The following is a 114,840-nucleotide window of genomic DNA, read 5'->3' as shown; positions in this document are numbered from 1 at the left end:
TGTCACCGCCCCCCTGCCTCCCACCGCCCTCCTGGCTCCCACCGCCCCCCTGGCTCCCACCCCCCCCTGCCTCCCACCGCCCCCCTGCCTCCCACCGCCCCCCTGCCTCCCACCACCCCCCTGGCTCCCACCCCCCCCCTGGCTCCCACCGCCCCCCTGCCTCCCACCGCCCCCCTGCCTCCCACCGCCCCCCTGGCTCCCACCCCCTCCTGCCTCCCACCGCCCTCCTGGCTCTCGCCGGCTCACTGCCCCAGCCCGGCAAGCCTGGGGGGGTTTGTCCCTGTGCCCCAGGACAGAGATCCCCAGCTGTCCCCATCGGGGTCTCCACAGCTTCTCCCCAGCCAGAGCTCCACCGCTTGGAGCAGCACTGGAGGCTTCCTCGGGGGTGCTGAGGGTCTCGGGGTGTGCTTGGGGGTGCTGAGGGTCTCGGGGTGCCCTTGGGGGTGCTGAGGGTCTCGGGGTGTGCTTGGGGGTGCTGAGGGTCTCGGGGTGCGCTTGGGAGCGGTGGGGGCCACCCCAGGCTCTGCTCTTGCTGTTTGCTTCAGCCCCCACCTCCCTTTGCAGCAGGAGCAGACACCAGGAGCCACCAACCATGGAGCCATCCTACACCCCAAGGGTCTCCCCCTGGCCAGAGCTCTCCCCCCGCCCAGGGCAGCCCAGGGAATCCTGCACCAGGCAGCGCAGGGGAAGCCCCAGGTGAGGACGCAGCAGCTCTCGCTGGATCGTTCTGCCCCAGGCTAGCACTTGTGGCTTCCGGGAGCCCAGCTGCCTCCTGCCAGCCTGCCGCTCCCACGCTGGTCTGGCTCAGCCCTGCTCCACCTCCCTGGCCTCCTCCTGCCCTCACACTGCTGCCCAGACCTTCCCCCTGCACCCTGAGCCACGGGGACACTCCAGCCACTGTCACAGCCCTGCTCAGGGCTCACCCAGCACTGCTGCACCCATCCCCACCAGCAGCTGGGAGCATGGGGCAGTGCCCCCCACCCCCCAAAGCCCTACCCACCAGCAGCTGGGAGCACGGAGCAGTGCCCCCCACCCCCCAAAGCCCTACCCACCAGGAGCTGGGAGCATGGGGCAGTGCCCCCACCCCCCAAAGCCCTACCCACCAGCAGCTGGGAGCACGGAGCAGTGCCCCCACCCCCCAAAGCCCTACCCACCAGGAGCTGGGAGCATGGGGCAGTGCCCCCCACCCCCTAAAGCCCTACCCACCAGGAGCTGGGAGCATGGGGCAGTGCCCCCCACCCCCCAAAGCCCTACCCACCAGCAGCTGGGAGCATGGAGCAGTGCCCCCCACCCTCCAAAGCCCTACCCACCAGCAGCTGGGAGCACAAAGAAGTTCTCCCACCCTGGTCCCTGCAGCCTGTAAGGAACCTCCCCACAATCAACCCAACGCCCCAGGGCTGGGCAGGCAGCTCCAGGCTCCCAGCACAGCACCGGTGGCAGAGGACCACATCCTGCCAGCATCTTCTGGACAGCACAAGTGTCCTAGTTCCTGACTTTAATTAAACTTGCCTGCTGCAGAGGCAATATCAGGAGGGGGAAAGGGAAGGGAAAAGAGGAGGCAGCTTGCTGCTTCCCTCAGTGATTTCCCTCCTGTCCTCTTTTCTCACAAACAAACAGCCAGGGCTGAGGGATCCAAACCTTGCCCTAAATCGTGGTTTTTATTTTCTCACCCAGGGAAAGGTTCAGGTCCCCTGGCAGAACAAAGGGGAAACAAAATTAGTGCAATTCCTCCGGGGGAGCTGTGAATTGAGGTCCTGCAGGAGCAGCTGCATTTCAGTGCAGGACAAATTTAGAAGCCTTTATCTCAGGGCAACAGAGAGGGGAAAGGAGAAGATCATAAGGGGGGGAAATAAATAAAGAAGAGAAAAGCAGCCCTGGTGCTGCTGAAAGCAAAAGAAGAGCTCCCAGCAGGAGCTCAGAGGCAGCCCCCAAGGAATCAAAGCCCCAAACCAGCTGCTTTGATCGGAGGCACAAGTGGCAGCTCAGCTGAGGGGCACCAAGCCATGCCCAGCCAGGTGCCCACACCACCTCTCCCAGTCTGGCCCAAGCTGGGCTCCCCACAGCCACCCCCCCTGCACCCCAGGGGGGAGTTGTGTTTGCAGAGTGCTGAGCAATGGAAGTCATCTGGCCGGTCAGAGGAGCCCAGCACTACCCAGGCAGGCAGCTGCCTCCTTCCTCCCACCTGCAAGATGAAGGCTCTTGAAGTCCCCTCCCCACCCCTGGCAGGAGGCAGCCCCTTCCTCATCTTCAGCCCAGCTCAGTCCAGGATGGGCAACTCAGAAGGCTTCAGGGTGCAGCTCCACCTCCCCTGCACCCTGGCACATTACATTTCCAAATCCTCCCTGGATGGAGCTGGGATGGATGAGACCCTTCCCATGTCCCAGCCCTGGGAGAGCAATGGCTCCTTGGCCAAGCAGCTGGGACAGCTCTGTGCCTGTGCTGGACACAGGCAGGGATCCTGAGCGTGTCCCAGCCCAGGATCCTCAGCATGTCCCAGCCCAGGATCCTGAGCATGTCCCAGCCAAGGATCCTGAGCGTGTCCCAGCCAAGGATCCTGAGTGTGTCCCAGCCAAGGATCCTGAGTGTGTCCCAGCCCAGGATCCTCAGCGTGTCCCAGCCCAGGATCCTCAGCATGTCCCAGCCCTGGATCCTCAGCATGTCCCAGCCCAGGATCCTCAGCATGTCCCAGCCCAGGATCCTGAGCATGTCCCAGCCCAGGATCCTGAGCATGTCCCAGCCCAGGATCCTCAGCGTGTCCCAGCCCAGGATCCTCAGCGTGTCCCAGCCCAGGATCCTGAGCATGTCCCAGCCCAGGATCCTCAGCGTGTCCCAGCCCAGGATCCTGAGGGTGTCCCAGCCCAGGATCCTCAGCGTGTCCCAGCCCAGGATCCTGAGCATGTCCCAGCCCAGGATCCTCAGCGTGTCCCAGCCCAGGATCCTCAGCATGTCCCAGCCCAGGATCCTCAGCGTGTCCCAGCCCAGGATCCTGAGCATGTCCCAGCCCAGGATCCTCAGCGTGTCCCAGCCCAGGATCCTCAGCATGTCCCAGCCCAGGATCCTCAGCATGTCCCAGCCCAGGATCCTCAGCGTGTCCCAGCCAAGGATCCTAATCATGTCCCAGCCCAGGATCCTGAGGGTGTCCCAGCCCAGGATCCTGAGGGTGTCCCAGCCCAGGATCCTGAGGGTGTCCCAGCCCAGGATCCTCAGCATGTCCCAGCCCAGGATCCTCAGCATGTCCCAGCCCAGGATCCTGAGCATGTCCCAGCCCAGGATCCTGAGCATGTCCCAGCCCAGGATCCTCAGCATGTCCCAGCCCAGGATCCTCAGCGTGTCCCAGCCAAGGATCCTAATCATGTCCCAGCCCAGGATCCTGAGGGTGTCCCAGCCCAGGATCCTGAGGGTGTCCCAGCCCAGGATCCTGAGGGTGTCCCAGCCCAGGATCCTCAGCATGTCCCAGCCCAGGATCCTCAGCATGTCCCAGCCCAGGATCCTAATCATGTCCCAGCCCAGGATCCTGAGCATGTCCCAGCCCAGGATCCTAATCATGTCCCAGCCCAGGATCCTGAGCATGTCCCAGCCCTGGATCCTAATCATGTCCCAGCCCAGGATCCTGAGCATGTCCCAGCCCAGGATCCTAATCATGTCCCAGCCCAGGATCCTCAGCGTGTCCCAGCCCAGGATCCTCAGCGTGTCCCAGCCCAGGATCCTCAGCATGTCCCAGCCCAGGATCCTCAGCGTGTCCCAGCCCAGGATCCTCAGCATGTCCCAGCCCAGGATCCTCAGCATGTCCCAGCCCAGGATCCTCAGTGTGTCCCAGCCCAGGATCCTCAGCATGTCCCAGCCCAGGATCCTGAGGGTGTCCCAGCCCAGGTTTGCCACAGAGCAGCAGCATTGCCCAGGTGGCTTCTGGCAGCAGAGGCAACTCCATTTCTGCTGTGGCTCTGTCACTCTCAGCTGCCCTCAACGCAGCTTAGAGCCACCTGGCTGCCCACCCTGAGTGTCCCCACTCTGCACAGGCTCTGGGCTCTTCCTAAGCTTCCAGGACGTTTTGTGAGCAGGCTCAGACCCCAGAGCACTGTGAGGAGCCTGCAGCCCTCAGCTGCCTGAGGAACCCCGGCCCTGGGGATGCTCCAGGGCACACACACGGCAGGCTGGGCACCTCCCTGTGCCAGGGCTTGCTCCCCCAGGCCCCGGGGCGATGGAGGAGTTAAAAATAAGCAGCATTTCCTTCCTCACCCCCTGCCTGGAGCCACGTGGTGCCGAGAAGCTGGGAGCTGCTGGCTGGCTCCTGCGGAGGAAGCGGAGCGGCCGCCGGTGAGTCAGGCCAGCAGCAGCCATCCCCAGCCCTAAGGCACTGCCTCCATCGCTGGCAGGGCTGGAGCCACATTCCTTTCACATGCTGAAATTGCTCCTTTGCAGGCAGCTCAGCAAACTTTCAGGGCCACCTCCCTCTCCTTGCTCCCCCCAGCCCTGCCCACAGGATGCTCCTTCGGCCATAGCTCCTCTTCACCTGCACCCCGGGGATGCCCCCTGGCAGCCAGCACTCCCTTCCCTGGCTGCTGTTGGCTTCCCAGCCATGCCACCAATGCTCAGGCAGGAATGCAGCCCCCTAGGGCTGGACAGGAGCTCAGCTGGGGCTTGACTCTGTGCAGATGCTTTGGGAGCAAATACATCATTGATGGAGAGGGTGGGGAGCAGGGATGCTGGCTGGGGAGCCAGGTGGGTTAGTGGCACTCAAGTGGTGCCCCAGTGCCCTGCCAGGTCCCCATCTGCCTTTTGCATGGCTCTCTCTGGGCACCCCCAACCAAGGCTGGGAACTCAAGGGTGAAGCCATGTGGAAGAAGAATGTGAAAAATAGCTGCAGCCTCCTTTGTGGGAGGAGGAGGAAGGGAGACACTCAGTCCCTTGTGCAGAGTGGGGAGCAGGAAGGCTCTGCTGGCAGCCCTGCACAAGGGGGGGATTCTTCTGCCTGCAGGCGAGTTTGCCCCCTGGTCCTGCTGGCCCTGGGTGTGCCCTGACCCCGCTGCTGCCTGCAGATGCACTGCAGAGGCTCTCCAGGCTCTCTATGGTCCCTTTCACACTGCTGCACCATCCTCCCACCCCCCAGAGAGCAGCAGAGTCGGGCCAGGACTGGCTGCAGGCTCCAGCCGTCAAAGAGAAGGTTACAAAGGGTTGGTTCAGCCTCGTCTCTCCTCCTGGGTGAGGAGTCCAGAGCCCAGAGCGGCCACCACGGCCAAGCCCTCATCCTGTGCTGCAGAAGATGCTTTGTGAGGCTTAGGCCCCAAATCTGCTTGGCTTGAGCTCCAAACCTCCCCCCACCAGCAGCTGCTTGAAAGGCAGCCCAAGGTCTGCCAGGGCTGAGCCCCCTCAGGTGAGTTCATTAAGCAGCAGGGTGAGGAACTCTTCCCTCCTGCCTGTCCCATCTGTGCCGGCGCCCGGCGGCGGCTGCGCAGCATCCCCGGGGAGCAGCCACACTCCCCCAGAATAGCTCTCAGTCTGGATGACTTTGGCCCACATCCTCAAAGGTATGGAGGCTCCAGGTTACCTCGGAGAACATCAGCCCCCGTCCCTGCAGGGGGGGCAGGAGGTGGCCTGGGAAGCAGAAGATGCTGGCGCAGGCCTGGTGCTGCGGGGGCTGCCCCTCGCTGTGCACAGCTGGGTGCCCACTCGCTGCCCTCCCCCCCGCCCCGGGCAGGCAGAGGAGGAAGAAAAGGCAAAGCAGAGCAATTCCTCCAGCCCCACCGCCTACTCCTTGCCCACCCTCCTGCCCACACACCCAAGCCTGTGTCCTGCAGGGTGGGAAGAGGGGCAGGACCCCCCTGCTGCCGCCCAGCCTCCTTCCCCAGAAGGGTTAAGTGATGCTCAGCTGGAAGACACTTTGTACTTGGGTTTAAAAATACAGCCAATGCCCCTGTGGCTCAGCTCCCTGCAAGGCACAGGTAGATTTCCACACTTGAGCCAATAACCTTCCCCGAGGGAAATTTAGGCTTTTTATGATTAAAAGGGGAAAAAATAATAGTGGGGAATTAAATATAGTACAAGGCAGAGGACAATTAGCAGCTGCCACGAGCGACACCAGGCCAAGCTTGGGACAAACGCTGTGGTTGTCTGGAGAGCAGCAGCAGCAGCAGGGCTGGGGGCACAGGAAGCTGCCTGGGGCAGGGAGGGGCTCTGGGTCCTTGGCAGATGGCCCTCAGGAGCCAGGACCCAGCGCGACCCAGACCCAGGGCGGCAGCCTGCCTGCGCTGGCCGCGCCTCCGGGGCAGGACTCGGTCCCTACCTTCCCTTTATCAGGAGCAAACGGCAGTGTTTGCTCAGGCTTGTGGCTCCCCTCAGAAGCAAACAGAGGTTAATTGTGGGGTGGAGCAGGGGCTGCCAGCCACGGGCCGGCAGGGTCAGTGGGCAGGGCCGGGCCAGGAGGGGCGAGGGGGGAGCTCTGCTCCGCGTTTCCTGCGGCTGCTGCTGCTGCTGCCTCGCCCGCGAGGTTTTGCGTTGCACAACGCTGGCTGCCTCTGCCGGCCGCTGCCCTGCACCTTGCTCTGTGCCTGTGTGCGGCTACCAGCAGGCTGCTCCACGGTTGCACAACCCTTCTGCTCCAGAGCTGCTGACTTCTTGCCCACTGGAGTCATGCTCATGTGAGAGCATCACTCACGGCTTCGCTGGCTCGGCTCCAAGGGCACCCTGCTCACAGCCTGGGCAAAGCCCTCCCAAGCCCTCCTTGCTCCTGCACCTCAGGGCAGGGACCCAGGCTGGAGTGCCCTGGGTGATCCCCATCAGCTTCTCAGCCCTGAGCGCTGCTGGAATCACTTCACAGCAGCACAGCTCAGCCCCTGAGGAGCTCCAGGGGGACCTGCTGCAAGCCACACTCCGGCGCAGGGCAGCGAGCGGCACAGCCTCTGCTCTCCAGAGCGCTCTGGGAGAGGGACTGCCAGCCCAGCCTGCACTTCCTCTGCTTCCAAGTGGACCACACAAGCCTCTGGCCTGGCTTGTGGTCAGCAGGCAGCACTGAATGAACAACACAACTTATCAGGGAGCAGATGGGAAGTGCTCTCCAGCTGCAGCCCGGGACGGGCACAGTGCCCACCTCCACGTGCTGCTGGGGTGCAGGATGGGCTCCAGCTCCATCCCCCCCCCTGCCAGCTGGGGCTGGGGCTGCTCTGCTGGGCTGGTTTTGCACAGGCAGCAGCTCTGCACCCAGCCCAGCTCCTCGTGGGGTGGGCCTGGCAGGAAGGGTGCAGGGGTGTGTGGGGATGTGAAGGGGCAGAGCACAGAGCAGCTGGCTGCCTGCTGCAGGCCTGCCCCAGCCTCCATTTCTCCCTGGGAAGTTTCATCTGAAATGGCTGAGCTGAGGCTCATCCCTCCTCCTCTCCAGCTTTTTGAGACAAGTTAGTGCCAATCAGGCTAATTACAGCCCTGGCTGAGATAACCACAGCCTTCCTGCTGAGTGACAGCCTGGGTTACCATGTGGCTCAGGGCCAGCAGCAGCTGCCACCCTGTCTGGGCCAAGCCACTGCCTCCATCGCATCCCCAAGGCACTGGGGGGGACAGGCAGATGCTGTTCCCCTCCTGCAAGGGTGTGCTGAGAGTGGGGGAGCTGGGGGCAGCCCTGCCTGCAGAAGCTGAGCCCTGCAGCCCCTGCTTGCTGGGGGGTTTCTGGGCTCCCTCCATGTGCCCATGAGAGGAAACACTCTGCTGGGGTTCTCCAGCTCCTAGCTCAGGGGAGATGCTCAAGGTGATGCTGCAGCACAGGCTGAAGGGTGCTGAGCATGGGATCTCACTGTGCCCCCATGTCCCTGCTGCAACAGGGGGGCCATTACCCCAGCAGGGAGCCCACCAGCAGCACAGGGAGACCCCACCTCAGACCCAGCCCTTGCCGTGCTGCACTCCCAGAACCCTCCCTTCAGGCAGCCCCCAGCCTGAGGCACCAGCAGGGCTCTGCTGGGGACACCTCTCACTCCTGCTGGGATGGGGGCACGGCACAGTGTGGGATCCCCATCCCGTGGGATGTGTGCCCCCCTTCACCCCTCCCCTTAAAGGCTCCCACAGCTGCAGTTCACAGGCTGGGGTGGGCTCTGTTCCCTCGGGTGGTGCTGGGTCACAGAATGGTTCTCAGCTTCTTCCTGGCTGAGTTTGCTCAGCAGAGAGAAAGGGAAGGTGGAGTGGGGGCTGACAGTGCCTCCTGGGGCACACCTCCACCCTCCCGACGATGGGTGCCCCAGGTGAGGAGCATCCTCGCTCCCAACCCCATCTCATGGTGCTGGAGGGTGAAGGGTGGCTGGATGTGACCCTCAGCAGCCATCAGCTGTGTGGTAGACAACCCCCCCGGCGAGAGCTGGGGAGGAAACAGCGCTGATAATAGGCAGGCTCCGATCTGATTTCAAGGGACTGGTTCCATCCAGTGCTGAGGACGACCCTGGCTGGCTGTGCTCAGGGGAGCACCAGGCTCGGGGAGGGCAGGGCAGGGCTGGCTGCTCTGCCCTGCTCTGCCCCAACACCTCCTGCAGCAGGATGTGTGCTGAAGTGGTGCTGGAGCACCCGGACGTCCTCAGGTCCCGGGGAGCAGCCCGCACCTCCTCGGGATGAGTCACGCTGCTGTGCCAGGGCGGCTGTGAGGCAGCTTCCAGAGGAATGCACTGAACAAAGACCCAAACCCAGTCCCTTCTGCAGGCAGGAGTTAGTCACGGCCCTGCCGCTCGCCGCTGAGTCACCCGGAGCCACCGAGCCCCGGCGCGGCGCGGGGAGCTGCTGCGTGCTGGCTGGACGTGAGGACGAGCCAGGGGCTGGGGGGGATGCCACAAAGCAGCAGAGGGCCAGGGAGGGGCTCAGGGAGAAACCAAAGAGGAACCATCCAGGTCTTTCACGTGCAGGGCTGGAGCTGGCTGTGAAAGTTGCAGGGAACATCAGGCTGCATTGTATAGGCCACCAGCAGACCCCAAATCTTCTCTGGGTGCTGCAGCAGATGCAGCTTCCTCCTGCCTGAGGCACAGCAGCAGCTGGGCCATGGGTTCTGAAGGCATCTTCATGGGGGAGCAGGCTGCCCAGGGACGGTGGGGAGTCTCCCCTGGAGAGCTTCCAACCCCACCTGGATGTGTTCCTGGGTGCCCCTGCCCTGGGTGCCCCTGCCCTGGGTGCCCCTGCTCTGGGTGCCCTGCCCTGGGTGCCCCTGCTCTGGGTGCCCCTGCTCTGGGTGCCCCTGCCCTGGGTGCCCCTGCTCTGGCACGGGGGGTGTTCTGGATGATCTCTGGAGCTCCCTTCCAGCCCCTCTCCTTCTGTGATCCCGTGGCTGCAGGGCAGGATCCCAGCTGGCTGCTGCCCTGGTGCACAGGCAGGGGATGCTCAGCCCTGCCCACGGCTGCCTCTCTCCCCTCCGGACCTTGGACCACTTCCCTCCTTCGACACAGAAGGCAAAGGATTGCCCTGAAAATGAAGCCTTTGTCTGGCCAGTGTTTCTCCCTCCCGTGCCTGGGCTGTGAGAGCTCTTTGTTGGTTGAAGGCCAGCCTGGTCCTCAGCCAGGGTGCCAGCATCAGCACAAGGACAGCGCCCTGGAGGCTCCTGGGCGCTGCCGGCCCGGGGGCTGTGCCGTCAAACGCCCTGCACAGAGGAAGCTCTGTGCGAGAGGCAGCAGCTTTGGGGCTGAACAATACCAGGCTACATCCTCAGTGGTTTCAAATGTGGGGCACAGGTTGTGGAGCTTGCTGAGGGATTTCAGAGCACCTGCAATAAATGGGACCTCAAGCTGGAGGCGATTCCCAGACCCTCCCAAGCAGCAGCACCCTGCAAATGGGTCATGGTGAGAAACAAATTAGTGAGAGCCCCCAGAAGCCAGCAGAGCTCTCTGCCTTCCACAGGCTGAGGATCCAGATGAGTCTCTCTCTTGAAAATCTTCTCTTGTGTTGGCTCAGAAGCTTTCTCACATCCCAGTGCCTCACATTTGGAGTGCAGCTTCACAGCAGCTTGGTGAGAGCTGCAAAGCTCAGGCTGGGAATCAGCTCAGGCCCTGGGCATCTATTTCACTTCCTGGTGGTGCAGCCTCCCCCACAAAGGAGTCCAGGGCTGGGGGTTCTGAAGGTGCAGAGCCATGGAATGGTTTGGGCTGGAAGGAGAGACCTTAAAGATCATCCAGGACCAACCCCCTGGGCAGGGACACCTCCCACCAGCCCAGAGCCTCATCCAGCCTGGCCTTGGACACCTCCAAGGAGGAGGCAGCCACAGCTTCTCTGGGCAGCCTGTGCCAGTCTCACCACCCTCATGATCAAGAGCTTCTTCCTAATGTCCAGTCTAAACCTGCCCTGCTCTAGTTTCAATCCATTCCCTCTCACCCTGGCACTCCCAGCCCTTGTCCAAAGTCCCTCTCCAGCTCTCCTGTGCCCCCTAACCCTGATCCAGCAGCTGAGAAGCAGACCTGTAGGACAGGAGCCAGGCCACACATCTCAGGACAAGGCCACAGCCAAGCACAGGAGGATGCAGGCAGCTGGGCTGAGCATCCCAGTGCCAGGCTGGTGCCACTGGGCCACCCCCCTCCACCTCCAGGAGTGGAGAAGCTGCAGCCAGTAGAGCACTCCAGTGCTGCTGGGCATGGCAGCACAAAGAGGTCTGCAGAGGCTGCTGCAGCTGCCAGGGGCTGGGTGGCCTTGCCTGCTCCTGGCACCACCTTGGTGTTTGTAAACAGCCTTCTCAAAATACCTCCAGCAGGATGTGGGAGCATCACAGGAACCTGCAGCTCCTTCTCCAGGCGCTGGGCCCCACTCTGCCCTCAGCTCCTGCCCCCCAGCCTGCCCCCAGCACTGCCAGGGCCGGCTCAGGGTGCAGGGGGAGCAGCAGGGGGGGCAGCCCCACGCAGAGCAGGGATGCTGTGGCAGTGACCTGCTGCTGCCAGCCCTGGTTCAGGACAGCAGCTGCTTCCCACAGAGGTGCACACAGCCCTGGAACAAGCAGCTCTGAAATGACTCAGCCAAGGCAAACCCTTCCTCCTGACACCTCCTTGGGCTGGTGTGTGACACATGGCCTGGCAGAGGCAGCTGCCTAGTAGTACCTCCATGCTCTGGGCCAGCTCAGCTTCTCACACAGCTCTCTTTGGACCTCGAGGCTTCTAAGGATGTGCCAAGGACAGGGAGGTTTGGTACCCAGGAAGGCTGCCTGGGAAGGGGCCAGGACTGATCTGCTGTGAAAGAGCTGCTGGCTGTGGTTGCTTTGCCACTGACAGGGTGCAGAGTAGGCAGCCCAGAGCTGACCATGGAGCTCATCTCCTTCACAGCCCTGGCTTCAGAGCCCCCTTTGGTGCTGTGCCCCAGGGACTGCCTGGGGCAGGGGCTGGTTGTGACAGCATCCCAGGCTGGGAGCCCCTTCCTCTTATGGGAGGGCTGAGCTCTGTCCCTTGCAGCCAAAGCAGGTGCCTGACCCTCAGGCAGGTCCAGGGAGGGACCCAGCAAGGCCCCACGGGCTGGGGACTGCTGAGGAGCAGCCCTGAGCTGTGCAGAGGGAGCTGGGGAGGGCTGCTGCACACACTGCAGGCTTTGTGCCGGGCAGGTCTGCTGGGTGTGAGCTTCCTGCCATACAATTCCCAGATTAGCAGGAACCAAGCTGCCAGCAGCTCCTCCAGCCTGCTGTGAATGAGCTGCTCAGGGCTGGGAACTGCTGCTGAGGCCCCTGGCTCAAGCACCAGCACTGGGATGCAGGGACAGGACACCTCCTGCCCAGGGGGCTCAGGAGAACCTCATCAGGTTCAGCAAGGCCAGCAGCAAGGTCCTGCACTGGGGCTGGGGCAATGCTTGCTACCAGTCCAGGCTGGGGGGATGAGGTTGAGAGCAGCCCTGCAGAGAAGCACCTGGGGGTGCTGGTGGGGGAGAAGCTGGGCAGGAGCCAGCAAGGGGCACTGGCAGCACAGAAGGCCAAGGGCAGCCTGGGCTGCATCCAAAGCAGCAGCGGCCAGAGGTGAGGAGAGGTTGGCTTTAGCCCCAGGGGATGGAGACCAGCAGTGGTCACAGAGACCTCAGACCTTGAGAAGCCACAGAGCATAACTGATGTGGAGAGAAGGCTGCAGGGTGGAAGGGCTGGGGAGGGAGGAAAAGAGATTCAGCAGAGAAGTGTTTAATAAGGCAAAGTGAATAATCAGAGGGAGAAGTGAGAGCAATTTATTCACATTAAATGCTTCAGCTGAAAAAAAATGAAGTAATTCCAAGCCAAGCCAGGCCCTGACAGCCCAGGGGGGGAGACTCATGGGTCCTTCCCAGGCAGCAGGAAAGCAGGAAGCCAGAAGGGAAATGTGGAATGTTCATTACAGAGAAACAGAGAGGAAAGAAGAGGAGAAAGCTGGAGCTGAGCAGCTCGCTGGGACAAACCTGAGCAGAGCCAGTCCCAGGGTGGGGAGCAGAGGCAGCATCGATGTCTCCTCTGGGACATGAGGGATCCACCGGGGGCCCTCTCCTCAGACCCGGATCTAGGGAGGGAGAAGAAACCTCAGGGGTGGAAGCAGCTGGCAGAGCAGCACTGCCCCCCGCCAGCCTTGCTGCCCAGTGCTGCCCCACGCCCCAGACAGGCTACTGGGCAGCCCCTGGGGCACGGAGCTCAGGGCACCTTCAGCATCTCCCACTGCAGGAGCCGGAGCTGTGCCACCACACTGCAACCATCAGCGTGAAGCGAGGCTGACCTAGCACCCCCGTGGGGCCAACTGCTTGCACCCCCCCCACCCCCAGGCACCGCACAGCAGCAGCTCCCCCCCGGCCGCAGCCCTGGGAGCCGCAGCCCTGGGAGCCGCGCCAGGCACCCCCTGCCTCTCTGCCTGGGAACGCCAGGCTCACGAATTGGCATCTGCCTGCAGGGGCTGCAGGGGGCTGTGGGGGGCCGTGGGGAGCAGCTCTGCACCCTGGGGCTGGTGGCAGATGGGTTGGGATGGAGAGGCAGCTCTGCTAAACTCGGGGGGTGGGCTCCAAATTCCCCAGGCACTGCGCTGCGAGGTGGCTGCGGAGGGAGCCGAGCGCGGGGGGGAGGCATTAACCAGGCAAACAAGGCAGCAGAGCTCCTGTCCTGCGGGCAGCAGACAAAGAAACCACCTCCAGGCTCCGCTTTCCGCCGGCGCTGGGGAGTTTCCCACCCCCTTGCTGCCGCCTCTGGGGACAGGACGGCAGCCCCGGGCAGGTGCGGCGCTGCGAAGCGACCCCCAGGCCTCACAGTGCCCAGCGGGCAGCAAGGGTGGGCAGCCCCCCGGCACCTCCCGGACTTCTCCTCCTGTGCACGGACTGAGGGCGGTGACTTCTCCCCGCTCCGCGGCCGTCCCGCTCGGCTCGGCTCGGCTCGGCTCGGTTGGCAGTCAGAGGCTGCCACCTGCTGCTCCGAGGACATTTCATCCCCAGCAGCTTCTCGCAGCGCAGCTGAAGGGCTGGGGGGCAGCCGCGGGGGGATTCTGCTCCCATCCTCGGCAGAGGAACTCCCCTCGCACCCAGGAGCACATCCGAGGCGCGTCCGGGCAGCAGGAGCGGTGCCGCAGCCTCCTCTCTGCTTCCCAGCTCCATCAGCATTGCCAGGACCTGAGGCTGCGGTGGGGAAAACCCCAAGGAGGTGCTGGCAGAGCTCCCAAAGTGCCTCTGCTGCTGGTGATCCAGGAGCTGATCTGCACCAACCTCTTCCTCCTCTCCTTTCCCCCCACCCCGGCCCCTGCCATGCCAGCCTAGCCTCTGGAGATCTCCAGGCACCTCATGGCCACTGGCACGCAGGGGAAACTGAGGCAAGCAAGGCCCAAGAGCGGCTCAGGGTCACATCAGGAGCAGGAGGTTTGCCCCAGCAGGCCCTTGGCCCCCAGGCTGCTGTGTGGCAAGCGCTGCCCTGGCTGCTGTGCTCTGCCAGGCAGGGGCAGGATTTGTGCACAAAGGAATCTATTAAAGCCCCAACTCTTGAGCACAGCTTCAGGCAGCTCCCCAGGACGGCTCTTGACACACTGCCCTGGGCTTCACCACTCCTCCAGGAGCTGATTTCCAGCCCTGCAGCATCCAGCACAGGGGTCACATCCTGCTCTCTCCGTGCTGCACCGCTCAGGCCCCACACCCCTGCCCCAGCAGAGCTTCAGCACAGCACCACCAAGCCCACAGCCCCTGCACCACCACTTCCTGCAGCCCTGCCTGCTCCTCTGGCTCTCTCAGCCTCTCTCACAGCCCTCCCCCAGCAGCCAGAGCCTGTGCTCTGCTGCAGAGGAGCTCCTGTGCTGCAAACCTGCCCTGTTGGGGTTCTTTGGCTGGGTGTCAGGAAGGGAAAAGCTGAGAGCCCCCTGAGAGGAGCTGTTTAGCCTGGGGAAGGCTGAGAGGGGATCTGACCAAGCTCTGTAAATGCCTGAGGGGTGGGTGTCAGGGTGAAGGTGCCAGGCTCCGGCTGGGGGTGCTGGGTGGCAGGACAAGGAGCAGTGGGTGAAAGCTGGAGCCCAGTTCCACCTCAGCAGGAGGAGAAACTCCTTTGTTGTGAGGCTGCTGGAGGCCTGGAGCAGGCTGCCCAGAGAGGCTGTGGAGTCTCCTTCTGTGGAGACATTCAACCCCCACCTGGATGGGATCCTGTGCAGACCCCCCCGGCTGACCCTGCTCAAGTGTGGCCTTGACTCTCGCCAGGGTCCCCACCGCCTCCCTCGCAGGAGCTCTCGGGGGTCGCCGCTGCCTGCCGCCCCGCAGCCCCCGGCCGCTTTCCCACGGCCGTGCGGGGCAAGGAGCCTCTAGAGGGAGCTGAGCCCTGGCGCTGCCCGGCCCCGGCCGCGTCTATGGTCTGGGGCTGGGTTTCGACTTGGGTTGGTTGGTTGCTTTTTTTTCCTCCCTTCCTCTCTTCTTCTTTTCCCTCCTCCTCCCCGGCCCTGTTCGCTTCCTTCCCCCGCGCCGCGCTCCGGGGAGGAGGCAGGAAGGGGATGGAGCAGCAGCTCCCCGCCGGGATGCCTTAACCCCAGCGGGCGCCCCGACCTGCCTGGTCCTCGGTGAGTAACTGCGGTCCCCCCACCCCGCAGCCCCCCGCAGCCCCCCGCCGGGGTGGGTTATCTGTCGTCCCCGGGCCCGGCCGGGCGCTGCGGGGCTGCCGGGACCCGGAGCAGGCATGTCCCGGGAGCGGGGGTACCGGGAGCGGGGGGAGGGATGTCCCGGGACCCCCGGGGGGGGATGCAGCGGGAACCGGGAGAGGGATGTCCCGGGACCCCCAGAATGCCGGAGGGCTCTGGGGGGAGCCCAGCAGGGTCTCATCCTGCACCACCCGGTGGAGCAGGCTGCAGTACATGGGGGGGTACCTCCGCAAGCGGCTCTCCGGTGGGCGCAGCGGCTGCGCCAGGGCTGAAGGGTCCCGCTCCGAGCTCCCAGGAGGGGACGTTGCCCCCTTCGGCTGTGTCGCCTGCGAGCGGGTTGGGCTTTCCTCTCTGGCAAGGTCATGGTGGCAGCCGTCCCCCGGGCAGCGCTCGGCCTGGGGGGATGGGAGGCTCGGGGGCAGGCCACAGGTGAGCGGTGGGAAGAGTTGTGCCACGCTGAGGACCAGGCTGGCATCCGCCTTGCCCTGCTCTGGGCGGTGACCTCAGACGTGGGCACAGCAATGTGGCTTCGGGGGCTGCCCTGCAAGCTTCCCACCCAGCGCTGGGCACCTCGGGGGGGAGGGCACAGGGGCTTGTGGGGCACCCCGGCTGGGCTGACCCTGCCTGCCAGGGCTGCTGGGCCAGCCGGACCCTGGTCCTGTGCTGGGGCAGTAAAACCAAGCTGGGCAAACTTACCTTGCCTGGGAGGAGCAGGGCTGGCAGAGGGGCACAGGAGTCCTGCAGGACCCCTGGCCTGGGCAGGGTTGGCTGCCCAGCACCTCCCTGAGGAGCAGCCCCACGCAGGGGCCCAGGGCCCTGCCGGTCCCACAGGATGCTCCACGCATTTCCTGCAGCAGGATCCTCACAACGTGTCAGGGGTGACCTCAGAGCCCCAGGGCCAGGCCTGGGGATGGGGGACTCTGGCTGCTGCTGCAGCTCCTCTGCCCTGCTGCAGCTTGCAGGCTGCTGGTGCCTCCAGGCAGGCAGCATCCCCTGGGAGGAGTGGTGAGCATGACCTGGAGGCACTGAGGAAGCTGCCAGAGACCTTTGAGGCTGAGCTGAGGCAGAGGGGAGGCAAAGGTCTCTCTGCTTTCCTTTATTAGGGAAGGCTGGCAGGCTCCAGGGAGCTGATTAAAGCCCCAGGCCTGGCACAAGCTCTGGTGCTAAGATAAGGTTCCTGTGCCTCCTGGAGCTGCTGCTGAGCCCACAGCCTCGGTGCTGGCTGCTGCTGCTGCTTTTAACCCCTTGTGGCCTCCTGCAGGAGGGTGCAGCTGTGGCTTTGAGCATCTGCTGAGGCTCTCACACTGCTCCCAGTGCCCTGCAGCTTCCCTCAGCGCCTCAGCTGCCTCCTGTGCTGCAGAGCCTTTGCTGGCTGCAGCCTGGGGCTGCCTCTGTGCCTTGTGTGCTCTCCTGCCTCACCTCCCTCCCGGCTCTCTTCCAGCATGGCACTCCTGCAACAGAGGGGCAAGAGGGTGAATCAAGGGGGCCTTGGGCTGGGAAGCAGGAGGAGTGTGGGCAGCAGCAGTCTGGGCACTGGAGAGGATGCTCTGGGCTGCTTTGACCCCAGCAGAGGCTGGCACTGAGCTCTCCTGGGCACTCACTGTGCAGGAGCAGGGGCTGAGGGCAGCCTGTTGGGTGCCAGCTGTGCCTGTGTGCCCCAGGGCTGCAGAGCACTGCAGGCACTCACTGTGTAGGGGCAGGGGTCCAGGGGCAGCCTGTTGGTGCCAGCTGTGCCTGTGTGCCCCAGGGCTGCAGAGCACTGCAGGCACTCACTGTGCAGGAGCAGGGGTCCAGGGGCAGCCTGTTGGTGCCAGCTGTCCCTGTGTGCCCCAGGGCTGCAGAGCACTGCAGGCACTCACTGTGCAGGAGCAGGGGCTGAGGGCAGCCTGTTGGTGCCAGCTGTGCCTGTGTGCCCCAGGGCTGCAGAGCACTGCAGGCACTCACTGTGCAGGAGCAGGGGCTGAGGGCAGCCTGTTGGTGCCAGCTGTGCCTGTGTGCCCCAGGGCTGCAGAGCACTGCAGGCACTCACTGTGCAGGGGCAGGGGTCCAGGGGCAGCCTGTTGGTGCCAGCTGTGCCTGTGTGCCCCAGGGCTGCAGAGCACTGCAGGCACTCAGAGTGCAGGGGCAGGGGCTGAGGGCAGCCTGTTGGTGCCAGCTGTGCCTGTGTGCCCCAGGGCTGCAGAGCACTGCAGGAAACTGCATGGAGAGGGAAAATGAAAATGAAAGCTGCCCTGCAGCAGGGGCCAGCCCCAGCCTGCTGTGACTCAGCTGCTCCTGGCCACTGGGTTCCTCTGCTCCCCCCTCACACCCACCAGGACTCCTGCTCCTCCTTCGTGGTTCAGCCGCGGGCCTGAGGCTGCTGTCAAACACATCTGGCTGCACCTAGGGACCTGCATCCTCCCCAGGGCCCCCTCCCTCTGCACAGAGGGCTCCCAAGTGCCCAGGAGGGGCTGGGAATGGCAGTGAGGGTGCAAGGGAAGGTTTCCTCTGTGGAGGAGGGGATCTGGGCTGCTGGCAGCCTCCCCAGGCGTGTCCTGAGCTGTCTCCAGTCTGCCCCAGAGCAGGGAAGAGCAGGAGAGGAGCAGCTCTGGAGCTTGGGTCTCTGCTCCTCAGGGCAAGCAGGGTCCAGCTCTCCTCCCCCTCTTACCCTCTGTCCCCTCCCCATGTTTGCAGCTCTCCCTTGGATCAAGGAGGTTGAGCTGGGGAGAGAAGAGGGAAAAGTCCTCCCCCCACCTGGGTGCCCCTGTGGCTGCCTGAGTGCAGCATGCAAATCTGTGGTGGCTTTGGGAGCTGGGCTGATGTGCTTTGCATTGCCAGCCCCCCAGCCCCCCCTGACTGCAGGCTGCCCTTCACCATCCTGCTTCTGGCCTCTGAGTGCCTCTAGCTCTGGGTGCTCCCCAGGGGGAGGCTGTGAGCCTGGCCCACATGTGGCTCTCCTCTTGCAGCAGCTGCTGCTTGCAGCTGGAACCTCAGGCTCCTGCTGGGGTCTCCAGGGGTGCAGACCTGCTGCAGGTCAGCAGCTTAGCCCTGTGGGAGCCTGCCCAGGGAGCCTGTGCTGGCCTGCCACAGAGCAGCCTGGCAGCTCTCATCTCCTCTAACCCTGCTGGTAGCTGCCTGGCCTCCCTTCCTCCCCTGCAGAGCCCAGGGCAGAGCTCAGTGCCACAAGCAGAGGAGCAAAGGAGCTGGGTGAGCCCTCCAGGTGTGGGTTAGGATGCCTGTGAAGCTCAGGAGCTGGGCATTTGCATCTCCTGTTGGTTGCTTGTTCTGGGGGGAGCTCAGGGCACCAAACACAAAGAGCAAAGGGCTTGGAGCCTCTGGGTAGAGGAACACTGAGAGCTCAGCTCTGGCAGGAGCTGCAGCAAACAAGTGGCAGGAAGGTGAGAGATCAGCAGCACAGGAGCTGCAGCAGCCTGGGGAGGAGCTGCAGCAGCCTGGGGAGGTCCTGCAGCAGCTGGGGAGGTCCTGCAGCAGCCTGGGGTTAGGAGCTGCAGCAGCTGGGGAGGAACTGCAGCAGCCAGGGGAGGTCCTGCAGCAGCCTGGGGAGGAGCTGCAGCAGCCGGGGGAGGTCCTGCAGCAGCCTGGGGAGGTCCTGCAGCAGCCAGGGGAGGTCCTGCAGCAGCCTGGGGAGGAGCTGCAGCAGCCTGGGGAGGTCCTGCAGCAGCCAGGGGAGGTCCTGCAGCAGCCTGGGGAGGAGCTGCAGCAGCCTGGGGAGGTCCTGCAGCAGCCGGGGGAGGTCCTGCAGCAGCCTGGGGAGGTCCTGCAGCAGCCTGGGGAGGAGCTGCAGCAGCCTGGGGAGGTCCTGCAGCAGCCGGGGGAGGTCCTGCAGCAGCCTGGGGAGGTCCTGCAGCAGCCAGGGGAGGTCCTGCAGCAGCCTGGGGAGGTCCTGCAGCAGCCTGGGGAGGTCCTGCAGCAGCCTGGGGAGGTCCTGCAGCAACTGGGGAGGTCCTGCAGCAGCTGGGGAGGAGCTGCAGCAGCCTGGGGTTAGGAGCTGCAGCAGCCTGGGGTTAGGAGCTGCTGTGCTGTGCTGTGCTCCTGCAGAGCCTTGGAGTTGGTTTGGTTGGAAAAGGCCTCTCAGAGCTGTGGGTGCAGCTGCTGGCCACACTCTGCCCCGCAGTGGCTGCAGGCTGGGGCAGCAGCTCAGCTCCCAGACACATCCTGGGTGCAGCCCTTTGTGCTCCAGCCCAGCATGGAGCCAGGGCAGGGGGCTGGGCTGAGCTGGAGCAGGCCTCAGCACTGCCCCAGTGGGGCAGGGGTGGGCAGGTGGTGAGGAGGGGTAGGGAGTTGGGGAACTTCCCTCTTGTGACACAGCTCTCTGCCACCATGGCACTGAGAGGAGCCAGGGGAGGAATCCAAGCAAAGCTTCCTGGCTGGGCCAAGGCTCAGGGGAGCAGCAGCAGGAGGCAGGGAGGAGCCAGGCTGCAGAGAGGAGCAGGCAGCAGGGCTGCAGCCAAAGGCTGCAGAGGGGCAGGTGGGTGAGGAGGGGGGTGGGAGGGTCCCAGCCCAGGTCACTGACAGGCTCTCATCCTTCCAGGTGAAGCTGACATTGCCAAGCAGCTCTCTGCAATGGCCTCAGGGAGCCAGGGTGACCCCCCCAGGGCACAGGGACGCCAGGACAGCGCCAGGCACCGGCGGGCACAGGAGCTCAACTCAGGTAAAGGCTGCTGGGATGTCAGGGGAGGCCCTCCCCAGGCTGCTGTGTCTGGCAGGAGAGCTTTGCATGCCCCCAGGGCCCTGGGCAAGGCTGGGACAGCAAACCCTGGAGCTCTGCTGAGCCAGAGTGGAGCTGCTCGGCAGGGGATTAGTGCAGGGGGCAGCAGGGGGCATGGAGGGTGTGCAGGCAGCTGCTGGACTGGGCTGCACTGGCAGCTGGGGCTGGCAGCCTGAGGCAGAGAGCCCAGGGGAGGCTGCAGAGCTGCTGGGGGGCCTGGAGCAGCTCTGGGAGCAGCAGAGGCTGAGAGCCCTGGGGCTGAGAGCCTGGAGAGGAGCAGCCCCAGAGGGCAGCTGAGCAATGCTCAGCAAGAGCTAAAGGAGCTGTGGGGGGCAAGAGGCTGGGGCCAGACTCTGCTGAGTGGTGCCCAGGGACAGGGCAAGGGGCAGGGGGCACAGACTGGAACCCAGGAGAAGAGAAAGTTCTTTGGTGAGGCTGCTGGAGGCCTGGAGCAGGCTGCCAGAGAGGTTGTGCAGTCTCTGGAGAGCTTCCAACCCCCCCTGGGCACTGTGCCCCTGGGCAAGCTGCTGTGGCTGCCCTGCTGGAGCAGGGCTTGGGCTGGGGGAGCTCCAGAGGTCCCTGGGATGCAGAGCAGGGTGGCATGGGGCAGCCCAGCTGGCAGTCAGATGCACAGCTGGGGGCTGCTGACATTTACTTTCCCTTCCCTGAGCACAGAAGGTTCCTGATGCTGAGAGCAGAGGGAAACTCCTGGCTGGGCAGTGCCTGGGCTCTTGGTTTCACTCTTACCACAGCAGTGGCTGGAGGAGCTCAGGGCTGTGTGTGCCCAGCAGAGCAGCACTCAGCTGCAGGTCAGGGTCCATCCCTTGTGCCTCAGCCCCTCTGACACTGGGGGCTGCAGCTGGGTGTGGGGGCAGGAGGATCCCAGGGGAAACCTCAGCTCCTGCTTGGTGCCCAGGTGATAGAGAGCAGGGAAGCTGAGGCAGGGAACACTTCTGAACCTGCTGTGCAGGGGACTTGCAAGGCTGAGGCACTGCAGCTCTGTCAATGGTGGGGACCAGGAGCTAAGCCAAACTGTTTAGCTCTGAGCTCAGAGCCAGCTCCAGGCTGCTTTATTGGCCATACCTGGGCTGGGCTCCTGGGCTGGGCTCAGCCTCTGGAGCCATACCTGGGGCTGTGCTCCTGGGCTGGGCTCAGCCTCTGGAGCCATACCTGGGGCTGTGCTGACTCCTCTCAGCCTCCTCCTCCCCAGCTCCCTCAGCTGCTCCTCCCCAGCCCTCTTCTCCAGACCCTGCCCCAGCTTGGTTGCCTTTCTCTGACCCCCAGGGTCACCTCTCAGGGCCTGCAGCTGGCAAGTTGCTCAACTCCTCTCCTCTGTGTCCCTCCCAGCAGCCCACCCTGGCACTGCCAGGCTGCTGGGTGCAGGAGAGAGCAGCCATGTGTGAGGGAACCACCACGGAACGACTCCTGCTCCCCACCTCCCTGCTGTGCCCTGCCAGGCCATGAGGCTTGGTGGCACTGATAAGGAAGATTGTTGGCTGAGGCTTGATGGGCAGCACCAGGCTGAGCTTTGCCTCCCTCCAGCCTGGGTCTGGAGCTGAGATTCCTGCACTGGTTTGTGCTGAGCCCTTGTGGAGGAGGGGGAGGGAGAGCTGCCAGGCAGGAGCAGAGGAGCATCTGGTTTGTGCTGTGGCACTCCTGCAGCTGCCCCCCCCCAGAGATGGGCTCAGAAGGTGGTTCTGTGCCCCTCAGAAGGCAGAGTGGCCTCAGCACCTCCCCTCTGAGGAGCAGCTTGTGTTGGGCTCCCTCAGGTGCAGTGCAGCAGGGCCCTGCCCATGCTGGCACCACCGGGCTGGCTCCAGGCTGCGGAGCAGGGGATGCTCTCTCTCCTCCCTGGGGACGGGGGGGCTGTCCCTGCTGGCTGCAGGGCTTGGCCCAGATGGCCTCTGGGGGGGGCTCCCAACCCAGACCAGGATCCTGCCTGTACCTGTGCTTCCTCTGCCTCTCAGAGACCCAGGTGGTGGAGGAGACGGAGGAGGTGTTCCGGAGCTATGCCTTCCACCGCTACCGGCGGGAGAGGGAGGAGGGGGAGGAGGTGCCCCTGGACCCCGAGATCGAGGAGTTCCAGCAGGAGGAGGTCTACAGGTGAGGCTCTGCCCCCACCCCGCGGCAGGCTCCGTGCCAGCCCCCCAGGCTCACTGAGCTGTGCCCTGGGCAGCACGGGGAGCCAGGTGGGGAGGCGCTTGGCCATCATCGGGGACGACATCAACGAGCGCTACGACGAAGAGTTCCGCTGCATGCTCAAGTCCCTGCAGCCCACCAAGGACAATGCCTACGAGTACTTCACCAGGATAGCCTCCAGGTAAGCCCAGCAGCTGCCTTGCCCGGGGGAGGCAGGGGAGGGAAGGGCAGGTGGGGTGCGGTGCGCTCGGCCAGAGCCCGGCCCGGGGCAGCTGCCTGCCCGGCTGTGTCCGTCCGAGCTCTGCCCCTGGGCTGAGCCCCCAGCACGCTCAGTGGGATGGTTCCTGTGTTTCCTGCCTGTCTGCTCTTCCTCCTGCACAGTGCTTGGACAACCTTCACCTGACACTCATCTCACAGCCCCTGCACAAGCAGGCAGGGGTCAGACAGCCTGGGGATGTGCCTGGGCACCAGCTGCCAAGGGGATGCCCCAGCTCCCCTTCAGGGATGTGACCAGCCCTGGCCCGAGGCAGACCTGCTGCTGGTCCCAGTGCCACTCCCCTGGTGGCTGAGAAGTCCTGAGGGGTCAGGCTCCCAGAGGCACAAACAAGCACAGCTACAGGCTGTCCCTGGCTCGGTCCCCTCGGAGCGGGGCTGGAGCAGCTGAGGCTGGGGATGCTCCACAGGCTTCCAGCGCCTGCAGCTACCTCCTGCAGGTGACACTCTCCCACTCAAAGCACAGAAACAGGCTGAAGAGTGAAAGCAAAGACCTGGAGAAGCTGTGGCCCTGGTTGCCTGAGGTGCAGGCTTGGATGGAGGTGGCCATGAGGGGGTGCAGCATCCCCTCTGTGTCCGCAGGCAAGCCAAGGCACTGTGCACACGAAGTGGTTTGCCCAGGGTCAGGCAGAAGTCCTCTGGCAGAGCCAGGAGAGGAGCTGGGGGCTCTGGCTGCCAGGCTCCCGTGGCTCCCAGCACAGCCCCATGCCTCTGCTCGGTGTTTGTTGTCTAACTGCCTCTCTTCTGTCCCCTGCTGCTCCCCTGTCCTCGGGAAGCCACGCTGGGCTCTCCTCACCAGCCTGGGGCGGGTAGCGCGCCGCGAGCAGGTAAATCAACCTCTCTGCCTCTCCTCCTGCTGCCTGTCTCCTGCTCTCCCCTCCCAGGCTCTACCTCCCTCCTCCCTCTGCCACCTGCCTGGTGACAGCTCCATGCCCAGGCTCTGCAGAGGAGGCAGCCCCCTTTGTGCAGGGCCACCAGGGCCTGAGGCTGCTCTGCTCCTTTCCTTTCCTCGCTCCTCGCTTCGCTGCAGACCAGGAAGGAACAGCTCCAGACCTGGGCTAGGGGCACCAGTGCCAAACACACCCAGGGCAGCCAAACCCTGGAGCAGCAGGTGTTGGGTAGGGACCTTCTGGAGCTCCTGCAGCCCTTGGGAGCTTCAGCCAAAGGAAAGAGCAGGATTTGGTCTGGGAGGGGTTTGTCTGTGCAGGAGAAGGAAGAATCCTGTTCTGATGTCCTTAGAGATCAACCTCCTGGGCTCCAGGCAGGACTGCACAGCTCAGGGATGCTTTGGGTGGCAGCTCCTGCTCTGGGCTGCCTGTGTAGCAGCTGCTGACCTTGCTGCAGCCTAAGGAGAGCTTAAACCACCACCAGGTCCAGCTTCCCTCCTTCACTGCCCATGGGAAGCCAGGAGCTCCAGGAGGCTGATGTGGAGACCTGGGGGAAGGGCAGGATGGTGCAGAGCAGCAGCAGCCATCTACAGTGAGGGTGGTGAGGCACTGGCACAGGCTGCCCAGGGAGGCTCTGGGTGCTCCCTGCCTGCTGGTGCTCAGGAGAGCTGTGGCCATGGCACCTGGGGAGATGCTTTAGTGGCCATGGTGGTGCTGGGCTGCTGGCCGGACTGGATGATCCCAGAGGGCTTTCCCAACCCAAACCATTCTCTGATAACACATCCTGGTTGTGGGTGGCCCAAAGTGTCAGCCACAGAGTGACCATGGCTGTCCAGCCAGGTGGCTGTGGTGGCCGTGGTGGTCTGGGGCCGAGAGCTGGGCTCCATGACCCCAGAATCACCAAAACAGCCCTTTGGGAGAGGCCTCAAAGATCATCCAGACCCAACCCAGCCCTGAGGGGTGATCTCAGAGACCTTTCCCAAGCAAAGCAAAAGCTCTAGGATACAGCTCAGGGCCCAGCACAGCATTCAGGCTGGAGAGAAGGCTCCGAGGAGACTCATTGTGGCTTTCCAGGATCTGCAGGGGGCTGCAAGAAAGCTGGGGAGGGACTTCTGAGGGTGTCAGGGAGGGATAGGACTGGGGGGGATGGAGCCAAGCCAGAAGAGGGGAGATTGAGATTGGATGTTAGGAAGAAGTTGTTCCCCAGGAGGGTGGTGAGAGCCTGGCACAGGCTGCCCAGGGAGTGGTGGAAGCCTCCTGCCTGGAGGTGTTTGCAGCCAGGCTGGAGGTGGCTGTGAGCAACCTGCTGCGGTGTGAGGTGTCCCTGCCCATGGCAGGGGGCTGGAGCTGGCTGAGCCCTGCCAGCCATGGTGAGTCCGGGGCCGCGGGGCGCAGCTCTCAGCCCGGCGCTGGCTTCCTTGCAGCCTGTTCGAGAGTGGCATCAACTGGGGCCGCGTGGTGGCGCTGCTGGGCTTCGGGTACCGCATGGCGCTGCACGTGTACCAGCAGGGCATCCCCGGCTTCCTGCGCCGCATCGCCAGATTCGTGGCCGAGTTCATGCTGCACAACCACATCGCCCGCTGGATCGCCCAGCAGGGAGGATGGGTGAGCCGCGGGGGCCGCCCGGGCCCGGGGGTTGGGGGGCCGGGCGGGGTGGAGCTCTGAGCGACCCGAGCCGGTGTGAGGTGTCCCTGCCCGTGGCAGGGGGGCTGGAACCGGAGGGTCCTGGAGGTCCCTTCCAGCCCTGACAGTTGTGTGGTTCAGTGCCGGGGGAGGCTGCAGCCTGGGCTCTGCGCCTGAGGCGGGGGGGGGTCGGCCGGGGCAGCCTGGCCCCCGCGGGGCTAACTGCTGTGGTTGCTCTGTCCCCTGCCAGGTGGCTGCCCTCAAGCTGGACAATGTTTATGTGAACTACATGCTGGTGGTGGTGGCCCTGGTGCTGCTGGGGCACCTGGTGGTACGACGCTTCCTCCGGCCCTGACCGAGGGGTGGGCAGAGGCTGGGGGGGGCTGGCTGAGCTCTCAGAGCTCTGCTCTGCATTGACACCTCCCAAGGGAGAGGAGACTCCAGGAACCTCTGAGAGACAGAGCACAGCTTGGAGCTGTGAGCCTCCCACCACAAGGCCCAGAGACTCTGCCACCTCCACAGACACCACCGGGAGCTACGGAGAGCAGCGGGGGGGAGGTTCCCCTTGGCCTGTTTGATGCCTTAGCTGCTGGGGCAGCAGGGCTCTGGCACTCCCAGCCCCCAGCCACAGCAGCTCCCCTGCAGCCAAGCGTCTGAAGGAGCAAACTTCTTGTGATAATGTGGGGGGGGGTCCTGTCCACTCCCTGGGGAGGGGCAGAGCCCCCCTCTTGCTGGTGGCTCTAGCCCAGACCCTGACCACTTCTGAAGGGGGATTGCAGCCCTGGCTCCTGCAGCTGTGGGGCTGGCATTCACCTCCCTCTGGTCCTGAGCTTAAATACTTGAGCCTCCTCCTTCCCTTGAAGAAGAATCCTGACCCTGTTGTAAAGCAACACTCTGACAGCCCTGCCCCCTGACAGCCCCCTGACAGCCTCCTGACAGCCCCCTGACAGCCTCCTGACAGCCCCTGCCCCTGACAGCCCTGCCCCCCCTGGGCAGCACTGCCAGGCTGCCCTGCCACAGCCTGAACCTGGAGACCTGCAGCTCTCCGAGGCTGATGCAGGGGCTGGGCTGCAGCCCCACTGCTCTCCATGAGCTCCTGTGGCAGAGCAGGGAAGCAGCAGCAGCTCTCCAAACACTACAAAGCAGTGGGGGCTGCAGGCACCTTCCTGCCCTCCCCCTGCTGCTGGGGGCAGAGCTGGCTGCTGGCAGACCAGCAGCACCCTTGGGGCCTCCCTTGCTCGAGGGGGGAGGCACTGGAGCTGCAGCCCAGCCCCCTGTCAGCTCCTTGCCTTCCAGGCTCAGCAGGGCAGGATGGTGCTGGCACACCCCAGCTCAGGGCTGCAGTTTGGGAGCTGCCCAGCCAGCAGAGCTCAGCCCCTCCTGGACACAGTGCCTTGGGGAAGTGCCTTGACCTGGTTCCCTTCATGACTAATGCTCCAGCAGCGTTCTGGGGGAAGGGAGGGAGGGAAGCTCCTCACTCCCCTCCCCAGTCCCTCTGCAGAGCAGGGAGAGCCTCCCAGCTCAGGGATTTAGCTCTGTGCTTCTCACCCCAGGTGACTCTGTGGCTCTTGAAACTGTGACTGGCTCTGTCTGAGCCCAGCTCCCCCTGCCCCAGCATCACATCTCCCAGAGCAGACAGCTCAGGGGGGACCTGGAGGGACCTCAGAGGCAGGGAATGAGCTCTGGGCTGCAGCCTGGGACAGCTCTGACCCAGCTGAGCCTCCTGCCCTCTGGGGCCTCTCCACGGTGGCTGCAGCAGGGGGTTTGGTGCTGCCACAGAAGTGCCCAGGAGTGAGACTCAGCTCTGCAGCATGGGGATTGCCAAGCTGGGAGAGAGCCCAGCAGCCCTGCAGCCCTGCCTGGAGCCAGCAGCTGTGCTGGCACTGAGGGAGGCCCTGGGAGCAGCCCTGCAGCCCTGCCTGGTGCCAGCAGCTGTGCTGGCACTGAGGGAGGCCCTGGGAGCAGCTCTGCAGCCCTGCCTGGTGCCAGCAGCTGTGCTGGCACTGAGGGGGGCCCTGGGAGCAGCCCTGCAGCCCTGCCTGGTGCCAGCAGCTGTGCTGGCACTGAGGGAGGCCCTGGGAGCAGCCCTGCAGCCCTGCCTGGTGCCAGCAGCTGTGCTGGCACTGAGGGAGGCCCTGGGAGCAGCTCTGCAGCCCTGCCTGGTGCCAGCAGCTGTGCTGGCACTGAGGGAGGCCCTGGGAGCAGCCCTGCAGCCCTGCTGTGGCAGAGGTGCTCCTGGCAGCTCCCTGAGCTGCTTGCAAACCCCTCCAGTGTTGCCTCCCCATATCTCCAGTTCCCACCTTGAGCTTCACCTTCAGGTGGGCTCTTGCCCCCTCAGCTCCTCTCCCTTGCTGCAGCTGAAGCTGCTTGCTGCACGTCCTGGCCCAGCAGCTGGGCAGGACACCCCCACAGCCTTGCTCCTCACAGCTGCAGAGGCTTAGCAGCTCCTTCTCCCCCCACAGCCCTCTGCACACACAGCAAACCCTGCAGCTCTTGCCCGGGTCGGGGTCCCCCCCTCGGCCCCTTTGCCCTGGGCCCTGCTCCACAGACAAGCATTAAAGTATTTGCTGGACTCTTCCTCTGCTGCAGGTCTCTGCTTTCCTTGCTTTGCCTGTGCTGGGCAGCACAGACCCCCAGGGGTGGTCCACACTGGGGGGCTGGGGCTGTGCTGCCTGGCTCCAAGCAGCTGAGGTGTCCCTTTAGCTCAGCTCTGCCTCCATCCACACAACTTCATTTACCCTCCTGTCGCCTCCTGAGCGCAGCTGCAGAGTCCCTCACGGGCTCCAGGCCCTCTGGTGCCAGCCTGGCATTCCCTGAGGGCTCCCCTGGGGCAGGGCACCACCACATGGAGCCTTCTGGCCCCGGGGGAGGTTTGGTTTCCTTTCCACCAGCTGCCCTCTCGGTGTCTCACCATCCCCTAGGCCACTTCCCTGCCTTGGTTGGGTCCCAGCAGGACTCTTCCAGAGGACCTTGGGAGCTTCTGTCCTCTCCTTCCCCTCCAAGGCTCAGACTGCAGAGAGCTTTGCTTGTGCTGCTTGGGATGGATTCCCACCTCCCACACCCAGCACTTCCCCTTGCAAGCCAGCCCCAGCTGCCAGGCCAGCAGCCCTCAAGTGCAGAGCATTGCTCAGCTTCATGGCCCAGCCCCAGCAGAGCCTCTGGCAGCAGGGCAGAGAGAGGGCAGCCTCCCCAAGAGCAGCTGGGGCAAAGCAGGGCCCCAGGGGTAGCCACAGCTGGGGGGAGGATTCCCCTGTGCAGCCCAGGAGAGCTGGGGGGGGCAGCACAGGGAGGTGTCCAGGCACAAACCTCCTGGTCCAAGCCTGGGGCTGGGGGTGGGCAGGGGAGTCCCATTCAGGAGGCTGTGATGGGTGCACAGCACAGGGCTCTGAAGGGTCTCATCTGCTGAGTCCACCTGAGAGCCTTTTCCACTCCCAGCCTCTCCCAGCTCTTTCCTTCTGGATGGAGGACTCTGCCTGCTCTGCTTGCCAGGAGCACCTCTGCCCCCTGCCCCCTGCCCATGCTGTGAGCCAAACCCTGGCCCAAGGCCCTGGCTGGGGCTGGGGGCAGCCTCCTGTGGAGCTCCTGAGGCTGGGGCTTGCAGCTGCACTCAGCCCACACTCCCCTGGCCCCTCCTTGCCTTTCTCACTGCCTCAGCTGCTTCCCCTCCTCTGGGAAGCCCCAGGTCCACCCCAGCACGGCAGGAGGGGGCAGGCACATGCTGGAGCAGGGAAGCTTTGCTCTGACTCTGGAGGGGAAGCCTTTGGCTCGCAGCTTCTCTTGCCAGGGGGAGGAGCAGAGGGAGATGGTTCATGCCTGGGCTCCATGACCTGCAAGGTCTTCTCCAGCCTGAATGATTCCCTGGGTCTGGAAGACCACAGCAGCCCCAGCAGGGAGGTGGGGAAGGAGCTGTGCCTGTGGGGCCTGGGGAGGTTGTTTCTACCTAAACCCCTTTGCTTTGAGCTGGGGTAATCAGTACCTGGGAGAGTGAAAGTGGGGCTTGCAGTGCCAGCTCCCCCCTGGCTGTGCTGAGAGGCTCCTGCCAGCAGCTGGGCTCCTCCTCACCCTGCAGAGCTCCCTGGAGCCAGGTGGGGTTGGATTCATCTCCCAGAGGAGTTGTGGTGCTGAGGCCATGGCTCAGGGGTGCCCTGGCAGCGCTGGGCTGATGAGCTGAAAGGTCTCTCCCACCCGAAGCCCCCCAGGGTTGTGCTCCTGGGCTTCCTCTGCAAGGTGCTTTGGGCAGCTCCCAGGTGCAGCCCAGGGTGCTGTGGGAGCAGAGGGAGCTGCAGGGTCTGAGCCCAGCCTGTGCCCATCAGCTGCAGAATGAAGCCTGGGGAATGTGTCTGGGAGCTGTGGCAGGGGAGAGGAGCTGCTGGCTCTGGCTATAAATTGCTGCAGGGGCAGGGGGGGCTCAGCCTTTCCACACAAGCAGCCAGGAATCCAAATAAATATTTACCCTGTGGCTCCTGGGCTCCACAAATAGCTGATGACAGAGCTGCCAGCTGGTCCTGTGGGATCAGTGCAGTGGGATCCAGGCAGGACAGAGCATCCCCAGCACTCCCCAGAGCATCCCTGGGGCCCTGGCTGAGCTGCACTGCACCCAGAGAGGCTGCTGAGGCTCTGGGCCCTGCTGAGGCTCTGGGCCCTGCTGCCACTGCCTCTCTCTGCAAGGGAAGGTTAAACATCACCCAGAGATGAATGACTCTAATTAAAGAGCCTCCTGCTCCTGCAATCCACTCTGTGTCCTGCCCCCAGCCAGAGCAGCCTCCTATGAAGGGCACTGCTGCTGAGTGCTTGCCTCTGGCCCCTGGGTCAGAGCTCTCCTTACACCAGAAGCTCAGAGCTGGAGTTGGAGACCAGAGCCTTGCTCCCTCCAAGGGGGTCAGGGCAGGAGCAGCCAGGGGGCTGTGGCTGTGGAGGGTCTGCAGTTAAGCTGCAGGCTGTGGGAGGAGGCTGGGCAGGGGCTGGGCAGCCACACTGGGGCCAGCATCTTCAGTTTTGAGGTAAAAGCCCTTAGCTGCCAGGCAGGTTTCCTCCCTGTGGCATGGGAGTGAAGCCTGCAGCCCCTGGCTCAGGCTCAGCAGGCTGGCAGGGCCCTGGCAGGGGCAGGCTCCCTCCCAGGGCTCCTGCAGCTCCATTCACCATCACAGCTGCTGGTTCCTGGGGTGCCAGAGGGGAGCTGGCTGCACCCAAGGGAACCAAAGGCAGCAGGCTTGGATCTCCCTGCTGGGAGGGGAGCACCTGCAGCAGCAAAAGCCCAGGGCTGGCAACAGCCCCCCAGCAGCAGGGGAGCCTTGCTGGCAGAGCTGGCAGCAGACAGCTCACTGAGCTTCCTCCAGGCTGTGAGCTGGCACCCAGGGCTCTGCAGCCTCCTCCAGCTGGTTCCTTATTCCCAGCCCACAGAATGCTTTGGGTTGGAAGGGACCTCGAAGCTCATCCAGCTCCAACCCTCCCAGCAGCACAGGCTGCTCAGGGCCTCATCCAGCCTGGCCCTGAGCACCTCCAGGCAGGAGGCAGCCACAGCCTCCCTGGGCAGCCTGGGCCAGAGCCTCCCCAGCCTCATCCTGCCCCATCTGAGCTGGGCTCTGCTCTCCTGGCAGTCAGGTCAGAGCTGGAGGCTGTCCAGACCCCAAGAGCTGTGGCAGAGCAGTTCCATGTCTGCACTCAAGGTCCCATTTCGACATCCCCTTATCAGCAGAGGGCTGTGGGGAGCAGGGCAGTAGCTCAGTGCCCTTGGCTGGGTCTCTGGGAGGGGAGGACCTCTCTCATGAGAGTGAGAGGAGCTGATTCAGCACAGAGCAAGCAGTAAATCCAATTTGCTACTTACACCAACCCCTGAGGGAGCCCAGGCCATGGCACTGCCTTTATGCAAGTGCCAGCTGCAGCTCAGGGCTCCCCAGGCAGCCTCTCATCTGCCTGCCCCACGCCTCTGCCCATCAGCCTGCTCCCCAGAATAGTCCAGGGGAGTGCCCTGGCATTTGCCATGTGCTGGGTCTGCTCCTCTGGGGGGATTTACACCTGGGGCTTAGGTGGGGTTGTCCTACACTCACTCTGCAGAGCCTGCACCAAAGGTCAGAAGGCTGAAACTGGATGAGGTCTCCAGGTCTCAGCTGACACTGAGCCCCAGGGCAGCAGCAGCAGGAGATGCTTCACAGCCCTCCTTACCTTGTGACCAGGCACAGAGCTGTAGCTAAACCACAACAGTGCACTGAGCATGGCTCAGCTGCAAAGCAAAGCAGCCCCAGCAGCCAGCAGCCAGCAGCCAGCAGCCAGCAGCCAGCAGCCAGCAGCCAGCAGCAGGGCTCTGCCAGGGCAGCTCTCTGGGGAGGTCTGAGTCGTTTTTAGCAGCTGGCTGAGGTGGCTGAGGAGAAGGCAGCCCCAGAAAGACAGCAAAGCTCTGCCCCCTGCATCCTGGGCACACTTGGAGCAGCTCTGAGGTGCTCCTGGGGCTGGCTGCAGGCTCCTGCTCCCCCCCAGCCCTGCTCCCCCCTGCTGCAGGGGTGCTGGCAGGGGAGGTGCAGCTGAGCACCCCTGCAGCACTGCATCCCCTGATCCTGTGAGAGGCTGAGGGCTTGCAGCCCTCTGCCTGCCCCACAGCAGTCTGCCCCCAGCACCCCCAGGCTGGGAGGTGTCTGTTGGGGCTGCTGCTGGCTGAGCTCTGGGGGCAGATAAGAGCAAGGCTTTGCCCTCTGCTTATCACTCCCAGGCAGCCCTGGCCACCAGCCCTCCCCAGCTCTGCTCCTGACCAGCAGCAGTGCCGGGGGAAGCCCCAGCAGCCAAGCTGTCAGCAGCACAGAGGCACCAGGGAGCGGCTGGGGTGGGAAGGGCCCTTCCAAGCTCATCCTGTCCCCCCCTCTGAGGTCAGCAGGGACATCCCCAGCGAGGGCAGGCAGCTCAGAGCCACAGCCAACCGGAACCTGCCCTGCAGTGCTGCCAGGCACGGGGAGAGCTTCCCCTGCAGGCTCAGCCAGACCCTCGCAGCTCCTGTGGAACACCTCCCCCCACCTGCAGACCCCAGCCCAGGGAGGGGCACCACGGCTGCGGGCACAGGCAGGGTCCTGCCCACACAATGCAGCCAGCCAGGCTGGGATCCACTCTGGGCAGATCTGTTCCATCTCCTCCCCTTTCCCCAGGCCCCTCCAGGTCTGCACCTCTCCCTTTTTGCTGCAGAGCTCAAGATGTTGGCCCAGGGTGGGAACCATTCAGCCACACACAGGAGAGAAGCTGCCAGCCACGGCCAGCCCCGGGCTGGGAGGCACCATGCAGGTGGCAGTGGTCTGCTGGAGCTGTGCTGCACCTCTGGGCCAAGGTGCAAGGGCAGGGTGCTGTGGGTGCTGTGGGTGCTGTGGGTGCTGCCTGCAGCCCTGCAAGGGCAGGGTGCTGTGGGTGCTGTGGGTGCTGTGGGTGCTGCCTGCAGCCCTGCAAGGGCAGGGTGCTGTGGGTGCTGTGGGTGCTGTGGGTGCTGTGGGTGCTGCCTGCAGCTCTGCAAGGGCAGGGTGCTGTGGGTGCTGTGGGTGCTGCCTGCAGCCCTGCCTCTGCACAGCACTGGGGATGGTTTGTTCCTTTCTCTCCCCTCCCACAACCCTTCTCATTTCCTTCTCATCCCAGAGGAGCTCTCACATTCTGCCCCTGGGCAGGCAGTGCAGGCAGTGACCTGTGTCTGGGGTGAGTCAGTGTGTCACTCCCCACCCCCTGCAGACAGCCTGCTGATGGAGATTGATCTCTGCCCTTTCCCCCTCCTGCATCTCTCAGCCTTGTGCAATGTCTTTAGTTGGGATTCAGGTGGCTGCCAGGGAGCTTTAGCCACAGCTCGGTGTGCAGGGCACCACCAAACCCAGCTGCTGGTGTTCAGCAGCACAGGGCACTGGCACAGCAGGGACAGCCTCCTGCGGGCTCCTGCTGCCCTCAGCTCACACCCAGGGGAGGGAGCCTCAGGTGCAGTGAAGCAGCAGAGCTCACATCCCTGTGCCATGCACAGGGCTCCTGCAGGCACACTCAGAAGCTGGGGAAGGTCTGGAGCACAGATTGTGTGAGGAGCAGCTGAGGGAGCTGGGGGGTTCAGCATGGAGAAGAGGAGGCTGAGGGAGACCTCCTTGCCCTCTGCAGCTCCCTGGAGGGAGGCTGGAGCCAGGTGGGGCTTGGTCTCCTCTTCCAGAGAACAAGTGACAGGAGGAAACAGCCTCAAGCTGCCCCAGGGGAGCTGTGGCTGGGTCATGAGGAACACTTTCACCCCCAGAAGGGTTGTCAAGTGCTGCCCAGGACAGTGGTGGAGTCTCCATCCCTGGAGGGGTTTCAGAGCTGTGGAGATGTGGTGCTGAGGGCCATGGGCTGGTGGTGCCCTGGCAGTGCCAGGTTCGTGGCTGGCCTTGATGATCTCAAAGGTCTTCTCCAGCAAGCCAGGTCTCTAATCCCCACCTTCAGTGTGGCTCTCCCAGCAGCAGTGCCCTCCCAGCCTGCCAGGAGCTGCCCTGCCCTGTGCAGCCCCCTCTCAGCCCCAGGCCGGGAGCCTGTCCCCAGGAGCCTCAGGTGCCACATCCCAGCGGGGTCCGGGCGCAGAAGCCAGGCCCTGCCTCGCCAGGGCTGCCCAAGCAGCGCTGCAGCTCTTAACGCTGCCAGGCTGCGCTGCTGCTGTAATCTGCTGCGGCCACCGGCACACACCCAGCCCTCTCCCCTGCTATTTAGGTGAAGCCTGCGGCCAGCGCCCGCGGCGCAGAGCACAGCCGCAGCCAGCCTCGGGGGCCCAGCCCTGCCGCCGGGCAAGGCAGAGCCAGGCAGCAAGGGAAGGTAAGGCAAGGCTCCCCCGGCTCCCCCCCGCCAAAGCGAGGCAAGGGAAGGCTCTGGGGCGGCGTTGGCTTGCAGCCCTCCCTTCCTCTCAGCTCTCTCTGGCAGCTACGAAGGAGCTGGGAGGAGGCAGCCCCCAGCCCCTGGAGCCTTTGTGCAGCGCTGGGGGGAGCAGAGCTCGGCTGGTGCTGCCCACACCTCGGCAGCAGGACCTGCAGCTATTCTTTTCCTCGGCCTTGGGCTGATTTTTCTGCTTCCACAGACGCTTTAAGGGCTCCATAAACTCTGCTGGCGCTGGGGGCTGGGGGGTTTGGTGCTCGCCGCTGTGTCAATTGCCTCCTGCTCCCCGAGCCGAACGCTCCGCAGCGCGCTGATCATGGCAACAATTAGCACGGGAGACAGCAAAGCCTTGATTGCGAGTCAGCAGCGCTGGCGGTGCGGGGCAGAGCCTTGCTCGGGCTCCCGGCCGCTCCGGGCGGCGCTGGGAGCGCAGGGGAACTGCCTGCGCGCTGCCTGCGCGCTACCTGCGCGCTGCCTGCGCCTGCTGCTCCCTGCCCGCCCCGCTGCGCCTCCTCCCTGCCCGCGGTGCTCTGCTCCGGTGCCGATGCTGGCAGCGCCAAGCTGCTGCGCTCCTGCCCAGCCCCTCCTGCCCCCCCCCGGGCGGTGCTGCTCGGGGGGGAGCTCCTCAGCGGATGCGAAGGACAGGCAGCAAAGGCAGGAGGGCAGGAGGCTGGCAGGAGGCTGGCAGGTTCAGAGCCCTGGGGAGGATAATGGCAGGGGAGGTAGGGGGCAGAGAATGCAGTGCTGGATGTTGTCCTTATCACAGCTGCCTCGTGTGGGAGCAGGATGTAATTATGAAAGTCAATCTTCCTTCCCTTTGTGCCAGGGGAAGTCTGTGAGCGAGCTGCAAAGCTGCTGCTGTGCCTCAGCTCTCCTCTGACGGAGGGCAGCATCCACCTCTGCCTGCCCAGGCTGCGGGGAGGCTTCACAGCAAGCCTGCAAACGAGCCCTGAGGCTGGGGAGGGGCTGCAGGAGAGCCCGGGAGGGGCTTTTGGTGAGGGCCTGCGGCGAAGGAGGAGAGGCAGTGGTTTGAAACCAGAGCAGGGGAGCTTTAGGTTGCACATTAGGAAGAAGTTCTTCCCTCCCGGGGTGGGGAGGGGCTGCCCGGGAGGGGCTGCCAGGGGAGGGGCTGCCCGGGAGGCTGTGGATGTCTGGGAGGGTTTAAGCCCAGGCTGAGTGAGGCTTTGGGCAGCCTGTGCTGGTGGGAGGTGTCCCTGCCCACGGCAGGGGGCTTTGAGCTGGGTAAGGTCCCCTCCAACCCAACCCATCCTGGGATGTTTTGGTATAGACCTCCCCTGGAATCAAACCACACAGGAAGGGGAGAGGAGGGCAGCAGGGAGAGAGCTTTCTGGCTGGGATCTCTCTGGGCTCTCCTGCTCAGAACAGAATCACAGGATCCCAGAGGAGCCTGCAGAGCAGAGGGAGCTGAGGCAGAGCCTGGGAGGAGGAATGAGAGCAGGAGCTGCAGGCAGGGCTCAGAGCACAACCCCCTGGCTGGACCCTGCCCCAGGGCACTGTCAGAGGCCACCAGAGAGCAGGGGGGAGTCACTTAGCTGGGGGAAAGGTAACCACGGCAGGGACCCTTCCCCTGGTTGCTGAGCTGGGGGGTGGGCAGCTGGCAGGCAGCAGCAGAGCTGCACACAGCACTCAGTACCTGCCTGCTGCTCCAGAGCCTGAGGTGAGCTCAGGCAATCAGAGAAGAAGCTTTGAAAGATCAAAGTAGAGAAGGGGAGGGGAAAAAACCCAACCAGCCTCAAGTCCTTTCCAAGTGCTAACCAAACCTTGCTCTCACCTTGCAGCAGGCAAGAGGCTACCCCAGGGCAGCAGGGGAGGATGTGGGCTTACACTGTGGCCTTCACTGTCCTGCCTCACCTCGGAGGCTTCCTGGCTTGGTTCATTAGCCGCAGAGAAATCCCTGCCTGGTGCCAGAGGCTGAAGAAACCTTCCTGGTGTCCACCCCCCAGGCTGTTCCCTCTAGCCTGGGCTGTCCTCTACACTGGCATGGGGTAAGTTCTGGGCCCTGCTGCCTCTTTCACCCTCCTGCACCTGATGCACAGAGGAGAAGGCACCCAGTGGGTTGGAAGGGATCTCAAAGCTCATCCAGCTCCAAGCCCCTGCCGTGGGGACAGCTCCCAGCAGCCCAGGCTGCCCAAGGTCTCATCCAGCCTGGCCTGGAACACCTCCAGGGAGGAGGCAGCCACAGCCTCCCTGGGCAGCCTGTGCCAGTGTCTGCCCTGCCTTGTACTGAAGAACTTCTTCCTGATGTCCAACCTAAGCCTGCCCTGCTCCAGCTCCTGCTCTGCCCCTCCTGTGCCCTTCTCACCTCTGAGCCCTGGAGCAGGCTGCCCAGAGGGGCTGTGGAGTCTCCTTCCCTGGAGGCTTTCCAGCCCCACCTGGCTGTGCTCCTGTGTGCCCTGCCCTGGCAGGGGGCTTGGCCTGGATGCTCTGCAGAGGTCTCTTCCACTCCATGATCCCTTGGCTGTCAGGAGCATGCAGTGCACAGGAGTGAGGCAGGAGCTGGGGCTGAGAGCTGTGCTGCAAGCCCCTGGTGCGAGGCAGCCCTGCAGGGCAAGGCTCTGTCTGTGGTCATTGTACAGCACCCATGTGCCTCCCTCTCCACAGCTACGCCTCCTACCTCATCTGGAACGACCTGGGAGGCTGTGGCAGCAAAGCCATTGTCCCTCTTGGCCTCTATGGGGCTCAGCTGGCCTTGAACTGGGCCTGGCCTCCCTTGTTCTTCGGAGCACACAGCCTGAAGCTGGTAAGGGCCCTGGGCACCTGCAGGCTGCTTGCTGCTGGCCCTGCCGGGGGGGTGCTGGGGTGTGGGGAGCTTTGCTAACTGGCATCATGCAATGGGAAAGAGAGCTGCAAGAAGAGCTCTTGCTCGGGGGGGGTTCAGCCTGCACCTGCTGCAGACCATGGTATCAGTCCCCCCACGCCTCAGCCTGCTCTTGCCCTGCAGATAGCTGCCCTGGGCAGGGCAGGGTGGGAGAGCAGGCACCCAGCAGGGCTGCTGCTGCACCTCCCAGTTAAGGCTCCAGGGTGGGAGATAAGCCCCTGTGGGGGGCACACCCTGGGCAGGTGGGGGGCACCCCCGGGGGGCCGCGGGCTGGCAGCAGCTTATCGAGCGGGCAGCAGGCTCTGGGCACGGCGCAGGCTGGCAGAGGGGGCAGCAGGGTCACTGTCTGCGCTCTGCCCCAGGCCCTGCTGGACATCCTGTGCCTGGACTGCCTGGCCATCGGCACAGCCTGCTCCTGGTACCGCATCAACAAGGTGGCAGCGCTGCTGCTGCTGCCCCAGCTCTGCTGGCTGGGCCTGGCCTCCTGCCTGACCGTTCGCCTCTGGAGGGACAACCCCCAGCAGCCACCCCCCAAGAGTGAGTGAGCAGCAGGCACCTGGTGAAACTCAGCCGTGCTGTTGTCAGCCCAGCTCTAACAGTCTGGGGTTCCCCCTGGGACAGAGCCTGCCTCCTCCTCCTCCTCCTCCTCCCACCCTCGTGGTGGCTGTGCCGCAGCAAGGGCAGCACCGCGCTCCCTGTCTGCTCCTCTCCACTGCCCTCAGCCTGCCCCTGGGAGCTGTTCCCTGCAGCACTGCTGGGGGCTGCCGCTGCCTGGTGACCTCGGTGCTGCCAGCTCAGATTCCAGCAGCCCCCCCCAGGCTGCTGCCCTTCCCCCAGCCAGCAGAGCTTGCTCCCACAGGGGCTGAGCCCCAGCCCCTCTGCTGGCACCCAGCACAAGTGGCCTCTGCTCAGGCACAGCCACTGAGGTTTGCTTTGCTCTGTGCTGTTGCCTCCTTTCCCTCTGTCTCCTGCCCTGTGCTTCTACTTTTGGTCTGCCAGCTCCTGAGCAAGCAGCACTCTGCTGCTGGGGGGAGCAGCCTGGGTGCTCTGCCTTCTGTTTGTGGCACCTCACTGCTTGGGCTTCATGCTCCGAGACAAAGCAGCAATGATCAGAATGCAAATGCTGCTCCCCAGAGGAAACTTCTCTCCTGCACCTCTGCTGTGTGCTCTTCCTCATCAGAGAGCTGCCAGCAGAGCCTTTGAGCATCACCCCTCAGGGGGAGGGGGCTGAGAGCCTTTGCCAGGTGGAAGAAGTTGCTCTCCCTGCCTCGAAAGCTGCAATTATCATTGGCAAACCCCAAGGCTGTGCCAAGCCTGTGCCAGGCAGAGGGCTCCCACCCCAGAGCCTTTCCAGTCCTGAATTTCCTTACTCAGGGAAGTTTCCAGCAGCTCCAGGGAGAGGGGACCCCAAGCCACGGCAGAATCAGCCTCCAGGGGTCCATGGACAAGCCCTTGGCCACCCTTGGCGCTGGCCTTTGCCTCTGGCAGACCTCAGCCTCGGCTCCTGCTGCCTCCAGAGAGCCTCCACTGCAAGCTTTAATTGACAGAAGCAATTGATGTGATGGGAAGTGGTCAGAGGAGCTCCCTGGAGCTGGCTGGAGAGGAGGGGGGGGTTGGGCAGACTGGGGTGGGGGTGGGGAGGGCTTAGCTGGGGCTGTAAAATAAATTGTATTTGCTTTTAATAAAGCCAAGCCTCTTGTGCTGGGAGGGCAAAGCAGTCCCAGAGGGCCTGGGTGTGCAGGAGCTTAGAGGATCCATCCAGGACCCTGACAGGCTGGGCCAGGGGATCCCTGGGCTCTGCTCCAGCCTGGTGCTCTGGGGGTCTGATGGGATTCTGTCTGGGCTCCATGGTCTGTGCTCTGGCTCCAGAGAGAAGTGGAGCAGCAGGGAGGCTCTGCAGGGCTCCAGCAGCCAGGGGAGGGCTGGGTGGAATTCAGTCCCAAGGGTTCCATCAGCCCCTGCACAGCAGAGACTCCCTGGGGATGCATCCCCGCCAGAGGCTCCTCCTGCCCCCCAGCAGCAAGGTAAGGAAGCAAATTCTCTGGGGCCCTTCCTGGGCCACACCAAGCCTGGCCTGGGGAGATGCTGAGTGCTCCCAGGTGCAGCTTGTGTCAGCAGCAGAGCTGGGTGCTGAGCCTGGCTGGAACTGGGTGCTGAGCCTGGCTGGAGCTGGGGCCAGGAGCAGCAACCCCCAGCAGCTGAGATTTGTGATTCCTTTCCAAGCCCCTGGCCACAGACCATGTGCTGGAGCCTGATCCCATCCACTGCTGCAGGACACAGAGCTGCTGCTGCAGGCCACAGAGCTGCTGCTGCTGGCAGGGGGCTGCTGCTGGCAGGGGGCTGCTGCAGGCTCTCTGCATGAGCAGAGGCCCCTGGGGGGCTGTGGGCAGGAGCAGCACCAGGCTGAGCTGACCCACACTCCAATCTTTCAGGGCTCCACAAAGCACTAAGTTTCCACTGAGCTCCTTTCCAGGGATGCCCTGGCTGTGCCTGCCAGGGAGCCACCTGCCCCAGGACAGGAGGCTGCAAATGATCTCTGCCTGGAAAAGAGAAGGAAGCTAAGACCAGGGCTGGAGATTCGCTCCGTGGAGCTAAGGATGACTTCGGGAGCCTGGAGCCGGCTGTGCCCTGCCCTCCGCAGGCAGCCCGGAGCAGAGCCCAGCAGAGCCCAGCAGAGCCACCTGCCGAAGGCAGCAGGGATGGAGCCAAGCCTGCCGGGGACCTCTGCTCTGGGGCAGGGGGAGCTTGCCCCTGACACCACCTCCCACTGGCAAGGGGCAGGAGAGCTGCTGCAAACCTGCAGCCTCCCAACAGCATCTCCAAACCCAACAGCTGGCTGCAGGCAGAAGGCCACAGTGGTCTCCTGGGGGGCACAAAGAGGTACAGGGAGGTTCTCCTCCACCTCTGCCCTGGTGAGGCCACATCTGGAGCCCAGTTCTGGGCTTCCCCAGTTCCAGAGACAGAGAACTGCTGGAGAGAGCCCAGGGGAGGCTGCAGAGCTGCTGAGGGCCTGGAGCAGCTCTGGGAGGAGCAGAGGCTGAGAGCCCTGGGGCTGAGAGCCTGGAGAGGAGCAGCCCCAGAGGGGAGCTGAGCAATGCTCAGCAAGAGCTAAAGGAGCTGTGGGGGGCAAGAGGCTGGGGCCAGACTCTGCTCAGTGGTGCCCAGGGACAGCACAAGGGGCACTGAGCACAAACTGGACCCCAGGAGGCTCCACCTGAACAGGAGGAGAAACTTCTCTGGTGTGAGGCTGCTGGAGCCTGGGGCAGGCTGCCCAGAGAGGTTGTGGAGTGTCCTGGTGCAGAGCTTCCAACCCCCCTGGGCACTGTGCCCCTGGGCAAGCTGTGTGGCTGCCCTGCTGGAGCAGGGGCTTGGACCTGGGTGAGCTCCAGAGGTCCCTCCCAAGCTCTCCATGCTGGGGGTCTGGGCTATTTGATCAGCTGCATGAATTACCTCTCCTGCTCCTGCTCCTCCTCCCCATTTCCCCCTGCAGGTGGAGGAATCTCTGCACAGCTTTTCTCCTGCCCCTTCTCTCCCAGCCTGGCACCGTGGTCCTGCAGCAGGAGCAGAGGGGCAGGGGAGGAGCTGGGGGCAGGGGAGCTGCTCCTGCACATCCCTGCCAGGGTTTATTTATTTGTCTCTCAGGGTAGCTACAGCTGGGAAAAGCAGGCTGGGGACTGCTGCCAGCCAGGGTATCCAGGGAGCTGGTTTGTGCCACCAGCTGTCCCCTGGCATAGAGAGCAGGGCTGAGCTGTGACTCACACAGCCAGGCTCTTGTTTCACTTCTTGCATCCATCCAAGAATGTTCCTCCAGCCTGGGAGTGCTCCTGGCAAGGCCTTCCCAGCCAGGTCTCCTCTGCTGCAGCCTTGTGATCAGGGAAGGAAGGAACCATTCTGGCCTCAGGTAAGGAACTCCTGCTGCAACCAGAGGAGCAGCAGGTGGGAGCCAGCTGGAGGGAGTGCACTGCTCTCTCTGGGGGGCATCCACCCCAGCTGGGGAAGAACAGCTCAGGGGGGTGTCCAGAGGTGCCTCTGAGGCCAGCAGGGAAACTGTTGTGGCCTTGGAGGGTGCAGGATCAGGCCTCAATATCCAGCAGCCCAGAACAGGCAGAGAGCTTCTCCCAGGGGCTGGCATCTCCCAGGGGCTGGCATCTCCCAGGGCTGGCATCTCAGCCTGGTCCTGCCAGCAGCCTCCTTTGCCCTTCAGTCCTTGCTGCTCATTGCTGTCCCCAAGCTCTGCTCCTCCCCTGAGCTTCACCCAGCTCTGCTCAGGCATCCTGGCCCTGGGGACCCAGCACAGAGGGGGAGGCACTGCCAGATGTTGCAGGACACATCTGCCAGGGGGTGGAGAGCAGGCTTGGGGGGGAAACCACAGCTTGGGTTTGTGCCACTGAGCTGGAGCTGCCCAGGGGCCAAGCTGTGCAGGGCAGGGCTGTGCTCCCCCTGGCAGAGGATTCCCATCTGGGGGGGAAGAGCCTGCAGCCAGGGGGCTGGGAATGGGCAGAGGCCACAGGGCCCTGCTGGACTTGGGCATGGCTCAGCCCTTGCCCTGGGTGGCACTGGGCTGAGGCTCCTTCCACTGTGAGGCTTGGGGGGGTGGGGGTGGGGTGGGTGCTCTCTTGTGCCTCCTCCCTGCTGCCCAGGGCTTGGAGCAGAGCAGGCTTCAGGCAGCTGAAGACTCCATGAAAGCAGTGAGGAGAGGCCAGGGTGCAGTGGAACCTCAGCAAAAGGCTGGATGGCTGATTGCCGTTGAGGCAGCTGCCCTGGGGGGCTCTTCTGTGGGGGGAGCCACATCCCTGGCACCCTTCAGCACCCCTCAGCACCCACATCCCTGGCACCCACATCCCTGGCACCCCTCAGCTCCCACATCCCTGGCACCCACATTCCTGGCACCCCTCAGCACCCACATCCCTGGCACCCCTCAGCTCCCACATCCCTGGCACCCACATCCCTGGCACCTCTCAGCACCCACATCCCTGGCACCCACATCCCTGGCACCCACATCCCTGGCACCCCTCAGCACCCACATCCCTGGCACCCACATCCCTGGCACCCACATCCCTGGCACCCCTCAGCACCCACATCCCTGGCACCCCTCAGCACCCACATCCCTGGCACCCACATCCCTGGCACCCACATCCCTGGCACCTCTCAGCACCCACATCCCTGGCACCCACATCCCTGACACCCACATCCCTGGCACCCCTCAGCACCCACATCCCTGGCACCTCTCAGCACCCACATCCCTGGCACCCCTCAGCTCCCTGCTCCCTGGCACCCCTCAGCTGCCACCCTCCAGCTCCTGCTCCGAACCGGCTGATGGCAAAAGCGTTTCCCCGGCTGGCTGCAGCCCCAGGGCCCCGCACTGGGAGCGGCTGGGGGGAGCCAGGGTCGCTTCCAGCCGCCCCGGCAGCGCCCGGCAGGTTTCCGGGGCTCAGCTCTCAGGCTGGCAGCAGCTCCCTGCTCTCCTTTCATGCTGCTGGCGCAGGTGGGCGCCGCGGGGGGAGGCTGGGCACCGCTTGGTGCTTTGCCCTAGATGGAGCTGGGAGAGCAGCTGGGGCAGCGCTGGGGAGAGCGAGAGTCTCCGAGCCGCATTCCTCAGATTAGATTAGCGCTCAGCCCCGAGTCCTGCGGAGGGGCCGCCGGGAGCCGACGGCTGCAGGGATGCAGTGCAGCCACCCGGAGCTGCCACAGAGGCAGGGGAGTGGGTCGGGGGGGCTGAAAGGCTGCTCCAGAGGGGAAGGGTAAGGCGGGACCAAGCTGGCAGTGGTTCAGAGAGGATTCCCACCCCCCAAAGCCCCCTGCCTGAAATGTCAGAGGTGAGGGGAGCTGGAATTTGAGCATCGTTGCCACGCAGGGGGGACAGCACCAGCCCTGCCCCCCCGGGGGTAATTCAAGCTTAAAATGAATCAAAGTCTGCACCATGAGAATGGAAGGAGTGTGTCCCAGGGATAGGATGTCCTGCAGAGGCACTTTCCATGGCTTGCCACTCAGCAAAGCCCTGAGGAGCTGTTGGCACAACAGTCCTGGTGCCAGCTGTGTCAGATGGCAGATAAACAACTTCCCATCACCAGCAAACAGAGGGCAGGGGGAAGGGGGGAGGGGAGTGGGGAGAGGCTCTGTGTGTCCCCCCAGCGACTGTGGGTCAGTGATGTGGGTGAGGAAGAGCCACAGAGGACCTTGGAGCACAGCAAGGCTCAGGCTGGGGCCAGTCAGGGAGCAGCCAGAGGGAGGATCTGCACAGTGGCCTCCATGGAGCTGACTCTGGGGCAGTGCAGATCCCTCTGAGGCCTCTGCAGAGCTGAGTGCAGCAGAACTGAGGGGCAGGAACGGAGCTGGGAGAGGTCAGACTGAGACTGGAGATCAGGAGGAAACTCTTTAGATGAGGCTGGGGAGCCTCTGGCACAGGCTGCCCAGGGAGGCTGTGGCTGCCTCCTCCCTGGAGCTGCTCAGGGCAGGCTGGATGAGGCCCTGGGCAGCCTGGGCTGCTGGAGCTGTCCCTGCCCGTGGCAGGGGCTGGCACTGGATGATCTTGAAGGTCCCTTCCAACCCACTCTGTGGGCCCTGCAGACTGAGTGTGGCTGGAAGCAGAGCTCCACAGCTCCTGGGAGTCTCCTGAGCATGTATCCTCCTCACAGCAGGGTCAAGAGCAGACCAAGCACTCAACCAGACAGAGCTGAACCTTTCCTCTGCAGCCACATCCTGCTGGCAGCTCCTCCTGCTGCCTGGCTGAGCAGGGGGCAAGGCAAAGCAGGACCCCTGCGCCCCTGGGGGCTGCAGCAGCAGCCCAAGGGAGGGCTGCCCCTTTCCCCTCCTGCCTGAAGCAGAGCCCTGGTCCCTCAAGGTCAGCAGTGTCATCAGCTGGCAGCAGGAGGTCGGCAGCGAGGCTGCCAGCCCCGCAGCTTGCCAGCTATGTGTCAGGCTGCTGGATGAGCAGCTCCTGCTGCAGGGGTCCCCGGCCCGGCCCCGGCCCGGCCCCAGCCCGCCCACAGCAGTCGTCACTTCGTTTGAAATTAAAAGGGGAGCCAGAGGGATTGGTGAAAAAGCCCCGGAGGAAGCGAGGGGCAGAGGAGACATCCGAGAGCCCTGAGCCACCCTGAGCCACCCTGCCCCCAGCCCCGTTCCATATTTAGCTCCTGACAACTGTGCCTCCCGCAGGAACTCCCAGCTCCGGTCCTTCCCTCCTCCCTCTGCTCCCTCCTCTCCCTCGGGGCTCTCAGAAATCGCTCTTTCTTTTCCCCAGAGGCCATAACCTAACACCCCTGGAGCCAAGAAGATGGCAGAGAAGCAGGAGGAGCCCAGCAACAGCCAGAACGGGGAAGCAGAGAACGCCGAGGAGGGGGAGGAGAAGAAGAAGAAGAAGGTGAAGAGGGAGGATCTGCCCCCGTTCGAGATTGTGGCAGGGTAAGAGCTCCAGCTGCGAGGTGAGGGCTGGGGGTGAGCTGGGCATGGCCACAAGTCCAGAGCAGGGCACTGCTGAGGGCTCTGAAAGGCTGCAGGCACAGCAGCAGCAGCAGGAACTTTCCCCCTGGGAGGGAGGAGCCTGGAGCAGGCTGCCCAGGGAGGCTGTGGAGCCTCCTGCCCTGGAGAGCCTCAACCCCCACCTGGATGTGTCCCTGGGTGCCCTGCCCTGGCTGCTCCTGCTCTGGCAGGGGGCTTGGACTGGATGCTCTCTGGAGGTCCCTTCCAGCCACTGCCAGGCTGGGATCCTGTGCTGTGGCTTTGCTTGCTGTGAAAACCTTCCCTGAGCCTTCCAGAGGAAGGATTCCCACAGGCAGGCAGGGAGGGAGGGAGGCAGGGATCCAGGCAGAGCTCTTTCTGCAGTGCTGATTGATTCCCTCCCAGGGCAAGCAGTCCCACTGCCTGCTCATGTGGGGCTGGAAGGTGCTGCCCCTGATGAGCACTGAGTATTGATTCCTGGCCCTGATCAATGGCTCTTGGCTGAAGGTTTCTCTGTCTGTGGGTTAGGAAAGGTCTCTCTGCTGTGGCTGATTTGCTTTATGGGCCTGAGGGGCAGCCTCTTAAAGCCCCAGTTCCAAGAGCTCCACACCCCCAGCTGGAGCCTTCCAGACAGCCAAGCCTGCAGCAAGGCACCAAAGCAACAGGCAGCAAGGCAGAGAGGAGCTCCTGGGGCTCCACTGGGCCTGGCCCCTGGCAAGGGAAAGCTGTAAAGGATCTGCTAGAAGCTGAACCCTGCCAGACACAACTGACAGCTGCAGCTAGAAAGACATCACTGAGCCCCTCAAAGCAAGAGGCTCTCTGTCCTTCCTCTCTCTGCTCTCCCTCTGAACCCAGCCCAGCAGAACTCCCAGCCCCTAAACCCAGCCCAGCAGAGCTCCCAGCCTCTGAACCCAGCCCAGCAGCGCTCCCAGCCCCTAAACCCAGCCCAGCAGAGCTCCCAGCCTCTGAACCCAGCCCAGCAGAGCTCCCAGCCTCTAAACCCAGCCTCTGAACCCAGCCCAGCAGCTCTCCCAGCCTCTGAACCCAGCCCAGCAGAGCTCCCAGCCCCTAAACCCAGCCCAGCAGAGCTCCCAGCCCCTGAACCCAGCCCAGCAGAGCTCCCAGCCTCTGAACCCAGCCCAGCAGAGCTCCCAGCCCCTAAACCCAGCCCAGCAGTGCTCCTAGCCCCTGAACCCAGCCCAGCAGAGCTCCCAGCCCCTAAACCCAGCCCAGCAGAGCTCCCAGCCCCTAAACCCAGCCCAGCAGAGCTCCCAGCCCCTAAACCCAGCCCAGCAGAGCTCCCAGCCTCTGAACCCAGCCCAGCAGAGCTCCCAGCCTCTGAACCCAGCCCAGCAGAGCTCCCAGCCTCTGAACCCAGCCCAGCTACTCCCTCCAGCTGCTTGGGTGCAAAGCTCAGGCCAGGGTCCTGAGCTGCTGCCAGTACCTGAAGGGATCCTGCAGGAAGGCTGCAGAGGAACTTTTCAGCAGGGTGCCTGAGCCAGGCCCAGGCCCAGGGGGAAGGGTTTGGAGCTGGGGCAGAGCAGGGTCAGAGTGGAGCTGAGGAAGAAGTTCTTCAGCAGGAGGCTGCTGAGCCTCTGGCCCAGGCTGCCCGGGGAGGCTGAGGCTGCCTCCTGCCTGGGGCTGCCTCCTGCCTGGGGCTGTTCAGGGCCAGGCTGGAGGAGGGATCTGCATCCTCCCCCCAACGGCAGCCGCTCTGAACCCCTGGGGCAGCAACCCCCAGCGGCGCAGCCCCTTGCCCAAGCCCAGGGACCAGCCCAGCGCCCGGAGCCTTCCTGCCCGCCCCTGAGCTGCCTCTCCGCCCCCCAGGGAGCGCCTCCCAGCCATATTCTTCAAGTTCCAGTTCCGGAACGTGGAGTACAGCTCGGGCCGGAACAAAACCTTCCTGTGCTACGTGCTGGAGACCCAGGGCAAGGAGTCGGCCACCTCCCGGGGCTACCTGGAGGACGAGCACGCCGCGGCGCACGCCGAGATGGCCTTCTTCAGCAGCATCCTGCCCCGCTGCGAGCCCAGCCTGCGCTACCAGGTGACCTGGTACGTGTCCTCCAGCCCCTGCGTGGCCTGCGCCGACCGCATCGCGGAGACCCTGCGGCGCAGCAGCAACCTGCGGCTCAGCATCCTGGTCGGGAGGCTCTTCATGTGGGAGGAGCCCGAGGTGCGGGCGGCCCTCCAGAGGATGAAGGCTGCCGGCTGCAAGCTGCGCATCATGAAGCCTCAAGACTTCGAGTACGTCTGGCAGCACTTCGTGGAGCAGGAGGAAGGGGAGGAAGCCAAAGCCTTCGTGCCCTGGGAGGACATCCAGGAGAACTTCAACTACTACGAGGAGAAGCTGGCGGAGATCCTGCAGTGAGGCTCCCGTGAGTGAGGGCTGCCCTGGCCCCTGCCGCCGCCGGGCAGGCTCCTGCCTTCCCCTCGGGCACTTCGGGGCTGCTGCTGCCTTCCCCCCGCCCCGGCTGGGCTTGCCTGGACCTCAGCGCTGCAAGTAACCTCAGGCAGGACCCTCCACGGGGGGAGAGGCAGCAAGGCTCTGAGGGTCCTCCACAGGAGGGATCCTGAGCTCTTTTATCCTCTCCTTAAACCTCCCAGCAATAAAGGAGGGCAGCAGGAGCAGCTCCTTGCTCCCCACACACCCAGAGAAGGCTCCAGGGGCGCCTCAGAGCTGCTGCCAGGACCTCAGGGGAGCCTCCAGGGAGGCTGCAGAGAGACTTCTGCTGAGGAGCTCTGAGCCAGGCCCAGGGGAAGGGTTTGGAGCTGAGGCAGAGCAGGGTCAGAGTGGAGCTGAGGAAGAAGTTCTTCAGCAGGAGGCTGCTGAGCCTCTGGCCCAGGCTGCCCAGGGAGGCTGTGGCTGCCTCCTGCCTGGGGGTGCTCAGGGCCAGGCTGGATGAGGCCCAGCTGAGAGCTGTCCCTGGTGGGGAGGTTGGAGGGGATGAGCTCTGAGCTCCCTTCCAGCCTGAGCCCCTCTGTGGCTCTCTGATGTTGAGGATGGAAGGAAACAGCAAGAGGGAGGTGGGGAGAGGGGATCCCTCCCACCCCCCAAAGCCTGCCCTGGGGAAACAGGAAGGGAAGGCCCAGAGCTGCTGCCAGGGGCACTGAGGTCACTCATCCAGGGCAGGAACAGGAAGGCTTTTACAGCTCCTAACTCCTCTCTCTCTCTCCCTCCTCAGGGCCAGTTCAGAGCTGATCTCTGGGGAGGTTAACAGCCTCCCACTCCTGGGGCACTGCTGCTGCCCAGAGCTCTGCTCCCAGCAGGAGGCAATAACCAGCTGGTGGAAGACTCAGCCCTGCTGGCCTGCAAATACATGGACAGCACAGACTGTGTCCTCTGGGAGTGGTTTGGTTTCTTTTGTTCCTCCCCTGCCCCAGGCCAGCCCCTGCTGCCTCTGCTGGTGGGAAGGAAGGTCCCAGGGGGTGGAAGTGGTCCCTGCCCAGCTCTGATCACAGCACCACAGCATGGCTCAGGCTGGAGGGGAGCTCAGGGAACTCTCCTCCCACCAGCCCAGGCTGCTGCTCAGGGTCTCACCCAGCCTGGCCCTGCACAGCCCCAGGCAGGGGGCAGCCACAGCCCCCTGGGCAGCCTGGGCCAGAGCCTCCCCAGCCTGGTACTGAAGAGCTTCTCCCCCAGCTCCAGCCTGCCCCTGCTCTGCTCCAGCTCCCAACCCTTCCCCCCTGGCCTGCTGGCACCATGCTGTGTGGCTGAAGCTGAAGGAGCTGCAGGCAGGGCTGCAGGCCTCACCTGCTGGCACCACTGGGTGGGAAGGCTTCAGAAGGGAGCTGCCAGCTAGCTGAGAGTGCTTAGGAAGCAGAGGAGGGGGAAAGAAAGAGACTGAGAGGATGAAAGCAAACCCCCAAAGGTTTCCCTCCTCCACCCTCCTCAGAGCTGATCCAGACTGGGGCTGAGCTCTGGCCCAAACCATGAGGGGAGCCTTAGGAGCTTGGTTTCAGAGCCCTCAGACACCCTCTGCCCCTGAGCAGGGCCTGGGAGGGGCACTGGGAAGAGCAAAGGGAAATAAAAGTGGAAGTGAAGGGGGAAAGGCTCCAGCAGTGCTCATTGCTGCCTCTCTGCCAGGGCTCCTCAGCCCAGCTGCCACGGCCTGGGCCAGGCAGGGATGAGCCCTTGGTGGCTCCAGGGCAGGGGGAGCAGAAGGGAGCCAGGACATGCCTCAAGCACCCCAGAGGGGGAGGCAGGGAGAGGGCAGGGGCAGACCTCAGAAGCCCTGAAGTGAAGTGCTTGGGTTGGCAGAGCCTTGGAGCTCCCCCAGCCCAACCCTCCTCTGGCTCTGCCCAGGCTGGGGCTGAGCCAAGGCCCTCAGCACCACAGCTCTGTGCCTTTGAAACCCCTCCAGGGAGGACTCTGCCACCCCCTGGGCAGCCTGGGCCAGGCTGGGAGAACCCTCTCAGGGAAGAAGTTTCTACTGCTGCCCAACCTCAGCCTCCCCTGCTGCAGCCTGAGGCCACTGCCTCTTGCTCTGTCCCTTGGAGAAGAGCCCAACCCCCCCTGCCCCAGCCTCCTCTCAGCTCACATCCTTCAGCCTCTACCCCTTGCCCCCTGGCCTGGCTGCAGCCACCCTCAGCAGGGCCCTCTGCAGCCTTCCTGCAGGATCCCTTCAGCAAGGTCCCCCTGGAGTCCTCTCCAGGCTGCACAGCCCCAGCCCCCTCCCAGCAGAGCTGCTCCAGCCCTTGGAGCATCTGTGGCCTCCTCTGGCCTCTCTCCACAGCTCTGAGTCCTTCTCCTGCTGGGGACAGCAGAGCTGGAGGCAGGGCTGGAGGGGAGGTCTCAGCAGAGAGAGCCAAGGGGCAGAGTCCCCTCTGCTGCCCACAGGGCACTGCTGGCCCCTGGGGAGCTGCTCAGCACCCAACACCCCCAAGGCCCTTTCCCAGAGGGCCTCCCAACCCCCCCTGCACCCAGCCAGGCCACTCCTGAGAGCTCCTTTTGGCCTCACCAAGTTTATTTCTCTGCCAGTGGTGCACTTGGCCACCCCCAAAGCCCAGGGGACAGGAGGCAGCCAGGGGACAGGAGAGCAGCAGTGCTGAAGCTCTTGAAGGCACAAAGAGGATTTGCAGATCAGAGAGACCTCAAGAGAGAGGAACCCACAGCAGAAACCACTCCAGCCCTGAGCAGCAACCAGCAGTGGGCCACAGGCTTCCCTCTGCCCCCTCCTCCAGCTCCCCCAAGACAGCAGCACTGCTCTGGGCACTCAGTGAGAGGGCAAAAGCATCTGGGGTGAAGGGAGGGTGGAAAAGAGCAGCAAGGGAATGAGGGGGAGGGGAGAGGGTGGCAGCTGTGGAGCCAGCCCTGCACACCTCAAGTGTCTGCCAGGACCCCAGGAGCTGCCACTGATTGCCTCTGCTGCTGGTGCCCCCAGCTGAGCTGCAGGCCCAGCACAGCAGAGCCATGGCAGCCCCAAACCCTGCCCCTGAGCTCACCCAGCCCCTTGGCCAGGCCCTCTGTGCAGCCCCAGACCAAGCCCCTGCTGCAGAGTGCAGCCCAAGGTGTTGTGAGGCCCCTGCAGCATCCCCAGCCCAGCTCTGGCCCTGCACAGCTGTGCCAAGCTCAGCACCCCCGGGGGGCAGGGAGGGCAATGTCCCAGCAGAACACTGCACTGCTGCCCAGAGCAGGGAGCCTGAACCCCGGGAGGAGCAGAGGCAGCAGAGTGCAGGCCAGAGGTGAGCAGTGCAGGACTGAGGCAGGCCAGGCTGCAGGGCAGCAGAGCAGCAGCAGCCCCAGGCAGAGGGCAGCAGAGCCAAGCAGCAGGCAGCTCCAGCTCCAGCTCCAGCCAGCAGGGAGCAATGGAGCAGGAGCTCTGGAGCAGGCAGCAATGGAGCAGGAGCTCTGGAGCAGGGAGCCCTGGAGCAGGCAGCTGTGGAGCAGGAGCTCTGGAGCAGGCAGCTCTGGAGCAGGCAGCTCTGGAGCAGGCAGCTCTGGAGCAGGGAGCAGGCAGCCCTGGAGCAGGCAGCCCTGGAGCAGGAGCTGTGGAGCAGGAAGCAGTGGAGCAGGCAGCTCTGGAGCAGGGAGCTGTGGAGCAGGCAGCTCTGGAGCAGGGAGCAGGCAGCCCTGGAGCAGGCAGCTCTGGAGCAGGCAGCCCTGGAGCAGGCAGCCCTGGAGCAGGCACTGCTGGTGGGGCAGCAGTGACATCTGCTGGCTTGCTGGGGGCCCTGAGGGCTGCCACAGCTCTCCTGCCTCCCCTCTCCTGCCTCCCTCCCAGGCTTCCTGAGCTGCTCAGCCTGCAGCTCTCCCATGCTTCCCAGGGCTGCACTGCTGGCAGCAGGGCAGTGCCAGCCCCCTGCTCACAGGGTGTACACTGTGATGTTGATGTCTGTGCCCCCAAACACCTCCCCAAGGATGGCTGAGACTTTGCTCCACTCCAGGCCATCGAGTCCACATCCAATCCTGGGAAGGGAGACACCAGAGCAGCTGTCAGAGCCTCTCCTGCAGCCTGCCTCCAGCAGCCCAGGCCTCAGGCAGCTGCAGCTCTGTGTGGCACTAAGCAGCTCACCAGGACCAGCACCTTCCACACTGAGGGCAGGACTGGGCCCCTCACTAGCAGGGTATTGAGGTGCTGGAGAGGATCCAGGGAAGGGCAACCACCTCCCTGGAGGTGCTCAGGGCCAGGCTGGATGAGGCCTGGAGCAGCCTGTGCTGGAGGGAGCTGCCCCTGCCCAGGGCTGGAGCTGGATGAGCTCTGAGCTCCCTCCCAGCCCAACCCTCCCCAACCCTCCTGTGGCTCTGAGCCCTCCCCTGCAGGCCCTCACCTGGGCATGCAGATGTCAGAGACTCCGTTGCTCAGGCTGTGAGCCCTCATGGCCTCCAAGCTCTGCCTCATGCTCTCATAAGTTGGCTTGTGGGAAACCTTCTTCTTTGTGATCTGAACACAAGGGTCAAGAGCTCAGCTGGGCCCTGGCCTGAGCTCCACAGGCTGCTCCCTGCCCTGCACCCCCAGAGCTGCTGCTGTGGGGAGAACAGAGGCCTGGGGAAGGAGCTGTGTGTCACAGCCTCCAGCAGGAGGGGTCAGCAGCTGGGGCTGACCACCCACAGCTTAGATCTCACCACAGGAGACAGCTTGGCTGCCCAGGGAGCAGCACTGCAGCCACACTTCCACATCCCTTGATTCACAGCAACCTCCCCAGGACTGCTGCAGCCCTCCCCAAGCACTGAATGGTTTGGGGTGGAAGGGACTTGTGCTGTGGGCACAGGCTGAGGGAGCTGGGGCTGTGCAGCCTGCAGAGGAGAAGGCTCCAGGGGCTCCTCAGAGCTGCTGCCAGCACCTGAAGAGATCCTGCAGGAAGGCTGCAGAGAGACTTTTGCTGAGGGGGTCTGAGGCAGGCCCAGGGGGAAGGGTTTGGAGCTGAGGCAGAGCAGGGTCAGAGTGGAGCTGAGGAAGTTCTTCAGTGTGAGGGAGCTGAGCCTCTGGCCCAGGCTGCCCAGGGAGGCTGTGGCTGCCTCCTGCCTGGGGGAGCTCAGGGCCAGGCTGGATGAGGCCCTGAGCAGCTGAGCCCAGCTGAGAGCTGTCCCTGGGCACGGTGTGGGGGTGGAGCAGCTGAGCTCTGAGGCACTCTGGGGCCCAGCAGCTCCTTACCAGGTAGTAGATGAATCGCTGCTCCCTCTGCAGCACAGCCACCTCCCCTGTCCTCTTCTCTGGAGGGGACACAGAGGGGATCCTCACAGCGGCTGCCCTGCTGCTCCCTGCGCCCCGAGGAGCTCGGGACACCCCCTGCAGGCAGGGCTGCCCCTCCAGCCCGGGCTGCCCCTCCAGCCCCCGACTCACTCTGCTGCAGCAGCTCCTGCACGCCGCCGAACCTCTCCTTGAAGAGCAGGGCGATGCCGGCGCCCATGCGGCAGTCCTCGCTGATGCAGTGCGCCAGGGCCGCGCCCCCGGGGCAGGAGAAGAGATCTCCCTTCACTGACCTGATCTGCAAGACAGCCCCGGGGGGAGCACAGCCCGGCTCGGAGAGCTGCTGAGCACAGGCAGGGCCCAGGGGCAGGGAGCTGCTGAGCACAGGGCAGGGGCAGGGAGCTGCTGAGCAGGGGCAGGGAGCTGCTGAGCAGGGGCAGGGAGCTGCTGAGCAGGGGCAGGGAGCTGCTGAGCAGGGGCAGGGAGCTGCTGAGCAGGGGCAGGGAGCTGCTGAGCAGGGGCAGGGAGCTGCTGAGCACGGGCAGGGAGCTGCTGAGCACGGGCAGGGAGCTGCTGAGCACGGGCAGGGAGCTGCTGAGCACGGGCAGGGAGCTGCTGAGCAGGGGCAGGGAGCTGCTGAGCACAGGGCAGGGCAGGGGCAGGGAGCTGCTGAGCACGGGCAGGGAGCCGCCCGGGCCGGGCAGGGCAGGGTGAGCACCAGGCCGCGAGGGGCAGCTCGGAGCCGCAGCCACCTGCCCTGGCTGCAGGCTGAGGCCAGGCCAGCAGGGAGCTCGACAGAGCCAATGCTCAGTGACTGAGTGGGAGCACAGCTGGGGCAGTGCACGGCTGGGGGAGTTAGTGCCCGGCTGGGTTAGAGCACAGCTGGGGCAGTGCACGGCTGGGGGAGTTAGTGCACAGCTGGGGGAGTTAGTGCACGGCTGGGTTAGAGCACAGCTGGGGCAGTGCACGGCTGGGGCACAGCGGCAGCAGCGGTGTCCCCAGACACTGATCCGTGCTGCGGCACCGCCTCTGCCTGGCCGACACCGCCGCAGCCGCAGGCACAGCCGCAGGCACAGGCAGGGCAGCCGCAGGCACAGGGAGGGCAGCCGCAGGCACAGGCAGGGCAGCCGCAGGCACAGGGAGGGCAGCCGCAGGCACAGGGAGGGCAGCCGCAGGCACAGGGAGGGCAGCCGCAGCCCCTGCCCGTCAGAGCCGCAGGCAGCTCGCGGGGGGCAGCAGAGGCTCCCTGCAGGCACCCAGGCAGCAGCAGCCCGGGGAAGCCATCTCCTACGCACTCTCTCCTGCTGGTCCCGGGGGAAGTGGGTGGCCATGGTCCCGCGGGCCGTGGCGAAGGCTCCCGGGGCTGCAAGGGCGACAGAGAAGAGAGCTGTTAGGAAGCCCAAAGGAGGCACAGGGGAGGGCAGAGGGAAGAGGCTGAGGCTGCTCCACCCGGGGACGGGGGGGGGGGTGAACGCCCCCGGGGACGGGCGCGCGGGGCGGGCGCGCGGGGAGGGCGCGCGGGGCAGGCGCGGCGCCAGCACAGCTCCGGCCCGCGAGGCGCCGGCAGGCCTCGCCCCAGCACCACAGCACCGTGGGCGCCCGCCGGCCCCCCGGTGACCCCCGTCCCCCCGGGAAACCCTTCAGCAGGCCAGACCCGCGGGCACGCTGCGAAGGAGGAGCCGGCGGGCCGGCGCTGGAGCCGCGAAGACCCTCCCGAGAGCTGCCAACATCAGCACCGGCACGGCCCCCACGCCAAGATGGCGCCCGCGGCCTGCCGCGCGCCCCTCTAGCCGGGTGGAGGCTGCCTCTCTATGGTAGCCGCCCAGAACATTCCGGAGCCCGCCCCTCGCCCGCGGCGCGCGAAGCGGAGCCGGGGCCGGACCAGGAAGTGGAGGGCGCGGCTCGGGCGGCGCTTGCGCACCGCTGGCCGCGGCGGGCCTCGCACCGCCCACGGCGCAGGCGCAGGCGCAGTAGCGGTGGGCGGCGCCTGGCGCTCAGGGGCGCGCGGAGGGAGGCGGAGCAGGCCGGGGCCAGCTCGGCCGTGCGCCTGCGCCGCCCCTGCCCGCCCCCTCCCCTCGCCTTTGTTCGGGGTTGGGCGCCATTTTGCGCGGCGGCTGAGTGCAGGCGCTGATTGGGTTTCGGGGGCCGGTAGCGGAGCCAATCAGCGCGGGACCCGAACCGGGGGAGCGAGGCACGGTGAGTGCGAGCAGCCAATATGGAGCCCCCGAGCGCCGGCCCCAGCGCCGGGATTGGCGGGGCCGAGTGACCAGTCAGGAGGCCGCTCCAGGGCCGGCGCCGGCCAGGCGCTGGGGAAGGCCAAGGGGCCGCGGCCCGGGGCCGGCTCCGCCGCGGCGAGGGGGGGGGGACAGCGGGGGGAGGGGGCGCGGGGCCGCCGGGAGGCGCGGGGCCTGCGGGGGGGGGGGCGCGGCGCGGGGCGGGGCGGGCGCGCGCACCGGGAGGCGCGGGGCAGTCGGCGGCAGGAAGCGAGGCTGCGAGGCTGCGGCGGGCCCGGCCTCCCGCGGCGCCGCCAGGCCTTGCCCGCGCGGGCCGGCGGGGCCCCGCCCTCCCCCGGCCGGGGGGGCAGCGGAGCGGCAGAGCCTCCCCGCCGGCGCCGCTGACAGATGGGCCGCGGGGGCTGCCCCTCCTCCTCCCCCCCCCTTTCCCCGCCTCGCCCGGGGGAGGTGCGGGAGACAGCCCCGAGTGTGCGCCTGGGCGGCTCCCTGCGCCGGGGCAGCGGAGCTGTGCCCCCCAGAGCCTGCCCCCAGAGCCTGCCCCGGGGGGAGCGGAGCTGTGCCCCCCCCAGAGCCTGCCCCCAGAGCCTGCCCCGGGGCAGCAGAGCTGTGCCCCCCCAGGACCTCCCCTGAGCGCTCAGCAGAGCTCCAGCTCGGAGGCTTCCAGCGGTAGAGGCCTCCCGGGGCGGACTCTGCCTCGGCAGCCGGAGGAGGAGGTCGGGAGGCAGATGTGGGAGCCGCAGGAGAGGAGGCCAAGGCTCTGCCCGGCTCCGTGGGGCTGCCCTGGGGCAGGGCTGGGGGCAGGGAGGGGCCAGGGGCTGCCCCGGGCCCGGCTGGGTGTGCAGCAGGGTGCAGGCTGAGCCGGCTCAGGCTCCCGGCTCAGGCTCCCAGCTCAGGCTCCCCAGGCTGCTCTGTGCAGGATACTGCTGGGAGCTGCTGGTGCTGCAGTGCTGCAGGCTCTCTCCGTGGTGCACTGAGCTCTGCTGGTGGACCCTGGAGGCTCTGGGTGCAGCCCAGAGAGGAGCTGCTGAGGCCAGCAGTGGGGGAGCACAGCCCCCAGCCCTGCACCCCCACCTGGAGGGGTCAGCAGTGGCCACCCCCAGGCAGGGCAGGCAGCTGGCTGTGCCCCACAGCAGGCAGGTTGGAGGGGGGAAAGGGGAGCAGGGTCCTGCTGCAGTCCCTCTGAGTGCAGCCACAGAGTGGTGCAGCTTGGCAGGGACCTGCAGAGCCCCTGCAGGGCAGCCCCCTGCCAGGGCAGGGCACACAGACACAGCCAGGTGAGCTGGGAGTGCCTGCAGGGAAGGAGGCTCCACAGCCTCTCTGGGCAGCCTGCCCCAGGGCTGTGCCCTCCCAGGGGGCAGCTGGATGCCAGGCCTGGGCCACTCTGTGCTGCTCAGGCAGGCTCTGGCTCAGCTGAGCCTTGCCTGGGCTCAGGCTGGGGCAGTGTGGCAGAGGGAGGCTGGAGAGTGAGCTGCAGCTCCCCTGAGTGCTGCTGGCCTTTGTTTTGCAGCTGCTGGAGGCTGACCCTGATCTTCAGAGCCTGGCACAGCAGGCAGCTGCTGCCTTGCCCCCTGCCCCTGCAGGCAGCACAGCCATGGAGCAGTACACAGCCAGCAGCAGCAGCTCCACCGAGCAGATCGTGGTGCAGGCTGGGCAGCTGCAGCAGCAGGTATGCAGAGGGCTCCTGGGGGCTGCTGGCTCAGCTGTGCCAGCTGGGGGCTGCCTGCCTGCCTGTGGCCACAGCAGCCTGGCCTCAGGGCTCAGCAGATGTCTGCTCCTGCTGGGGGGCTGAAGGCAAAGCCTGGCAGAGGGCTCTGGGTGGTCAGGAGGCTGCAGCCTGGGAGGAAGGCAGTGAATGATCTGGGGGCTGTGTGAGGGAAGTGAGAAAGCAGCAGGGCACCCTCAGGGCACCCTCAGGGCACCCTCAGCACACCCTCAGCACACCCTCAGGGCACCCTCAGGGCACCCTCAGCACACCCTCAGCACACCCTCAGCACACCCTCAGCACACCCAGCTGCCCCCAGGGAGCAGTGCAGAACTCCCCCAGACTGCAGCAGGCTTTGGTCAAGCCCCCAGAGGCTGCCTCAAGAGAAGTGCTCCTTGGGACCCTTTGGTTTACAGCTGCAGCTGGACCCAGGCAGAGGAGCTGCAGAGCAGGGAGCTGCAGAGCAGGGAGCTGCAGAGCAGGGAGCTGCAGCTGGATCCATGCAGAGCAGAGCAGGGAGCTGCAGCAGGGAGCTGCAGGCAGCTGTGCAGCTCTGGGTGGCTCTTCCATGCCAGCAGTCTCTGCTTCATGCTCTGCAGCTCTGGCTGAGGGGGGCTGGGGGTTCCTGAGAGCTCTGGGCTGTGGCTGAGCCTCCCCCCAGCCCCAGCAGCACCCTCCCAGGAGAGCTCTGCTGCAGCTCTGTGCTGCTGCTCTGTGCTGCAGCTCTGCCCCAGCTCTGCCCCAGCTCTGCCCCAGCTCTGCCCCAGCTCTGCCCCAGCTCTGCCCCAGCTGAGGGCAGGAGGCTTGCAGATGGCTGAGGGTTGGGCAGCCAGGGGGAGAGGCTTAGCTTTGGCCCAGCTCATCTGGCAGCAGAGCTCAGCCTCTCCCCTGCACAGCCAGGACCCTGCTGGAGCTCAGGTGTGGGAGCTGGCAGGGCCCAGCCCTGGGCTGGTTTGTGGCCATTGGGCAGGCAGGGAGGAGGCTGAAGCCCAGCTGGGGGTGCAGGGGGCTCAGGGGCTGCTCTCCAGGCCTCCCTGGGGGGCTGGGCACGGGGTCCAGCTGTGGGGGGAGATGTCCTGCAGCTCCCAGGCTGCTCACTCTTAGCTCTCATTGCTTTGGGGCTGCTGCAGAGGCTGGGGGCAGCAAAGGCCTTTTCCTGCAGCCCCCCAGGGGCAGGGGGGGCACTGGGGAGGCTCAGGCTGCAGGCTGCTGTGTGCAGGAGGCACTGATGGCCTGGGCTGGAGTGAGCAGAGCTGTGGGAGCCCTGCAGGGGAGGCCTGGGCCCTGGGGGCAGGCAGCAGGGCTGAGCTCTGCAGTGGGGCACAGGCTGCTCTGCTGCTCTGCAGGGGGCTGCTGGGAGCCCCTGGGGCCGGCTCAGCCCCCTCAGGAGCAGCCTGGCTGGCTGTGGCAGGGCTGTGCTGGGCTCTCTCTCAGGCTGTTGCTGTTCCTGTCCCAGCAGCAGGCTGCTGTCACTGCTGTCCAGCTGCAGACTGAGGCCCAGGTGGCATCGGCCTCGGGCCAGCAAGTCCAGACCCTGCAGGTAGTGGTGAGCTCTCTGGTCCTGTGCCAGCCCTGCATGACCCTGCCCGAGGCCACCTGGCCAATGCTGTGTTCCACAGCCTGGGGAGGGGGCAGGGAGCTGAGCTGAGCAGCTGCCCTCTGCCAGCTGCAGTGGGCCCAGGGGGTGCCAGCAGCCCTGCAGCGCTCCCCAGGCATGAGCCCAGGCTGGAGCAGCCCAGGCTGGGGGGCTGGGGGTGTGCAGCATGCAGAGGAGGAGGCTCCAGGGGCACCTCAGAGCTGCTGCCAGGGGGCAGGGGGGGCAGGGGGGCTCTGGGCCTTGCAGCCCTTGGCCCCTCCTGTGTGCAGCACTCTCTGTCCTGCAGCTCCCTGTGCCCCAGCTGAGGCAGGAGGCTGGGAGGGGCTGCTGGGCCCTGGCAGCTGGGCAGGAGGCCTCTCCCTCCTTGGGGTGGTTGCTGCTCAGCCCCCAGAGGGCTGTGGGCAGGTGGGAGGCTGAACACAGCATTAGTTATGTGCCCAGGGCCTGCCCTGCCCTGCTTGGCTCTTGAGGCCTCCTGCCAGCCCCCCCTCTCCCCTCTGTCCTTCCCCTAACCCTTTCCCCTGAGCCCTGGGGCTGTGCTTCCCCTGCTGCCTGCTGCCTGTGCCTGACCCCTGCATGCTCTGGGTGGTGACTGAGAGCTGCTGCTGAGCCCTGCAGGATGCTCCTGGAGCTCCCTCCCAGCCCCTCTGGGGCCCTTGGTCCCAAACCCCTCTGTGCCTGCCCTGGGGCTCAGCAGTGCTGCCCAGCAGTGCTGCTGCTCTGCTCCCTGCTCAGCCCCAGCTGGGGCTGGCCCCTGCTGATCCCCCCCAGCCCTGCAGCAGGGGGAGGGGGGAGCACCCCTGGGGAGCTGAGGCTGCTGCAGAGCCTCTGCCCTGGAGCCCCAGGCCAAGAGCAGAGTGGCCCTGGGGGCTCTGAGGCTTCTCTGCCTCCCCTCTGCCCCTGGGCTGTGCAGGAGGCCAGCTCCTGGCTGGGCAAAGCAGCTGAGCTGCCCCTGGGGAGGGGCCTGGGGAGGGCCCTGGGGAGGGGAAGGGAGGCTGCAGCGGGGGAGGGGAAGGGAGGCTGCAGCAGGGGAGGGGAAGGGAGGCTGCAGCGGGGGAGGGGAAGGGAGGCTGCAGCGGGGGAGGGGAAGGGAGGCTGCAGCAGGGGAGGGGAAGCTGCAGCAGGGGAAGGGGAAGGGAGGCTGCAGCAGGGGAGGGGAAGGGAGGCTGTAGCAGGGGAGGGAAGCTGCAGCCAGCAGGGCAGGGCCTTGGGGAGCTCAGGGTTGTGCTGCTGCTGGGCTCAGCTCTGGCTGCTGCTGAGGGGGCCTGGGGTCAGCCCCCCGCCCCTGGGGCTGTGTGCAGGGCGGTCTCAGCTCTTCATTGTGCTCTCTGCTCTCTCCCCAGGTGCAGGGGCAGCCCCTGATGGTGCAGGTCAGCGGGGGGCAGCTGCTCACCTCCACGGGGCAGCCCATCATGGTGCAGGCCGTGCCTGGGGGGCAGGGCCAGACCATCATGCAGGTGCCGGTGTCTGGGACCCAGGGCCTGCAGCAGGTGAGCTGGGGAGCAGGGGAGGGGCTCACGGCGGCCCCGCCCCCGGGCCCGCCCCACTCACACAGCGGCCCCGCCCCCAGCCCCGCCCCCAGCCCCGCCCCCTGAGCTGCTCAGGGTAGCTCAATCCCCCAGCCCCGCCCCCCGCTCTGGGTGCTGGGTGGGTGCTGGGTGGCCCCAGGGTGCTGGGTGGGTGCTGGGTGGGTGCTGGGTGGCCCCAGGGTGCTGGGTGGGTGCTGGGTGGCCCCAGGGTGCTGGGTGGGTGCTGTGTGCCAGGGAGCCCTGAAGCAGCAGCAGCAGAGCTGTTGTGGTGCTGGGCTCTGCAGCAGGGGATCCTGAGGGGGCTGTGGTGGGGCTGAGGGCAGCAGCTGAGGGGGGCAGCAGCCAGGGCCATGCTTCATGCCTGCCTCTTCCCTCCCCAGATCCAGCTGGTGCAGCCAGGCCAGATTCAGATCCAAGGGGGGCAGGCTGTGCAGGTGCAGGGGCAGCAGGGCCAGGCCCAGCAGATCATCATCCAGCAGCCCCAGCCTGCAGTCACTGCTGGCCAGACACAGGTACCTGCCCCAGCAGGGAAGGCTTCCCCTGGGGGCACAGCCTGGCCCAGGGCTGCAGCTCAGCTCCACTGGGCCTGGCACAGCCCCAGCAGAGCCAAGGGGGGCCTGGGGCTGAGGGCCTGGGCTGGGTGGGATGGGCCTGGGGCCCTGCTGCCCTCCCTGGGGCAGTGACTGCTGCCATGGCCTGGGCCCTGGGCTGGCTCAGGGGGGGCTCTGCCTCTCCTGGGGCCATGTGGGCAGCAGGGGCTGTTGCTCATTCTCTGCTGACTGGGAGGCCTCAGCAGCCCACTGCAGTGCCTGAGCAGAGCAACCCTTTGGCCAAGCAGTGGCAGAGAGGTGAGGCAGCAGCAGCCTGGGCCTTGAGCCTTCCACTGCTGAGGGCTGCACTGCCTGGGGGCCCCCAGCCCTGCTGAGCTGCTCTGTGCTCCTCCTGCTTGCTGCTGGCACCAGAGCAAAGCAAACCACAGCCTGAGCAGCCCCAGCAGTGCTGCTGGCTCAGGGCCTGGAGCAGTGGGGTCAGCAGCAGGAGCTGAGCTGCTCTGCCTCTCCCTGGGGTCAGCAGCAGGAGCTGAGCTGCTCTGCTCCTCCCTGGGGTCAGCAGCAGGAGCTGAGCTGCTCTGCTCCCTGGGGTCAGCAGCAGGAGCTGAGCTGCTCTGCCTCTCCCTGGGGTCAGCAGCAGGAGCTGAGCTGCTCTGCCCCTCCCTGGGGTCAGCAGCAGAGGCTGAGCTGCTCTGCCCCTCCCTGGGGTCAGCAGCAGAGGCTGAGCTGCTCTGCTCCTCCCTGGGGTCAGCAGCAGGAGCTGAGCTGCTCTGCCCCTCCCTGGGGTCAGCAGCAGGAGCTGAGCTGCTCTGCTCCCTGGGGTCAGCAGCAGGAGCTGAGCTGCTCTGCTCCCTGGGGTCAGCAGCAGAGGCTGAGCTGCTCTGCTCCCTGGGGTCAGCAGCAGAGGCTGAGCTGCTCTGCTCCTCCCTGGGGTCAGCAGCAGGAGCTGAGCTGCTCTGCCCCTCCCTGGGGTCAGCAGCAGAGGCTGAGCTGCTCTGCTCCCTGGGGTCAGCAGCAGAGGCTGAGCTGCTCTGCCCTGCTCCCTGGGGTCAGCAGCAGAGGCTGAGCTGCTCTGCCCCTCCCTGGGGTCAGCAGCAGAGGCTGAGCTGCTCTGCCCCTCCCTGGGGTCAGCAGCAGAGGCTGAGCTGCTCTGCCCCTCCCTGGGGTCAGCAGCAGGAGCTGAGCTGCTCTGCCCCTCCCTGGGGTCAGCAGCAGGAGCTGAGCTGCTCTGCTCCCTGGGGTCAGCAGCAGAGGCTGAGCTGCTCTGCTGCCTGGGGTCAGCAGCAGAGGCTGAGCTGCTCTGCCCCTCCCTGGGGTCAGCAGCAGGAGCTGAGCTGCTCTGCCCCTCCCTGGGGTCAGCAGCAGGAGCTGAGCTGCTCTGCTCCCTGGGGTCAGCAGCAGAGGCTGAGCTGCTCTGCTGCCTGGGGTCAGCAGCAGAGGCTGAGCTGCTCTGCTCCCTGGGGTCAGCAGCAGGAGCTGAGCTGCTCTGCCCCTCCCTGGGGTCAGCAGCAGGAGCTGAGCTGCTCTGCCTCTCCCTGGGGTCAGCAGCAGGAGCTGAGCTGCTCTGCTCTGCTCCCTGGGGTCAGCAGCAGGAGCTGAGCTGCTCTGCTCCTCCCTGGGGTCAGCAGCAGAGGCTGAGCTGCTCTGCCCCTCCCTGGGGTCAGCAGCAGGAGCTGAGCTGCTCTGCTCCTCCCTGGGGTCAGCAGCAGGAGCTGAGCTGCTCTGCTCTGCTCCCTGGGGTCAGCAGCAGAGGCTGAGCTGCTCTGCTGCCTGGGGTCAGCAGCAGGAGCTGAGCTGCTCTGCCCCTCCCTGGGGTCAGCAGCAGGAGCTGAGCTGCTCTGCTCCCTGGGGTCAGCAGCAGGAGCTGAGCTGCTCTGCTCTGCTCCCTGGGGTCAGCAGCAGGAGCTGAGCTGCTCTCCTCCCTGGGGTCAGCAGCAGAGGCTGAGCTGCTCTGCCCCTCCCTGGGGTCAGCAGCAGAGGCTGAGCTGCTCTGCCCCTCCCTGGGGTCAGCAGCAGAGGCTGAGCTGCTCTGCCCCTCCCTGGGGTCAGCAGCAGAGGCTGAGCTGCTCTGCCCCTCCCTGGGGTCAGCAGCAGGAGCTGAGCTGCTCTGCTCCCTGGGGTCAGCAGCAGAGGCTGAGCTGCTCTGCTCCTCCCTGGGGTCAGCAGCAGGAGCTGAGCTGCTCTGCTCCCTGGGGTCAGCAGCAGAGGCTGAGCTGCTCTGCTCCCTGGGGTCAGCAGCAGGAGCTGAGCTGCTCTCCTCCCTGGGGTCAGCAGCAGAGGCTGAGCTGCTCTGCCCCTCCCTGGGGTCAGCAGCAGAGGCTGAGCTGCTCTGCCCCTCCCTGGGGTCAGCAGCAGAGGCTGAGCTGCTCTGCCCCTCCCTGGGGTCAGCAGCAGAGGCTGAGCTGCTCTGCCCCTCCCTGGGGTCAGCAGCAGGAGCTGAGCTGCTCTGCCTCCCCCTGGGGTCAGCAGCAGAGGCTGAGCTGCTCTGCCCCTCCCTGGGGTCAGCAGCAGAGGCTGAGCTGCTCTGCTCCTCCCTGGGGTCAGCAGCAGAGGCTGAGCTGCTCTGCCCCTCCCTGGGGTCAGCAGCAGGAGCTGAGCTGCTCTGCTCTGTTCCCTGGGGTCAGCAGCAGAGGCTGAGCTGCTCTGCTCTGCTCCCTGGGGTCAGCAGCAGAGGCTGAGCTGCTCTGCTCTGCTCCCTGGGGTCAGCAGCAGAGGCTGAGCTGCTCTGCTCTGCTCTGCTCCCCCCAGAGCCAGCAGCAGATAGCAGTGCAGGGCCAGCAGGTGGCACAGGCAGCCGAGGGGCAGACCATTGTCTACCAGCCTGTGAATGCTGATGGAACCATCCTGCAGCAAGGTAGGAGCTGAGCTGGGCACAGCAGCTGCTGGGGGGCCTGAGGGAGGGGGCTGGGGGGGCTGAGTGCTGCAGCAGAGGGGCTGGGGGGTCCCTGGGGCTGGGGGGTCCCTGGGGCTGGGGGGTCCCTGGGGCTCTGGGGCTGGGGGGTCCCTGGGGCTGGGGGGTCCCTGGGGCTCAGGCTCTGGGGGGGTCCCTGGGGCTCCATCCTGGAGGGCTGGAGGATAGGAGTGCTGAGGTCTGGGCTCCCCCCTCAGCACCTGAGCTGCTGCCTGGCACTGGGCTGCCTGGCACTGGGCTGCCTGGCACTGGGCTCCCTGCCAGGGGGGTGCAGGGCACAGGAGCTCTGAGCAGCAGCTGGGGGGGCCCTGGCCAGGCCTCTCCTCCAGGGCTGGGCTGGGTTTGGGCCCTTCCCCCCCAGGGGCAGGAGGCAGGGCAGAGGAGGCAGCCCCTGGGTGGCCATCCCTGGGGGGCAGGGGGTTGGAGCTGAGGCCTGGGGGGGTTGGGTTGGGTTTGTCCCCCAGGCCCAGCCCTGCCCTGCAGGCTCCCTGCAGGCTCCCTGCAGGCTCCCTGCAGGCCGGGGGGGCTGGGAGGCCCCGGGCAGCATGGGGCTAACACTGCTCCCTCTCTCTCTGCTTCTCTCTGCTGTGCTGTGCTCTGCTGCTGCCTCAGTCACAGTCCCTGTCACAGGCATGATCACCATCCCCGCTGCCAGCCTGGCAGGGGCCCAGCTGGTGCAGCCAGGAGCCAGCACCAACACCAGCAGCAGCGGGCAGGGCACCGTCACAGTCACCCTGCCCGTGGCCGGCAACGTCGTCAACTCGGGGGGCATGGTGATGGTGGGTGCTCAGCTGCCCCCTGCAGCCCCCCTGCAGCCCCCTGCAGCCCCCTGAGCTGCCCCACAGCCCCCTGCAGCGCCCCCAGCCCCCCTGCAGCCCCCTGCATCCCCCCCAGCCCCACTGCAGCCCCCTGAGCTGCCCCACAGCCCCCTGCAGCGCCCCCAGCCCCCCTGCAGCCCCCTGCAGCCCCCCCAGCCCCTGCAGCCCCCTGAGCTGCCCCACAGCCCCCTGCAGCCCCCCTGCAGCCCCCTGCAGCCCCCTGAGCTGCCCCCCTGCAGCCCCCTGAGCTGCCCCCAGCCCCTGCAGCCCTGCTGGGGGCACAGTCAGTCCTGCTCAGGGGTTTGCTTCTCAGCCTGGGGGGGAGGAGGCTGCAGGGAGAGCTCAGAGCAGCCTTGCAGTGCCTGAAGGGGTGCAGGGGGCTGCAGGGGCTCAGGCCCAGGGCTGGGAGGGATGTGCCAGGAGGTGGTGGCTGGGAGCTGGGAGAGGGCAGACTGGCAGTGAGCTTCCTCATCTCCAGTCTCAGTGGGGCTGGGGAGAGCCTGGCACAGGCTGCCCAGGGGGGGCTGTGGGTGCCCGGGGGGGCTGTGGGTGCCCGGGGGGGCTGTGGGTGCCCAGGGGGGGCTGTGGCTGCTCGGGGGGGCTGTGGCTGCCCCCTGCCTGGGCCAGGCTGGCTGAGGCCCTGAGCAGCCTGGGCTGGGGGCAGGGGTCCCTGCCCGTGGCAGGGGGTGGAATGCAGGGGAAGCTGCTGGGTGCCCAGCAGGGGTCTGTGGAGCCTGCAGCAGCTCCTGCTGCCCTGGGGGTGTCTGTTGCTGCTGTGCAGGGGGAGGCTCTGCCTTGGGGGTCCCTGCTCAGCCCCCACTGGTGGCAGCAGCTCTCCAGGAGGCCTTTGCTGGGCTCTGAGGCAGAGAGGTGGAAGGAAGGGGAGGGCAGCAGCAGGGCCCTGGGGCTGCCCTGGAGCCTTTCCCCTCCTCAGGGGGGGTGGAAGCTGTCCTGCAGCTGGGGGTTGGGTTGGGCCCCCCCGGGGGCAGGGCTGTGGCTGGGCTGCAGGCACTGGGCTGCAGGCACTGGGCTGCAGGCACTGAGCTGCTGCCCCTGCAGATGGTGCCCGGGGCAGGCTCGGTGCCAGCCATCCAGAGGATCCCCCTGCCCGGGGCAGAGATGCTGGAGGAGGAGCCTCTCTATGTCAATGCCAAGCAGTACCACAGGATCCTCAAGAGGAGGCAGGCCAGGGCCAAGCTGGAGGCTGAGGGCAAGATCCCCAAGGAGAGAAGGGTGAGCACCCAGCCTGGCTCTGCTGGGGGGCAGGGGGGGGGCTGGGAGCCAGGCTGGGCTCAGCTCTGCTGGGGGGCAGGGGGGGCTGGGAGCCAGGCTGGGCTCAGGCTCTGCTGGGGGGCAGGGGGGGCTGGGAGCCAGGCTGGGCTCAGCTCTGCTCCAGCCCCGAGGGGCAGCCTGGGGCCTGGGCTTGGTTCTGGGCCTCCCACCCCAGGAAGGACATCGAGGAGCAGGCCCAGGGCTGAGGAAGAGAGCTGCTGAGGAGCAGCTGGGGGAGCTGGGGGGCAGTGGGGAAGGGGAGGCTGAGGGAGACCTCCTTGCTCTCTGCTGCTCCCTGAGAGGATGCTGCGGCGGGGCTGGGCTCGGCTGGGGCTGGGCTCGGCTGGGGCCGGGGCTGGGCTGGGGCTGGGGCTGGGCTCTGCTGGGGCTGGGGCTGGGCTGGGGCCGGGGCTGGGGCTGGGCTCTGCTGGGGCTGGGGCTGGGCTGGGGCCGGGGCTGGGGCTGGGCTCTGCTGGGGCTGGGGCTGGGGCTGGGCTGGGGCTGGGCTCGGCTGGGGCTGGGCTCGGCTGGGGCTGGGGCTGGGGCTGGGGCTGGGCTGGGGCTGGGGCTGGGGCTGGGCTGGGGCCGGGGCTGGGCTCGGCTGGGGCCGGGGCTGGGCTGGGGCTGGGGCTGGGGCTGGGCTGGGGCCGGGCTCTGCTGGGGCTGGGGCTGGGCTGGGCTGGGGCTGGGGCTGGGCTGGGGCCGGGGCTGGGGCTGGGCTCTGCTGGGGCTGGGGCTGGGCTGGGGCTGGGCTCGGCTGGGGCTGGGCTCGGCTGGGCCGGGCCCTGAGCGCCCCCTGGCGGCCCGCAGAAGTACCTGCACGAGTCGCGGCACCGGCACGCCATGGCGCGCAAGCGCGGCGAGGGAGGTCGCTTCTTCTCCCCCAAGGAGAAGGAGAGTCCCCACCTGCAGGTGAGCAGCGCTGGGCCTGGCCCCCTGCGCCCCCCTGCCCCTCCCTGCGCCCCCCTGCCCCTCCCTGCCCCCCCCCCCGCCCGCCCAGGCCTGCAGCAGCTCTCCCTGCCAGGGGCTGGGCACTGGGTGGGCTCCAAGGTCCCTTCCACCCCAAACCATTCTGTGACTGCTCCCCTGCCCTGTCCCCCCTCTTGCCCCTTGGGTCCCCCCTTGCTCCTTGGGCCCCCCCTGCCCTTGGCCCCACCCCCATCCTGTCCCCCCCCTGCTCTTGGGCTCTTCCCTCTGTGATTGTCTCCTCCTGATGGGGAGGGGGGGGCTGTCTGGGGGGGGGCTGTCTGGGGGGCTGTCTCTGGGGGGCTGTGTGGGGCTGTCTGTTGGGGGGGGCTGTCTGTTGGGGGGGGCTGTCTGGTGGGGGGGCTGTCTGTGGGGGTGCTGTATGGGGCTGTCTCTGGGGGGGCTGTCTCTGGGGGGGCTGTCTCTGGGGGGGCTGTCTCTGGGGGGCTGTGTGGGGCTGTCTCACCCACTGGCACTGGAGGATGTGTTCTGTACCCCAGGATCCCACTCAGGCCAGCGAGGAAGCCATGACACAGATGATCAGAGTCTCCTAACCTGCAGGAAGCAGCTGCTGGAGCTCCATGCCCCTGCCCTGCCCCCCCCCAGTGCACCCAGTGAGTCTCAGTGGGACAATCAGCACCCCCAGCCGGCCCCCACCCTGAGTGGGTGCTGCAGAGCCCAGCTGCAGCTGACTCAAGCAATCTTCATCACTCCCCTGGTTTGCTGCTCTGGCCCAGCACAAGGACTGCAGCCTCTGCCAGCCTCTGCCTGCCCCTGCCCCCTGCCCCCCTCTGCTCCTGCCCCCTGCCCCCCTCTGCTCCTGCCCCCCTCTGCTCCTGCCCCCCTCTGCTCCTGCCCCCCCTGCCCCTCCCTCCTGCTCCCCTCTGCTCCTGCCCCCTGCTCCCCCCCCTGCTCCCCTGGGACTGCCCAGGAGTGAGTCTGCCCCTGCCCCCCAGGCCAGCAGTGAGAGCCCTGCAGGCCCACAGAGCCCTCCTGGAGGTGCAGCCCTGCTGCACAGAGACAGCCTGCAGCTGGCAGCAGCCAGGCCTGAGGTGGCTGCACCGCAGCCTTGGCCTTTGCCCAGCACTGCCTTGGCCTCTGCATCTGCTCCTGGCACCTCTGGGTGCCACAGCTGTGCCCTGCTGTGCCCTGCACCTCTGGGTGCCACAGCTGTGCCCTGCTGGGCTCTGTACCTCAGGGGCTGGCAGGGTCCCACCTTGTGCCACCCTGAGCAGCAGGCTCCTGCCTGGGCAGAGCTCAGCCAGCCCCAGGGCTGGGAACCTTCTGTGTCTGCAGCAGGCAGGGGGAGGGAGAGGGGGAGGTAATGAGTTAGGTTAATTAGGGTTGGGTGAGGAAAGGCTCTCCCTGGGGGGGTGGCTGCTGCTCTGGGGGAGCAAAGGCTGCCAGCAGGGAGAGGACCAAAGCCTCTCAGTGAGTCCCTCCCAGGGGATGTCCTGCAGTGGAGGTTGGTCTGAACCCTGCTGCTGAGCTGCCAGGGCAGGGCCTGGCCCCTCCCTCCCCAGGGCCCCTCCCTCCCCAGGGCCCCTCCCTCCCCAGGGCCCCTCCCCAGGGCAGTGTCTGGTCCCACCCGAGGGCTCCTCCCTCCCCAGGGCAGCACCCAGCCCCTCCCCAGGGCAGGGCCCAGCTGGCTCCTCCCAAGGGCTCCTCCTGAGGGCTGTGTCTGGCCCCTCCCTCCCAAGGGCCCCCCCAGGGCAGAGAGCAGACAGCACTTGGGACCAACTTTGTGACTGCAGAGTGCTGAGAGAGCTCCGGGAGGGAGGTGGCAGACAGCAGGGCTGGCAGGTGAGGCACTGCTGCAGGGCAGGGCAGGGCAGGGAAGCTCAGCCCAGGGCAGGGCAGCTCAGGGCAGGGCAGCTCAGGCTGTGGCACCCTGAGGGCTGGGGGCAGCTTGGCCCAGCCCAGCCTCCTGCAGCCAGGAAGGCCAAAGTGCCTCTGCAGGAGGAGGATTTCAGCTCCCCAGGAGGAGGATTTCAGCTCTCCAGGAATGGCTTCCTGTGGCCTGCAGCTGCCCTCTGCTGCAGCCCCTGCACAGCTCTGCCCTTCAGCCCTGCCCCTGCAGCTCCCTGCTGGCCTCTGCCTTGCTGCATTCCTGGCAGCTGCAGCCCAGCAGCAGCTGAGCCTGCAGCCTGCCTGCCCTGCAGGGAGCTCTGCAGCCCCTTTGTGCCTGCCCCAGGGGCTGCTGGCCCAGGGCTTGTGCTCCCCTGAGGGATCCTTTTCTCACTTGCCAGCAGTTCCCCTCAGCCCTGGGCCCTCTGCCCCCTGCTGCAGGAGGTTTGGAGCTCAGGGTTTGGGCTGGGGAGGAAGTCCTCTGCTTGCTGTGCAGCCTGAGGGCTGTCCTGGCTCCCCTGGGCTGCTCTCACTGCTCAGCTTGCTCTGGGGGGCAGTGGCACCACCTGACCCAGGGCTTCTGCTGCCTCTTCCTGAGCCCCTTCAGGACACTGGGGATGGCCTCAGGGGCAAACCTCTGCAGTCACTGACTGCAGTCCTTGGGGCTGAGCAAGAGCTCTGCTGCTGGGAGTCCCTCAGGAGGGGAGAGGAGGCTGGGGCAGAAGTGAGGCAGAGAGCAGCAGGCCCCAGCTGGGGAGTGGCCTTCAAGTGCTGCTGAATGGCCTCAGGGCTCCTTGCATGCTGGGGAGGGGGAGCCTGGGGGGCCTGGGGGGCCTGGGGAGGGGTGTGGGGGCAGTGGTGCTGGCAGGCAGAGCTGCTGCAGAGCTGCTGCAGGGCTGGAGGCTTCTCAGTGGTTTTTTATCTGATGCATTTTTTCAGGTGGATTTTGGTCTTTAACAGATGAATTGTAAGTACTGTGTACAGCTAATAAACCTTTCTCAGCCAGCCCTGGCCTCTGCCCCCCCAGCACTGCTGGGGCACCAGCTCTACCCCCAGGGCAGCCTCTGCCAGGGCCTGGGGGGGAAGGGAGCCCCAGAGCTCCTGCAGGCAGCAGCAGCAGGCTGCCCAGGGCCACAGCCAGGCTCAGCCTGAAGGGCTCCAGGGCTGGGACCACAGCCTCCTGTGCCAGGCTCTCCCCAGCCTCCCTCTGCAGAGCCTCCTCCTGCTGTCCATCCAGCTCCTGACCCCTGCCCCAGCTCCTGACCCCTGCCCCAGCTCCTGCCCCAGCTCCTGGCCCCAGCTCCTGACTCCTGCCCCAGCTCCTGACTCCTGCCCCAGCTCCTGCCCCAGCTCCTGCCCCCTGCCCCAGCTCCTGACCCCTGCCCCAGCTCCTGCCCCAGCTCCTGACCCCTGCCCCAGCTCCTGACCCCTGCCCCAGCTCCTGCCCCCTGCCCCAGCTCCTGCCCCAGCTCCTGACCCCTGCCCCAGCTCCTGACCCCTGCCCCAGCTCCTGACCCCTGCCCCACAGCCCCTTCTGAGCAGTCCCTGCCTGCAGCTGCCCTGCAGCTCCTCAGCTGCAGCCCCAAGCTCTCCCCAGAGCCTCCCCCAGGCTGAGCAGCCTCAGCTCTCCCAGCCTCTGCCCACAGCCCTCTGGAGGGGCAGCTCAGTGCCCTGCTCCCTGCACAGCCCTTAGGGCATCTCCAGAGCAGAGGGCTGGCCTGAGCTCTCCCCAGAGCTGTGGTGGTCACAGGGAGGAGGCTGAGGGAAGGAAGGAAGAGCAGAGAGGGGGCAGGAAGGGAAGGCTGCTGCTGTGCAGCCCCCTGGGGCAGCCAGGGGTGGATCTCTCTGCTGCCCTCAGCAGCTTCCTGCAGCTCTCAGAGGATGTGCAGGGCAGGCCCAGAGGGATCTCAGCTGTGAGGGCAAGAGGCTGCTCTCAGCCCCAGCAGAGTTTCTCTCCCCCTCCCCTCTGAGTGGGGCTGGAGGGGAAGCAGCAGTCCCCAGCCCCCTGCTCCTGTGGCACTATCAGCTCCTAGCAGAGCTCAGCACCTTCCTGCCTGTGGCTTTCTGGGGGGTTAGGCTCTGCCTGTGGGGTAAGAGCAGAGCCAAGGCAGCCCTCTGGAGCCCTCAGCACAGGAAGGAAGGGGACCTGGTGCAGCAGCTCCAGAGGAGGCTCAGGGGCTGGAGCTCTGGGGGCCAGGCTGAGGGGGCTGGGGCTGTGCAGCCTGCAGAGGAGAAGGCTCCAGGGGACCTCAGAGCTGCCTCAGAGCTGCAGGGGGCTGCAGGCAGGCTGGGGAGGGACTGGCAGAGGGCTGTGGGGGTAGGAGAAGGGTTTGGGGTCAGAGCAGAGGGAGAGTGGATGTGAGGAGCAAGCTCTGCAGGAGGCTGCTGGAGGGAGGCAGGGAGCTGGGCCCCAGGCCTGGGGAGGGTCAAGGGCAGGGAGGAGAAGGCCCTGAGCAACCTGCTCTGCTCCCTGGGTTGGCCATCCAGCCCAGCCCAGCCCTCAGCCCAACCCCCAGGGGCACCAAACCTCCCCCCCAGGAGCACCAAACCACCTCCCCAGGGGCACCAAACCACCCCCCCAGGAGCACCAAACCTCCCCCCAGGGGCACCAAACCACCTGCCCCCCAGGGACACCAAACCTCCCCCCAGGGACACCAAACCTCCCCCCCAGGGGCACCAAACCACCCCCCCAGGAGCACCAAACCTCCCCCCAGGGGCACCAAACCACCCCCCAGGAGCACCAAACCTCCCCCCCAGGAGCACCAAACCTCCCCCCAGGGGCACCAAACCACCTGCCCCCCAGGGGCACCAAACCTCCCCCCAGGGACACCAGCCCACCCCCCCAGGAGCACCAAACCTCCCCCTGCCCAGGAGCACCAAACCACCTCCCCCCCAGGGGCACCAAACCACCTCCCCCCCAGGGTCACCAAACCATCCCCCCCAGGGGCACCAAACCTCCCCCCCAGGGTCACCAAACCTCCCCCCTAGGGACACCAAACCTCCCCCCCCAGGGGCACCAAACCATCCCCCCCAGGGACACCAGCCCACCCCCCCAGGAGCACCAAACCTCCCCCTGCCCAGGAGCACCAAACCTCCCCCCAGGGGCACCAAACCACCTCCACCCCAGGGACACCAACCCAACCCCCCCAGGGGCACCAAACCTCCCCCCCAGGGCCCAGCGGCAGCTGGGGGCCAGCCAGGAGCTCTGCAGGGAGCGGGGTGCAGGCTGAGTGCTTTATTTGGGCCCTGGGAAGCTGTCAGAGAGGAAAGGCCTCGGGGCTCAGAGGCAGCCTGGGCTCCCAGGCACACTCCAGGCCCAGCAGGAGAGCTTCCCCCAAGCAGCTGCAGCTTCCCTGCCCCCCGTGCTGGGAGGAGGCTGCAGCAGGGCAGGGCTGGGGCTGGGGAAGGCTGAGGCAGGGCTGGGGAAGGCTGAGGCAGGGCTGGGACTGGGGCTGGGGCAGGCTGCAGCAGGGCTGGGACTGGGGCTGGGGCAGGCTGGGGCAGGGCTGGGGCTGGGGCAGGCTGCAGCAGGGCAGAGCTGGGGCTGGGCTGGGGCAGGCTGCAGCAGGGCAGAGCTGGGGCTGGGGAAGGCTGAGGCAGGGCTGGGACTGGGGCTGGGGCAGGGCTGGGGCAGGCTGCAGCAGGGCTGGGGCTGGGCTGGGGCAGGCTGCAGGCTGGGAGCAGAGTCCTTGGGCACTGCCCTGCACTCCTTGTCAGGGGGAAGGAGCTGCTGCCTTTGAGATCATTAACTCCTTGATTAACTCAGCCCAACCTCTCAGGGTGCTGCTGAGCTGCCTGGGGCCCCCCTGGGGATGATCTCCTCCTGAGTCCTTAAGGCAGAGCTTTCCCAGCCCCCTCTCATCACTCCCCCCAGCACTCCTTCATCTCAGGCTCTCCTCCTTCCCCAGCACTCTGCTCAGAGCTGCTCCTGCTGAGGGGCTGCCACCCCCCTGGGACCCCATTCTGCCCCAGCCTCGGTGCTGGGGGCTGCCCCAGGGCAGGGGGTGGGGGGCAGAAGTTCTGGAGCCCTGGTGAGACCAAGCTGCAATCCTGTGCCCAGGGTTGGGCTGCCCAGCCCAGGAGAGCTGCTGCAGAGTCCAACGGAGGCCAGCAGGGAGCTGTGCAGAGAGCCTGAGGGAGCTGAGGCTGCAGGAGAGGGCTGAGAGGTGGCAGAGGGTGAGCTTCCCTCCCTGGGGGGCTGCTTCCTGGCCAGCTGTGGTCAGGAGATGCTTTGCTCAGGCAGGGGCAGAGCTCTCCCTTGCCCTGGGCCCAGCCCTAGGCAGTGCTCTCCCAGGAGGGGCTGAAGGCAGCAGCTGCAGGCTCAGCAGCCAGGGGCAGGCCCTGCTGCTCCTGCAGGCTTGGCTCCTGCAGGCTTGGCTCCTGCCCTCTCTGCTGCCTGCTCCTGGCAGTGGCACAGAGCAGCACAGCCCCCAGGAGCTTGGCCACCAGGAGCCCGGCAAGGACGTAGCAGGCAGTGAGATCAGCTCCTGGAGGGAGGCTGTGGGGAAGCACAGGGGCAGGGAGGTGAGGCTGGGGCTGTGCCCAGCAGGGCAGGGAGGAGCTGCAGCAGCTGCTGTGCTTGGCCCTGCTGAGAGCAGCCCCGGGGGGAGCTGGAGGATGTGCCCCTGGTGGTGTCCACACAGCTTCAGACCCAGCTCAGCCCTGGGAGGGGCAGAGAGCCCAGCAGCAGGACCCTGGGGGCTCACCTGGAGATGCTCTGCACAGCTGCAGGCTCCTCTGGCAGCCCAGGCTCTGGGGACAGAACAGAACAGCCCTGGCTGGCAGCAGTGCCCCAGCCAGGCACAGCCAGCAGAGGGGAGCTGGGGCTGGGGGTGCTGAGGCCTGCAGCAGGGGGGGGGCCTGCAGTGGCTCAGGGGCAGCCAGCTCCCGGGAGCAGGGCTGCAGCAGGAGGTGACTGAAGTGCAGCCTTGGCCTCTGCAGCCCCAGGGGAAGCCTCAGCAGGGGCTGAGCAGCCTCCCCCCAGCGCCCCCAGCCCAGCACCTACCTGGCAGCACTTCCACCCGCACCTTGCCCAGGCTCTCTGCCTCCCCCAGGGAGTGAGCCCTGCACTGGTAGAGGCCAGAGTCCTGCCTGCTCAGCCTCCTCATGGTGACTGTCAGGAGCCCCTGCTGGATGTTGTCCCTGATGGAGGTGCTGCCGTTCCAGCTGCTGAGGAAGGGCAGCCAGAGGCGCCTGGCCCTCACCACCGGCTGGCAGTGCCTCTCCAGCTGCCTGCACCAACTCTTCTCCCTCCAGCGCTGCTGCCAGGCCTTGTAGCTGCAGTTGACAGAGATGCTGCCCCCCTCCACCCCATACACCACAGGGATGTCCTCTGCAGCACAGCCTGCCAGGAGAGGAGGAGGAGGAGGAGGTGAGCCGAGGCTCCCCAGGTCTGCCCCTTGCCCCCCTGCTTGTGCCAAGTGTCCCTGCAGCCTTTTAGCCCTCTGGAGAGGGCTGCTGCCAGCTGCAGGGCTGCCCCCAGGGAGGAGACAGAGGGCTCAGAGTCTTGCTGCAGCCCCCCCTGGGATGTGCCTGTGGTGAGGCCTCTGCCTGCTGCCCCTGGGCCCTTGCCAGGCAGCCAGCCCTGCCTGGGGGGGAGCAGGAGCAGGAGCTCAGGCAGTGTTGGTGCTTGCCTTCCCCTCTGGCCCTGAGCTGCCTGCTCTGGGCTCAGCCTGGAGCTCAGCCTGGAGCTCAGCCCCATCACAGCTCCTGCAGTTGGGCAGTGCCTGGAGGGGTAAACACAAACCTGCAGCACCCTCTGCCCCTGCAGCACCCTCTGCCCCTGCAGCACCCTCTGCCCCTGCAGCATCCTCTGCCCCTGCAGCATCCTCTGCCCCTGCAGCTGGGCACTGGGTGGCTGCAGCTGGGCACTGGGTGGCTGCAGCTGGGCACTGGGTGGCTGCAGCTGGGCACTGGGTGGCTGCAGCTGGGCACTGGGTGGCTGCAGCTGGCAGCAGGCAGCTTTCTCCAGCCCCAGGGGCTGGTTTTCTTCTCTTTTTTCCCCAGCCCTCTCTCTTCCTCTCCTGCTAATTTTAGCCAAGCTGAGAGCTCCTCTGGGCTGCTGCCCTTTGCTCTGCCCTGCTTCCTCCTTTCTGATTTCCATTCCCCTTGGTGGGAGGCAGGGGCAGGGGCAGGGGAGCTCAGCTGGGCTCTGAGTGCAGAGTGGGCTCTGTGGCCACCTCTGTGCTGCGAGGGAGAGCTCAGGAGTCGAACTCCAGGCTCCTGGGAGGGCTTGGAGCTGCCTGAGCCTTGCAAGAGCTTTTCCTGCCCTGACTTCAACCCTTCCCAGCAAAGTGGCAGCTACAAACTCTGAGGATCTTCCAGGCCTGGCTGGAAGGTGGCACAAATGGATCTGCCCAAGCCCCCAGCACCCTCCAGCCTCTGCCCTGGTGCTCTGCAGCCAAGGCTTCCTCCCTGCCTGCCCAGCCCAGCCCTGTGCAGGCAGCTCCCCCTCCTCTTCCTCTCCTGGGCCTCTCCTCACCTCCTGCTCTGCCTTTGGCCACAAGGCTTTGGGCTTCATGGAGCCACAGAATCCTTTGGGCTGGCAAAGCCCTTTGAGCTCCTCCAGCCCAACCCTCCCCTGGCTCCACCAAGGCTGGGGCTAAGCCATGGCCCTCAGCACCCTGCTCAGCACCCTCAGGACTTCCATCCCTCTGCTGCCTTTCCCCAGAGCGTTACCAGGAGCAAGTCCTGCACCACTCCTTCAGCCTGCTGACCACAGCCCAAGGCTGGGGAAGCTTCCTTACCTGAGGAGAAGGCCAGGAAGAGGAGGTGCACAAAGCTCTGCATCCCTGTGGAGCAGCAGAGGGGCTGAGAGGAGTCTGGAGGGCAGGGAGCAGGGCTCTGGCCCAGGAGCAGCTTCTGCCTTGCCCTGCTGGCCGGCCGGAAGCAGCCAGCACAGGAACTTGGCATCGGTTGGGTCCTGCACGTTGAGCAATCCCCCAGGGCCTGGCATCTACCCCCTGGGCTGCAGCCTCAGGCAGCAGCAGTGCCAGCCCACAGCCCACAGCCCACAGCCCACAGCTCACAGCCCAGATTTAGTCCAGACAGCCTGAAGGAGGGCATCATGTGATGGCTGAAGCCAGGGCCCCAGGAGCTGCTCTGGGCTCAGCAGAGCCTGGGCTGGAGAGCCAGGCTGGGAGGGTGGCTCCCACCAGGGCTCTGCAGGCAGCACCTCGAGGGGGAAAGGAGGATTCAGCCTGGGGAAGGGAAGGCTCCAGGGAGACCTTGGAGCAGCTTCCAGTATTGCTCCTGGGAAAAGCTGGAGAGGGACTTTCTACAGGGGCTGCTGGGGGGCCAGGCCCCAGGGCTGCTGGCTGGGGGGGGGGCCAGGCCCCAGGGGCTGCTGGCTGGGGGGGGCCAGGCCCCAGGGGCTGCTGGCTGGGGGGGGCCAGGCCCCAGGGCTGCTGGCTGGGGGGGGCCAGGCCCCAGGGCTGCTGGGGGGCCAGGCCCCAGGGGCTGCTGGCTGGGGGGAGCCAGGCCCCAGGGCTGCTGGGGGGCCAGGCCCCAGGGGCTGCTGGCTGGGGGGAGCCAGACCCCAGGGCTGCTGGCTGGGGGGGCCAGGCCCCAGCCCAGAGCAGCTGCTTGGATGGGACTGGCTTGTGAACAGGGAATGGTTCAGGCCCCTTTCATTTGCCCCCTGGCTGCAGCCAAACCCTCCCAAGCCCAGGTGGAGCACAGGATCAGGCCACAGGAGTCTGCATTTTAATGGCACTGAAGAAAGCAGAGGTGCAAGGGGTCCTGAGGGGCACCCAGCACCTCCCTCTGCCCCAGGAGGCTCTGGACTCTGCTGGCACCATGCACAGAGCAGCAGGTTGATCTCTCCCCACACCTCTGCTCCCCCTCCCCTCCCTGCTCTCCAGTCCTTTCCTCCTGCTCCTGGGTGGTTTGGGGCTTCTGTGCCTCATCCTTTGCCGCTGGCTGGCAGCTGCTGCAGCCCAATGCTTGCATACTGCACATCTTCAGCCCTGGGCCCCCTGTGGGCCTGGCTTGGTTCCAGGTTGCAGTAGAGAGCATCCTGGGGGCTGGGCTGGGCTCCAAATCTCAGGGTAGCATATTTCAGGTCCTTGCTGCCACCCCTGGCCCTTTCCACTCTTTCAGTGCTGCCAACCTGGGGACAGAAAGCAAAACCTGATGGAGCCACAGGACTCTGTGGCTTGGCTTGGAAAAGACCTCTCAGGTGATCCAGACCAAGCCAGCACCACCCTGGCCCAGGTGCCATGGGCACAGGGTTCTGGAGCAGGGGTGGTGAACCCTGGGCATGACTCAGTGCCAGGCCACAGCTGCTGTCCAAAGAACATTTGGGAGAAGCCCTGTGAGAACCTAACCTTCAGTCCTGGCAGAGGTGAGAGGACAGAAAGCTCTTCCCCTCAGCACCCCTCCCTGGTACAGGTCACAACCTCCCTGCTCAGCCTTGCCTCTGACTCTTGGAGTCCTTTGCTCCACTCTGCTCTGCTCCCCTGTGCAGCTTCCCTTGCACTGCTGCCAGCCCTCCCCCTCCAGCCAGGACCCTTCCCCTCCTGCTCACAGCCACAGCTGAGCACCAAGGTCCTCCTCAGATGGGGCAGGCAGCTCCTCACAGACCATGGCTGAGGACTCTGCACCAGGGGGGAGTCTCTGGTTTGCCTCACCTGGGCCAGGTCCTCTGGTTTGCCACAGCTGCTCTCTCCTCCTCTGTTCCCTTTGGGAGGAGCCAAAAGCAGAGGGTTTAGAAGCAGAGAAGCCCCTGGAAGGCTGGGGGCAGTGCCTGTGCTGCAGGAGTGCAGGGCAAGGCTGGGGGCAGTGCCTGTGCTGCAGGAGTGCAGGGCAAGGCTGGGGGCAGTGCCTGTGCTGCAGGAGTGCAGGGCAAGGCTGGGGGGCAGTGCCTGTGCTGCAGGAGTGCAGGGCAAGGCTGGGGGGCAGTGCCTGTGCTGCAGGAGTGCAGGGCAAGGCTGGGGGCAGTGCCTGTGCTGCAGGAGTGCAGGGCAAGGCTCGGGGGCAGTGCCTGTGCTGCAGGAGTGCAGGGCAAGGCTGGGGGCAGTGCCTGTGCTGCAGGAGTGCAGGGCAAGGCTCTGGGGCAGTGCCTGTGCTGCAGGAGTGCAGGGCAAGGCTGGGGGGCAGTGCCTGTGCTGCAGGAGTGCAGGGCAAGGCTCGGGGGCAGTGCCTGTGCTGCAGGAGTGCAGGGCAAGGCTGGGGGCAGTGCCTGTGCTGCAGGAGTGCAGGGCAAGGCTGGGGGCAGTGCCTGTGCTGCAGGAGTGCAGGGCAAGGCTCTGGGGCAGTGCCTGTGCTGCAGGAGTGCAGGGCAAGGCTGGGGGGCAGTGCCTGTGCTGCAGGAGTGCAGGGCAAGGCTCGGGGGCAGTGCCTGTGCTGCAGGAGTGCAGGGCAAGGCTGGGGGCAGTGCCTGTGCTGCAGGAGTGCAGGGCAAGGCTGGGGGCAGTGCCTGTGCTGCAGGAGTGCAGGGCAAGGCTGGGGGCAGTGCCTGTGCTGCAGGAGTGCAGGGCAAGGCTGGGGGGCAGTGCCTGTGCTGCAGGAGTGCAGGGCAAGGCTCTAGGGCTGGCCAGTGAGAGGAGCTGGGGGTGGGCCAGGGGCTCTGATCCCCCCTGGTCCTGCTGCACACATTGCTCAGGCTCTGCTTCTCCTCTGGCAGGCAGGAGGTGTCCTGAGCAGAGCCTGAGGAGCTGGAGCCTGACAGTGTGAGAGGAGAGCAGAGCCTGCAGCCTGCCTGCTGCACCTGCCCCGGGGAGAAGGGGAAGTGGTGGCCAGGGAGGGTCCTGCTCAGCACGGGGCAGGAGGCAGCTGCAGCCTACCTCTCCTCCACAGCTGCTTGCACCAGCAGACACACAGCACCGCTGAGCAGAGCAGTGCCAGCACGAGCAGGGTGCTGAGGACCACGGAGAGCAGCAGGAAGTTGTTCAGACCTGAGCTGGAGCCAGGAGAGCAAAGGAGTTTGCAGCATGAGAGGGGAGCAGAGCAGGATGCTGGCACAGCCTCCCCCAACAGGGCCAGGGAAGGGAGGGCAGCACTCCTGCAGCACTCCTGCAGCACTCCTGCAGCACTCCTGCAGCACTCCTGGCTCCACTCTTCTGCCTCCTGAGCCTCTCCTAAACTACTCTCTGGGCTTTGAACCCAAGCCCCTGCTGCAGGGGCACAGCCCCAGGCTCCCTCAAGCAGGAGCTGCCTTCTCCTCCTGCCCTTTGCTGCCCTCTCCTCCTGCCCTTTGCTGCCCTGGAGCTGACTCCTGGTTGTCCTCCTTGGTGCTGCTGCAGAGCTGAGGGCAGCAGAGGTCCCAGGGGGAAGAAAATCCTCTGGAGCTGACAGCCTGGAAGGACCAAAGAGCAGCCTGGGACTGAGAGAGGCTCAGGGGCAGGGGCTGGGAGTTCCTCTTGCTGCAGAGGGCACAGCCCAGAGAGGAAAGGATTCAAAAGTGGACAAAGCATCCAGGAGCCTCTGCCCAGACTCTACCAACCTGCTGCTTCCTCTGCAGTCACATCCTGGGCAGGAGCTGGGAGGGCAGAGGCCACCCTTGGGAGGATGCCTGCCAGACCCAGCTCCTGCCAGCAGCCTCAGGATGCCCAGAGCCAGCCTGCCCCAGGGAGCTGGAGCAGCCTGGGGGGAGATGTCCCTGCCTGTGCCCAAGCTCAGGGACTCTCTTTAGGCCTTACCTTGGGGCTGGGGGGCTGGCAGCAGAAGCTCCCTGGCTGGAGTTTGCAGCTGCCAAAGTGCTTCCATTCGGTGCTGCACTCACAGAGATGAAGAGAAGCAGAATCACTGCTGGGCTGCCTTGCACAGCGCCACAGGAAGGGCTGGGCTGGAAGGGGCCTCAGAGCTCACCCAGCTCCAGCCCCCTGCCACGGGCAGGGACCCCTCCCACCTGCCCAGGCTGCTCAGAGCCTCATCCAGCCTGGCCCTGAACCCCCCCAGGCAGGAGGCAGCCACAGCCTCCCTGGGCAGCCTGTGCCAGGCTCTGCCCCTGCCAGGGGGGAGAGCTTGTTCCTGTGTGCAGTCCAGATGTGCCCCAGCTCCAAACCACTGCCCCTGCTCCTACCACCACAGGCCCTTGGAAGTCCCTCTGCAGCTTTCCTGCAGCCCCTCCAGGTGCTGCAAGAGGCTGCCCAGGGAGCCCCATGCCTGGAGGTGTCCAAGCAAGGTGGCCATGGCAGCTGGGGCCATGTTGGGGGCCTTGGGGGGCTTGGGGTGATGCTGGGCTGGGTGCTCTGAGAGCTTCTGCAGCCCAAAGCACTCCGTGGTTGCTGTGGGGAGGTTCAGCAGGGCTCGGGCAGGGCAATGCAGCCAGGAGGTGGTGTGAGCTGTGCAGTGCAGAGACAGGGGGGAGGCAGAAGGGAAGTGAGCCTGGACCCAAGCCCTGTCCCCCCCCAGGGTGGGCAGCACTCACCCCCAGGAACGCTGAGCACCACCTCTGCCATCCGGAGGAGCACATCCTGCTCACGCAGGGCACACCAGTACACCCCAGAGTCCTGGGCCTGCAGGCTGCTCATGCTGACAGTGACAATGCCCTGCAGGCTGTCGTCCTGGATGGCCACTCTGCCTCGCTGAGACCTCCTGAGCAGCCCTGGGGCCTCCACCTCCGTGCTGAGCAGCAGGCTGCAGGGCTCCCCAGCTGCTGCCCTGCACCAGGCTTTGCTCACGGGGCTGTACTCAGAGGGGTTGTAGAGGCACTGGACAGAGAGCTGCTCTGACTCCTTGGCTCTGCAGTGCTTTGTCCCTGCAAAACAGCCACAGCCTGGCTGGCATCCCACAGCTGGCACAGTGGCACTGCCCTCCCCATCGCGGGGGGATGAAGGCCCCCGGGGCTCCTGCTGCCCCCAGAGGTGAGAGCAGAGGAGGGCTGGAGCCAGAGCACTGCTGCAGGCGCTGGGGAGCTCCTGCCCCCTCCCCCTGCCTCCCCCAGGGGCTCCTGCTCAGAGGTGCTCAGCCTGCAAGGACCAGGGAGGGATGGCAGCAGCGGGGCCACAGCAGCAGCAGTGCCTGGCAGTGGGGAGAGGCCTCCAGCAGCACCCAGCAGGGGGCGCCACAGCTGGCAGGATGCAGGGGGCGCCGCAGCTGGATGCAGGGGCGGGGGGGGGCGCCCCCAGGGGTACTCACTCTTGGAGACATAGAGCCTGAGCTCCATGAGGCGGGCAGGCTGCCAGGCTCCGTGCAGGGCACACCAGTAGGTGCCAGCATCCTGGGCCTGCAGCCTCCTCATGGTGACAGTGACAACCCCTGCCTGGGGGTCGTCTTGGATCAGGGCTCTGCCTCCCAGGGCGCTGCCTCCCAGGGCGCTGCCTCCCAGGGCGCTGCTCTCTGCCCAGCTGGGCTCTGTCTTCAGCCAGGGCTGGCACCCACTTGGACCTCTTCGACACCAGACCTTGGGAGTGGCTTTGTCCTCCTCAGCTCTGTATTTGCACTGCACAGAGACTGTGTCCAGCTCCCACCTGTGCACCTCTGCAAAGCACAGAGGGGCTTGGAAGGGACCTTAAAGATCATCCAGCTCCAAGCCCCTGCCATGGGCAGGCTGCTCAGAGCCTCATCCAGCCTGGCCTTGCAGACTTCCAGGAATGAGGCACCCATGGCTTCCCTGGGCAACCTCTCCCAGGGCCTCACCACCCTCACAGTGAGGAATTCCTCCTCATGCCCACTCTAAACCTACTCTGCTCCAGTTTCAAACCATTGCCCCAGTCCCAAACAGCAGAGGAGGTCACTGCCCCACGAGTGGTGGGCACAAAGGCATCCCCCTGGCCTGAGCTGGGCATCTGGCCCAAGCCCTGTCCCCCAGGGACAGCCCAGCAGCCAGGGCAGGGGGCAGCCAGGGCAGGGCAGAGCCTGCAGGGCCAGCTGGGGCTGGGGCTCCACCACCCTGCCTGGGAGAGGAGGGCGCAGGGAGCAGGGCTGGGGAGGGTGAGGAGCTGTGGGAAGCTGCTCAGCAGTATGGGGGTGGGGGACAGAGTGGGGGCAGGAATGCAGCTGCTTCCCAACAGGACTTGGGGGGAGGGACTCACCCTTGAACACATTGAGGGAGATGATCTTCAGGGGCAGGGGTCTGCTGCCGGGCAGGGGGGAGCGCAGGCTGCAGCAGTAGCTGCCTGAGTCCTCTGCCTGGAGGTTGGTCACCAGGATGGTCAGCAGCCTGGAGGTGCTGTTGTCCCTGACAGAAACTCTCCCCATCGTGATCTGGTTTGTGCTGGAGTTCTGGGGGGGGTTGGTCTCCAGCAGGACCTTCCACTGCCCCCCCGTGAGGCGCCCCCAGCCCTTCAGCTGCTGCCTCTGCTGCGCTGCGTAGGGACACCTGAGCAGCAGGCTGCTGCCCTCCCTGCGGCTCTCCTCCGCAGCAGGGGCCTGGCCCTGCAGTCCTGCGAGCATCAGCCCTGGGGAGGCAGAGGGCAGCTGGGGCAGGGCTGCTCACAGCCCCCCGGCTGCCTGTGGCCGGAGGAGCTCAGCCAGGAGCCATTCCTGCTGCTCACAGCTGCCCGGGGAGGGGAAGGCTGCCTCGGGTGGGCAGAGCTGAGACCCCAGCCGGGGCTGCAGCTCTGCTTTGGCCTCCAGGGTCTCTGAGCCACAGCCCTGCGGTGCTAGGGCTGCCCCTTCCCTCCCCACTCCTGCAGCAAGCTGCCCAGCTCAGAGCCCTGCCAGGGTCAGGTCCCCCTGCACTGTGGAGCTCCCCAGGCAGCAGGAGGGAGGGAAGGGCATCCCCCTCCCACCCCCAGGCATGCTCAGCCCTTCTCTTACCTGGGAAGCAGAGTGGCAGCAGCAGGAGGATGCTCAGCCCCATGGCTCTCCTCAGTGCCAGGGAAGGGGCATTGCTGGGGGGTGCCCAGCTCAGGAGTGTCTGCCTGGAGAGCCCTCCCCAGGCACAGTGCTGCTGCTGGAGGAAGAGCCTGAGGTCTGTGGCCAGCGGAAGCCCCTCCCCAGTTTTGCAACCAGCCTGATAAGAAATTCATTTCTGTGTGTGGGGAAGTGGCTGAGGGCAGAGGGCAGCCTGGGGCAGGCCTTGTCTGCCCCTCACTCATGGCCCTGCTGCTGGGAGGATGCAGCTGGAGCTCTGTCCCTGCTGTGCTGCCCTTAGGCACTGAGGTTTGGCAGATTCCCCTCTGGCTCCCCCTGAAATCCCTGTGCAAGGCAGGGACAGCAAGGCAGGGACAGCAAGGCAGGGACAGCAAGGCAGGGACAGCACGGCAGCCCCACAGCAGCCCCCTCTGCTGCCCCCCTGCCAGCAGCTGTGCTCCTGGGGGTCTCCCCTGGGCTGGTAGCTGCCTGGCTGGCTCCAGCAGAGCAGGGCAGGAGGCTGCACTGACACCCCAGCTGCAAGCCAGTTGCAATCATAGGGCTGAGCAGCTTATTAACAACAGCCCCTGCCTAATCACCTGGTGCCAGAGAGCTTCCCTTTGCCTCCTCCCCAGAGCCCTCTCTGCTCAGGCACTTGCTGCAGGGTAACCAGCAGGGGATCTCACTGCTCCTCCTCCCCCGGGCAAGCCCCAGGGGGCTGCAATCAGCTCAGCTCCTGCCCCTGGTTGCCTGCAAAGGGAGCCGAGGGCCAGGCTGCACTGCAGGCCTCATCCTGCCCTGGCCACAGCAGTCAGCTCAGCACTGGAAGCCCTGCCATGGGAGGGAAGGCTGAGAGAGCTGGGGGTGCTCAGCCTGGAAGGCTCAGGGGAGACCTTATCACCACAGACCAGGCCATCAAGGGTGGCCTCCAGGAGGATGGAGACTACAAGGAGGAGTCCCCTGGGGCAGCCAAGGGGGGATGGGGCCAGGAGATTCCCACTGGGCTCCAGCAGGAAATGTTTGCTCATGAGCACAGCTGGCCACTGGAATCAGCTCCCCGGGGCAGAGGTGGAGAGCCCTACCCTGGGCAGCCTGCCAGGCTGCTGTGCCAGCTCACCTCTGCTCCACCATCACCCAGAGAGGTTGGAGCAGATGGTCCTGGGGCTCCCTTCCCCCCTGGCTTGCTGTGATTCCAGGAGCTGCGCTTGCCGGGTCCGGGGGAGGTCCTGCCTTGGAGAAGCCTTCTGGGGTAGGGGATGGAGAGAGCCCTGCCCGGGAGGCAGCCCGGCGCCGGCCGAGGAGCAGCAGCAGTTGGTGCCTCGGCTGCGCCTCCGGCAGAGGATCGAGAATGCTCTTGGAGCACCGCAGGGGCTGCAGGCTGCGCGCAGCCGGCGCCGGTCCCGGGGTGCGAGGCCGCTAGAGGGCAGAGGAAGATCAGGAATGGGGGCGCAGGGCTGCGGGCAGGCTCCGCGGGGGACGCGGCAGGCAGCGGGGTCCCGGCTGAGCTCAGAAGCAGCCTGGGACCCCCAGGGGCGGTGCTGCTCTGCGCTGGGCTTTGCCTTCCCCTTCCGGAGGAGAGGAGGCCGAGGGAGACCTCCTTGCTCTCTGCAGCTGGAGGCTGGAGCCCGGTGGGGGTTGGTCTCTTCTCCCCAGTCTCAGGTGATAGAGGAAATGGCCTGGAGTGTGCCAGGGGAGGAGGAAAAACTTCTTTGCTGCAGGAGCAGTCAGGGACTGGCAGAGGCTGCCCAGGGAGTCCCCATGCCTGGAGGGGGTCAAGAACCTGTGGCCATGGCAGCTGGGGCCATGGTGGGGTTGGGCTGGTGCTGGACTGGGTGACCTTAGAGGCCTTTCCCAACCCAAGCAGTTCTGTGGCTCACTCCCTGTGTTTGGCATGGAAGTGAAACACTGCTCAGCTGGCAGCAAAGCCAGGGTGCCAGCTGCTGGCTGCCCAGGAGAGGCACTTGTGTGTCCCCTGGCTCTGGGAGGCAGGTGCCCCCCGAGCCCCTCCTGTGCATGCTGCAAAGGAGTCTGAGGAGCTGCAGACCCTTGCTTCAGCCTGCAGGGTGCCTCGAGAAGGTTGGGCTTGATGGTCACAGGCTGCCGGGGGCTGAAAGGGACCTCTGGAGATCCTAGAGTCCAGCCCCAGCCTTCATGATTCTGTGACTGAGAGAGAGCTCAGCCAGAGGCTCTTCCCCCCCGAGCAGCCTGCACTGATCAGACCTTAGCCACCAGCTGATGGAGCCTTCCAGGCCCTTCCTGCAGGCACCACCACCAGCTGCTTCCTCAGCAGAGCAGCACAAACCTGTCCCTCACCCTCCCCAGGCCTGGGGCTCTGCAGGGGTGAGGAACTGCTGCTCAGGGCTGAGAGAGGGAGGTGCTGGTGCAGGGCAGAGGTGGGGGCAGAGTGAAGTGGCAGCAGCTGGCAGAGGGAGGCAGCAGCTCCAGCCAGCAGCTCCAGCCAGCAGCCAGCCTGGCTGGGGGGCTCTGGCTGTGCGGCGCAGGGGCTGCTGGCCACGCAGGACAGGGGCCATGGGCTGGGCTCAGCTCTAAAGCAGGAGAGGCCCCAGAGCAGCAGCTTAGCGAGGGGCCTGGTGTTTGGTCTGTTCCACATCAATGGGGCGTCCAGCTGTGGCTGGGGATGAAAGCAAGAGAGAGAGAGAGGATTAAAGGCTCCCAGGGTCTCCTCTCAGCCGCCCCAGCCTCGCCGAGAGGGCAGCAGGGCTGCAGGAAGGCTTCTTCATATGGAAAATATTATGTGGGGGGGAGAGAGAAGGGGGAAGGGAGGAGGGAGGAGGGAGGCTGCTGCCCAGAGAGCGCTGGGGGGGGGGAGGCTGATCACAAAAAGCCTTCTGGAGGCTCGGAGCGAGCTGAGCTCTGCCGTAGCCAGAGCGAGGAGGGGCACAGGTGTGATGAGTTTGGGAGGCCCAGGTGTGCTGAGAGAGCACTAAAGGGATAGAAGAAGAGGGGAAGGGGAGAGGGGAGTGAGGAGGCTGGCAAAAGGCAGGGGGAAGGAGAGCAATGGAGGGAGAGGTGGTGAAAGGTGGAATGAGGGACACAGAGGAGGGGGAGAGGTGGTGAAAGGCCTCCTGTCTGCTCCATTGTGTTATTAGCCAGGTCGCCAGGTGGGACACCCCCTCCCCCCCAGCCCTGCTTCCTACCCCCTCAGCCTTCTGCCAGGAATGTTTGTGAGGGGGAACAAATTGCTACCAGCAGTGAGAGGTTTTGCAGCCAGCTCCAGCAGGTTTCCAGCGCAGGCTTCCTGTCAGCGGCCGGGAGCGGAGGCTGCGCAGCCTCCTGCCTGCCCCAGCAGGGGAGTCCTGCCCCTGAGCACACAGCACAGGAGCAAGGACCCCAGCCTGGGCTTTCCTGCCTCCTCTTCTGGCTGCCACTGCTTGGCTGCCTTCCCTCCCTGGTATGTTCTGCTTCGCCCACGGGTGGCATTCTCGGCCTCCTCAGCCCTTCCTCTGCTCCCCCCCAGCCGCCCCCCCAGGGCTGAGAGCTCCTGAGCCTTCCCAGCCTTCCACTCTGCTTGATTTATGCTCTTGAACCGAGTGACCTTCCCTGACCTCCTCTTCACGACGGTGTGAGCACAGCCATCAGCGCTCTGCTAATGGCCGAGGCAGTCCCTCCCCTGCAGCGCTGCCCCCCGAGCTGCCAGCCCCTGGCACTCTCTCTGCACACCGGAGCCCAGAGGTGTGGAAGGCTGCCGGTGGGAAAGTGCTGCTCTGTCTTTGCAGGCCTGGGCAGCGCTCCCCTGGTGTGCAGCACACAAGCAGTGTGCAGCAAAATGCTCCTCTGGGGTTGCACTCTGTGTACCTGTGCAGAACCTTCCCCTGCTCCATCAGCTGTGCTCCAGGAGGGCCCAAGGACAGATGTGGTGTGAGGCAGCCCCCAGATGCATCTGCTCTGGCCCTGGGGGGGATGCATACCCATGCTTCCCCTCCTTCCTAGCCAGGCTGCCAGAGTCCTGGTCGCTGAGGCAGCTGCAAATCTGCTCGGTGAGCCAAGCAAGAGGCAGAGCTGGGAGCTGTGCACTGCCAGGGTGCCCACAGCAGGGGGGCAGGGGGGGATTTCTATTGCCACCAATAGCCAGGTGCCCTGAGACTCCTGATGGGATGAGATCTGCTTCCCCTCCTCCCCAGGAAACACAGAGCTGAGTCTCTGCTTCTGAGGGGAGTGTGAAACCCTTCGGTGTGAGAGGAGCAGCCAGCCCCAAGGCGCTGCTGGGTTTGGGAGCAGGCAGTTGGCTGTGATCCTGTTTGCCACCCTGCAGCCTCCTCCCGGCCAGACTCCACTCTGACAGCCTGGAGAGTGTGGAAGACACTCAGCTTAAGGAGCTGGCAAAGCTGCTTTGCCCCTTCTCCTAGCTCAGCTGGACATAAATCCCTTTGTCCCCTAGTCTGGAAATCTGCCTTCCTGTCCCTCCCTTCCCTGCCTTCCTGGGAAGCCAGCGTGGATGTGGTGCTGCCTGCTTGCCTGTCTGAGCTGCTTAGTTAAGAATAATAAACAAACTCCTCAGTGGAAGGAGATCTTTAAACCTGCCTTGTGCTGCCTGCCAGGGAATGCAGGCCCTGGAGCCTACCTCCTGTCCCCCTCCAGCCCCAGCTCCAGGCTCTCCTGAAACCTGATCTGCTTGGCTGTGGAGCTGCTCCATGGCCTCTCTGTGCACCTTCCCCCCTGACCCTGTCTGGATTCTCCTGTCCTTTTCCTGACACCCCCCCCCCCAAGCACAGGCTCCCTGCTCAGACACCACCCCCCCCAGGGGCACACATCTGCGCTCCCGGGGGCAGAGCTGCTTGTGCCCACTGCACAGATGGGCACAGGGGAGATGCAGGCATCCCCATGCCCACCCCCTCCTGGGGCTGCACACAAGGCTGGGAAGTGATGCAAATTCCCAACACCTGGAGGCAGAGCTGGGCACAGAGCAGGGGCAGGAGTGGTCCAGAAGGTTCACAGACACAGCCCCAGGCATGCACAGCAGAGGGGCACCAGCTCTGCCCTGAGGGGCAGCCTCACATCACAGCATGGCAGCAGAGCAAGCCCCACAGTGCCACCCCAGCCACCATGGCCTGACCTCTCACTCAGCTCTTGCAGAGGTCTCTGTCCATCCCTCCCTCCCTCCCTCCCTCCCTCCCTCCATCTCTCACTGCTTTCCCACTCACACATGTGGTCCTCTCCCTTCACCCCCCCCTCACCCCAGCTCTGTCCTCTCCCTTCACCCCCCCCCATCCCACCTTTCCCCTCTTCCCTGCTGGTCCACCCTCCCCTTTCCTGAGGCATTCACTTGTGCTGCAGCTCAGCCCCTCCTGCACACATCAGGTTTGCTCTTAGACACCCTCTGCAGCTTCTCTGACTCCTCTGTGTCCTTCCCTACCTCTCCATGCTGCTCAAACACCTTTCCTTTAGGCACAGAGGCATCTTCTCCCACCTTGTCCTGCTTGTTCCTCCCCTCCCAGCTCACTCAGCTTCCCACTTTTCCTTCTCTGTGGCCTATTTTCCTCATGCCAGCAGCGAGAGGCTGTCAGTGAGAGGCTAAGCAGTCCCCAGGACCCCCTGGCCCTGCCACACTTTTCAGCCCACTTCTCATTTTTCTTCTCTTTTTTGTAACCCATTGTTTTCAGCCCTCCTCCTCCTCCTCCTCCTCGGTGCCTGCAGAAGGGAACTCATCTCCTTGCCCTCTCCTCTCTGTTTTCATCCAAAGGAAGAGGGAAAAACCCATTTTGCTCTTTCCCCAGCTCCAATTCCCCTTCCACCTCCACAGCCTCCCACCTCCCCCTTCCCCAGCCCCGAAACCTTCTCCTGCTGGTGTTGCTGTAGCTGTTCAATTAAAGCAGCAATTACAAAATCAATCAAAGCCAAACGTGTGCTGTGCACCGGGGGGGGACCCCCAGCCGAGCAGGGACACTGCCTGAGCCCGTCCCAGCCCGGGGGCAGCTCTGCTCACAGCTCAGCTCACAGCTCAGCTCACATTGGCTGTGGGTTGATGGTGAGATGCTTGCTCTGAGGACAGCTCCTCGGGGGTCGCTCTGCTGCGGAAGGGCAGCAGCGGCAGCTTCACACCGCCTGAGAACTGCCCCCTCTGAGCAAACCCCGGCAGAGCTGTGGGCACTACCCACGGCCCCTGGGCTGAGCTGGCCCCAGGAGTCTGCCAGGCAGAGCAGGGCACGGGGGAGGCTCAGGTGAGAGAGGTTTCTGCAGCCCTAGGAAGGAAGGGAAGGGATGAGGTGAAAATGGTGCAGCCACTTCCAGGGGGTTCCAGCTGCTGACCTTCTCTCCCCTTTTGTTTCTGCTCCTCTGGCACTTAACACATCCAGGCAGTGCCAGGGCTCTGTGCCACGCTGCTCCTTCCTCACCAGGCGACCCTCAGGCTGCCTGCTCACTGCCCCTGGCTCCCCAGAGCTGCACCCATGGTTCCCACTGCAGGAATTCCCTTCTGACACCTGCAGCCCTCCTGCTGCAGTCACAAGCAAGGAGCCAGCCTGTGCCTGACGCCAGGGCAGGAACCCTTCTGAGGCAGTGCCAAAGGAGAGCAGCAGAGCTGCAGGGCAGGCTGAATGCAGAGGGGATGTGCAAAGCAGCTGAGTTTGGCCTCTTCTGTGGGCAGCTGAGGAAGGCAGCTCCAGCACTTGCTGCCTACCAGGGAGATCCAGAACCTGCTTTGGGTTGCTCCAGGGAACCTCATCAGCATCTGGTCCCTTGAAAGGCAAACTGGTGAGGACTGGAGACCAAGGAGCTCGGTGGAAAGGGTGGGGAAGGCTTTCTTGCTGCCTCTTGAGGAGCAAAGCTCTTTGCTCTTGCGTTTGGGCTGCCAGGAGGATGCCTTTGTCTTGCTGCTGGGTTCTGGCCCTGCTCTGAGAAGAAAACTTCCCTCCAGGTTTGAGGGAAGCAGGACTGGAGCCACTGAATGAGGAGCTCCCAGCCCAGCCTTGCCCTGCTCCAGGCCAGTCAGAGAAGCAGCATCCCAGAGGCTTGAGAGCAGGAACCTGGTGAGTCAAGGAGGCCAGGAGGACTCATTTATGAGAGAGCTCTGAAAGGCCAGAGAGGGCTGGGGAGGGACATTATTTTGCAGCCCTTTTGTCCCAGAGCTACAAATCTCTCAGCCATGGCTCTGTGTGGCCCTTGGCTGTCCCTTGGTGCTGGCTGTGTGCAGCTCTGTGTGACACAGCCTCTGCCCCACAGACCTTTGGCAGGACCTTTAGTCAAGCCACAGATGGGAAGGAGCAAGGCACAATTTGCTGATTAGGAGGGAGGGAAAGCCAGCAAGCTCCTTGTACCCCCAGCCCCCTGCAGCAAATAAAGGCAATAAAGAGGCTGCTGCTGCAGTGTGAGGGGGTTGAGTCTTCCTGGAGGGGTATCTATGGACCTGACCACTCTGCTCTGCTTCCTTTGGGGGCAGGGGGGAGATGCTGTTACACAGGAATGGGCTCCAGATTTATGGGGAGCTCACTCCTGACCTGCAGCAAGATGAAGAAGAGGCAAATCTGGCCCCAGCTCGCTGCTTAGGGCACAGCATTAGCTGCTCTGAGGGATGAACACTCAGCCCCCAGGCTTACAGCTCCCAGCCCTGGGCTTGCTGCAGCCCCCAGGCTTTGCCAGCAATGCTCTGGGGCCCTGATCCTGCTGAGGCAGCGTTGGGGGAGGGAGGTGCTGCTCTGCTGCCATGCCACATGCCCAGGGTGCTGCAGGATGCCCCTCTGCTGGTGCCCAGCTGCCTGCCTGCCCTTCTATATTTGGTAAAGAAACGATCTGGAGCTGTTTGTTTGTGCCTCCTTGGAAACCCCCTTCAAGAAACAGCTTCTTTTGTTTGGTTACTTGGGGGAAAGAAAATATTTTCCCCTCCTTCTTTGACTGTTTGGAAACACTGAAAGAAGCAAAAGCTTTCAGGAGCCCCAGAGCAGGCAGCATGGGCTGGCAGCAGCAGCCTCTGCATCTGCCCTCATGGCTCAGTGCTTGCCCTGGGCTTCAGCTCTCCCAGACTCTGCTCCACCTTCCTGTGAATTCTGACAATGCAAACACCGCCGAAATGTCCTCCGGGCTGCTCTCCCTCTGACAAAAACAGGGGGAGGAGGGAGGGGATTTATGCTCTCTTCTTTTTTTCCCCCCTCTTTTTCGTCCCTCTTTTTTTTCCTCCTCTTTCCCCCCCCTCTTTCCCCCCTTTTTTCCTTCCCTCTTTTTTCCCCACTCTTTCCCCCATCTTTTCCCCCTCTTTCCCCCTTTTTCTCCCCTTTCCCCCTCTTTATTCCCCTCTTTATTTCCCCTCTTTATTTCCCCTCTTTATTTCCCCTCTTTATTTCCCCTCTTTTTCCCCCCTTTTTTCCCCTCTTTCCCCCCTATTTATTTCCCCTCTTTCCCCCCTCTTTTTCCTCCTCTTTTCCCCCTCTTTTTCCCCCTTTTTTCTCCTCTTCCCCCTCTTTATTTCCCCTCTTTATTTCCCCTCTTTATTTCCCCTCTTTTTTCCCCCTTTTTTCCCCTCTTTCCCCCCTCTTTATTTCCCCTCTTTTCCCCCCTCTTTATTCCCCTTATTTCCCCTCTTTTTTCCCCCTCTTTTTCCCCTCTTCCCCCCTCTTTATTCCCCTCTTTTCCTCCTCTTTTTCCCCATTTTCCCCTCTTTTTCCCCCTCTTTTCCCCCTCTTCCCCCCTTTTTTCCCCCTCTTTCCCCCTCTTTATTTCCCCTTTTTCCCCCTCTTTATTTCCCCTCTTTTTTCCCCTCTCTTCCCCCCCCTCCCCCCCCCTCTACTTTTTGTTCAATCACAACCCCTGTGATTCTGATGTGCTCCTTTTGATCTTCAGAGGAGTTGGCTTTGGTGTTTGGGGGATTTTTTGTGGTGTGTTTTTGTTGTTGTTTTTCTCACTGCTGCTCCTTCCTTTGGAGAGGAAATTTTTGTTTAATTGTTGGGTTTTAGTTTTTTTTTTCCCTTAAAAAAAAAGCTTTGAGAGGGATTAACAAAATAACCAACTCCAAAAGCCAGCCCAGCCCAGCCCAGCCCAGCCCGGCCCGGCCCGGCCCGGCCCGGCCCGGCCCAGCCCAGCCCCATCCTACTCCTTTGGCACATCTTTAACCTTTAAGTAGCTGCAGGAAAGGGGAAGGGGAGTGGGGGGGGTGGAAATAGAGCTATATTTAAAGTATATTATCCATTTTTAAAGAGGGTGCTCCTGACAGGTCACTTCCAAACCTCTCTCTCTCTTCCTCTGCTGTGTTGGAATAAGACAATTTCGCAGCTTGGATTTTTCCTGACAGTTAAATTGCAATGTAGGCAGAGGGTGGAACAGGGATCCTGTCTCTTTAACTCTCTAACTAGACAAAGACTTTTCCCCTTTGAGAGCTGAGCCCGGGATCAGAACTGTCAGATGATCTCCTAGCACTTGGGAGAGTTTGCAAAGTCATAATTATATCTTTTAACCTGTCTTGCTCTTTGCAAAAGAAAGGTCCTATTATATTGAAATGAGATTATTAGCCATCAAATACTTTCTTTCTGGGGATTCTTCTTCTTGAACAGGGGAAAGGGAGGGGAGGGGAAAGGAATAAAAGAAAGAAAGAAAGAGAAATTCAAATACCTTTAACCACTTTGCAATTGCATTTGGGTAAGGTTTGCTTTGCACCCAAGAACTCTTCCAGAGCAGCTGCTTTGTTTTGTTGAGTGTTTTTCAAAGGCTGTTTTCAATATGCAGATTGGGGATGGGGATGGGGATGGAGGGGGGGATCAGACTCAATGTCTGAAATGTCACCTGGATAATTAAAGGAAGGTAAAGTTCCAGAGCTCAGTTCCTTGCTGTTTCCCCTTTCCCCCCTGGTTTGCTTGGTGAGCTTCAGTGTTCACATCCCTGCTGCTCTGCCTGATCTCACTGCCACAATTTCCCCTCCCCAATCATTTTCATCCTTCCTTTTTTCATCCTTCCATCCTTTTATCCTTCCATTTTTTCCTTCTTCATCCTTCCTTCTTTTTCATCCTTCCATTCTTTCATCCTCCCTTTTTCATCATCCTTCCTTTTTTCATCCTTCCTTCTTTTTCATCCTTCCATTCTTTTATCCTTCCTTTTTCATCCTTCCATTCTTTTATCCTTCCTTTATTTATCCTTCCTTTTTCATCCTTCCTTCTTTTCATCCATTCTTTTTATCCTTCCTTCTTTTCATCCTTCCATTCTTTTATCCTTCCTTTTTTATCCTTCCTTTTTTTAATCCTTCCTTTTTTATCCTTCCTTTTTTTATCCTTCCTTTTTTATCCTTCCTTCTTTTCATCCTTCCATTCTGTTATCCTTCCTTTTTTTATCCTCCCTTTTTCATCCTTCCTTTTTTCATCCTTCCATTCTTTTATCCTTCCTTTTTCATCCTTCCTTTTTCCATCCTTCCTTCTTTTCATCCATTTTTTATCCTTCCATTTTTTCATTCTTCATCCTTGCTTCTTTTTCATCCTTCCATTTTTTATCCTTCCTTTTTCCATCCTTCCTTTTTCCATCCTTCCTTTTATTTATCCTTCCTTTTTTTATCCTTCCTTTTTCCATCCTTCCTTTTATTCATCCTTCCTTTTTTTATCTTTCCATTTTCCCATCCTTCCATTTTTTCATCCTTTTATTCATCCTTCCATTTTTTTTCCTGTTGGGTTTCTTTTCCCTATTCTGTTTGGGTTTTTTTTTCCTCTTCACCAAAGGTGAAAAGGCAAAACCCCAAATTCATTAACGACTTCATGCAGCCCCAAACAGCCACAGAGGTTTGGGTTCTTTCTTTTCTTTTCCTGTTAGCTTTTAGCCCCCCCAAAGCCACGGGAAGTGCCTGCAGGGCAGTGCCAATGTGTGCCCTTAGCAAAGGCAGCAGAGCAAGGAGGGGAACACCACCAAGCTGAGGAGAGTCTGAGCTCAGAGTCCAGAAGGAGCCTCTCGAGGAGAGTTGGCAAAGCAGTTCCACCCAGCCCTGCTCTGGGAGCTGAGCTCCAGCTGACACAATGAATGCTTGGCCTGGGTTTGAATCTTCAGCTGAATAAGGGCTGAATGGAGAGAAAAATAGTGGCAGTCCAGGAACAACCTGGGCCTGATCCCAAGGCCTCTGGAGTCGCTGGAGGATGTTTCCACCTGCTGCCAGAGCCCTGGCTCCAGCTCCCCTCTGCCGGGAGGGGTTGGTCACTCTCCTCAGATGAGCAAAGTGCTGTCACTTGCAGCTCTATAACTCACCCCGTGGCAGCCCTGCCATCAGGAACTCTCTCTCCTCTGTCTTTCCAGGGCTGGGTTATGTCTTGGCCATAAAAATCCACTCTGAGATTAAATTCAGCACGTTCCCATCCCACAGAGGCATCTCCCCCCTGGCAGACACCACTCCCCGCTGGAGCTGCAGGGTGCCAGGAGGTCACAACTGGTTTACATTTTTTGGAAGGGATTAGACACAGTGAAATGCTTGAGATGCTCTGCAGAGTGCAGGGGGCCTGATCCTGCTCTGCTCTCAGTCCCTTCACCAGGGTGAGTGGTTTAAAACGATGCCATCTGCTGCCACGAGTGAAGCTGCTCCTGGGGGGGTTGCCAGCAGCACACTCTGCTAGGTGTCTGCTGCACAGCCTCAGGAAGGGGCTCCAGGGCAGGCTGCCTGCAGCACCTGTGCCTTCTGCTGGCTGTGCACTGCCTGAGCTCCACAGGCAGGCAAGAGAGGCCACAGCTCAGTGCACATTCCCTTAACCTTCTCAAGAAGATCTTAGTTCAAGAAGGATCTCAGGGAACTGCTTGAAAGAGCTCAGCTCACAGCCACAGAGCTGCTGCAGGCAGTGGAACATCTCCCTGCGAGGCCAGGCTGAGGGAGCTGGGGCTGGGAGCTGGGAGCAGAGCAGCCTGAGGGCTGCCCTCGTGGCTGGGGATAAAGCTGTGCAGGGCTGGAGCCAGGCTCTGCTCAGGGCTGGCCAAGGACAGCACCAGGGGCACTGGGGGCAAGCTGCAGCAGAGGAGGAACCACAGGAACAGAAGGGAAAACTTTGTCCCTGGGAGGGTGCTGAGCCCTGGAGCAGGCTGCCCAGAGAGGCTGTGGAGTCTGCTCTGGAGAGCTTCCAGACCCATCTGGATGTGTTCTGTGTGACCTGCCCTGGGGGATCCTGCTCTGGCAGGGGCTGGACTGGATGACCTCTGGAGGTCCCTTCCAGCCCCTACCACTCTGTCTGCTTCTGTGCTTCTCAGTCCTTACACAACTGACAGGCAAAAGACCCTCCCTGGTGTCAAACAGGGCTCCAGGGCTGAGTGAGGCTCCCCTGGGGACCTGTTCCTGCAGAGCCTCAGCACAGGAGAGTTCAGGAACGCTTTGAGCTGCACCTTCCATAAAGCTGAGCACCTGCTGAGCCCTCAGCAGATGGCTTCTGCTCCCAGCCCCCCCCTGCTGCTGCTGCTTTGCTGCTGGAACACCTCCCTGCCTCAGGGCTTCAGTACAGCCCTTTCACAAGCTCAAGGTGGTTGGCAGGACAGACCCTGCTGCCTTGGAGGAATCTCCCTGAGCCTGTCTCAGTTCCCATTTCCCTGCTGCAGCTGCAGCCCCAGCCATCTCAGGGGCTGGGGCAGGAGCAAATGGGTTTACCTCTTCTGCATTTGTGCCTTCATTTCCTTCCCACCCAGAGGAGAGGAGGAGAGAGTGGCAGACGTTTGCCCCTTTCATTGTCTGTGTGTGCTAGGAGGCCAGGCAGGTGAAACCAGACAGTGCAACCTGTGTCAGCTGGCAGTGTCCCCTGGACTCCCTGAAGCAGCTCCAGTTTGCACCCCTGAGGAGCTGAGCTGGAGTTTCAAAGCTTTTCAGTCACCACCATAAATATCTCTTCTTTTTCTTGGCAATGAGATAATCTACAGAGCAGCTCCAGAGCACGAGCAGCACTTGTTGGCAGATGTGTCTATTAGCCTGAGCTGGAGATCTGGGGCTTGCCTGAGGTCTAAGTGCAGTCTCAGGGTAGTGTGGAGGCTTCTCCATGTCCACAGTAGCTTCACCTCTGGCTGCAGCCAGCTGAGCTCCCTGGAGGAAGGTTCTCTGTTTCTTTGGGTCAGTTGTAGAGAGGTGCAGGAGAAGTTTAAAGGAGAGGCCCTGGGGATGGACGAGAGGAGTTCAAAAGCTGCCCCTTGGCTCGCTGACAACTGACCCCCACAGAGTCCACGAGAAGTCCTCTGGAGTCAGCCCCTCTGCTGCAGCCTCTGGCAGAGAGGTGTGGGGTGGGAGCCGGAGAGGAGCAGCAGCAGAGGCCTCAGCTTGGCTCTTTGTGAGGATGAGGACTGGCTGTGGGGGCTGGGTGTGTGCCATGGCTGGGCAAGGTGCTGTGGGTCCCCTGCTCTTTGGGGGGGCTGCACAAGGTGAGCTTCGGGGGTCCCTTCCAGCCCCATGCATTCTGTGGCTCTGTGACTGTGGGATTCTGTGGCTCTGATTCTGTGGCTCTGTGAGCCCACCCCAGCCAGCAGTGCCCTTCCCAGCTGCAGATCCCCAGGCAAAGCTTCCCTGGAGCTGCTGGGGGTGGAAGCTGCGCAGGGCAGGAGGAGCAGGGCAGCAGGAGCAGGGCAGGAGGCTCAGGGCAGCAGGAGCAGGGCAGGAGGAGCAGGGCAGCAGGAGCAGGGCAGGAGGCATGGGGCAGAAGGAGCAGGGCAGGAGGCACAGGGCAGCAGGAGCAGGGCAGCAGGAGCAGGGCAGGAGGAGCAGGGCAGCAGGAGCAGGGCAGCAGGAGCAGGGCAGGAGGAGCAGGGCAGCAGGAGCAGGGCAGGAGGAGCAGGGCAGCAGGAGCAGGGCAGGAGGCTCAGGGCAGGAGGCTCAGGGCAGCAGGAGCAGGGCAGCAGGAGCAGGGCAGGAGGAGCAGGGCAGGAGGTGCAGGGCAGGAGGTGCAGGGCAGGAGGAGCAGGGCAGGAGGTGCAGGGCAGGAGGCGCAGGGCAGCAGGAGCAGGGCAGCAGGAGCAGGGCAGGAGCAGGGCAGCAGGAGCAGGGCAGGAGGCTCAGGGCAGCAGGAGCAGGGCAGCAGGAGCAGGGCAGCAGGAGCAGGGCAGGAGGCTCAGGGCAGCAGGAGCAGGGCAGCAGGAGCAGGGCAGCAGGAGCAGGGCAGGAGGCGCCGTGGCTGCGGCAGCACTGCAGAGCCAGGGCAGGAGGCTGTGGCTGGCGCCGGGGTGGGTGTGGGTGTAAACATGCCCCCGGGTGTGCCAGGCAGGACGTGCCCTGGCTTTGTTAGCTCTGAGGCCCAGCTCCACTCCAGCTCTCTGCAGAGTGGTTCTGGGGGACGTGTGGTGACCTTGTTTGCTCTGCTTTGGCAGCCCCCAGCCCTCGGAGGCTCTGCAGAGCTTCCTTGGAGTCAGCAGTGGCTGCTGGGCAGCTCTGCAGAGCAGGGCTGAGAGAGGCTGAGACCACGTCCTGAGCCCTAGCCCGGGAGCTCCACCCTGCTGACCCTCCCCTGGCTCCCCCCAAGCCAGCAGCAGGCAGGGGGGGCAGGCTGTAGCCATTCACAACCAGAGCTCAAGCTGCCTCCTGCTTCACTCTTGTCTGAAATTTGGTCCTGGTCCTCGCTCAGGAAAAACGTCAAAGCCTCTCCTGCTCTTATTTGTGCCGAGCTAAAAATAGCTCTGGGGCCCCCACCTCCCCTGCACACTCTCCCTGCACCAGAGAGCAGCAGAGCAGGGCTCAGGCACCGCCGCTCCCGGGCCGCGGGAGGCAGAGGACTCCTCCTGCGGTCACCTCGCTGGGAGGTGCCGACGAGGCTGCTGCAGCGCAGCAAGCTCCAGCACCTGCAGGCAGGAGCTGCTCGGGCTCCAGCTGGGCAGCTTCAAAGCCACAGAGCTGTGGTGCTGAGGGCCATGGCTTAGCCCCGAGGCTTGCTAGAGCCAGAGCATGGCTGGGTCGGGGGAGCTTAAAGAGCTTTGCCAGCCCAAAGCGATTCTGAGCCTGAACTCTGAGCTAGGAGCTTGGGCAGCACCCTGAGAGCTCCTCTGCCTGCCCCCCAGGTGGTCTGCTGCAGCCAAGCATGGCTCAGGGGTCCTGGCTGGATGCAGGTGATCAGAGGGGATGATGCTCTCACCCTCCAGCTCCCTCACCCACAGGCAGACATCCGTGGGAGCTGCAGGATGCTATGGCCCTGGAAACCTCTCTGCAGCCTCTTCTCATCAGGCCTCTGTGATGAGCTGCAGGAGGTGGCTGGAGGGCTGCCCAGCTACCCAGCCACAGCTGTGTGCCCCTTGCCCTTGGCTCCCCCATGGCAGAGAGGGGCTGGAAGGACATCTGGCAGCAGAGCCCAGGGCAGGAGCTCTCCTGGTGGAGCCTTTCAGCTCAGCCCTGAGCCCTCAGGCTCTGCTGCATCTCCCTCCCCCAGCAGCTCCACTTCTCCTTTCTGCTGAGGTGGTTCTGCCACCCTCAGCTGCTCCAGAAGCACTTTGCACAGCCCCAGCCTGCCTCTCTCTCTTCTGTGGGTTTGGTTTTTCTCAGCCTGTACCAAAGCCCTCAGAGGTCTGAGGAACAAGAAATAAAATGGAAAGAATAAGGGGAAGAAAGAGAAATTCTCTCCTAATTTTTGTCCAGGGCCATGGAAATCCTTTCCCAGCCTCCCCTGCTCCTTCCCCAGCCTCCCCTGCTCCTTCCCCAGCCTGCCCTGCTCCTTCCCCAGCCTCCCCTGCTCCTTCCCCAGCCTGCCCTGCTCCTTCCCCAGCCTGTTTTGCTCCTTCCCCAGCCTCCCCTGCTCCTTCCCCAGCCTCCCCTGCTCCTTCCCCAGCCTCCTCTGCTGCTTCCCCAGCCTGCCCTGCTCCTTCCCCAGCCTCCTCTGCTCCTTCCCCAGCCTCCCCTGCTCCTTCCCCAGCCTCCCCTGCTCCTTCCCCAGCCTCCTCTGCTCCTTCCCCAGCCTGTTCTGCTCCTTCCCCAGCCTCCTCTGCTCCTTCCCCAGCCTGCCCTGCTCCTTCCCCAGCCTCCTCTGCTCTTTCCCCAGCCTCCTCTGCTCCTTCCCCAGCCTCCTCTGCTGCTTCCCCAGCCTGCCCTGCTCCTTCCCAGCTCCAGGAGGGTTTTATGAGCTGAAGCCATCAGTCTCTCAGGAGGTGCTCGAGGGGCAAAGGGGGACCAAGCCTCCAGGCCCATGTCCTGCAGCTGCTGTAAGCCAGCAGGGGCTCAGCTGCTGGACCCTGGCTGCTCTCCCCCAGCTGTGGCTCGGGCTGGCCCCAGGCTGTGCTGGATGGAGGGGAGGGAGCTGCCACCTGTGGCTGCTCTCTGTGCTGACCATTCCTGCAGGCTGCATCCCTCTCAGTTCCACAGTTTGGTTTTACAGGCCCTGCACAATAATCACCTCTTAACTCAGCCTCCCTCCCTCTCCCCTGGCTGCCGAGCAGCAGACGGCAGGTCTCATGTGCCATAAATATTTAGCTTGTGCCTCTGTGTTTATAACACTTGCCTGGAGTGGAGCTGGAGCAGCTCACACTCAGCACCAACACCTGATGCTAGGAGAAGTTTTCCATCACCTCATACGGAGCCAGCAGCCCTGCACCACGAGCCCACCACGCACCAGGGACCGGTAGCCACCAGCCCCCGGCAGCCAGCACCTCCCAGCCCCCTTCTGCCCCTGCCACACCGGTGAACAGCCACAGCAGAACGAGGCAGACAGCTCCTGATGGCCCTGAGGGGCTGCTGGAGCCCTGGGGGAAAGCTGTGCCTGAGACTGGCTGCAAGTGTGTGGCAGCACTGCCCTGGGGCATGGGGGCAGAGTGTTCCCTGCCTGAGCTGTGTGGCAGCACTGCCATGGGGCATGGGGGCAGAGTGCTCCCTGCCTGAGCTGTGTGGCAGCACTGCCATGGCTGTGGGGTATGGGGGCAGAGTGTTCCCTGCCTGAGCTGTGTGGCAGCACTGCCATGGGGCACGGGGGCAGAGTGCTCCCTGCCTGAGCTGTGTGGCAGCACTGCCATGGCTGTGGGGTATGGGGGCAGAGTGTTCCCTGCCTGAGCTGTGTGGCAGCACTGCCCTGGGGCATGGGGGCAGAGTGTTCCCTGCCTGAGCTGTGTGGCAGCACTGCCCTGGCTGTGGGGCATGGGGGCAGAGTGTTCCCTGCCTGAGCTGTGTGGCAGCACTGCCATGGGGCATGGGGCAGTGTTCCCTGCCTGAGCTGTGTGGCAGCACTGCCCTGGGGCATGGGGGCAGAGTGCTCCCTGCCTGAGCTGTGTGGCAGCACTGCCATGGGGCATGGGGCAGTGTTCCCTGCCTGAGCTGTGTGGCAGCACTGCCATGGGGCATGGGGGCAGAGTGCTCCCTGCCTGAGCTGTGTGGCAGCACTGCCCTGGCTGTGGGGCATGGGGGCAGAGTGCTCCCTGCCTGAGCTGTGTGGCAGCACTGCCCTGGCTGTGGGCATGGGGGCAGAGTGCTCCCTGCCTGAGCTGTGTGGCAGCACTGCCATGGGGCATGGGGGCAGAGTGCTCCCTGCCTGAGCTGTGTGGCAGCACTGCCATGGCTGTGGGGCATGGGGGCAGAGTGTTCCCTGCCTGAGCTGTGTGGCAGCACTGCCATGGCTGTGGGGCATGGGGGCAGAGTGTTCCCTGCCTGAGCTGTGTGGCAGCACTGCCATGGCTGTGGGGCATGGGGGCAGAGTGTTCCCTGCCTGAGCTGTGTGGCAGCACTGCCCTGGGGCATGGGGGCAGAGTGCTCCCTGCCTGAGCTGTGTGGCAGCACTGCCATGGGGCATGGGGGCAGAGTGTTCCCTGCCTGAGCTGTGTGGCAGCACTGCCCTGGGGCATGGGGGCAGAGTGCTCCCTGCCTGAGCTGTGTGGCAGCACTGCCATGGCTGTGGGCATGGGGGCAGAGTGTTCCCTGCCTGAGCTGCCCCATCCCTGGAGGCTTTAAGGCCAGGCTGGATGTGGCTCTGAGCACAGCCACACAGCTTGGAACTGGAGCAGGACAGGGTCAGGTTGGACACCAGGAGGAAGCTCTGCACAGGGAGGCTGGGGAGAGCCTGGCACAGGCTGCCCAGGGAGGTGGCTGAGGCTCCATCCCTGCAGATGTTCCAGCTCAGGCTGGCTGTGGCCCTGGGCAGCCTGCTCCAGCTGGAGCTGTCCCTGCTGCCTGCAGGGGCTTGGAGAGGATGCCCCTGGATGCAGTCTGTGATGTGGGGGGGAGGAAGCAGCCTGCTCAGGGACCTCTCCTCAGCCTGGCTCACACCCAGGGGGCAGCCCCACACCTCCCAGAGCAGCAGGTCTGCTGTGGGATGGAATGTTTTGTGCTGTGGTGAACATGTTGGTGCTGATGTTCCTTTAGAGGAAAAGATTTGGCTTTTGTTTCCCCCTGCAGCCTCCTCAGAGCCTCTGTGGAAGCCAAGCCAGCAAGCTTGGCCTTTTCCTCTCCCCCTCTCCTGTGCTTTTCTTTTTTCCCCTCTCTTGTTTTAGTTTCCTTTTTCTGGAGAGGAAATCAATCTCTGCTGCCAGTCCCCTCCCTTGCTCCAGCTCCCCTCTACCTGCTGGGGTTTGTGTCCTGTGCCTTTGGAAGCAGGAGCAATGACTCACAGCCCTGGGCAGGGTTTTCCTCTCTGGGTAGGTGATTTGATACTTGTCTGCTGTGGGCATCACTCACAGCCTGCTCCTGGAGCCTTTCATTCTTGTCGTGGTCAGAGGAAGATATTACAGGAGATGGTTTGTAAGGGCTGGAGCAGCTCTGCTGGGAGCACAGGGAGCTGGGGCTGTGCAGCCTGCAGAGGAGAAGGCTCCAGGGGGACCTCAGAGCTGCTGCCAGGAGCTGGAGGGATCCTGCAGGAAGGCTGCAGAGAGACTTCTGCTGAGGGTGTCTGAGCCAGGCCCAGGGGGAAGGGTTTGAAGCTGAGGCAGAGCAGGGTTAGAGTGGAGCTGAGGAAGAAGTTCTTCAGTGCCAGGCTGCTGAGCCTCTGGCCCAGGCTGCCCAGGGAGGCTGTGGCTGCCTCCTGCCTGGGGGTGCTCAGGGCCAGGCTGGATGAGGCCCTGAGCAGCTGAGCCCAGCTGAGAGCTGTCCCTGGTGGGGAGGTTGGAGGGGATGAGCTCTGAGCTCCCTTCCAAGCTGAGCCCCTCTGGGGTTCTGTGGTCTCCAGTTTGGTTCTTTGAAGTTTGGTCTCTGTCACCAGAGGCAAATTGGGGCTTGGGTGCAGTGAGGAGGGAAAAAGAGCAGGAGGGAAAAGCCTTCCTCATCTTGTTTTGGAATCAGTGGATGGAGAAGGAAACCTAAGCTCAATTTGATGTGGATTATAAAGAGAGCCTCATGAACTGAGACACTTGGCTCTGCTGCCCTAGTGATACCTGTGGAGCAGTATGTGAAAGCTATTAGAGTGCTCTGGCCCTGGGTGCCTGCAGACACTTCTGTCCAGTTATATCCACGTGGAGAGAGGGAGAGGCAGACACAGTCTGAGGCCTTTATTTTCATTGGCTTCTGCAAGGGATAAATGGCACAGCCAGGGCAGGGTGAAATGGTTGTCAGTGTCTGTCTGAAAGGCATCACTTCATTATGGACAGCCTGCTCCAAACAGAAGGTACAGATGCTAAACCAGCCTGACCTGCTGGGGCTGGGGGGTCTTGGGGAGGGGGCAGGCCCACAGCTGACTTGTGCTGCCTCAGACAGCCTGGAGAAGGAGGCAGGGTAAGGTTTCATTGCAGGGTGGGTCGTCTCCTTCTCCACCAGATGGCAAGGGAAGGCATGGAGAGTGGGGCAGGGGAAGGAGAGGGTGAGGGCTCTCTGAGAGCAGGGGCAGAGGAGATGTGCAGCCCCCTGGGGGGATGGGGAAGGAGGGAAGCTCCAAGCAGTGGAACTCACTGGGAAGTGCCTTGCAGTCTCCTGTGACCCCCTGAGGGCTGTGACTGAGTCAGGGCCTGGCCAGCACTGGGCTCATGACTGGACTTGATCTCTGAGCTTCTCACCACCCCAGGCACTTCTGGGACTCTGTGCCAGGCAGGGGCTGGAGGCTCAGCCCAGAGCAGCCCAAGGGAGGGTTTTGCTGGGGTGTTTGGGTGGAGGCTCCACTTGGGAGCCCCCTGCCTCTGGCTGTGCTCTGCAGGAGCATGGCTGAGGGCTGGGTGGCCTTGCTCTTGTTCCAGCCTGCAGCTCTGTGTGGAAGGTGCTGCTCACATCAGACTCTGCTCCTGCAGGGAGGTTTGCAAGGAGAGCCTTGGGTGGCTGGGGCAATGTCAAGCCTAGGTGCAGCCTGGCTGGCTGGAATTAACTACAGGTTAGGACCAGGCTCTGTGTTTTGCCTTGCTGAGAGCCTTGGTGTTTCCCCATGAAGCTCTTGCTGACAGTGGGAGCAAGCAACCACTCATCCCACTGCTCCTGTGTGTGCTTTGGACACAGGTGGAAGAAGAGCAGAGAGCTTGCAGGCTGCTTGCAGACAGCAGCAGAGTTCCTTGCTGAGGAGAGCTGCCTCCACGGGAGGGATGCCTCAGAGCAAGGGGGAAGCCTGTCCTGGCCATGAGAGCTAACAGTAGCACAGCCTGCTGCAGACCCCATGGGCTGCTGAGGATCTCTATCATTCACATCTTCGGAGCTGCCTTGGCACACCTCCAAGGGACACTGGCAGCTGTTCAAGGCCTTGCAAGGTGCTGAACAAGCTGAAGCTCCCAGTGTCTCCAACATGTGTTGTGTGTGCAGGGCTGGATTATCCCTGCTTGCCTGGGGACCTGGCTGGGCTGGGAGGTAGCAGTGGTGAGGGAGAACTACAGGAGAAGGCTTTGTGGGGTGGCTTTTCACCTTGCACTGAGTTCCAGCTGTGCTCCAGATCCAATGGCTGCTCCTTGTTGATGACAGCTGGGCCTGCAGGAGAGCTGGAGAGGGACTTGTGCCAAAGGCATGGAGTGGCAGGACCAGGGGGGATGGCTTCAGGCTGGAAGGGGCTGGATTGAGATGAGGCATTGGGAAGAAATTCTTCCCCATGAAGCTGTTGAGGCACTGGAAGAGGTTGTCCAGAGAGGTTGTGGAGGCTCCAAGCCTGGAGGTGTCCAAGGCCAGGTTGGATGAGGTCCTGAGCCACCTGGGCTGGTGGGAGGGGTCCCTGCCCATGGCAGGGGGTTGGGACTGGGTGATCTTGCAGGTCCCTTCCCACCCAAGGAATGACTCTGTGGCAGTTGCCACTTGCAGCTGCAGCACTGGGTGGCTGGGGCAGCTGCTGGGATTGGTGTCTGTGAGGACAGGGATGGAGATGTGGTTGGTGCAAATACCTCCTGAGCAGAGGTCCAGCAGCAGTGAGTGGCAGCTGCTGGAGTCTGCTGCTGGGGCTGGCAGCTGCCAGGGGTAAGTGGGTGCTGGCTGGGCTGCCTGTGCTGTCACAGGGGGGAGGCTGTGGGGCTTGTGGCTGGGTGGGGAGGGCTGATTGCTGGTGAGGAACAGAACTGAGTGAGCTGGGGGCAAGCAGCCACTGTGTGAAGGAGTCCTGAGAAAGGAGGACCTCTTGGAGCAGTGAGAGTGGGGCAGAGGTGTGGGGGAGAGGTGTGGGGGAGAGGAGAACCTCTTGGAGCAGTGAGAGTGGGGCAGGGTGTGGGGCAGAGGTGTGGGGAGAGGAGAACCTTTGGCAGCAGTGAGAGTGGGGCAGGGTGTGGGGGAGAGGTGCGGGGGAGAGGTGTGGGGGAGAGGAGGACCTCTGGCAGCAGTGAGAGCAGGGCAGAGGTGAGCCTGTGTGTGCAGGGCAGAGGTGTGGGGGGAGAGGAGGACCTCTTGGAGCAGTGAGAGCAGGGCAGAGGTGTGGGGGAGAGAAGGACCTCTGGCAGCAGTGAGAGCAGGGCAGAGGTGTGGGGGACAGGAGGACCTCTGGCAGCAGTGAGAGCAGGGCAGAGGTGTGCCTGCGTTTGCAGTGCTCACACAGCCCTGCGAGGAGCTGCGGCTGGGGAGGAGACGTCCTGGGGGCAGGCAGCGGCCGCAGGGCCTGGGGTCCGCCCGGCAGGGGGAAAAGCGCCAGGGGGAAGGGCAGGGTCGGCCCCACCTTGCAGGGTCTGCTGTGGAATGTGTTTGCACTGCAGGGTGTGCGGCGCTGGGCAGTGTGTGAGCAGCAGTGTTGAGTTAGTAACATGAACCCTCCCCGAATACCTCCGGGGCAGACAGGTCCCTTTCAGGCTGTGTTTATTTAATAAAGAGCCAGTGAAGTAACTGCAATTTCATTGTCAATTTACTAATGCGTTACAGTTATGTTTCTTAACCTCATTGTTTGGGCTTGGGAGCTTGCAGTGCCTGGCCAAAACTTTCCTTCCCCCCCCCCCTCCCCCCTTGTTCCTCCCCTCGAGTGTAAAACACGTTTTATTATGACTAGAATGTCTTCTATTTATCAAAAGCCGGGATTAAAGAGCCCTCGGCTCCCCCCTCCCCTCCACATACCCAACTTGGCAGCAGGTCTCTCTATTAACCTCCTGAAAGCCTCCCTCACCTCTCCACCATTCTCTCCTCTTTTCCTGGGGTGAAGGAAGCAAAGGGAAAAATCCCAGCCCGGTTTGTGCAGCCTCTGCCACAGCCAAGCACACACAGACAGGGCTCTGGAAGGTCCATCTGGGGAGAGCACAATGGAAACTGGCTGGAAAGAGCTGGAGCCCTGCGTCGTTGTGGGCTGGGAAGGCTGACTCTGGCCTCCTGCTCGTGTGGGTGGAAATCTGGCTCTGAACCACCCCTGCACGTTCTCAATAAACCAGAGCAAGCAGCCCCCTCTCCCCAGTGCTGCCTGGAGGAGAGGAATGAGCTTCTGGATGGAGGTGGAGAGCTGCTGGCTGCTGAAGGGTTGTTTTGGCCTCGAGTCCCAGCAGGTCCTTCCTGCAGCGGGGAGGTGGTGCAGGGAGCTGGGGGGTGGCTTTCAGCTGAGGTCTGGGCAGTTCCCCTGGTCCCACACAGCTTTGTTTCCCCAGAGGGTCCCCACAGGACCCCCTCAGGGCTGTGAGAAGAGCAGCTGGATCTGTCCATCCTTACTCCAGGCGTGTGTCTGCAGCTCTGGCAGGAGGCAGGGGACAGGCAGCTGGCAGGGGACAGGCAGCCGGCAGGGGACAGGCAGCAGGCAGGGGACAGGCAGCAGGCAGGGGACAGGCAGGAGGCAGGGGACAGGCAGCAGGCAGGGGGACAGGCAGCAGGCAGGGGACGGGCAGCTGGCAGGGGACAGGCAGGAGGCAGGGGGACAGGCAGCCGGCAGGGGACAGGCAGCTGGCAGGGGACAGGCAGCTGGCAGGGGACAGGCAGCTGGCAGGGGACAGGCAGGAGGCAGGGGACAGGCAGCAGGCAGGGGACGGGCAGGAGGCAGGGGACGGGCAGGAGGCAGAGCCCAGCCTGCCTGCTTTGTCTGCCCTCTACACAGCCTCGAAGCAGCAGCTCAGCCTTGGAGCTCTCCCTCTCTGCCCAAGCTCAGCCAGGACAGAACGCTCCTGACTCTGCCCTTCAGAGCTGCTGTCAGCTCCTCGGCTGCTGGCTTTAGCAGGAGGTTTTCTCTGCTGCTGCTGCCCTTCAGCACGGAGCTTTCCCCACACCTCCCTTTGAAGGTGTCCGAAGGCCAAAGGCACCGCAGGCAGCTGCAGCGCTCTGCCCTGCCCTAACCTCTGCCATGACCTGGAGGAACCACAGCGGCTGCCCCGTGAAAGGCTTTGATTCAGCCCTTCAGGCCAGATCAGCAGCCAGGCCCCTCCACAACACAAGCTACCGGTCGTGACAAATTACATGGACTGGCTTCAGGAGGGGAGCTCAGCGCTGACCCCACTGGGCTCACCCCGCGGCTTTGAAGCAGCCCTCGCAGCCCACCCCGGGCTGGAGGAGGCTCTTTGTCTGCAGAGCCACCGCCTGCCCCCGGCCCAGCCCCGGCCCAGCCTTGAGCTGCAATTAGAAGGAAGAGTTCTGCTAATCTGCCTCTAAATGAGGCTCTAATTCCTCCAGCAGGAATTTGTCAGCTGCTTGTTAACAGCCCTCGGACCCAGCTCAGGTGGCCTTCAGCCGCAGCGCTCCGAGCTGTGCCTCTGCAGCAGCAACTTCTGCTGGGCTGCTGCCTGCTGCTGCTGGCTCTGCTCACAGGCTGCCGAAATCAGCTGGAGAAAGAAATGCAGCAGCAGTGGTAGAGAGTGTGGGACACAGTTCAGAGTGAATTTGTTGGGTCTGCCTTCCTTCCTTCCTTCCTTCCTTCCTTCCTTCCTTCCTTCCTTCCTTCCTTCCTTCCTTCCTTCCTTCCTTCCTTCCTTCCTTCCTTCCTTCCTTCCTTCCTTCCTTCCTTCCTTCCTTCCTTCCTTCCTTCCTTCCTTCCTTCCTTCCTTCCTTCCTTCCTTCCTTCCTTCCTTCCTTCCTTCCTTCCTTCCTTCCTTCCTTCCTTCCTTCCTTCCTTCCTTCCTTCCTTCCTCTCTTCCTCCCTCTCTTCCTCCCTCTCTTCCTCCCTCTCTTCCTCCCTCTCTTCCTCCCTCTCTTCCTCCCTCTCTTCCTCCCTCTCTTCCTCCCTCTCTTCCTCCCTCTCTTCCTCCCTCTCTTCCTCCCTCTCTTCCTCCCTCTCTTCCTCCCTCTCTTCCTCCCTCTCTTCCTCCCTCTCTTCCTCCCTCTCTTCCTCCCTCTCTTCCTCCCTCTCTTCCTCCCTCTCTTCCTCTCTCTCTTCCTCTCTCTCTCCCTTTCTCTCTCCTTTTTCCCCCCCTTTTCTCAATGTGGAAACTTTTAGCCCCAATCCCAGCCCTGTGTTTAAGTCATTAAAAGGCTCTTTAAGCATTTTCCTGGGCTGAGTTTGCTTAGCAGCAGTTCCTTTCCTGGAATGTGTTTGAGTTTTCTTTTAAGTGGATGCAGGGGGGGGGGGAGAAAGAAAGAAAGAAAGGAAATCAAGCAACCAGCAGAAGCCAGCAGAGCCTTCCCCCTCTCCCCCTGCATTGCCAGGCAGCTTGGTACGGTTTTTTTCTGTTGTTTTGAAGGGGAGGTGGAAGAGAGGTTGGGAGATGAGGGAAGGGAGAGCACAGGGCCCTTTCTGTGTTTTATTTCTAATCCACAGGAATCCATTCTGGCCTTTTATGGCTGCTGCACTTGCTGACAGAATTTACATTCTCCGTCTGTTATCTGAAACATCACAAATCTGTGGCCCTGGGGTTGTTTCATGCCTGGGTTAAGAACACGCCAGCTCCTCTGGGAGGCTGTGGGGAGGTGGAGAGGGAGCCAGGGAAGAGCTGAGAGGGGGAAAAAAACCACCAAAAAACCAACCAAAAAAAAAAACCCCAAGCCCAGAAAGCTGCTTGGAAAAGGGGGAAAGAAAGAGCTCAGCACTGCAGGAGCTGCTGCTGGCAGAGTTCATGCCCCAGACAAACTGGGGGTTAAGTGAGCAGGGAGGGTGTTAGGATCCCTTTGATTCCAGCAGCATTGGAGCAGAGTTCTGGGCTAGAAAAGCAGCTACAGGGTAAAAAAAAGCCCACCCTCCTCTGAGTGTCTGAAGCCCCTCTGTGCTGAGTGCCTCTCAGACCACATCGTTGGCTTCTCCTGATGCAGAGGGGAAGCTTTGTGCCAGGAACCTGCTGCCCACACTGCACCCTTCAGGTGGCCCTGCTGAGACTCAGCCTGGCACCCTGCTGCTGACAGCAGTGCCCCCAGGCTGTGCTGATGCAGGGAGGGATGGGTGACTGCAGACATGGATTTGGCCTTGGTGAGGCCACAGCTGGAGGACTGCCTCCAGTTCTGGGCTTCCCCAGGTCAAGAGAGGCAGAGAGCTACTAGAGAGAGAGCAGAGGAGATACCTGGAGCATCCCTGTGAGGAGCAAAGGCTGAGAGCCCTGGGGCTGAGAGCCTGGAGCAGAGCAGCCCCAGAGGGCAGCTGAGCAATGCTCAGCAAGAGCTGAAGGAGCTGTGGGGGCAAGAGGCTGGGGCCAGGCTCTGCTCAGTGGTGCCCAGGGACAGGACAAGGGGTAAGGGGCACAGACTGGACCCCAGAAGGCTCCATCTGAAGAGGAGGAGAAACTTCTTTGATGTGAGGCTGCTGAAGGCCTGGAGCAGGCTGCCCAGAGAGGTTGTGGAGTCTCCTGGTGTGCAGAGCTTCCAACCCCCCCTGGACATTTGTGCTCCTGGGCAAGCTGTGTGGCTGCCCTGCTGGAGCAGGGGCTTGGGCTGGGTGATCTCTGGAGGTCCCTTCCAGCCACACCATGCTGGGATCCTGTGGTTCTCTTCAGACCTATGCACAACATCTTTGTGCTGGGACATCCACCAGAGGACCCTCCCCTGTGTTTTCAGGGTGTGCCAAGGCTCTCTCACTTCAACCCCATCCCTCTGAGCCTGGGTACCCCCAAAGCCCTTCTCCCTCTGCAGCACCTCGGCTGCTGTGCTCTGGCTGTGCTGCTCCTGCAGCTGGCTCTGCTGCTTCCCACCAAGCCAGCAGCTGTGCCTCTGCTTGCTCAGGGAGCTGCCACTCTGCAGAGGTGGTTTGCTGATCATGACCAAACTCCAAGGCTCTTAAGGTAGGGCCTTGAGGTTTGTAATGACTCAGGGGAGGGGCTGGGGAGGATCTGAGTTTTATGGAGTCTAGAGAATATTTTGAAAGGATTTAGATGTCTGGAAAAAATGTCCTAGGAGCTTTAGCTGCTTTGCAGTGGAAAAAAGTATTAACAATTCTTCTTCTTTCTTTCTTAGTCCCTTCCAGAGCAGAGCAGCAGCAGCAGCCATGTGGTCTGGGAGGGTTCGATCTGGAGGCTGTGTTCCAAGTCCCAAAGCAGTGCAAGGCAGCACAGCCCCAGGTAGGGTGGGCTGCAGCCTGGGGTCCTGTGTGGTTTGTGGGGTGAGAGCCTCATAATCAGCAGAGCTTTGGGAGGGGATTATTGTTGGGGTGGTGTAATACTCCCTGGGCTGTGAGAAGCTTCGTGTTTGACAATCAGCAACATTATCTCAGATCCTAATCTAAGCAAAGGAGGATTTAGGCTTCCTGTTTCCTTGCTTGGAGCTCCCCCCCAGCCCCTTCTCCCTGCTCCATGCCACTTTATCCATCTAGTGGGGATGAAGTCCTCCTCTCCTGGAGATCCTGGAGATGAATCAGAGCTGAGCATCAGCTGGGGCTCTGCGCTGAAGTGGGAGGTGTTTGCAGGTGGCTCTGCTGTAGCTGAGGCAGCACAGACAGCAACACTGCAGCTGCGGTCTGCAGGGCCTTGTGCTCTCTCTGCCCCACAGCAGAGGTGCTGGGCAGGGCTGAGCATTGATCAGATCCCCTCTGGGGCTGCTCCTCTCCAGGCTCTCAGCCTTTGCTCCTCACAGAGATGCTCTAACAGCCTCCTAAAGGACCTGCACCTCCTGCCCTTGCAACTCCTGTCCTCAGGCAGGCGGCATGGAGGGGTTAGCAGCATGGAAGGGTTAGCAGCACGGAGGGGTTAGTAGCATGGAAGGGTTAGCAGCACGGAGGGGTTAGCAGCATGGAGGGGTTAGTAGCATGGAGGGGTTAGCAGCACAGAGGGGTTAACAGCATGGAGGGGTTAGCAGCACGGAGGGGTTAGCAGCACGGAGGGGTTAGCAGCACGGAGGGGTTAGCATGGATGGGTTAGCAGCATGGAGGGGTTAGCAGCATGGAGGGGTTAGCAGCATGGAGGGGTTAGCAGCATGGAAGGGTTAGCAGCACAGAGGGGTTAGCAGCATGGAGGGGTTAGCAGCATGGAAGGGTTAGCAGCATGGAGGGGTTAGCAGCATGGAAGGGTTAGCAGCACGGAGGGGTTAACAGCACAGAGGGGTTAGCAGCATGGAAGGGTTAGCAGCATGGAGGGGTTAGCAGCATGGAAGGGTTAGCAGCATGGAAGGGTTAGCAGCACAGAGGGGTTAGCAGCATGGAAGGGTTAGCAGCATGGAAGGGTTAGCAGCATGGAAGGGTTAGCAGCATGGAAGGGTTAGCAGCATGGTGATCACATCCCCCAGCAAAGCCCTGCCCCTCAGCCCATCACACCCAGCAGTAAATCATCCAGCAGGCAGCAGGACCTACCACACTGTCCACACACAGCCCATGGCAGAGCCTCTGCCCCTCATCACCCTCTCTGCTCTCCCCTCCAGTGGAAGGAGTCAGGTTTCTCTCCCCATCCCTGTGAGTGAAGGAACCCACCTGTGTCTGCGAGGCCTGCTCTGGATCCCTGGGAAACTTTAACCTCTATTAATACCACTGAATTATTCCTTCATCTGGCAAAGCACTTATGTAAGCCGAGCTGCTGCTGCCGGGGGGGCAGGCACCGCTCAGGAGGCTCTACCTGCTCCCGGGGGGCTCCCAGCCCTCCGCATTCCGCGGCTGCGGCACCGCTCTCGCTCGCAGCAGGACCTGCTGGGAGCCAGCACGTGATGGGGAGAAGGGGGAGAGAGCAAGGAGAAGGCAAAGGAGGAGTGAGATCACCAAAATAATTGGCTGGGAGGCCTCTGGAGCGGCAGCAGGTTGTGGAGTACATTTGTCTGTCTCTCTGGCGAGTTTCACCGAGCTGATGTCTGACTCAGACCTCCCCAGAGCTGGAGTAAATTAGGAGTAGGCTGGCTGGGGTCAAGTGGGCTTAGCTGTCATTTACACCAACACCTCTCTTTATATTGCACCAGCTCCCAGCACTGCCAGACTGGTGTGGAAGGACCTTCATGTAAATGAGAACCAGGCCTGAGAGGTTCTGGTTTCCTGGTGGCAGCACCAGATAGCCCCCAGCCAGCAGCTGGGGACCCGTGGGGCTTATCCTGAACTCCTCAGGTTGGATCCTTTTCCTTCCATTGGCTTCCTGGGGCTTGCAGCTTCTCTCCTTGGCTGCAGAAGCTGCAGAAGTGCTTTAAAAAGATCTGAATAAATGAGCAAAAGCTCAAACGTGCCAGGAGCTCACAGGGCTCCAGCAGATGGGGCTCAAAGAAAAGGATGCCGGAAGAGCTGCAAACTGCCACTGCCTGGGGTCACCCAGGGCAGAATCCGACCTTGCCCGGGGGGCAGGATGTGGCAGGGATGGCTTTGCCCTGCTCCTGGGTGGTGGTTTGGTGGTTTCAGTCTTGTACAGCCAAGCTGAAGCTCTCAGGGCTCTGCTAAAGCAAGAGAGTCCTGAGACCCAGGAGCAGGTCCCAGCTCCAGCTGCTGAGCATCCAGAGCTGGCCCTGGAGCTGCTGGGAAGCTCAGGGTCACGAACAACCCAGCACCAAAGGCTTTGGCTCTCCAAAGCCAGCAGCTGAGCAGGTTGGAAAGAGAGGAGTGAAAAGTTTGCAGTGCTTCCCCAGCAGATGTCTGCTTTGGGGTGGGGTTTGCTGCTTTGGTTTGTGTGCTGCAGGCTGAGCTTTGACATCCCACCCAAGCTGGGAAATACAAAACCCATTTCCCACTTTGGCAATCTGCTGATCTGCAGAGCTGAGGGGAAGAGACTTGGAAAAGCTTTCCCTTTAGATGAGCAGCAGGGCAGAAGTCAGCCCTTGGTGCACTCCTGCAGCTCTTCTGCTGGAAAGCAGACAGAAGGTCCCAGCATCTCCCACTGGACATTGGAATCCTCTCCCATTGGACACTGGAATCATCTCCCATTGGGCATGGGGAGTATCTCCATCAGACATTGGAATCATCTCCCATTGGGCATTGGAATCATCTTTATTAGACATTGGAATCATCTCCATTGGACATTGGATCATTTCCATTAGACATTGGGATCATCTCCCGTTGGGCACTGGAATCATCTCCCATTGGACATTGGGACCATCTCCCATTAGGCATTGGGATCATCTCCATTAGACACTGGAATCATCTCCCATTGGGCATTGGGATCATCTCCCATTGGGCACTGGAGTCATCTCCCATTGGGCATTGGGACCATCTCCCATTGGGCACTGGAATCATCTCCCATTGGACATTGGGACCATCTCCCATTGGGCACTGGAGATGTCTCCCATTGGCCATTGGGATCATCTCCCATTGGGCACTGGAGTTGTCTCCCATTGGGCATTGGGATCATCTCCATTGGGCACTGGGACCATCTCCCATTAGACATTGGGATCATCTCCATTAGACACTGGAATCATCTCCCATTGGGCATTGGGATCGTCTCCCAAGGGAGGTGCTGGATTCCCCTGCCCTGCTCAGGGATGTCTCCTGAAGCAGTGATTCCTGTTTCTTGGCAGCTTCTGGGAGGAGTATTTCAGCCAGGGCAGGGCACAGGTCTGGACAAACGGAGACACAGGAATTACTGAGCACAATGTCCTGGCCTGTCTTCTCCAGCAGGTCATCTAGCTGATCTGTTTGTCCCTCCTGGCCTTTCAATCCACTAATCTATTTTCCCTTCCAGGAAGCAGAGCTGCATTCTGAGAACAACAGCAGCCCCTCAGGAGAGGGGAAAAGAGGAAAAGAGAATAAAAAGAGAAACAAAAAGACAAACACAAACCAAGAAGAAAGCAGAGGGAGGCTGCCTTTGAAAAGCCAAGAGGCAAGCAGCGAGCCCTTCAGCTCCAAAGCAAAGCGAGGTGCAAGGTGCAATTAACAAGGCACAAACAGCAGAGCCCGGAATGTAAATTGTATTTAAATAGGGCTGTGAAGGATGCTGCAGTCCCCTGAACGGCTTCTCTCTCCTGCTGCCTCCAACCTCCCCATCAAGGCCTGCCTGGGAGTAATTTGGCGCTGGAAATTGTTGCCACACGAACAGCTGAAGGCTGGCAGGGTCAGCGCCCCCCCGTGTCACCCCCTGTCATTTCAGATTAAGATATGCAAAGGCGACACAGCTGCGAACTTTCCCCGGCTGCCGCCGCCGCTCCGTCCCCTCGGCTGTAATGAGAGGAAGGCGTAATTGGAGTCAACTGCTTGATTATGATAATTGCTACTGTCTGGGGGAAGAAACAGCCGAGTCCTGGAGCCCGCTTCGTGCTGCACCTTTTGGGTGGCTGCTGCCTGTTGGCCAGCAGATGGGCACAGCAGCGTGCATCCTGCCTGGCCCCGCTCCGGCCTCTTGACCTCCGCTTGACCACTTGTTGACTCCGCGGTTGCAGGCAGGGTCAGGGGAGGGGGTTGCCAGTTGTTCTCTGCTTCCCACCAGAGGATTGGTCCTGAAGGATTTATCCCCTAAGAGGGAAAAGGCCTTTTTAGGATTTCTCCCCAGCTCTTCAGGGCAGCACAAGTGGGGGATGCGCTGCCAGCCAGTTCCCACTGGGATATTTATCGCTCTCATTGTATGTCTCAGCAACAATCGGTGGGAAATACCTCCAGGAAGCTTGGCTGCTCAATCTGTCATACCCTGCCTGTTTTCATTTGCTGAGAGAGCAGAGATGGTCCTGGAGGTCAAGACACTGGGATGAGAACAAGGAGACAGGCACTCAAATTTCAGAGCTTCCAGCAAAAGCTTAATGTGATCTTGGTCCGAGTTCCCTCCTCTGGCTCTGTGCCTTGGTGCCCCTTGCAGGAGCTGAGGTGGCCTCTTCCCTGCCTCACTTTGTTTATTAACCTGCTTCTAAACGGTCTGGAGATCCTGAGATACCAAAGGGAGGAGCTCACAGGGTGTGAACCTGAAGGAAACGCTGCTGCACTCCCAGATCCACCACAGGCTCGGGCAAGCCTCTCAGGCTGGGAGCCTTGGAACAGTTTGGAGTTTCAGTGGGAGTTAAACTCTTCAACAGCCCTGGGAGGCTTTGGCTGCAAGCTCCACATGCAGCAATTTCCCCTCTGGTAACCCTGCCCAGCAGTGGGGTGAGCACAGAGGCAGGAGAAGGCTCTGCAGTGGGGACCACAACTGGAGTTAAGGTGGCAAGAGGCACATTGTCCATTCGTGGCTGTTACTAATTGACATCAGCCCTAAGTGCAGAGCTCAGCCCTAGCCGTGGAGCAGCCAGAGCAACAACAGTGGGCAAGCCACAGAGTGGTTGGGGAATTGTTACCTGGGGATCTGAAAAGTGGGAGAGGAGGTTTGGGTTGAGATGGTTAAGTGTGGAGGTGAAGGACCTGGCTGGGGAAAGGGAGAGGCTTAAAAGTCAGCAAGCATGGAAGAGCTGAGAGCTGCAGGTGGTGCTGGGGGTCAGCTGAGGCACTGGAACAGGTTGTCCAGAGAAGCTGTGGAGGCTCCAGGCCTGGAGGTGTCCAAGGCCAGGCTGGATGAGGCCTTGAGCCACCTGGGCTGGTGGGAGGTGCCCCTGCCCATGGCAGGGGGTTGGAACTGGATGAGCTTTGAGGTCTCTTCCAACCCAACCCATTGTGTGATTCCATGACCCTGAGTGCGGTGCACAGCCTCTGAAATTTGGGGTCAGGCAGAGGAGGATCCTTCTGCAGCTTGATAAGAGAGGAGGAAGTTCAGTCTGCTTCCCAGGGTAGATGAAAGATCTCTGTAGCTATGCAACAGCCTCAGCCTGGCAGAGCAGAGCTCTCTGAGCCAGGGTGACCACACAGCTACCTGGCTCCCTAACAACCAGGGGCAGGGGAAGCAGGAGCTCCTTCTGGCCTCAGTGGACACTGGAGGCTGCATCTCTGTGCCTGAAGCCCTGTGCACATCCCAGGGAACCTCTTGCCAGGTTTAACAGACAAGACCAAAGTCAAGGCAGCCTTGAGTCAGAGCCAGCACCCTTTTCCCCAGAAGGGATCCCAGTGCTTTTTACTCATTCCCTGCTCCAGGCTGTTTTTGGCACTGCTCTGAAAGCTGTGAAGGGTCAGTCCCAGCCTGGGCTCTGCCCATGCTGTAATCTGCAGTAGTGGCCAGCCCCAGCTGCTCCCCAGGAGGATCCTCACACACTGCTGGCACTTAGCACAATGGTTTGGGCCCCTGTGGCTGAGCTCTGGGTCACTATTGATTCTATTAATTTATGGGACTATTGATTCCATTAATTTATGGGGTAACCAATCCTCTGGGAGTCTCTTCCTAATCTCCATTAGTCAGAGGTTGCTTTCTCCTTGGCAGTCAGGAGCTCCCTGTCCCTTTCCTCTGCTTTCTTTTCTCAAACTCCATCCCTGCCATTCTTTATTTCACTTTTCCTGGGGGGGTTTTGTTGTTTGTTTTCTTTATGGTTTTTTCCCCAACTCCACTGAACCCCAGCCCCAGGAATCCCTTGGGAAATGAGCAGAATGAGCTCTACAGGTGAACCCTGCTTTGATGTTTAAGCACAGATGCCTTTGACTGCTTTGTTTTACATCACCAAACCCTGCCCAGGCTCACTCTGAGCCTCTCCTCTCTCTGCATTTTCATTTTCAACAGACAGCAGCTGACAAAAAGCTCTTCTTATAGCCTCCCAACTTTATTTTACCAAACTCTGAGTCATCATTTGCTGCTGGCAATCCCACCTCTGTTACCCAGGAGCTGGTGACACTGCTGGTGCTGTTCTGATGGAGCTGCAGGTGTAGGGTTAGGAGGAGCTGGAAATGCAGGCTCCAGGGCTGCAAAACCCCTGGGAGCCAGCTGAGGAATTGCTCTCTGGAAGCTGCTTTGTCACAAGAGCAGCTTTAGCAGAGCCTGGGGGGGGTTCCCCAGCTCCAGGGTGCCAGAGAGAGAAGCCCTCTTGTGCTGTCCCGTGGCTGAGCTGCTCTTGCTGTGCTGCTCAGGCTGTGGGGACCCTCTGAGCTGAGCACTGACCTCAGGGTCTCTGGGGCTGCTGTGTGCCCAGCGCTGAGCACCACGCAAGCAGAGCCCTGACCCCAGGCAGAGGCAGGTCGGAGCTGTGGGCACTCAGCAGCGTGCAGGCCACAGAAATCAGTCACTCCTCGTGGCTGTTACAGGGAGTGGGAGTCTGGAAACGTTCCCTGGGAGGCAGTGAAAGCTTTGCTTGTCCTGAACTTGCTTTCCCAGTGCTGAAGCAAACCTTGGCCCTGGGGTGAATCTCTTCTTCTTCCTGTGCTCACAAGTCAAACGGCCAGGAAAAAGTTTCACCAGCCTTTAGCATTCAGAGAGCACTGACTCGTTTCCCTGCTGGTGCTGAGGAGCAGGAGGCAGCCCCTGCCTCCCTGGCCAGCCCCTTCCCAGCCCCACTCAGCTCCAGGGCTGAGTCTCACAGGGGAGAGAAGCAGCTGCAGTGGGGAAATGCGGGCTGGCAGCTCTGCCCTCACCTGCAGGGTGGGTTTGGGGCAACTGAACTTCCAGGACCTCTTCCCCTCCAAAGGGAGAGGTGCAGAATGGAGGTGGAGGTGCAGATGGAGGTGGAGGTGCAGGTGGAGGTGCAGATGGAGTTGCAGATGGAGGCAGCTTCCTCTTTGAAATGCTTGCAGCTCTCTGAATGCAAACTGCTGCGCAAGAGCAGGTTGCTGCTGCTGCCCTGGGGCAGGCAGGGAGCCAGGCTCTGTGCCACTGTCCTGCCTCTTTCTCTGCACCTACTGCAACATCTAACAGGTTGAGGGGGATGTGGTCTGCACTAATTAAAACCCTAGCTCAGGAGGGGACCAAAGCTTGTTGCTGCCTTGGTATTTAGCAGTGAGGTGCTGGAGGTGCAGTGCAGTGCAGTGCAGTGCAGGCAGTGGTTTGGGGCTGCAGCTGCCCTGTGGCTGGGAACCCTGCACGGCTGGGTA

The 114,840-nt window shown here is 63.5% G+C and overlaps 7 protein-coding genes across 20 annotated transcripts; 4 read left to right on the top strand and 3 right to left on the bottom strand.

Moving 5' to 3' along the window:
• Nucleotides 1-14,861: 14,861 nt before the first annotated feature.
• Nucleotides 14,862-27,227, top strand: BAK1 (BCL2 antagonist/killer 1). 2 transcript variants are annotated; one of them, XM_068159804.1, is made up of 7 exons: nucleotides 14,862-14,942; nucleotides 19,552-19,671; nucleotides 21,696-21,831; nucleotides 21,905-22,048; nucleotides 22,940-22,967; nucleotides 24,452-24,632; nucleotides 24,901-27,227. In XM_068159804.1, exons 2-7 carry the CDS (start codon nucleotides 19,584-19,586, stop codon nucleotides 25,065-25,067), a joined length of 744 nt encoding a protein of 247 aa, XP_068015905.1. In that variant the 5' UTR covers nucleotides 14,862-14,942; nucleotides 19,552-19,583; the 3' UTR covers nucleotides 25,068-27,227. The 2 variants fall into 2 exon arrangements, with proteins under 2 accessions (XP_068015905.1, XP_068015907.1); XM_068159806.1 differs by lacking the exon at nucleotides 22,940-22,967.
• A 6,069-nt stretch (nucleotides 27,228-33,296) lies between these two features.
• Nucleotides 33,297-37,934, top strand: TSPO2 (translocator protein 2). Of its 2 annotated transcripts, none has more exons than XM_068159802.1 (4): nucleotides 33,297-33,431; nucleotides 35,288-35,494; nucleotides 36,111-36,249; nucleotides 36,690-37,934. In XM_068159802.1, exons 2-4 carry the CDS (start codon nucleotides 35,322-35,324, stop codon nucleotides 36,870-36,872), a joined length of 495 nt encoding a protein of 164 aa, XP_068015903.1. In that variant the 5' UTR covers nucleotides 33,297-33,431; nucleotides 35,288-35,321; the 3' UTR covers nucleotides 36,873-37,934. The 2 variants fall into 2 exon arrangements, with proteins under 2 accessions (XP_068015903.1, XP_068015904.1); XM_068159803.1 differs by lacking the exon at nucleotides 33,297-33,431 and adding an exon at nucleotides 34,408-34,482.
• Nucleotides 37,935-40,128: 2,194 nt separating this feature from the next.
• Nucleotides 40,129-47,100, top strand: APOBEC2 (apolipoprotein B mRNA editing enzyme catalytic subunit 2). Of its 2 annotated transcripts, XM_068159801.1 has the most exons (4): nucleotides 40,129-40,228; nucleotides 43,568-43,728; nucleotides 45,592-46,139; nucleotides 46,947-47,100. In XM_068159801.1, exons 2-3 carry the CDS (start codon nucleotides 43,601-43,603, stop codon nucleotides 46,130-46,132), a joined length of 669 nt encoding a protein of 222 aa, XP_068015902.1. In that variant the 5' UTR covers nucleotides 40,129-40,228; nucleotides 43,568-43,600; the 3' UTR covers nucleotides 46,133-46,139; nucleotides 46,947-47,100. The 2 variants fall into 2 exon arrangements, with proteins under 2 accessions (XP_068015902.1, XP_068015901.1); XM_068159800.1 differs by lacking the exon at nucleotides 40,129-40,228 and having other exon boundaries at nucleotides 43,348-43,728.
• A 1,607-nt stretch (nucleotides 47,101-48,707) lies between these two features.
• Nucleotides 48,708-53,233, bottom strand: OARD1 (O-acyl-ADP-ribose deacylase 1). The gene is made up of 6 exons (XM_068159799.1): nucleotides 53,047-53,233; nucleotides 52,688-52,755; nucleotides 51,546-51,690; nucleotides 51,357-51,415; nucleotides 50,533-50,645; nucleotides 48,708-50,170 (listed from the first exon to the last, which is right to left on the bottom strand). Exons 1-6 carry the CDS (start codon nucleotides 53,120-53,122, stop codon nucleotides 50,068-50,070), a joined length of 564 nt encoding a protein of 187 aa, XP_068015900.1. The 5' UTR covers nucleotides 53,123-53,233; the 3' UTR covers nucleotides 48,708-50,067.
• A 177-nt stretch (nucleotides 53,234-53,410) lies between these two features.
• Nucleotides 53,411-67,825, top strand: NFYA (nuclear transcription factor Y subunit alpha). Of its 10 annotated transcripts, XR_010989911.1 has the most exons (11): nucleotides 53,412-53,588; nucleotides 55,134-55,292; nucleotides 56,788-56,874; nucleotides 58,269-58,415; nucleotides 58,835-58,966; nucleotides 61,754-61,859; nucleotides 62,529-62,695; nucleotides 63,794-63,967; nucleotides 64,817-64,918; nucleotides 65,473-65,586; nucleotides 67,760-67,825. XR_010989911.1 is itself a non-coding variant. In XM_068159790.1 (10 exons), exons 2-10 carry the CDS (start codon nucleotides 55,218-55,220, stop codon nucleotides 65,524-65,526), a joined length of 1,038 nt encoding a protein of 345 aa, XP_068015891.1. In that variant the 5' UTR covers nucleotides 53,412-53,588; nucleotides 55,134-55,217; the 3' UTR covers nucleotides 65,527-67,825. The 10 variants fall into 10 exon arrangements, 9 of the variants coding, with proteins under 9 accessions (XP_068015895.1, XP_068015894.1, XP_068015891.1 ...); XM_068159790.1 differs by having other exon boundaries at nucleotides 56,788-56,868; nucleotides 65,473-67,825; XM_068159789.1 differs by having other exon boundaries at nucleotides 56,788-56,871; nucleotides 65,473-67,825.
• Nucleotides 67,826-70,128: 2,303 nt separating this feature from the next.
• On the bottom strand, nucleotides 70,129-73,843 carry LOC137451884 (triggering receptor expressed on myeloid cells 2-like). The gene is made up of 4 exons (XM_068159798.1): nucleotides 73,567-73,843; nucleotides 71,826-72,164; nucleotides 71,527-71,572; nucleotides 70,129-71,318 (listed from the first exon to the last, which is right to left on the bottom strand). The coding sequence occupies exons 1-4, from the start codon at nucleotides 73,730-73,732 to the stop codon at nucleotides 71,096-71,098; spliced, it is 774 nt and encodes a 257-aa protein (XP_068015899.1). The 5' UTR covers nucleotides 73,733-73,843; the 3' UTR covers nucleotides 70,129-71,095.
• Nucleotides 73,844-74,502: 659 nt separating this feature from the next.
• On the bottom strand, nucleotides 74,503-80,638 carry LOC137451881 (trem-like transcript 1 protein). Of its 2 annotated transcripts, XM_068159786.1 has the most exons (8): nucleotides 80,525-80,638; nucleotides 79,798-80,163; nucleotides 78,902-79,243; nucleotides 78,192-78,521; nucleotides 77,461-77,533; nucleotides 76,606-76,721; nucleotides 75,451-75,500; nucleotides 74,503-74,930 (listed from the first exon to the last, which is right to left on the bottom strand). In XM_068159786.1, the coding sequence occupies exons 1-8, from the start codon at nucleotides 80,565-80,567 to the stop codon at nucleotides 74,724-74,726; spliced, it is 1,527 nt and encodes a 508-aa protein (XP_068015887.1). In that variant the 5' UTR covers nucleotides 80,568-80,638; the 3' UTR covers nucleotides 74,503-74,723. The 2 variants fall into 2 exon arrangements, with proteins under 2 accessions (XP_068015887.1, XP_068015888.1); XM_068159787.1 differs by lacking the exons at nucleotides 76,606-76,721; nucleotides 77,461-77,533.
• Between the last annotated feature and the right edge of the window lie 34,202 nt (nucleotides 80,639-114,840).

The sequence above is a fragment of the Melanerpes formicivorus genome, unplaced genomic scaffold (genome assembly GCF_026170545.1).
Source record: "Melanerpes formicivorus ecotype bairdi unplaced genomic scaffold, bMelFor1.0.p_v2 SCAF_46, whole genome shotgun sequence".
Lineage (NCBI taxonomy): Eukaryota > Metazoa > Chordata > Aves > Piciformes > Picidae > Melanerpes > Melanerpes formicivorus.
The sequence above is the reverse complement of the archived record's forward strand: the minus strand, read 5'-3'. Positions and strand labels throughout refer to the sequence as shown.

Bases quoted from the DNA above. Each gene is read 5' to 3' on its own strand.
- LOC137451884 (XM_068159798.1), bottom strand. From the start codon at position 73,732: ATGCCAAGTTCCTGTGCTGGCTGCTTCCGGCCGGCCAGCAGGGCAAGG. The intron at 72,165-73,566 runs GTAAGGAAGCTT...CTCTCCTGGCAG, and splicing joins CTTCCTGGCCTTCTCCTCAG to GCTGTGCTGCAGAGGACATC. The intron at 71,319-71,526 runs GTGAGCCCCCAG...GCTTCCCCACAG, and splicing joins GCTGTGCAGAGCATCTCCAG to CCTCCCTCCAGGAGCTGATC.
- OARD1 (XM_068159799.1), bottom strand. From the start codon at position 53,122: ATGTTGGCAGCTCTCGGGAGGGTCTTCGCGGCTCCAGCGCCGGCCCGC. The intron at 52,756-53,046 runs GTCTGGCCTGCT...TCGCCCTTGCAG, and splicing joins CCTTCGCAGCGTGCCCGCGG to CCCCGGGAGCCTTCGCCACG. The intron at 51,416-51,545 runs GTGAGTCGGGGG...TGTCCCCTCCAG, and splicing joins GCAGGAGCTGCTGCAGCAGA to AGAAGAGGACAGGGGAGGTG.
- NFYA (XM_068159788.1), top strand. From the start codon at position 55,218: ATGGAGCAGTACACAGCCAGCAGCAGCAGCTCCACCGAGCAGATCGTG. The intron at 62,696-63,793 runs GTGGGTGCTCAG...CTGCCCCTGCAG, and splicing joins ACTCGGGGGGCATGGTGATG to ATGGTGCCCGGGGCAGGCTC. The intron at 63,968-64,816 runs GTGAGCACCCAG...GGCGGCCCGCAG, and splicing joins AGATCCCCAAGGAGAGAAGG to AAGTACCTGCACGAGTCGCG.
- LOC137451881 (XM_068159786.1), bottom strand. From the start codon at position 80,567: ATGGGGCTGAGCATCCTCCTGCTGCTGCCACTCTGCTTCCCAG. The intron at 76,722-77,460 runs GTAAGGCCTAAA...TCCTGGCTCCAG, and splicing joins GCCAGCCCCCCAGCCCCAAG to CTCAGGTCTGAACAACTTCC. The intron at 74,931-75,450 runs GTGAGGCAAACC...TTCTGTCCCCAG, and splicing joins AACCAGAGGACCTGGCCCAG to GTTGGCAGCACTGAAAGAGT.
- TSPO2 (XM_068159802.1), top strand. From the start codon at position 35,322: ATGTGGGCTTACACTGTGGCCTTCACTGTCCTGCCTCACCTCGGAGGC. The intron at 35,495-36,110 runs GTAAGTTCTGGG...CCCTCTCCACAG, and splicing joins GTCCTCTACACTGGCATGGG to CTACGCCTCCTACCTCATCT. The intron at 36,250-36,689 runs GTAAGGGCCCTG...GCTCTGCCCCAG, and splicing joins GAGCACACAGCCTGAAGCTG to GCCCTGCTGGACATCCTGTG.
- APOBEC2 (XM_068159801.1), top strand. From the start codon at position 43,601: ATGGCAGAGAAGCAGGAGGAGCCCAGCAACAGCCAGAACGGGGAAGCA. The intron at 43,729-45,591 runs GTAAGAGCTCCA...TCCGCCCCCCAG, and splicing joins CCGTTCGAGATTGTGGCAGG to GGAGCGCCTCCCAGCCATAT.
- BAK1 (XM_068159804.1), top strand. From the start codon at position 19,584: ATGGCCTCAGGGAGCCAGGGTGACCCCCCCAGGGCACAGGGACGCCAG. The intron at 19,672-21,695 runs GTAAAGGCTGCT...TCTGCCTCTCAG, and splicing joins GGCACAGGAGCTCAACTCAG to AGACCCAGGTGGTGGAGGAG. The intron at 22,049-22,939 runs GTAAGCCCAGCA...TCTCCTCACCAG, and splicing joins TTCACCAGGATAGCCTCCAG to CCTGGGGCGGGTAGCGCGCC.